Raw genomic sequence first — 144,179 nt, forward strand, 5'->3', positions numbered from 1 at the left:
GAGAGTGCAATCCGCATGGCGGATAATCCTGTTGAACACAGTCGCACTAAGCACATAGACATCCGACATCACTTTTTGAGAGACCACCAGCAAAAGGGGAGATATCGAAGTGTTCTATATTAGCATCGAGAACTAGCTAGCCGATATCTTTACCAAGCCTTTAGATGAGAAAACCTTTTGCAGGCTGCGTAGTGAGCTAAATGTCTTGGATTCGCGTAACTTGGATTGATTTATAGCATACATGTGTTTTATGCCTTTGATCATGTTACTTTATGAATTTATAAGATTTGATGTTTATTTATGGTGCTCAAGTTGTGCAAGGGATCCCCGGACCTCACAAGTCCATGTGTGAGTGATGCACATATTTAGGGGGAGAAGTGCTACAACTTGACCCTTTGAGACTAACATTTGTGTTGAGTTTACTTAATGCAGTCTCAAAGGTGAATTGAAAGGGAAAGGTGAACTTGGACCATGCAAAGACTTCCACTGCACTCCGGTATTAGTGTACTCACCTCCAAGTTCATTCTTAAGCTCCTATTGCCTTTTTGCTCTTAATTGACATTTTTGGTGAAGCAATGGGGTTAAAGGGCCAATAATGATCCCGCTTTGGTGCTTAATGCCAAAGGGGGAGAAATTAAGGCCAAAGCAAATGGATCAGATACCACTTGAGGAATTTTGAAAATAGTAGAGTTAGAACTTTTGATTTGTTAAAATATTCTTATTGCAAAAACTTGGCCTCTTATGGGGGGAAATTTTAATTATAGGAAAAGGGGGAGTTTTTGGCACTTGATCAATCTTTCCATTGTAATATCTCTCTTTGTGCCTAAACAAGTGTGTTTGACTTAGAGATAGGAAAATTAGTTTGATTTGCAAAAACAAACCAAGTGGTGGCAAAGAATGATCCAAATATGCCAAATTAGAGTCAAAAGCAATTTGGTCTTCAATTTGAATCGATGGTGCATGTTTTGCATTGCTTTTTGATGTGTTGGCATAAATCACCAAAAAGGGGGAGATTGAAAGGGAAATGTGCCCTTGGGCCATTTCTATAATGTTTTGGTGATTAAATGTCCAACACATAGTGAGTGAAATATTATGTGCCAAACAAGCAAAAGATGCAAATCATATGACACGGTACGTTTCTAGACTTAGTACATTGTTTTGAGTACTAACATATTGTGTCTAAGTGCTAGAAACAGAGAAAAGAAAAGATCTAAAAGACTTGGCTCGGTGCAGCCAAATCTCTGCTCAGTCTGGCACACCGGACTGTCCGGTGGTGCACCAGACAGTGTCCGGTGCGCCAGGCTGAACTCCGGTGAATAGGCCGCTCTCGGGAAAATTTGGCGGCGTACGGCTATAATTCACCGGACTGTCCGGTGGTGCACCGGACTGTCCGGTGAGCCAACGGCCGCCAGCGCAACGGTCGGCCGCGCAATCCACGAGCGACGCGTGGCCCGCGCCAACGGTCGGCAGGGGGCACCAGACTGTCCGGTGCGCCAACTGCCACGGCGCTGCAACGGTCATCTGCGCCAAATTAGGAAGGAGATCCGCACTGGACATGCTACAGTGACTGTCTGGTGCACCACCCGACAGAAGGCAACTTTGGCCTTCCTTGTTAGCCTCCAACGGCTCCTAGCTGCCTTGGGGCTATAAAAGGGACCCCTAGGCGCATGGAGGAGTTACCCAAGCACACTCTAAGCATTCCAAGACTTCTAGTCCTCACTTTCACGCAATCGTTCATTGTTCTTGAGATTGGAGCACTTTTCGAGTTGCAAACTCCCCGCGCGTGTTTTGTGTGCTCATCTTCTCACTTGTGTGCGTGTTTGAGGTGTGGATTTAATTCTAGTGTGTGTTGCTCTTCCCAACCTTACTTTGTGCTTTCCTTGTGATCAATCTTGTAAGGGCGAGAGGCTCCAACTTTTAGAGATTCCTCGCAAACGGGAAGAAAACTATAAGGAAGAATACCGTGGTATTCAAGTTGATCATCAGATCACTTGAAAGGGGTTGAGTGCAACCCTCGTCCATTGGGACGCCACAACATGGAGGTAGGCAAGTGTTATACTTGGCCGAACCACGGGATAAACCATTGTGTCTCTTGTGTTGTCTTTCTCTGTGATTATTGTGATTCGCAAGAGCTCGCTCTATAGCCACTTGGTTCTATTGCACTAACATCTTTATAACCAAGCTTGTGGCTATTTAGTATTGAATTTTACAGGATCACCTATTCACCCCCCCTCTAAGTGCTCTCAGGGAGTACTACACAGGTAGACTTTCTTACTTATATACTACAAAATTTAAGAGACTATAATTTTGTTGTATTCATTAATTGGATCCAATACAGATGCCATTGGAATTGTCACTTCTATCTCGGTCGTGGCGCCGCACCGATCTAGAGGGCAACATACAACCAGCTCTAAGAGGACTATTTCCCTGTGTTGGGGGTATGCTTCGTAGCCGAAGATCCTAAAGAAATGAATACCTTCGACAGATCCTCTCCAAAGCAGCGCCGAAGCTATCGACTATAAAGCTTCAGCATAGTGACATATCTCCAGACGAAGGGGTGAACCGACTTAAAGATGAAATGACTTAAAGACCCATAACATTCTGTGTCATTATTGTAGTTCATTGTAAAGGGTGTAAATGTAATTATATACAGGTTGTGGGTTGTGCCTATAAATAGGTGAACAGTACCCCTGTACTGTTCACATGCTTTTTCTGTAATCACGTATTGGGCATTTGTTTTTGCTTCACGCTGATATTTTTGCTTTCCTTCAAGCCGAAGGTACATTTGTAATTCGTTATCATTTTTACAATAATGAAATAGAAATAAGTTAATAATAATAATCATGTGTTTAAATTATTTTACATATTTTTTACCCTTCCTCATTATTTGTCGTGTTTATGAAGGTATAACCTTCATAACCTTCGTCCGGAATCCATTATATCCTGAGGGAAATAATGTTTCGAAGGACGAAGGACTTTAACATTTAACAGTTTTTATGTTGCCTTGTTCTTGATTCATAGCATTTGAGAACAAGTCTCCAACACCCTGTGCAGTGTCAGGTTCGTTATACATAGCTGTTACAGTTTTCTTTGTTTAGCCACGTAGGGGTTTGTTTCCTTTGCCTTCATCTACATATGCTTCATTATATGACTCTTCCTACATACTTAAACTAAAAACAGCAACAACAGTTCGGTAAATGTTGTTCTCTGGGGTGGGCAAGCTAGCTTATTCCTTGGAGAACAGATCTACAATGATGGTCAGTCCTCTCCACAGATCCTGATGTTTGTTGGCACGCTTGTCAAGAAATATGCGGGTATACTAACTTTGAACTTTTGCATTTAGTCCTTTTTGAAAGTTGGGACCTAATGCCCTTTGTTTTAGATGGACTGTGCTTGTCTGGAGGCTCACCCTGTAAGTGGTACATTAATCCTGACGTTCCTGAAGCAGGTGCCCTCATGGCTAGGTAATATTCTGCTATGCCTGCTGCACGTATACGACTGTTGTTTGTCTTTGCTCTGTTCTAACTTGAGCTTGACTCATTGTATGTACAAACCAGTGCGAGGAAAGTGCATAGTCCCATTATGTGGAACGAGGTTCTATCTTCGAATCAGCCTATGCATCATGTTCCTGAGGAATAGAAAATCGCTTACATCAGAGATCTGCACCCATTTGAGAATAAGGTATGTTCCATGTTTCATTCACTTAGTCACTATTGCCTTACCAACTGTCATCAACTGTCATGGTCTTCTGTTACTGTTTTCCTGCAGTCGTGCCATAGTTGGTTGGATCTGGGAATATAGCATGAGCGTATATTTACATGTTTGTGCAGGATAGGGAATTCTTGGTGACAGTCACTGTAAAAAAGATTGGTGATAGGTGGTGGTACAATGCATGCAAAAAATGCACCCGCACAACTGTGGCTCATGGGGATTCCTACAAGTGCAGCGATCAAGTTTGCGCTACCATTGGCACGCCCAACCAAAGGTTAGGAGACATCTCTTCACTTCAATTGCCACCATTATACCTTTGCCTCCCAACAACTCTCGCTATTTTGACTCCCACTCACATCTAATATGCAGAAGCTACTTCCCTATGCATCACCCTGATTGAACGTTTCCATTTCCTATACACACGGCCTACCCATTTTCACCGTGTTGACTCGGTATCGCCATGTGTTTCAGGTACAAACTGCTTCTCACTGCAGGGGATGAGATGGGTGACACAGACTTCATCCTCTTTGGTCGGATGGTGCAACACATCATCAAGAAGTCATGCGATATGCTCATAGCCAACAATCCGACCAGCTTTATTCCTGATCCAATCACAGATCTGCTCGAGAAGACGTATGTATGGAATGTGAGTTTCTCTGACCACACAATCAATACTATAAATATTTGTTTCCAAGTCAACGCAGTCGTGGCAGAGATAGGTACTGCAATGGACTCCATCCAAGCATCTTCATCGAGGCCAAAACAGTCACAACATGTGCTATTGCAAGGCGCACCCAGTGGCATTGAAGACACTCCTAACAAAGCCTCTAACTTGGTCATGCCTTTGACCCCGCTCACACCACAAAGTTCCACAACCAGTGTGCAAGATAAGGTGTGCATCCCAGAAACTTTCAGATTTATGTTGGAAACCGTACGCGCTCTGTGACTGACCCCTTATATGCAGACTATTGGTATTGATAGCAGCACTGTGGTTCTAGGTGCTACTCCCACCATAACAAAGGAACTGACATCCACGCCTAGGAAGAGGTAAATTCCGCTTCATCGCACTCCAACACGGCTTTATTACAGGCCTTCATGGTTCGTACAAACAAAAAATGTAGCTGATAATGATTAGTGTGCATATACTCAATTTTAAAGCAACATGCAAATAGGAAACATGCAAATAGGGTTTAAGGACAACTGCAAGTTCATGGTCAGATGTCCATGGGTGGCGATAGTAGTGGCGCCTTCCTTTGCAGCTAAAAGTACAATATGGTCTTGATTTATTCCTTTTATCTGTTGATGAAGGAATCACAGGATATAGAGACGACTCACTACAAACTATTAAAAGGATATAATAAATGTTCAATATACAATTGCAAGATTTAACTGCTTGAAGATCAAGAGTCTACAATGCATTGTTGATATAATAAACATCATAAGAATAGATTTTTTTCTACAATAAACTTTAGGGTCTGTTACATGCTTTGACACTTGCCTACGTTAACATAAATGTGCAGTGCTAACATATGAAGTGTTGGGGACTTGTTCTCAAATGCTATGAGTTAAAAACAAGGCAACACAGAAATATTAAATGTTAAAGCCCTTCGTCCTTCGAAACATTATTTTCCTTAGGATATAATGATCTTCAGACGAAGGTCATGAAGGACATACCTTCATTATCGCATCATATGTTAATAAAAGGAGAAACATGTGAAATATAAGAGATAACATGAACAATTATATAACATTATCAACCCATTCCCACTTTATTATCATGGAAAAATAGAAATGATATGGAATTACAAAAGTACCTTCGGCTTGACAGAAGGTAAAAGTACAAGAGTGACGCACGAGCAAATACAGGTCAGCGTGAACAGTACGAGGGTACTGTTCACCTATTTATAGGCATAGGACACAGCCTGTGAGAAATTACAGTCATGCCCTTTACATTTACTATTGGCTTATAGAAAAATCTATGAGGACTGGATAACCTTTTCCCCTTTAAGTCGGTTCCTTTTCCCGCGATTGAGCCGAAGCTCCCTTGTGCATAGCTTCGAAGCAACGACAACCTTCGTCACGATCATGCCCTTTTCATCGTATATGCCTTTAATCCTGAATCTGAAGGTACCTGTCTATAAACCATGCTTGGAAGACATTGTTAAATTATGTTTTTAAGGACCTTCGGAGGACGAAGACCCCCAACAGTAGCCCCTCGCAGTATTAATTTGTTTAAGGTAATGAATTCAGACTGCGACATAGACGAAGGCCTTAAGCCGAAGGTCCGAAAAAACACCTTCCCTTTGCTAGAATAGCAATAGTCAATGACAGACGGGACCCTCCAATTCGGGGCGCGCCAAGCGTATAAATAAGAACTTGCACCAACCACATTTGGTACGCTGCTTGTGCCATTTGCTTTGTTTTCTCAATTTTATAGCTCTTGCTCACAAACGCTTGCTAGTTTCTCAAGCTTTCTAAGCTTCGGTTTGAAGGACACGTTTTCGTCATTTCCGAAGAAAAAGATGTCTCAAGACAAGAAGATTGTTGCTGAGACGAAGCTGTCTGAAGAGGAGAAGCTCTTTGAAGAGGAGAAGGCTGCAAATCCTTACATAGCTAGGTTTATCGAGTCAATGGCGAAGTCAAATACAGAGAAGATTACTAAGGAGATCCTAGAAGGCTTTTCTGAAGATACCGGTGATAGTGATGATTATGATGCTGAAAGCGGGGGAGAAGATTCTGAGGATCGGCCGTGGAGGCCAAGTCATACATTTTTTGGGAAATCGACAATTAAGCAGAGTCATCTTGACAATATGAGAGGAAGGTACTTTCGAGATATGTCTATTGTGAGAGTTGGTGGAGACAATAACGTCCCTGCCCCCGAGGAAGACGAAGTTGTGATTTACTGAAGTTTCTTCAAAGCTAGGCTTCGATTTCCATTGAGCAGGTTTGTGGTCGAAGTGTTGAAAATTTATCATATTTACCTTCATCAAATAACCCCCGAAGCTATTATCAGAATGGGGATTTTTGTTTGGGCTGTGAAGAGCCAGGGGCTGGAACCAAGCGTGAAATGCTTTTTCAGCATGCATGAACTTGTATATGAGACGAAGGCCATGGGCAAAGAACAATATCATAACAACTTTGGCTGCTACGGATTTATCGCTGACCCAACTCAAGCTATCTGGTGCCTACATTCCGGAAAAGGTGGCCCAGAGCCTGGATGGAGGAATGGTTTTACGTGAAGAATGACTTGAAGGCAAGAGAAGATATTAAGGAAGTTATTATGCGCCCCATTTGGTCCCGCTTTGGCCTCCGAAGGCCAAAGGTTGAGATTGACGAAGCCTCCAAAGCATGCCAGAAGGCATTTGGTACTGTCTGCTTTTTCATTGGTACAAGAGATTTAATCCAAGAGCATATAGCCTTTAGAGTATGGCCGCTTGTAGAGAACTGGGACATGCCGAAGGAAACTGTCGTCGAATCTAGTGAAGGTGAGCTGGTCCGGCTGAAGTACACCTTCAGATATGGGGATAAGTTCGACGAACCAAACGATGATTGGTTAAAATACATCGAAGTGACAAGTGATGAACTGCTTGGATCATATTCCAAGGCAGAAGATAATGCATTGTCCACAGCCTTCGGAGGTCGAGGACAAAAGAGATTGAATAGAGTTTTTGACGCTATTGGCTTCGTCTATCCCGACTACCGTTACCCACTGCGGGGGCAAGGGAAGAAAAGGAAAGCTACTGCTTTGGCCGCCTCGGCCGAACCTGTGCCGAAGGCTACAAGCAAAAAGATGAAGGTCCTTACCCACCGGCCACGCTATAATGAACCGAGCGTGGTGCCTGAGTTTGGCGGGGAGACTTCTTCAGCTGCTGAACCAAAAGAGCCCATTCCTCCTACGCAGAAGGCTGAATATCTGGCTATAATGCTGAAGGTACCCTCAGCCGAGCTAGCTGAGTCAAAGACTGATAAAGATAAGGCCGAAGAGCCAAAAATTGAAGGAACAAAAATGTTAGAAATTTTAAGCCCTTCGTCAGAAGTAACAGTGCCGAAGGCACAAAAAAGTTTTGCGGCAACTCCCAAGAGAAGAAGTATGGCTAATGTACTAGATGTGCTAGAAACAGTAAAGACTTTGAACTCGACTCCTTCAAAGAAAATTGCCGAAGCCTCGAAGGCGCAAACTAAAGTTGAAACAGAGCAGACCGAAATTGAAGCTGCAGTAATCCAAGCCAGTACCAAAGCTGGGCCTTTGGAGCCCGCTGAGATAAAGCCTGTGGAAATTGAAGAAAAGGCAACAAAAGAAAAAGCCACAGAGCAAATTTCGCCTAAAAAGGTTGCTACTCCTGCTCCCGAAGCTTTGAAAAAGAGCATTGATTACATCATCTGCCATGCTTCGGGAAAGGTACTTTCTAAGGAAGAAGAACGAGAAGCTCAATATTATGCCCAAAAACTGAAATACCCGAAGGGGGCATTATTGTTTAATGGTAGCAGGGAAGAAGATTTTTTGTACTGTCTCCCGGATAACAAAGAGATATCCATCAGCCGGGAGATAGGAAGAAGCTTCGGATTTCCGAAGCTAGAAGATGACCTCTCAATACTGTCAAAGGATGAATTGGCTGACAGTTTAGCATATAATAGCATAAAGGTATGAAAATCAATTTTGTATTTAAAAACAAATTACTTCATTTGTTCATACTTAATGTTGTACTTCTCTTGCAGGGCTTGATCCTTAGCAATGCCCTCAGAGCACAGAAAAACATCGAAGATGAAGGGTGTACAATGGCTCTGAACAGCCTTCGTTCAGAGGTGATTGAACTAAGGAACGAAGGCCTTGAAAAGGACAAGATATTAATTTCATTGGTAAACAAAGTAAAATAAGACAAAGCTAATTCCAAAGCTCAAGCTAAGGTCCAAAGGAATGAGATCGAAGACCTTCGGAAACAACTGGCCGAGACCAAGGAAAAATGTGCTCTCGCCGAAGCTAACCGAGACGCCAGCGAATATTGGAAAAACTATTTAGAAAAAAACAATTGAAGAACTCCGCGCATCCAAGGAAAGATGTTTTGAAAAATCTCTGGACTGCGTGAAGAAGATAAAAACTAGCTTCACCAACGTGGGCGCCTATTCAAACGAAGATAACTTCATACGAGGCGACCCTGAGGGTCTCATCGAGTGGATCAGCGGAGAAGCTGAGGCTTTTGAGGAAATTTTAAGTGATCGTGGGGATGTCTACGCATTCTCTGGTGCGAGAGGAGTTTTAGCCATCTTGGAGAAGGCAGGTTGTAATCATGTTAAAACCTTGGCCCAGGCCGAAGCTGCCTTCTCCGTGGATGACACGAAGGACCCCTCGGCCGAAGCAAGTTTCATAGGCAGAAAATTTTTCACTGATATTTGGGAAAATGGCGGCCGACAAATGGCTCACGAAATAATGAAGAAAAGAAAAAAAAGATATTCATGATTCTCGTGAAGGAGCGAAAGAAGCTCAGAAAGCTGCAGAACTCGAGAGACGGATAGGTATCATTTAACGGCCTCTAGCTTCGTCGTTTGTTTTCGTGGCTTCGAACTGATTGATTTTTTCTATCGTAGCTGAACTACCTCCTCCACCGAAGCCGTTCGACCCGCTGGCCGACCCGGAGTTGAAGAAAGCAATAGAAATTATCAACATAGCCGAACCTATCGTTGACGAAGTCGTCAACAAATTGCTTAACGAAGCTGCGAAGAAGGTTCTGAAGGAAGAGTAGTAGTTATTGTAAAAACGTTCTTAGGTGATTAATGTAACATTTTATTGAACTAAGTCTGTAACATTTGATGTGTATAGTTTTGAATCTAATATGTAAACTATTTTTGCAATTTACTTCTTTGTGATGCATGAAACTTTTATATACATACAGTTTTTGAGCCTTCGACGAAAAAACACCTTTCCTTCTTTTCATGCCTCGTAAAGAAGAATATTTATGCTTCGTGAGAATATCCATACTTCGTAAAGAACAACCAAGCTTCATAAGCGATAAATCTCTTCTTCCACATCAGAGCTGATGAAGCTGTAATTCTCAGCTTACTTTGTGCCTTAGCACCTTTGCATTTTTGTAAAGCCTTCTCCGAAGATCGACTTCGTTTTCAATTCGTGTCATTGGTGTGGTATGATGTATGATGTGATGATATGCGATATGATGCAAAGAATGATGCCGAAGACACACACACACACGCTGAAACACACAATCTTTGCGTCCCCTTAGGAACGATCAAAATCTCCTTGTCGCTTATTTTTCGGCTTCACCGCTTATTTTTCGGTGTAAGTTCTGCATCCCCTTAGTAATGTCTTTTGAACTTCTTCGCCTTCTATTTTGGCGGTATTTTTCGTGTTGACTTTTCGCGCTTCGCCTTATATTTCGGCGGTATTTGGCTCTGCATTCCCTTTGGAACGACTTTTGAGAAGAAAACTTAGACTGCGCTCCCTTAGGAACGACTTTTCGTAGCTTTGGCAAACTTACGCTACGCTCCTTAGGAACGACTTTTTTGTAGCTTCGGTGAAACTTGCAATACAATTTTTGGCTCTGCATTCCCTTAGGAACGTCTTTTGAGCTTCAGCAATTTTAGAGCTTCGTAAGTCTGTGAAGAAGATATATTTCATTCTGACAGGAGCGAGGCTATTACAAGAAATTAAAACTAGGTTTACATTGATTGTTCCTTATTAAAAACAAAATGACAATGAACATAAAATGTTTCAGGGGTAGGATATCTCTCAATAGATGTGCTTTGATTCTGGCACAGTACTGTTGACTGTGCGAGCTTCGGATTCCTCCCTGAATTCCCGTTGCTGTTGAGAGTGTTGGTGCCCTTTTGGCTGATGGCTTCTGGAATAGGTCGGTTGTAGTGGTGGCAGAGGCGGGAGTTGTGGCCAGGAAGCCTGTGAATGGCTAGCCGAAGCGACAGAAGCTGCAGGATGATTGTTCACATACTCTGGTATGTAAGGAGAGTGACACGAAGCAGTGTGTAAGACCTTCTTCGGCTGGTTCTGCCGGGCTTCAGCTTCTGCTATTTCCTTTTGTTTCTGAATGGTGACATGGCACATTCTTGTAGTATGGCCCTTGTCCTCACCACAGAATAAGCAGTAAATCTTTCTAGGCTGATCCCCAAACCTTCCTCCTAAGCCCCTGGCGCCTCTGCCCCTTGGAGCTGGTGGCCTGAAGGAGCTTTGTTGTTGCCCCGAAGATTGTGAGGTATATTGTGACCTCTAAGACTGACTTCCTTTGTCATCACTTTGAGTGGAGTTATGGATTGACCTGACGTGCCTCGGATGGACTCTTCCTCCGAAGCCCCTGGTCATTTCAGAGAATTTGTAAGCTTCCTCCCTTCTTTGGCGGAAGTCGTTGTCAGCTCGGATATACTCATCCATCTTCTGAAGCAGTTTCTCCAGAGTTTGCGGGGGCTTCCTTGCGAAGTACTGAGCCGTAGGTCCTGGCCGAAGGCCCTTAATCATGGCCTCAATGACAATCTCATTGGGCACTATAGGCGCTTGTGCCCTTAGTCGCAAGAACCTTCGTACATATGCCTGAAGGTATTCTTCGTGGTCTTGCATACATTGGAACAGAGCCTGAGTTGTGACTGGCTTCGTTTGAAAGCCTTGGAAGCTGGTAACCAACATGTCCTTAAGCTTCTGCCATGACGTGATGGTCCCTGGCCGAAGAGAGGAATACCATGTTTGGGCTACATTCCGGACGGCCAAGACGAAGGACTTCGCCATGACTGCAGTGTTACCCCCATACGAAGATATAGTTGCTTCGTAGCTCATCAGATGCTGCTTTGGATCTGAATGTCCATCATATATGGGGAGCTGAGGTGGCTTGTATGATGGGGGCCATGGGGTAGCCTGCAGTTCTGCTGCCAAGAGAGAAGCATCATCAAAAGTAAAGGCATCATGATTAAAATCATCATACCATGCATCCTCGTTGAATAGGCCTTCTTGACGAAGCTCCATGTGTTGGGGCCTTCGATCTTGTTCATCTTGAACAAGATGACACACTTCTTCAGTGCCTTCGTCGATCTTCCTTTGAAGATCAGCCAATCGCGCCATCTTCTCCTTCTTCCTTTGTACTTGCTGATGGAAGATTTCCATATCCCTGATCTCTTGGTCCAACTCCTCCTCCTGGAATGTTGGACTGGTAGCTTTCCTCTTCTGGCTTCGAGCCTCTCGAAGAGAAAGAGTTTCTTGGTTTGGGTCCAGCGGTTGCAGCGCAGCGGTCCCTGGTGCTAAAGCTTTCTTCGGTGGCATGACGAAGGTCAGTGTTTGCCGAAGGTGGTCGAAAAGGGTTCACCGGAGGTGGGCGCCAATGTTGGGGACTTGTTCTCAAATGCTATGAGTTAAGAACAAGGCAACACATAAATATTAAATGTTAAAGCCCTTCGTCCTTCGAAACATTATTTCCCTTAGGATATAATGATCTTCAGACGAAAGTCATGAAGGACATACCTTCATTATCGCATCATATGTTAATAAAAGGAGAAACATGTGAAATATAAGAGATAACATGAACAATTATATAACATTATCAACTCATTCCCACTTTATTATCATGGAAAAATAGAAATGATATGGAATTACAAAAGTACCTTCGGCTTGATAGAAGGTAAAAGTACAAGAGTGACGCACGAGCAAATACAGGTCAGCGTGAATAGTACGGGGGTACTGTTCACCTATTTATAGGCACAGGACATAGCCTGTGAGAAATTACAGTCATGCCCTTTACATTTACTATTGGCTTATAGAAAAATCTATGAGGATTGGATAGCCTTTTCCCCTTTAAGTCGGTTCCTTTTCCCGCGATTGAGCCGAAGCTTCCTTGTGCATAGCTTCGAAGCAACGGCAACCTTCGTCGCGATCATGCCCTTCTCATCGTATATGCCTTTAATCCTGAATCCGAAGGTACCTGTCTATAAACCATGCTTGGAAGACATTGTTAAATTACGTTTTTGAGGACCTTCGGAGGACGAAGGCCCCCAACATGAAGTATATACCTGGCTACATGACTTTCGTCCACATAAATAATATGATCTAATAGTGTGAAAGTGTTAAATAAAGAATAGACCTGATTTTGATGGACCTGGAGCACTTGCAGTTGTCCCAAACAAGTCCTACACCATGGCCGATCCATGTTTGTTGTTTCTTACTAAAAACGTAGAAACACATGACCGGTGTTACACTATTCTAACAAAGATTATTGTCCAAATCATATATTAGATTCAAAACAGCCCCTATTTATCTTTGCTTAGACCAGGGAAATGTGATCCTTTTGGCTTATGCGGATTACCATCAATGTATGGTTAATATTTATGTGTTGTTTTGCACACTGAGTTCATTGCTAGATAAATATTTGTCTTGCCTTGCAGCTAGATTTGTGCCTTTACCTCTCTTCTGAATGGAATTGATACTTTGGCTCTTGATGTATATGTAGCAGACAACCATTAGTTGTATACAGTAATGGTTCGTTTTCTGTGTTCCATTATTGGTCGCTACTGAGCAGCGGTCGCTGCATTATCAATGCATATACTCATTTGTTTGCTTAGTTAAGTTTGTTTTCTGTCCACGAATCTGTTTTCTGCACCTTTAATGCTTGTTCGTACTTCGTGCATATGCAAGGTGTGTATCAATGTCGCCGTCAATTCTGTTGCTGCTGTTTCTAAAACAAAGCCTCATCTGTCAGATTAGTACTTTGGATAGAAGCCAAAATTGAACATTAGCTTTTGAAATTGTTGCTAACCGAGCTTTTCGTTCTAGGACAAGGTCTTCGCCTGCAAAGACAGTTACAAATAGGTTGTTCACCGACGTAGATGGAGGAACCACTGGCTCCAAGGATGCCGCAGATAACGCTGCTGCCCCTAGGTACCTTTTCCCTTGTACCTCTAGGTTGTACATGAACGCCTAGGCAAGAAAATATTTTTGTTTCGATTCCTGTTCTAGACAGATATGTCCTAGATTGTCTAATTGTAACTTCGTCCCCTTTTCAGCCCTACCAAAGATGCTTAGTCACAGAGGGGCACAAGTCTTTTGGGCTCATAGTTGCAGCTGTTCGCTCTTTTGGATGATCGTTGTCTACTGCTTTTGTATCCAAGCTGCTAGGTACAACTGCTTTCGGAAGGATATATGATACATGTTCATGTCCACACGCTTGATACATATTGGCCCAAAGCAGACTTAACAAGGTATGCTGGTTTGATCTTATGCTACATACTTCGTCTAGATCTGCACATTTTATGCGCCACACAATCGCAGTTCCACACCTTAGACTTTACATGATGAATCAACTATGTCTGCACATTTTGTTACATGTAATAAGTGTTAGACATTTCTACTGCCGCTGTCGTACACTTCTATTCTCAATTCATCTTGTCTTGTCGGTGTTCTATTGCTACGATTTGTTTGTATTAATGGCTTACTCCAAAAAAAATTAAGTGTTCTGAACGTTTCTCGCAACTGTGTTTCAGGTTACTACTAGATCATGGTTCGCCATCGATGCTATGCACAGGCCACGCTGGATTTCTATGCTTGTTGACGTGAATGTGCTTCGCTCCCTTCATGTTTAAGCCTAAGCAGCTTGATGTGCTTGTGCCAAAGACTTTTTAAGAACTACGCAACAAACCAACGCTTACAACGCGCTTTTGTGTACAATGATCATCTGCTTGTTGCACCGTACATGTATAGTCTATGGAGCTGCAAACTGTTAGAATTATGTATTATTGTACTGAACACCATTTCGTAACTGCATGTACGCTATCTTTTAGAGACAGTTGTGGAACCTGCGTCCGCGCCATATGTATTATATTGTCGTATTGTATCCTACAACATGTTTCGGTTCCTACAATGTAATATATTTTCTCTCCTTGGTCAAGTTTTTGTTGGGTTTATAGTTGAAATTTTGGATGCTGGTGGACAGTTTATATGCATGTTTCAGTTTTTGACTTTTATCTCTACATGCACAAGTATTAGTTCCATGCTTTAGCAGCTGGGATCACCCTATTGTATGCCATCGGTTGATCAGTGCATGAAAAAGGTATGATTTAAGTCTCTCATTGTCTCAACATACATAGTTAGATATTCAGACGGTAGAATAAGTGAATACTAATCATATTCAAGTGGTGCACCAATGCTTCATCTGTAGTATTACTGTTCGGCTGGAACCACATTACTGTGAACATTTGTTTTTCTTATAGGAAGTTCGTTGACAATTTGAATTTGTCATTTAACTATATTCTACTAATTGTACTTATCTGTAATAATCGATATTGACATGTGGATATTGACATTGAGGGGTGCAATGTTGTAAAAAAGAGATAAAAGAGTTACTTTGAGCCTAATAAGATATTGACATGTGGATTAATTAATAGACGTTAGGGATTCAGTTCTGCGGGATCATAAACATGTCGCTGTTTACTTTCTCACTATAAATTAGCATTTGATCGTACTAAATGAATTTTGTTAATGCATTCGACTAATGGAGGTAGGGCGCCACGAAGCGCGCCTCCTTTTTCTAGTTCATAAATACGAGAGCTCCGTGCGGGCCTGCTGTGCTGGTAGGAAGCGTGAGGCGGGCGACTGGGCCAGCCGGGTAGAATGATATATGTTTGGGCACAAAATGACCGAATAGCCCGTGTGTGTGTATTACGAGAGGGTTAGGGGGCGGCAATATCTCTGTTCGTCCTCCCTTGCTTATCTACGGGTCCTTCCATATTTTGAACTGGCTACTGTTGAATTTATGGGTTGGGATCAATTGGAAAATTCAATTAAATTCTAGAAAAATCATAAAATTTCATGTATGACAAGGGAACGATGGAATCAATAGTCTCACATTGCTAGCTTAAGTGAAGTGAGACTAATTTATATGTGGAGGCTTCTCTCTCCTGCCAAATCATGGTTGAGGGGAAAGAGGACTGGGTATAGGTATGACAGCGGGGGTTTTCGCGTCGGAGAATGGCTCACCATCTCCGTCCCCGCGAACGCTCACCGGGGTGCTTTTTCTCCCATCCCCGTCCCCGTCGGGGAATTTATTCCCGTGGGGAACCTAGCGGGGAATCTGACTCCGCTAGAAGTACAATATTCAAAGATAAATTTAAATTAATTGAATCAAATTAATACAAATTTAACAAACAAGATTGAAAATTACAAGAGACATTTACTTTAGAGTTTAGTTTGCTATTTTATAACATGTCATGCACTGAGTTTTTACTATAATTTTAACAAGTAAATTGACTAACTTGGATAAAAAAGTTTGGGCCGATTCCCTGTATGCCATCTGAAAATATACTTGTTCCTTGTGTGCCACTGGCCCCACATGTCATACACACCAAAAAATGTACCTATATGCCACTCAGTGGCACACAAGAAATGGGTATAAAATCTAATGGTATACCAGAAATTTTTCCAAAAAGTTTCGTGGGGTGGGTACACGGGGATGGGGGATGGTTGCCAGTCCCCGCGAACCCGACGGGGATCAAATTTCCTCCATTTTGATCCCCGCGGGGACTAAATTAGTCCCATACCCGTCGCCTAATAGGGGAATTTCCCATGGGGAATCGAGGATCGGGTCCTCATTTCCATCTCTAACTAGGTGCCACACGCACGCTCGCTCGTCTCACCGGCCGAAGGGCGCGGACGCACAACATGCACATGAATGGTCCACTAAAATCTAGCCCCTCACCTTACAGGGGCGTGACTTCATTTTGCCGTTTTTATTTTTGGTTACTTTGCTATTAAGTCTAGATCATTTATCTGATCGTGACCCGCTTATCTAATCGTGAACAAATAAGGGTTTAAGTCCTTATCTAACTGCGTCCCAGATCGGATCGCTAGCTTATCGGTTCGTGGAGGTGGCCCTATATAAGATGCTTGATAGCCATCGTCAGAATTTATCCCCCAACGCGAGTTAGTTTTTTGTCTCTGCTTTCTTCTACGCCACCATTGTAGTCCTCTTCATCCCAAACACCGACATGCATCACCGATCCTCTTCATCCCAAACACTGACATGCATCTGCGATCGGGAGAGCAGGTCTCTGCAATATGTTGCCTTCGAGATACTGCATCAGGAGGGAGGCAAATAAGGTTTTTGGAAAGCATCTTCACACGACTGATCACACTCTTCTTGTCGACCTTGTCGTCGACATCATCGACCCTGCTGCATCCACGTCATCCCACATCATCAACTTCGCCGCTTCTGTGTCGTCAATCAATATGTGTAATTGTCGGAGAGGAAAATCTTCAACCGGGTGGCGGAACACACCCGCCCTAAATCCTAAGATGAGGAGGGGCCTAACCGTTTTGCCTGTCTGCTAGATGGTCGATGAACACGAGGATTTAGAGTGGTTCAGGCCGCCAGAGCGTAATACCCTACTCCACTATCTGTGTGTTGTATTGAGTCTGTGAGCTTGAGAGAGCTTGTGAGCCTGTCTGCGGGTCTGTCTTGTAACATTGTGTGCCTTCCCTTTTATAGCTCAAGGGAGGCACATACAAGGATGCTGAGCCCTGACATGTGGGCCTAGGAGCATAACGGAAGGAATACATTATAGGAGTAACTAATGCAAGTAACACCTGAGCAATCTCCGGGCGCCATGATGTCCGCAGTCCACGCAGTATTGATATGCGGCGGCTGCTTCCTTGGTAACGTGCGAGTAATGATGAGCGTAGTGCATGCGGCAGTATGGGCGTACCGCCTGCCAGTGGAATGGTCAGGCACGCCGTCTGTCGCCTGTGGAATGGATAGGTCGCTGTCTGCCAGCGGAATGGATAGGTCTCAATAAATGCAGAGGCGACACACCGCCTGCCAGTGGAATGGACAGGCGGTGCGCCTTATCCTCAATAAATGCAGAGGCCGCGTAGCCCAGAGGCCTTACGTCAGGCTCCGCCCATTGGCTTACATCACGTGTAGTAGGCCACACGGCAGCATCGGGTCTCCGTCTGGGCGGGGAGCAGAAGCGTATACGATAAGGTCCGGACACGTGTCGGCTCCAGACCGCCGTCTGGCCTTGATTAAGGCCTGGGTATTCTCTGTCCCAGAATCCCGGGACCCTGCTGTGAGCGGCCCAGACACCAACAGAGGGGTCCGGATCCCATCCTAGGGGTCCGGTTTGCGCCCGTGGAGGTCCTGGACCTTACCCGGAGGCCCGGTCTGTATATACAGGGGTCCGACACCTCCGCATGGGGTCTGGGCCCACTAGTGATGCCCCAGAGTGTGCAGCTCTCTAGACACACGGCGATACCGGTCCTGCCCAAGTGGTGAGGTCAGTGTTGTTGCTGGCCCAGAGTAGTCGCCCGACGCTTGGGCGAGTCATGACCTAGTCCCACGTACAGCCTTTTTACCACGCGACTAAAGGTAGACGCGTGGGTACTGCGTCTACATACAGTAGTAAGGGGTACCCTAGTTTTAGGGTACCGACAATGGCCCCCGGGCCCACCTCAGGGGAGGATGCGAGCCTGCAGGTGGGGCCAAAGCTTGTACTTCGCCTCAACATGGCTTGTTTGGTGATTGGCGCGTTGTTTCAGTGTGTGCTGACGCACTTACCGTCAATCCGCCTTCGGTCACGCCAACTGCCATATTTGTCCCCGCGGCTGACTGACCTGTGGCCCCCACGCCTAGTGGTTTCGCCGGGCCATGCGCGGGGCGCCTCGATATCGCTGCATTGGTTTTAAAAAATTTCCTTCTGCCTTCTGTCGCGGCCCCGAGGAGGCGCACTACCGGCGCGGGCGGCGGTTCACTCTTTCTGCACCCGGGATCCGGCACCCAAGGAGTATGACCCATGGGCCTGGGCCCCCGTGTCATAGACTGGGTTGTTGTCTCTTGTGGTGGAGATGAAGAGGCGCGCTATGGCGTGCGGCGGTTCACGTTTTCCGCACCCGAAGTTCAGCGCACAATCCGTATGACTTGTGGACTCGGGCCCCCGTGTCATAGACTGGGTTGCCCTGGTACGCGTCAGGCGAGATTTTCTGTGGCGGTTGAGGAGCGCGCGGAAGGGTTTTCCTAACAAGGACTCTGGTTTCCTTGAAAAAGGAATTCACCCCACGTGCAGCACTTACCTTTTCGCATTCCCTTCCAATCGACTGCGCCCTTTTGCCTTCGTGCTCCTCTGCGCCCCTTTGCCTTTGTGTTCCTCTGCTCTGCGCTCGCGCCGCCACACAAGCCATGACTTCACTTGGCCATCCCGAGTGTTTCCAGTCTGAGGGGGCGCTCAACCTGGTGCGCAACCTGCTCGGTTGGAGCGCGCCGGTGCTCACCGGAAGGATCCGTGCCGGCGCCGTTCCCCTCGACGATCTCGCTGCTGGGGAGTTCGTGTTGTTCGTCTCCTACCTCTCCTGCGGTTTGGCGCTGCCGATCTTGCCTTTCTTCTTGCTGCTGTTGGAGGAGTTTGGGCTCCAGCTTCAGCACCTTACGCCCCACTCCATCCTCCAAGCGGCCATCTTCGTCCACCTCTGCAAGATGTCCGTAGGGGTGGCCCCCTGCACTTCCCTCTTTTGCCATTTCTTCGTGCTGGTCAAGTCTGGGAAGGCTAGGGACCATCTTGGTGCCTACTACTTTCAGACGAGGCCGGATTCGGCCGTAGCCTACATCTCCACCTTCAGTGGCACAAGGTGGGAAAACTAGCGCGCCGACTAGGTGATCGCCAGCGCCGAAGCCAACGACCGCCTCGTCCTGCCGAGCAACGGACCAGCCCTCGACCGCAAGCACTGGAGGACCAAGCCATCCCTGGATCCGGAGTTCCTGCCCATACTGGATAGGATCAAGACCTTGGCAACCGGTGGTCTGACGTCGATGCACGTGGTCGGCGACTTCCTGAAGAGCCGGATCACACCGCTATAGAGGAGGGCGCACCTATCTTGCTGGTTCACTGGCCCGAACAACATTGGCCGGATCCAGCACGGGCTGGGTACCTACCTGTCCTGGGAGGAGCTGGAACTTCTGGTGAAGGGGATTACTAGTGGGTCCTTCGTCCCTGAGTCCCTTATCCTCCCCCAGGGCATCCCTATGCTCTGCGACGACCTAGGGTTGAGGACGACCATCTTGGCCACGCTGCCGACCCTCGACGAGAGCGGCGTGGTGGTTCGTCAATCCGGCGGCCGGGACCCCCACCACAGGATCTGGATCTCCGATGCGCTGACTAGGGGTCCCCAGCCAGCCAGTGGGGCTCCTAGTGCCGGTCCCACCGTGGCCCCCAGCTCCATGGACAGGGGCAAGGGACCTGCAAGCAGCTCCTCCGCCCCAGGTGGTACCGGGGGGTCGGAGGAAGAGAGGCAACGTCGGCTGCGTCGCGCTAACGGGTCGCTTGTTTCGGACCCCCCCAGAAGCGTCAGAGGACTGCTGGCGGGGCCGAGGAGGCTGGCTCCCAGGCCCAGGGCACACAGAGGCGCGTCAGTCCTCCGCCACCACCACCATCGGGCCCGCCGCCACCACCACCACCTGGGGGTGATCTCCCCCAGGGGCACCACCAGCAGCAACAGCAACAGCAACAGCAAGAGTGGCGGTCGTCCCGCTTCTAGGGTCGCTGGAAAGTCCAGGGCCCCAAGTGAGTGTAGCCCCTTTTTCATTAGTCTATTTATCATGTCGACGGGTCTTAACCCATCCTTTGCTTGTCAGGGCTTCTTCCCCCTCTGCTCTCAAGGTCGCGCCTCCTCCGCCAGATACCATGCCCGCCAGCGGATCTGGCTCTCAGCAGCAAGCATCTGCTGGGAGTGGTGCCGGCGATCCGCCCCCGGCTGCCGCCGCCGAGACAGCGCCTCCGAGCTCCCATGGTCCAGCTGGGGGTCAAACAGCAGCGACGCCAACGTCAAGCGACATCGCAGCGGCAGAGGAGGTCCCAACTGCGCCCACCCCCGCCATCAAGGGTGATGCGGGAGGGCGCGTCCAGCTCCATCCCGCCACCCACTCCGGAGGAGACGGAGGTGGTTTTTGGGCGGCGGCTCCGGTCCGACACCGAGCTAGAAGCAGCACCAGTTCCCCTCCCCCGGGTGCTGTCTCGTGCCCATCAGGCTCTTCATGAGACTGAGGCAGTGATCTCGTGGGAGTGCGAGGCGCTTGAGGCCGAGCACCAGCGCCTCAGCGACTGGCGCACCTAGCTGGAGGAGCGCACCAAGGCGGCATCCCGCCAGTTCGCCTTCGAGTGGTCCGAGCTCGAGCGGGACCACAAGGATTACAAAAGGGACCTCCAGAAGGTGTACGCTCAGGAGTTTGAGACGTCCCGGATGGAGAAGAAGTTGGCCAGGAGGGAAGAGGTCGTGTCTCTGCGGGAGGCCCTTGCAAAAGAGCTCCGGGCCAAGCTGAGTGCCCTGGACAAGATCTTGTAAGAGCAGCGGATCCAGCAGACCACGGTTGTGGAGAGGCTGCAAAAGTTGCAGCAGGAGCTCGAGGGCAAAGCCAGCGACGCCGCCCTCACCGAGGAGAAACTTAAAGCGAAAGGAGAGTCCTTGGACAGGCGGGAGACTGACCTCGCCAGGCAGGAGACTGACCTCGCCAGGTGGGAGAAGGATCTCGTCTTCAGGGAGGAAATGCTCACCCAGCGAGGCGAGCTGCTGGACGAGCATGAGCTCGAGGCGGAGAAGAAGGAAAAAGAGCTGGAGGAGCAGGTCCGCCAGTTGCAGGCGGCGCAAGCGGCGCAAGCGGCGCTGGGTCCCTAGGCGATGGAGGCGACCAATAAAGCACTTGAAGATCTTCAGGCGGAGCACCGCGCTAGGGTCCAGCGTATTGCCGTGTGGGCCGGCGAGGCAAGCACGGTGCTGGTGCTGCTAGGAGTAAGCCCTATTCCAGTGTCGGAGCTGCCAGCGTCAATCTCCGACGCGCTCCCGGTGTTGGACTCCGTCGCTGATCGCCTTCGACGCCTGGACCAAATCCTTGGAGCCCGCCTGGAGGCATAGGGTAGCAAGCTCTGTCGGGCGATGATCGAGTACATCTTGACGTGCTTCCGGAGCCATGACCCGGCCATATCCTTGGAGCCGGTGATCGCTGGTCCTGTGGCCGACACTGAAGATGTCGCCCAGAAGGGCATACAAGACGCCGTGGAGCTGGTGGCCGAGCGCTTCCAACGGGATCCTGCTGATGATGAGTAGTTCGTACCTGCAAAGATAAGGCTAGGGTTCTGCTTGAAGGCGGATGTAATAACTTTTGGTTTTGTAAGATACTTTTGAGAACTATTTAATCAAACAGCACTTATCTGTATGCTATTTGTCCTCGCTGTGTGTAGCGTCACCAACTTCTCCCTTGTACCTGGCCCCCCTGGGATGTACGCTCGACGTGTTGAGGCTGGATACCAGTATACCTAAGGGAAAATCATTTGCCCGGTCCCTAGGAGGTAGTCTCTACGGTTTGATACTACCTGCGTCTGGATTGGGACCTAGACTTGCACACAGCTTCGGCTTTGAAGTGTTAGTAGCACACCCATAGGACCCATCGTCTGGTATCTGCCATCCTTTGATTCATGCAATAGGACCTGCAGGATTTAGTCTGGGAAGCCAAGCCGTATGCCCGGACCCCTTGAATCACAGTTCCAAATACTAGGACACCCGTCGCAGAGTGGTGGAGCGTGCAGGCTTAGGGTACGGGACCATGCTAAGCGGCTACACAGCTCTGGACCACCCCAGGAGACGTGTGTCTATTCTCCAGAACCGGACCCTAGGTTGCCGGACCCACAGGACTATAGTTCCAAATACTAGGGTGCCCGTCCTAGAGCGGTGGAGCGTGTAGGCTTAGGGTACGGAACCAAGCTAAGCGACTACACAGCTCCGGACCACCCCAGGGAGCGAGTGCCCATTCTCTAGAACTGGCCCCCAGGCTGTTGGACCCCCCTGCCTTTGTAGAGGGGTCCTAAACTGCAAACCTGGCTACTCAATTTGGATGTCATCATACCAGCAAGGGTGGGAAACTGTATGGGTGGGTTAGATAAAAAGTAATGGTTGTGAACTGAAGCAGAATAAAACAATCACAAAAGCTCCTCCAGGGGTAAATTCTTTCCTTATAACTTGATATACGTGGGTGTAGGCCAACAGGTCGGGCTTACGAGGGTGGACCTCACCGAATTGACGTACACATATGCACAACCTAGTTACGAAGGAAGAAAATTCAACCCCCTAGTTTCGCTTCTATGGGAAGAACTTATAGAGATGCTCTATGTTCGAGGGGTTGGGAAGAGACACTCCTTCAGTTGTGGCAAGGTGGACACACCCGGGTCGGCATACTTCCGTCACCTTGAAGGGTCCTTCCCAACTGGGGGAGAGTTTGTGGAGCCCTTCTCGGTTCAGTACTCGCCTTAGGACTAGGTCCCCGACCCTGAGCTCCCTACTATGCACGAACCGTTGGTGGTAGCGCATGAGCGCTTGGTTGTACCATGCATTTCGGACCGCCGCTCGCCATCTGCGCTCGTCGATGAAGTCCACGTCCTCACGCCATAGTTGTTCCTTCATAGACTCATCAAACGACTGGACCCGTGAGGAGCCCATAAGGATTTCTGGGGGAAGGCAGGTGAAAGGGAAATAGGCTCAAACCTTTTCCTAAATGATTTTGGTGGTTGAATTGCCCAACACAAATAATTGGACTAACTAGTTTGCTCTAGATTATATGCTCTACAGGTGCCAAAGGTTCATCTACAACTATACTAAATCGACTGTCCGGAATACCGTAGATTATTCCGGACAGGAGAAGCTTTTTGGAAAATCAGGCCAAGCGTGGACCGTCCGGGTCTTTGCGGCAGACCGTCTGCGACACCTAAATAAACCTCGGACAGAACCAATGCAAAAACATGTGTCTCTACTGCGGACCGTCCGATGGAAGAGCAAGCACCGTTCGAGACCACGCGCGGACCGTCCGGGCCCTTGCGGCGGACCGTCCGCGACACCGCTTTGACTTCGACCAGGAACTATAAATCAGGGACAGTCCGAATAAACCACGGACCGTCCAGCTACAACGCGCGGACCGTCCGGCTATAATTCATGGACAGTCCACAGGTGAAGACCTGGTTCAGCCCGAAAGTGACAAGTTGAGCAAAAGGAATTATACAGCTGGCGCGGACCGTCCGGGACCAAGGGCGGACCGTCCACGTGGTGTCACCGAGGCAGATAGCCGTTGATCTGTCAGAAGTATCCGTTGAAGATGTCAGAATCGACCGTTGGAGGGTCGCGGACCGTCCGGGCCCTACCGCGGACCGTCCGCCAGTACAATTTCTGGCAGATGCGCCCCAACGGCTATATGGGTGGTTGAGGGCTATATATACCACCCCAATCGGCCACTTCATAGTGTGGGAGCCCAAGCAACATTCCAAGTCATCTAGTTGACATACTCAAGCCCTCCCAACCACATATATTCATTGATCAATCATATACACAAGATCTAGACCACTACAACCAACACAAGTGCCACAAAAGAGAGAGCAAGCAAAAGAGAGCTACTCATTTGTGTTTAGCATTAGTGCCTTGTGAGATTCATTGAGAGACAGTGTGTGCTTCATCTTTGTGTTCATTTGTGCGTGGAGTTTTGACTCTCATCGAACTTCCTCCAAAGTTTTGGATGCTTGTAAAAGCTAGCAAGAGACACCAAAGAGTGTGGTGATCCTTGTGGGATCGAGAGTGATCCTTGAGAAGAAGAAGAGCTCACCGATCCTTGGGTGATCGGTGGAGAGAGGGAAAGGGTTGAAAAAGACCCGTCCTTAAGTGGACTCCTCAACGGGGACTAGGCCTTCGAGGGCCGAACCTCGGTAAAACAAATCACCTGTGTCTCGTGTGCTTATTGCTTGTGATTTGTTTGTGCTTTCCCTTTCTAAGTTTCTCTTGCACTACTCTTTGCTAACTCTATTTGGTATTGCTTTAAGTTAAACTCTCATTTTGTGAAGCAACACATTGCAAGAGAGAACTTGTGTTTTGCTCTTCGTGCTTAAGCCCTCTTGCTTTATTCTCATAGACTTATTAGTAGTATTGATTTATCAATTCCGCATTATTTGAAAACAATACTCTTTACAAGCAAGGACTTAGTTTTTTTATATACTCCGATAATTATATATCTTGTTCTAACCACTAATCAAGGGATCTAGTTGGGGGATAAAGTTTTAATTTTCAGGTTTCGCCTATCCACCCCCCTCTAGGCGACTTTCAATTGGTATCGGAGCTAGGCACTTCATATTGAGTCTAATAACTCGAAGTGATGGCTCGTAGAAGATCCCAAAAGAACAAGAAAACAAATCCGAAGGAGATCAATGAGGTAACTCTTGAAATATTACTTTCCGATTGTTCTAATTATGATTCTTGGTCTACTAGGATTATAAATGCCTTTAGAACCGTAGATCCACAATTAGAACAAATTTTAGACAAGAGTATTATACCTCCTAGTTATGATAGGAAAAATATTTCCGAGGAAGATCAAAGATGTATACGCTTAAACTATCTAGCTTTTGACATCTTAGTTAATTCACTAAGCAAGGAAGATTATCATGCCCTCATAATGAATCATTATGAACATATTCCTGATGCGTATGATATTTGGACTAGAATTAAAATCAAGGTTGATGAGTCCAAACATGATAGTTCCTTTTGTGCTTCTACTTCCTTTGGTATTTGTAATACTAACCCTTGCAAGGAAGAAGAAGAAAATGACCGATGTAGACCAAACGATGAATCCACCTCTCCAAAAGGTTTGTCTTCCCATTTCGATTCCCACATGTGTTGTGTGGCTAATGAAAATGATAGCGGAAGCACAAATGAGGATGAGGAGGAAGAAAGAAGCTTCATGCAACTCTACGCTCACCTAAGCCAAGAAGATAAAGCAGTCATGCTCAAACTTCTAGAAAGAGCGAAAGAGGAAAGCAAAGCTCGTCAAATGCTAGAAGATATTCTCTCCATCAAAATGCAATGCTTTGACGAGTTGACTAAAGAACATGAGGAGCTAAAGTGCTCTCATGTTGATTTGGTCCAAAGGTATGAAACTATTTCAATTGAGCAAGTTAACGCTTTACATTGTATCACTCAATTAGGAAGTAGTAATACCTTGCTTAAGGACCAAGTAGAAAAGCTAAAAGTTGAAAATCAAGCTTTTCAAGAAAAATATGATATGCTCCTATTCTCTCATGAAAATCTTATGGATGATCATATCATATTAAATGTTGCTCATGAGGTTGTGATAGAAAACTTAAAATCCCAACAACCTCAATCATGCACATGTATTCAAATAGAAACTATATTACCATGTGCTAATGCTTGTTGTCCGTCGACAAGCAAATCTTCTTTTGAGCTAGAATCTGCAGGAGCAAACGATGATACATATCAAAAGCTCAAAGAAGAAAATGAGAGGCTAAAGATGAACTTGACACAACTAAAAGGGAAATGTATTGCTCAACCTTCTCAAGATAACCGTGATCACATGGTGAAGAAGCTTGAGACGGGAACAACCGAGGCATGCACTAAATCCCTTGAAGAAAATGTCAAGGACTTGAGGATTGCCAAGAGGAGGAAGCAAAAGAAGAAAATCAATAACTCTTCCAAAAGCCTCAACCATGCCTCCATAAAAGGTAACATCCAAGATAATAATCAAGTTACACTTCATACAAATAGAATCAAGAAGTGTAGTGAATGCTTTGAAGAGGGGCACTTGATTAGATCATGTCCCTATATTAAAAATGGCTTGATTATTAACAAGGATGATAAACTTTGTTTTAAATGTTCAAAAAGAGGACACTTTATTAAATCTTGTCCCCATTTAAAACAAAAGGGCATAGGGTTAGAAAAGAAAGTTTTTGCTAACCATGTAGCAAGCAACAAACAAGGAAAGAAGAAATCTTCAAAACTTGGAAAACGCCTATGCTACACATGCCGGAAAAAGGGACATCAATGCAAGGATTGCCCCATTGGTAACCCCTCCACTCATAGCTTGTCATTTAATTCATATATAACTAGGCAACCCAAAATTGCAACTTGTGCTAGAAAGGCAATAAATTTGCCAAGCGCTAGCGCAAAGGACATTTGGGTTCCTAGATCTTTGTTGACTAACCATAATGGATCCATCAAGCGATGGGTACCAAAACATGCTTGACAAGCTTTGTAGGAGAATGAGATGATATGAAGCTTTGGGATGCTTGAGAGAGTCAATTCAATTTTTATTAACTCAAGCTATCAATCTTTAATGATCTATATCCAAGATTGACCCAAGGTTATTTTGAATTGTTGTATCTTAAACTCATATCATCTCGAGGAAAGTTTTGATGTTGTAGGAAATAAAGAATCATCCTATGCCGAAAAGTCAAGGCCTACAACTTGGAGGAAAGTCAAAGGATGGTAACATTTATGTTTTTTTTAAAAAAAGTGCAAGTATTTTAGAATATCATTTCTTATGTGTCTTGTGTAGTCACATAGAAAAAGGAAGCACTTAAAATGTTCTTAAAATTATGTCACCCTTCCTTGAAGAAATTCCTCCCATATGGTAGATTGTACATTCATCATTTCTATACTATGGCAATCTACATGTTTTAAATTATTAAGAAATTCATGGCATGTTTTACACTTATTATCTTATTATTGCCATGATCTAGATTTAGAGAGATATTCCAAGTTCTTAAAAGAATAGGGTGTCACGGTAGGAATTCAAATCCCTATGACACCTTCAAAAGGAAGATTCTCTCTATAACTAGAATAGTGAGTCTAATGCTTTTATCTAAGTAACCCATGTAGTCTCACTAGTAGAGAATATATTTCTCTTTGGAGATGCATAATTTAACATAAAAAGAAAAGTCAATCCAATGACTTATGTGGTTATGCTTCTTGCTTATATTGGATATGATTCTTCTACATTTATCACTCTCCATGTTATGAATTAGATTTATTCCCGTAATCTTAAAGGACTTACTTTGCTTGTTCCATAAGTTAAAACTAAGCATACTTCAAGGAATAATTTAGTTCATATTATAAAAGTTTCCATGCTTTAGTAATTCACTTTTTCATTCCTTATCAAAAATGATTACAAAAAGGGAAACTAGTGCTTGTGTTGCTATTAACATTTCTCTTGAGCCTACTTATGAAAATCTACAAGAGAGTAAGTGCAAGGTTAAAGCCACAAGCCTCAAAGGGTACTCTTCACCCAAAAGGAAGAAAGGTCAAAGCAAAGGTATGGGAACTCATTGAAAGGGAAATGTGCCCTTGGGCCATTTCTAAGTATTTTGGTGATTGTGTGTCAACACAAGGGCTTAAATGTGTATTTATGCTTATGGAGGAGCAAAGTGCAAATCAAGATAAAAGGTATGTTTCTAAGTCTTAGTACATTGGTTTTGTGTACTAATATACTTGTCTAAGTGTGGGAAACAGAAAGAAGAAGAAAAGAGAAGCGGTGCAAATAGCTTGGCTGTGTACAACCAAGACCTAGCTCGGTCTGGAGCACCGGACTGTCCGGTGTGCACCGGACAGTGTCCGGTGCGCCAGACTCGCTCGGCGCGAACTGCCTGCTCTCGGGAGTTTGCCGACGGCGTACGGCTATAATTCACCGGACTGTCCGGTGTGCACCGGACTGTCCGGTGAGCCAACGGTCGGCTGTGCCAACGGTCGGCCGCGCAATCCGCGCGGGACACGTGGCCGAGCCAACGGTCGGAAGGGGGGCACCGGACTGTCCGGTGTGCACCGGACTGTCCGGTGCGCCAACGGCTCCCAGATCTGCAACAGTCAGCAACGGTCGGCTGCGCTGTTTATGGAAACAAATCGGGCACCGGACAGTGTCCGGTGTGCACCGGACTGTCCGGTGCACCCGACGACAGAAGGCAAGGATGGCCTTCCAGATTTATTCTCAACGACTCCTAGCTGCCTTGGGGCTATAAAAGGGACCCCTAGGCGCATGGAGGATAACACCAAGCATTCCTAAAACATTGCTAAGCACCAAGACATCGATTCCGCGCATTTGATTCATTGTGATAGCATCTAGAGCTCTTGTTGAGTTGTGAACTCATTGTGTTGCATTGCGAGCTCTTGTTGCGACTTGTGTGCGTGTTGTTGCTCTGATTTTCGAGTCTTGTGTGCGTTGCTCACTCCCACCTTACTCCGTGCTTCTTTGTGAACTCAATTGTAAGGGCGAGAGACTCCAAGTTGTGGAGATTCCTCGCAAACGGGAAAAGATCAAAGGAAAGAAAAACACCGTGGTATTCAAGTTGATCATTGGATCACTTGAGAGGAGTTGAGTGCAACTCTCGTCCGTTGGGACGCCACAACGTGGAGTAGGCAAGTTTTGTACTTGGCCGAACCACGGGATAACCACCGTGTCAACTCTGTGATTGCTTTCTTGTGGTTATCGTGTTTTGACTCTCTCTAGCCACTTGGCAATTACTGTGCTAACGCTTAATCAAAGTTTTGTGGCTATAAGTTTAAGTTTTTACAGGATCACCTATTCACCCCCCCCCCCCTAGGTGCTCTCAATTGGTATCAGAGCCGTTCTCTTCAAGAAAGGGACTAACCGCCCGAAGAGATGGATCCTAAAGGGAAGGGAATTGTGATCAACGACAAGGAGAAGGAGTCCTTTGTCAACGAGCCAAGGGATGACAAGTCCAACGACTCGGGCTCGGGCCACAAGCGAAAAGATGGGAAGAAGAAGAAGACAAGACGCATCAAGGAGATCGTCTACTACGACAGCGACGAGTCCTCTTCTTCCCAAAAGGACAACGACGACCACGACAAACAAAAGACGGTTAACTCAAACTTTTCTTTTGATTATTCGCGCATTCCACATAGCTCAAATACTCATTTGCTCCCCATTCCACTTGGCAAGCCTCCTCACTTTGATGGAGAGGATTACGGATTTTGGAGCCACAAAATGTGTACTCACTTGTTCTCTCTCCATCCTAGCATATGGGAGATTGTAGAGAGTGGAATGAAATTTGATAGTTCGGATAGTCCTTCGTTTATTAATGAACAGATTCATAAAAATGCACAAGCTACTACTGTGTTGCTAGCCTCTTTGTGCAGGGACGAGTATCACAAGGTGAGCGGCTTGGACAATGCCAAGCAGATTTGGGACACCCTCAAGATCTCTCATGAGGGGAATGATGTCACCTTACTCACCAAGATGGAGTTGGTGGAAGGCGAGCTCGGACGATTCGCGATGATAAGGGGCGAGGAGCCGACACAAACATACAACCGGCTCAAGATCCTTATCAACAAAATAAGGAGCTACGGAAGCACGCGATGGACGGATCACGACGTCGTCCGCCTAATGCTAAGGTCATTTACCGTTCTTGATCCTCACTTGGTGAACAATATTCGTGAAAATCCTAGGTACATCAAGATGTCGCCCAAAGAAATTCTTGGAAAATTTGTAAGCGGGCGGATGATGATCAAGGAGGCGAGGTACGTGGACGACGCGTTAAACGGTCCTATTCATGAGCCTCAACCCGTTGCTCTCAAGGCAACAAGGAGTAAGGAGGCACTACCGAGCAAGGTGGCGCAATTTGAGGCGGCCGGTCTTAATGATGAAGAGATGGCCCTCATCATCAAAAGATTCAAGACGGTGCTCAAGAGTCGAAATGGACAGCCGAGCAAGACTAAGACCAAGGGAAAGCGATCATGCTTCAAATGCGGTAAGCTTGGTCATTTTATTGCTAACTGTCCGGATAATGAAAGTGACCAAGAAAAGGGGAACAAAAGAGAGAAGAAGAAGCACTACAAGAAGGCCAAGGGCGAAGCACATATAGGAAAGGAGTGGGATTCGGACTGCTCCTCCTCTGACTCCGACAATGAAGGACTCGCCGCCACCGCCTTCAACAAGTCATCTCTCTTCCCCAACGAGCGTCATACTTGCCTTATGGCAAGGGAGAAGAAGGTAATCACTCGTAATGCTAATACTTATGATTCTTCTAGCGATGATGAATCTAGTGAGGATGAAATTGATTACTCTAGTTTATTCAAGGGATTGGATAGAACTAAGATAGCTAAGATTAATGAGTTGATTGATGCCTTAAATGAAAAGGATAGAATATTAGAAAAACAGGAAGACCTTTTATATGAAGAACATGATAAATTTGTTAGTGCACAAAATTCACTTGCTCTAGAAGTTAAAAGAAATGGAATACTTTCTTGTGAACTTTCTACTTGTAATGAAACCATTTCTTCTTTAAAAGGTGAAATTAATGTTTTAACTGCTAAACTAGAAGTAGCAAGTAACTCTTGTGTTGAAAATATTACAATTTGCACTAGGTGTAAGGATTTTGATGTTAATGCTTGTAGTGAACACTTAGTTTCAATTTCAAAACTAAATGATGAAGTGGCTAGTCTTAATGCTCAACTTAAGACTAGCAAAAGTGATTTTGAAAAACTAAAATTTGCTAGGGATGCCTACACGGTTGGTAGACACCCCTCAATTAAGGATGGGCTTGGCTTCAAGAGGGAAGCCAAGAACTTAACAAGCCATAAGGCTCCCATTCCCGCCAAGGAGAAAGGGAAGGCCCCTATGGCTAGTAGTGCAAAAAGGAACCATGCCTTTATGTACCATGATAGGAGACATGCTAGAAATGCTTGTAATGATTTTGATTCATATGTTTATGATTCTCATGCCATGTTTGCTCCTAGTTCTTCATATGTGTATGATAGAAATGTTACTATGAGAAATGTTGTTCCTAAAAGAAATGTTGCTCATGTTCCTAGAAAAGTTGTGAACAAACCTTCTACCATTTATTATGCTTGCAATGCTCCCTTTGCTATTTGTAGAAAGGGTAAAAAGGTTATTGCTAGGAAGTTAGGGACAAGATGCAAGGGAGATAAAACTTGCATTTGGGTCCCTAAGGATATATGTGCTAACCTTGCAGGACCCAACAAGAGTTGGGTACCTAAAACCCAAGCCTAAAATTGCCTTGCAGGTTTATGCATCCGGGGGTTCAAGCTGGATTATAGACAGCGGATGCACAAACCATATGACGGGGGAGAAGAAGATGTTCACCTCCTACGTCAAGAGTAAGGATTCCCAAGATTCAATTATATTCGGTGATGGGAATCAAGGCAAGGTAAAAGGGTTAGGTAAAATTGCAATTTCCAATGAGCATTCCATTTCCAATGTGTTTTTAGTAGAGTCTCTTGGTTATAATTTACTATCTGTTAGTCAATTATGCAATATGGGGTATAACTGTTTATTCACAAACATAGATGTGTCTGTCTTTAGAAGAAGTGATGGTTCACTAGCTTTTAAGGGTGTATTAGACGGCAAACTTTACTTAGTTGATTTTGCAAAAGAAGAGGCCGGTCTAGATGCATGCTTAATAGCTAAGACTTGCATGGGCTGGCTGTGGCATCACCGCTTGGCACATGTGGGGATGAAGAACCTTCACAAGCTTCTAAAGGGAGAACACGTGATAGGATTGACTAATGTAAAATTCGAAAAAGATAGACCTTGTGCAGCTTGTCAGGTAGGTAAACAAGTGGGAGGAGCACATCACAGCAAGAATGTGATGACCACTTCAAGACCCCTGGAGTTGCTGCATATGGACCTCTTCGGACCCGTCGCCTATCTGAGTATAGGAGGAAGTAAGTATGGTCTAGTAACTGTTGATGACTTTTCCCGCTTCACTTGGGTGTTCTTTTTGCAGGATAAGTCTGAAACCCATGGAACCCTCAAGCGCTTCCTCAGGAGAGCTCAAAATGAGTTTGAGCTCAAGGTGAAGAAGATAAGGAGCGACAACGGGTCCGAGTTCAAGAACCTTCAAGTGGAAGAGTTTCTTGAGGAGGAAGGAATCAAGCACGAGTTCTCCGCCCCCTACACACCACAGCAAAATGGTGTGGTAGAGAGGAAGAATAGGACGCTAATCGACATGGCGAGGACGATGCTTGGAGAATTTAAGACCCCCGAGCGGTTTTGGTCGGAAGCCGTGAACACGGCTTGCCACGCCATCAACAGGGTCTACCTTCACAGACTCCTCAAGAAGACGTCGTATGAACTACTAACCGGTAACAAACCCAATGTATCTTGCTAGCATATGCCGCTCACCATTCTTTCAGGTTGTTCCAAATGGATGTGAAAAGCGCGTTCCTCAACGGGCCAATAAAGGAGGAGGTGTACGTGGAGCAACCCCCTGGCTTCGAGGATGAACGGTACCCCGACCACGTGTGTAAGCTCTCTAAGGCGCTCTATGGACTTAAGCAAGCCCCAAGAGCATGGTATGAATGCCTTAGAGATTTCTTAATTGCTAATGCTTTCAAGGTTGGGAAAGCCGATCCAACTCTTTTTACAAAGACTTGTGATGGTGATTTATTTGTGTGCCAAATCTATGTCGATGACATAATATTTGGTTCTACTAATAAAAAGTCTTGTGAAGAGTTTAGCAGGGTGATGACGCAGAAATTCGAGATGTCGATGATGGGCGAGTTGAACTACTTCCTTGGGTTCCAAGTGAAGCAACTCAAGGACGGCACCTTCATCTCCCAAACGAAGTACACGCAGGACCTGCTAAAGCGGTTTGGGATGAAGGACGCCAAGCCTGCAAAGACACCGATGGGAACCGATGGACACACCGACCTCAACAAAGGAGGTAAGTCTGTTGATCAAAAAGCATACCGGTCAATGATAGGGTCATTACTTTACTTATGTGCTAGTAGACCGGATATTATGCTTAGCGTATTCATGTGTGCTAGATTTCAATCCGATCCTAAGGAGTGTCACTTAGTGGCGGTGAAGCGAATTCTTAGATATTTAGTTGCTACGCCTTGCCTCGGGCTCTGGTATCCAAAGGGGTCTACCTTTGACTTGATTGGATACTCAGACTCCGATTATGCTGGATGTAAGGTCGATAGGAAGAGTACATCGGGGACGTGCCAATTCTTAGGAAGGTCCTTGGTGTCATGGAAATCTAAGAAACAAACCTCCGTTGCCCTATCCACCGCTGAGGCCGAGTATGTTGCCGCAGGACAGTGTTGCGCGCAACTACTTTGGATGAGGCAAACCCTCCGGGACTTTGGCTACAATCTGAGCAAAGTCCCACTCCTATGTGATAATGAGAGTGCTCTCCGCATGGCGGAAAATCCTGTTGAGCACAGCCGCACAAAGCACATAGACATCCGGCATCACTTTTTGAGAGACCACCAGCAAAAGGGAGATATCGAAGTGTTTCATGTTAGCACCGAGAACCAGCTAGCCGATATCTTTACCAAACCTCTAGATGAGAAGACCTTCTGCAGGTTGCGTAGTGAGCTAAATGTCTTAGATTCGCGGAACTTGGATTGAATTGTAGCATACATGTGTTTATGCTTTTGATCATGTTCTTTCTGCATTTTGTTGCTTATTATGGTGCTCAAGTTGTACTGACACTCCCTGGACCTCACAAGTCTGTTGCAAAGTGATGCACATGTTTAGGGGGAGATGTATTACAACTTGACCCTTTGAGACTGACCATATGCCTGAGTTTGCTTGACTTAGTCTCGAAGGAAAATTGAAAGGGAAAAGGTGGACTTGGACCATGAAAGACTTCCACTGCACTCCGATGAGAGGGTAACTTATTCCAAGTTCATCTCATGAACTCTTATTGCCATTTGCTCTTAATTGAAGATTTTAGTGCGGCAATGGGGTTACAAAGGCCAAGATTGATCCCGTTTTGGTGCTTGATGCCAAAGGGGGAGAAAATAAAGGCCAAAGCAATAAATGGATCAGCTACCACTTGAGAGATTTGAAAATAGTAGAGTAGAGCTTTTGTTTTGTCAAAACTCTTATTGTCTCGTCAAGACTCTTATTGTCTCTTTTGTGAGAAGTTGGCTTCTTGTGGGAAGAAGTAGTGATTATGGGAAAAAGGGGGAGTTTTTGAAATCTTTGATCAATCTCTTTTGGAATGACTCTCTTCATGCTTCAACTTGTGTGTTTGTCTTAGAGATAGAGATTTGAGTTTGATTTGCAAAAACAAACCAAGTGGTGGCAAAGGATGATCCATATATGCCAAAATTGAATAAAACTCAAATTTGTTTTATTTGAAGTGATTTTGCACTTGTTCTTGTTGCTTTATGTTGTGTTGGCATAAATCACCAAAAAAGGGGGAGATTGAAAGGGAAATGTGCCCTTGGGCCATTTCTAAGTATTTTGGTGATTGTGTGTCAACACAAGGGCTTAAATGTGTATTTATGCTTATGGAGGAGCAAAGTGCAAATCAAGATAAAAGGTATGTTTCTAAGTCTTAGTACATTGGTTTTGTGTACTAATATACTTGTCTAAGTGTGGGAAATAGAAAGAAGAAGAAAAGAGAAGCGGTGCAAATAGCTTGGCTGTGTACAGCCAAGACCTAGCTCGGTCTGGAGCACCGGACTGTCCGGTGTGCACCGGACAGTGTCCGGTGTGCCAGACTCGCTCGGCGCGAACTGCCCGCTCTCGGGAATTTGCCGACGGCGTACGGCTATAATTCACCGGACTGTCCGGTGTGCACCGGACTGTCCGGTGAGCCAACGGTCGGCTGTGCCAACGGTCGGCCGCGCAATCCGCGCGGGACACGTGGCCGAGCCAACGGTCGGAAGGGGGGCACCGGACTGTCCGGTGTGCACCGGACTGTCCGGTGCGCCAACGGCTCCCAGATCTGCAACAGTCAGCAACGGTCGGCTGCGCTGTTTATGGAAACAAATCGGGCACCGGACAGTGTCCGGTGTGCACCGGACTGTCCGGTGCACCCGACGACAGAAGGCAAGGATGGCCTTCCAGATTTATTCTCAACGACTCCTAGCTGCCTTGGGGCTATAAAAGGGACCCCTAGGCGCATGGAGGATAACACCAAGCATTCCTAAAACATTGCTAAGCACCAAGACATCGATTCCGCGCATTTGATTCATTGTGATAGCATCTAGAGCTCTTGTTGAGTTGTGAACTCATTGTGTTGCATTGCGAGCTCTTGTTGTGACTTGTGTGCGTGTTGTTGCTCTGATTTTCGAGTCTTGTGTGCGTTGCTCACTCCCACCTTACTCCGTGCTTCTTTGTGAACTCAATTGTAAGGGCGAGAGACTCCAAGTTGTGGAGATTCCTCGCAAACGGGAAAAGATCAAAGGAAAGAAAAACACCGTGGTATTCAAGTTGATCATTGGATCACTTGAGAGGAGTTGAGTGCAACTCTCGTCCGTTGGGACGCCACAACGTGGAGTAGGCAAGTTTTGTACTTGGCCGAACCACGGGATAACCACCGTGTCAACTCTGTGATTGCTTTCTTGTGGTTATCGTGTTTTGACTCTCTCTAGCCACTTGGCAATTACTGTGCTAACGCTTAATCAAAGTTTTGTGGCTATAAGTTTAAGTTTTTACAGGATCACCTATTCACCCCCCCCCCCCTAGGTGCTCTCACTCATCTCTTTAATTTAGTTCTCATCAATGATTGTTCACTCTAATTATATCTTTATGAAGAAATAGATTCTTTATTAAACTTAAATTGGCTAAGATGTGCATTCAATCTCACTCTCATTAATGCACTTATCCATTAGAATCTATTTCATACCTTTGCTATATATGTTCTCATATTGACTTACTTTTAAGTAATGATTAATAAATTCAATATGAAGAAGTAAATTCCTATGCTTGATCAAATGTTTAAATAGTGCATGTTCCTCTTTTCAAGTAATGTGCACTAATGTTAAGGATTTTACTTCATGTCTATGTGACTTATGGATGATGAATTATGTTTATTTCCTATCTAAGAAGTCATCCTTCATCATATACTCCCTTGTGCTATTAACATCTCTCTTGAGTATTTTCAATAAGTTTGGAAGGAAAAAGAGTCAACTATAAAGGGAGGACACTCAAATGAAAAAGGAAGACATCAAGAGCAACAACACCTACTTGGATATGAGATCTTCAAAACATTCAATGGTGTGGTTGTAAGCATTCAAAAACTTTTCATTATGAGAATACTAGGCAAAAATTGTTTATTATCTTATAAGCCTTGATCAAAGATAAATAGTGCTTCTCCCTATTTGCCTTTAAAAATGAGTGCATTCACCCATTTCTTTCCTTCTTGATGCATATCTTTAAGGGGGGGGCTATTTCTATATCTTTGTTATATTGAGACTAGCACGTTATCTTAGTAATCTCATATAGTCTCTTGTATGAGAACAAGTTTCTCATAAGACATGCTACTACTTTGCAATCCATCTTGGTAAAATAATGTCACCTTTATCAAGGATTGTAGCTTTCAATGTTAAAGTAGCATATTTATTGGATTCTCCTATTTATGAGCATGTTTGAAAATCTAATGCCTATGTTGTTCTTTTGATCGCATCTGTTGTATGATCGTTGAATAACTTCAATTATCACTTATGCTTCTTAGTGCTTCATGCAATTTAAATTTGATTTCAATTGGTATTTTCAATCGACATCTATCTTGATATGCACTAAGTTAAAAGGAGAATTCTTGATACATTTATGTAATCTGTGATCTACTTGATATCTAAAAACAATGACTTAGAAAAAGATCACTAGGTGTAGAACTCTCTCTTGTGCAAAATATTCTCATACATTGTCTTGAGTATAGGTCTTAAGCGACTAAGACTAAGGACAAAGCACAATGAAGAAAGCATCTCTATGTGAAGGTACAAAAGGGTAAAACTATTCAATCTTATTCATACATGTACCTAAATCTTCCTTTTTCATACTTTCTTTGCATATCTTGTATAAAAGGAAGTGAAAGCATGTCCATGCATTATACCTGCTTCACACCTAGTTTAACTTCTCAAACATTCATTCTTGCATCTTTGTTAAAACTAGGTGAAGTAATTTTATTGTCAAAGAGCTTAAAGCTTAACCTTGTAATGAGGATAAGCTGCCTTTGTTCCAAAGGTGGATGGTCCTTAAGTCTCTTTGAAATCCTTAAGGGTAAATGCTTGAGATATTTATAACATGCTTTCATAAGTGCATCATTTGTCATGAGCATTTGAGCATCACACCTATACTATGACACAATGCACTTCACATTCTCTATGATATAGACATGATCTCATTAACCGAATTATTTGCACTTGGCGTTTAAGACCAAAAAATTGTATTCCTCTCAAAGCACATATTTAGGGGGAGCAATCTATATTATAGAATTGTTTAAGCTTAATTGACATATCCTTTTAATCATATCTCTTTCTTTTGGTACATTTGCATATTTCTTATCTCTCTTTATGCCAAGGCTAAGACTAATATGTTTTCATGAGCATCTCATGTATTAAGTCTTAGATTGAAAGGGAAATGGAGTATTCGGCAAAGACATCGCTTCCACTCAACTCCATTGGTATTATCCACTCTTTGCCGGTATCCCGTCGTCTCTCCGTCTTTGGTATAATCTTCACTCATGTTTTATTTGCCAAAGGGGAGAAAGTAGTTAAAGAAGGGCTTATATCTCATTCTAAGTATCCGTTTTTGGCGATTCATGCCAAAGGGGGAGAAAGTATTAGCCCAAAGCAAAAGGACCGCACCACCACCTAGTTTTAAAAAAAACTAATGATTTTCAATTGGTAAATTTCAAATTGGTATCTTATTGTGTTCAAAAGGGGGAGAAAGTAGTATTTTCAAAACATCACAAAACCCTCTTGAACACTAAGAGAAGGATTTTATTAAGGGGGAGTTTTGTTTAGTCAAAGGAAAAGCATTTGAATCAGGGGAAGAAAATTTCAAATCTTGAAAATGCTTCTCAAAATCTTATTCATTTATCCTTTGACTGTTTTGCAAAACACTTTGAAAAGAATTTCCAAAAGAGTTTGCAAAAACAAAACAATTGGTGCAAGCATGGTCTAAAACATTAAAGGTAAATTGGTCTAAGTAACCTTTGCACTTACCTTATGCAAACTAGTTCAATTCTGCACTTATATATTTGCTTTGGTTTGTGTTGGCATCAATCACCAAAAAGGGGGAGATTGAAAGGGAAATAGGCTCAAACCTTTTCCTAAATGATTTTGGTGGTTGAATTGCCCAACACAAATAATTGGACTAACTAGTTTGCTCTAGATTATATGCTCTACAGGTGCCAAAGGTTCATCTACAACTATACTAAATCGACTGTCCGGAATACCGTAGATTATTCCGGACAGGAGAAGCTTTTTGGAAAATCAGGCCAAGCGTGGACCGTCCGGGTCTTTGCGGCAGACCGTCCGCGACACCTAAATAAACCTCGGACAGAACCAATGCAAAAACATGTGTCTCTACTGCGGACCGTCCGATGGAAGAGCAAGCACCGTTCGAGACCACGCGCGGACCGTCCGCGACACCGCTTTGACTTCGACCAGGAACTATAAATTGGGGACAGTCCGAATAAACCACGGACCGTCCAGCTACAACGCGCGGACCGTCCGGCTATAATTCACGGACAGTCCGCAGGTGAAGACCTGGTTCAGCCCGAAAGTGACAAGTTGAGCAAAAGGAATTATATAGCTAGCGCGGACCGTCCGGGACCAAGGGCGGACCGTCCACGTGGTGTCACCGAGGCAGATAGCCGTTGATCTAACCGTTGATCTGTCAGAAGTATCCGTTGAAGATGTCAGAATCGACCGTTGGAGGGTCGCGGACCGTCCGGGCCCTAGCCGCGGACCGTCCGCCAGTACAATTTCTGGCAGATGCGCCCCAATGGCTATATGGGTGGTTGAGGGCTATATATACCACCCCAATCGGCCACTTCATAGTGTGGGAGCCCAAGCAACATTCCAAGTCATCTAATTGACATACTCAAGCCCTCCCAACCACATATATTCATTGATCAATCATATACACAAGATCTAGACCACTACAACCAACACAAGTGCCACAAAAAAGAGAGCAAGCAAAAGAGAGCTACTCATTTGTGTTTAGCATTAGTGCCTTGTGAGATTCATTGAGAGACAGTGTGTGCTTCATCTTTGTGTTCATTTGTGCGTGGAGTTTTGACTCCCATCGAACTTCCTCCAAAGTTTTGGAGGCTTGTAAAAGCTAGCAAGATACACCAAAGAGTGTGGTGATCCTTGTGGGATCGAGAGTGATCCTTGAGAAGAAGAAGAGCTCGTCGATCCTTGGGTGATCGGTGGAGAGAGGGAAAGGGTTGAAAAAGACTCGTCCTTAAGTGGACTCCTCAACGGGGACTAGGCCTTCGAGGGCCGAACCTCGGTAAAACAAATCACCCGTGTCTCGTGTGCTTATTGCTTGTGATTTGTTTGTGCTTTCCCTTTCTAAGTTTCTCTTGCACTACTCTTTGCTAACTCTATTTGGTGTTGCTTTAAGTTAAACTCTCATTTTGTGAAGCAACACATTGCAAGAGAGAACTTGTGTTTTGCTCTTCGTGCTTAAGCCCTCTTGCTTTATTCTCATAGACTTATTAGTAGTATTGATTTATCAATTCCGCATTATTTGAAAGCAATACTCTTTACAAGCAAGGACTTAGTTTTTTTATATACTCCGATAATTATATATCTCGTTCTAACCACTAATCAAGGGATCTAGTTGGGGGATAAAGTTTTAATTTTTAGGTTTCGCCTATCCACCCCCCCTCTAGGCGACTTTCAGCAGGCTTCGGCCCCGTAGACCAGGAAGAACGGGGTCTCACCGGTAGCTCGGCTGGGTGTGGTTCGGTTCCCCCATAGCACAGACGGAAGCTCGTTGACCCAATTTGCGCCATGCTTTTTCAAGTAGTCATAGGTGCGTGTCTTGAGCCCCTTGAGGATTTGTGTGTTTGCCCTCTCCGCCTGGTCGTTGCTCTTGGGATGAGCCGTAGACGCAAAGCAGAGCTGGGTGCCGATGCCCTCGCAATACTCCTAGAAGAGCCGACTTGTAAACTAGGTCCCGTTGTCCGTAATGATACGGCTTGGGACCCCAAATCTGCAGACGATCGACTTGAGGAAGGCAACAACAGCACCCTGGGTGATGGTGACCACAGGGGTGGCCTTAGGCCACTTTGTGAACTTGTCGATGGCGACGAAGAGGAAACGGTACCCGCCGACGGCCCTGGGGAATGGTCCCAGGATATCCACCCCCATACGGCGAATGGCCAGGAGGGTGGAATCATCTGTAGACCCTGAGCTGGTGTGTGTATCTGCTTTGCATGGAACTGACACGCCTTGCAGGACTTTACCATCTCAGCTGCATCCTGGAGAGCGGTTGACCAGTAGAAGCCATGACGGAAGGCCTTACCGACCAGCGTGCGGGATGACGAATGACTTCCGCACTCACCTCCATGGATCTCCGTGAGTAGCTCACGGCCCTCCTCCTGGGTGATGCACCGCATGAGAATGTCGTTGGCGCCACGGCGGTATAGATCCCCTTCTACCACCGTGTATCGCTTAGCCAACCGCACTATGCGCTCTGCGGCCACATGGTCTTCAGGAAGGATATTCTCTTTCAGGTAGTCTCGGATCTCGGAGACCCATGCATCGGGACCACTCTATGCTATTGGTTGTGGCGCTAAGAGGTTGGCAGGACCCCCTATAGCACACACAGTCTTCGGTGGGTTCTGTAGATGGTACGCCACCGGGACCGCTAGCTTCGAGGTGCTAGTCTCAATCCTTCGCCCGGTTCGGTAGGCTGGGCTGTGGGTCTCAGCAGTCGTCTTTCGAAGACGCCCTCAGGCACGGGTGCTCAAGTTTATGCCCTCGTGGAGAGTTCATCTGCCGCCGAGTTGTCAGCCCGAGGAACATGTTGCAGTTCCATGGCAGTGAAGTCCTTTTCCAACTTCCTTACGTGGAACAGGTAAGCCACGAGCCTAGGCTCGTTGCAACTACATTCCCCACGGACCTGCTTGATGATCAGCTGGGAGTCCCCCTTCATGAGGAGCTGGCAGATCCCCAAGGATAGGGCGGCCGACAAGCCGAAGATCAGTGCTTCGTACTCTGCCATATTGTTGGTGGCCTTGAACTCAAGGTGCACCATGTACTTCACTTGATCTCCGTTGGGGTCGATGAGGACCACCCTAGCTCCGCCAACTTATTGACGGGCGGATCTGTCGAAGAAGAACGTCCAGTGGGGCTCGGTGAAGACCGGACCCCTGGGCTCCGCAGGTGTGGGGTCCGAATCAGGATCCAGACCCCCAGGAGCGCTCGGGGGAGGTGTCCATTCCATGATGAAGTCAGCCAGGACCTGGCTCTTTGATAGTCGCCTAGAGGGGGGGGGGGTGAATAGGCAGAACCTGAAAATTAAAACTTTATCCCCCAACTAGATCCCTTGATTAGTGGTTAGAACAAGATATACAAATATCGGAGAATAGAAACTAAGTTCTTGCTTGAAAGGAGTATTGCTAAGTAATGCGGGAGAGATAAATCAATACAACTAATAAGTTATAGAATAACAACGCAAGAACCCTTAGATGAGAAGAGCACTAGAACAAGTTCTTTCTTGCAACGTGTTGCTTCACTAAATGGAAATTTAACTTGAAGCAATACCAAATGAAATTAGCAAATAGTGGTGCAAGAAAACTTAGAGCAAGGGAAAGCAAACAAATCACAAGCAATAAACACAATGGACACGGGTGATTTGTTTTACCGAGGTTCGGCCCTCGAAGGCCTAGTCCCCGTTGAGGAGTCCACTTAAGGACGGGTCTTTTTCAACCCTTTCCCTCTCTCTCCCGATCACACAAGGATCGGGGAGCTCTTCTTCTTCTCAAGGATCACTCTTGATCCCACAAGGACCACCACAATCTTTGGTGTCTCTTGCTAGCTTTTACAAGCCTCCAACACTTTGGAGGAAGTTCGAATGGGAGTCAAAAACTCCACGCGCAAATGAACACAAAGATGTAGCGCACACTATCTCTCAATGAATCTCACAAGGCGCTAGGGCTAAACTCAATTGAGTAGCTCTCAATTGCTTGCTCTCTCCTTTGTGGCACTTGTGTTGGTTGTAGTGGACTAAATCTTGTGTATAGGATGGATCAATGAATATAGGTGGTTGGGAGGGCTTGAGTATGTCAACTAGATGACTTGGAATGTTGCTTGGACTCCCACACCTTGAAGTGGCCGGTTGGGGTGGTATTTATAGCCACCATCCAATTTTGTAGCCGTTGGAGAAGCTGCTGGCGATGGGTGCACCGGACAGTCCGGTGCACACCGGACATGTCCGGTGCGCCAGCCACGTCATCCTAGCCGTTGAGATTGGAGCTGGTCGACCGTTAGAGACTTTGTCCTCATGTGGCACCGGACAGTCCGGTGCACACCGGACAGTCCGGTGCCTCCCTGATCCTCTGCTCTGACTTCTGCCGCGTGTACTGTTCTGCACTGTTTACTGTCAGAGTCGACCGTTGGCGCGAAGATGACCGTTGCTCCGCTGGCACACCGGACAGTCCGGTGCACACCGGACAGTCCGGTGAATTTTAGCGGAGCAGTCTTCGTGAAATCCCGAGGCTGCCGAGTTCTTGAGGCCGCGTTCCGTTGGAGCACCGGACACTGTCCGGTGTACACCGGACAGTCCGGTGAATTATAGCGCGTCGGCCCTGAACTTTCCCGAAGGTGGCGAGTTTGAGTCTGCGTCCCCTGGTGCACCGGACAGGTACTGTTCACTGTCCGGTGGCACACCGGACAGTCCGGTGCGCCAGACCAGGGGTGCCTTCGGTTGCCCCTTTGCTCCTTTCTCTTGACTCTTGTCTTGTTCTTTTTATTGGTTTTATGTTGAATCTTTGGCACCTGTAGAACATATAAACTAGAGCAAACTAGTTAGTCCAATTGTTTGTGTTGGACATTCAATCACCAAAATCATTTAGGAAAAGGTTTAAAGCCTATTTCCCTTTCAATCTCCCCCTTTTTGGTGATTGATGCCAACACAAACCAAAGCAAAAGTATAAGAGCATGATTGAACTAGTTTGCCTATGGTAAGTGCAAAGATTGCTTGGAATTTAAACCAATATTGATTTCATAAGATATGCATGAATAGTTCTTTCTTTATTTAGCATTTTGGACCACGTTTGCACCACTTGTTTTGTTTTTGCAAAACCTTTTGTAAATCCTTTTCATAGATCTTTTGCAAATAGTCAAAGGTAAATAAATAAGAGTTTGCAAAAGCATTTTCAAGATTCGAAATTTCCTCCCCCTGTTTCAAATGCTTTTCCTTTGACTAAACAAAACTCCCCCTAAAAGAGATCCACCTCTTAGTGTTCAAGAGGGTTTTGATATATCAATTTTTGAAATACTACTTTCTCCCCCTTTTGAACACAATAGGATACCAAATGATAAAGACTTTTGGAAAGCACTAAGTTTTTGAATTTGGTGGTGGTGGTGCGGTCCTTTTGCTTTGGGCTCATTTCTCCCCCTTTTTGGCATGAATCGCCAAAAACGGAATCATTAGGGCCCTCGAAGTGCTATCTTCCCCTTTGGGCATGAATAAATGAGTTAAGATTATACCAAAGGCGAAGTCCGGTCTTTTAGCTTTGGGCTCTTACTCTCTTCCAGAGACGAAGTCTTTTTCTTTGATGCTCATTTCTCCCTCAAAGAATAGAGAGTTCCTTGGAGTGATGGCGAAGTAAGATATACGGAGTGGAAGCCTTTGTTTTCACCGAAGACTCCATTTCCCTTTCAATCTACGACTTAGCATAGAATATACTTGGAAACATATTAGTCGTAGTCATGGTACGGGAATAATAAGATATATGCATTTGTACCAAAATGAAAGAGATATGATCAAGAGATATGTCAATTAAGCATGATCATAGTTCTATACAACATAGATTGCTCCCCCTAAATATGTGCATGGAGAGAACATATAGTTTGGCCTAAAATGCCAATTGCACATAATTAGGTTAATGAGAACATATCTAAATCATATAGAATGTGAAGTGCATTGTGTCATAGGATAAGTGTGATGCTCATGACAGTTTATGCACTACAGAAAGCATGTTACAAATATTTTAAGCATTTTCCCTTAAGGATTTCAAAGAGGCTTAAGGACCATCCACCTTTGGAACAAAGGTAGCTTATCCTCGTTACAAGGTTAAGCTTTAAGCTCTTTGACAATGGAATCACTTCATCTAGTTTTAGCAAAGATGCAATAATGCATGAGTGAAATTTTAAGAGGTTAAACTAGGTATGAAGCAGGGATAAATGCAAAGGACATGCTTTCTTTTCCTTTTATACAAGATATGTAAAGAATGTATAAGAGGAAGATTTTAGGTACATATGTAAATAATAGGAAGTGGATTTACCCTTTTTGTACCTTTGCATAGAGATGCTCTCTTCATTGTGCTTTGTCCTTAGTCTTAGATGCTTAAGACCTATAATGACAATATGTGGAAATACTTTGCACAAGAGAGAGTTCTACAACTAGTAATTGAGAGAATTGATTTCAATGCATTCAATTTTAAGAACATAAAAGGAGAATCATTATCTTGATCAAGGCTCATAAATTTTGCAATAAACAACTTAAGCCGGGTAACTCCATAATGAAAAAGGGTTTAGAATGCTTACACCCACACCATCGATTGTTGTGAAAACCTTATTGTCCAAGTAGGTGTTGTTGTCCTTGATGTTCTTTCTTTTTCATTTGAGTGTCCTCCCTTTATATTTGTCTCTTTTTCCTTCCAAACTTATTGAAAATACTCAAGAGACATGTTAATAGCGCAAGGGAGTATATGGTGAAGGATGATTACTTTAGATAATTAGCATACAAAATTCATCATCCCCAAGTCACACAGACAAGAAGTAAAATCCTTAGCATTAGTGCATATCATAGGAAAAGAGGAATATGCACTATTTAACCATTTGATCAATCATAGGAATTTACTTCTTCATATTGAGTTTATTGATCGTTACTTTAAAAACAAGTCAATATGAGAACATTTATAGCAAAGGCATGAAATAGATTCTAATGGATAAGTGCATTAATGAGAATGAGATTGAGTGCATATCTTAGCCAATTTAAGTTTAACAAGGAATCTATTTCTTCACAAAGATATAATTAGAGTGAATAATCATTGATGGGAACTAACTTTAAGAGATGAGTTCCCATACCTTTGCTTTTACCTTTCTTCTTTTGGGTGAAGATCAACCCATGAGGCTTGTGTACTTTTCCTTCTATGCATATTTATAAGTAAGCTCAAGAGATACGTTAGCAACACAAGCACCAGTTTCCATTTAGTAATCATTTTGATAGGGGATGAAAAAGGTGAATTACTAAAGCATGGAAACTTTATAATATGAACTAGATTATTCCATGAAGTATGCCTAGTTTTAAACTCATAAAACAAGCATGGTTAAATTCTTGAGACTTAAGGGAATAAATCTAATTCATTACATGGAGAGCGATAAATGTAGAAGAATCATATCCAATTAAGCAATAAGAGATACAACATAAATTATTGGATTGATTTTTCTTGCCATGATGGATTACGCATTTCCATAGAGAAACTTATTCTCTATAAGTGAGACTACTTAAATTACTTAGATAAAAACATTAGTCTCACTTTTCTAGCTATAGAGAGAATTTTTCCTTTTATAAGTGTCCTAAGTATTTGAATTTCTTACATGACACCTTATTCTTTTAAGAACTTGAAATATCTCTCTATATCTAGAACATGGCAATAATAGAATAATTAATGTAAAGACATGCCATGTGAACTTGCAACAATTTAAAGCATGTAGATTGTCATAATAGAATTGATAAATACACAATCTACCATATGAGAGGAATTTCTTCAAAGAATGATGACATAATTTTAAAACATGCTTAAGTGCTTTCTATTTCTATGTGACTACACAAGACACACGACAATTTAAGATAATTGCACTTAAGAATATAAATGTTACCATCCTTTGATTTTCCTCCATGTTGTAGGCTTTGATATTCCGCACATGATGATTCTTTATTTCCTACAACATTAATATCTTCCCGAGATGATATGAGTTTTGAATACAATAAATTGAAGTAGCCTTGGGTCAATCTTGAATATGTAGATCATTTGAAGATTGATAGCTTGAGTTGAATTAACTCCCTCAAGCACCCCAAAGGTTCATACCATCTCCTTCTCCTACAAAGCTTGTCAAGCACTTTTTGGTACCCATCGCTTGATGGGTCCGTTAAGGTTAGTGAACAAAGATCTAGGAACCCAAGTGTCCTTTGTGCTAGTGCTTGGTAAACTTGTTACCTTTCTAGCACAAGTTGCAATCTTGGGTTGCCTAGTTATATATGAATCTAATGACAAGTTAGGAGTGGGAATTTTACCAATGGGACAATCTTTGCATTGATGTCCCTTCTTTCGGCATGTGTAGCATAGGCGTTTTCCAAGTTCTGAAGATTTCTTCTTTCCTTGTTTGTTGCCTGCTACATGGTTAGTAAAAACCTTCTTTTCTAACCCTATGCCTTTTTGTTTTAAATGGGGACAAGATCTAAGCATGTGTCCCTTCTTGGAGCATTTAAAACAAAGCCTATCATCCTTGTTAATAATCAAGCCATTTTTAATGTAGGGACATGACCTAATCAAGTGCCCCTCTTCAAAGCATTCACTATGCCTCTTAATGTGAAGTGTGGCTTGATCATTACCTTGGATGTTACCTTTTGTGGAGGCGTGGTTGAGGCTTTTGGAGGAGGTGTTGAATTTCTTCTTTTGTTTATTCCTCTTGACAATCCTCAAATCCTTGACATTTTCTTCAAGGGATGTAGTGCATGCTACGGTTGTTTCCGTCTCAAGCTTCTTCACCATGTGATCACGGTTATCTTGAGAAGGTTGGGCAATGCATTTCCCTTTAAGTTGTGTCAAGCTCTTCTTTAGCCTCTCATTCTCTTCTTTGAGCTTTTGATATGAATCATCATTTTTTCCTGCAGATTTTAGCTCAAAGGAAGATTTGCTTGTCGACGAACAACAAGCATTAGCACATGGTAATATAGTATCAATTTGAATACATGTGCATGAGTGAGGTTGTTGGGATTTTAAATTTTCTATCACAACCTCATGAGCAATGTTTAATATGATATGATCATCTATAAGATTTTCATGAGAACATAGAAGCATATCATATTTATTTTGAAAAGCTAGATTTTCAATTTTTAGCTTTTCTATTTGGTCCTTAAGCAAGGTATTCCTATTTACTAATTGAGCGATACAATGTAAAGCGTTATCTTGCTCAATTGAAATAGTTTCATACCTTTGGACCAAATCAACATGAGAGCACTTTAGCTCCTCATGTTCTTTAGTCAACTCGTCAAAGTGTTGCATCTTTATGGAGAGAATATCTTCTAGCCTTTGACGAGCTTCGCTTTGCTCTCTTGCTCTTTCTAGAAGTTTGAGCATGACCGCCTTATCTTCTTGGCTTAGGCGAGCGTAGAGATGCACAAAGCTTCTTTCTTCCTCCTCATCCTCATTTGTGCTTCCACTGTCATTTGTATTAGCCACACAACACATGTGGGAATTAAAATGGGAAGACAAACCTTTTGGAGAGGTGGATTCATCGTTTGGTCTCCATCGTTCATTTTCTTCTTCTTCCTTGCAAGGGTTAGTATCACAAATACCAAAGGAAGTAGAGACACAAAATGAACTATCATGTTTGGACTCATCAAATTTACGTCTAATTCTAGTCCAAATATCATGCGCATCGGGAATATGTTCATAATGATTTATTATGAGGGCATGATAATCTTCCTTGCTAAGAGAATTAACTAAGATGTCAAAAGCTAGATAGTTTAAGCGTATACATCTTTGGTCTTCATCGGAAACATTTTCCCTAGCATAGTTAGGAGGGATAATACTCTTGTCTAAAATTTGTTCTAATTGGGGGTCTACGGTTCTAAAGGCATTTATAACTCTAGTAGACCATGAATCATAGTTAGAACAATCGGAACGTAATATTTCAAGAGTTACCTCCGTGTTTTCCTTGGAAGATGTCTTCTTGTTCTTTTGGGATCTTTTACGAGCCATCACTTCGAGTTGTTAGACTCAAGATGAAGTGCCTAGCTCCGATACCAATTGATAGTCGCCTAGAGGGGGGGGTGAATAGGCAGAACCTGAAAATTAAAACTTTATCCCCCAACTAGATCCCTTGATTAGTGGTTAGAACAAGATATACAAATATCGGAGAATAGAAACTAAGTTCTTGCTTGAAAGGAGTATTGCTAAGTAATGCGGGAGAGATAAATCAATACAACTAATAAGTTATAGAATAACAACGCAAGAACCCTTAGATGAGAAGAGCACTAGAACAAGTTCTTTCTTGCAACGTGTTGCTTCACTAAATGGAAATTTAACTTGAAGCAATACCAAATGAAATTAGCAAATAGTGGTGCAAGAAAACTTAGAGCAAGGGAAAGCAAACAAATCACAAGCAATAAACACAATGGACACGGGTGATTTGTTTTACCGAGGTTCGGCCCTCGAAGGCCTAGTCCCCGTTGAGGAGTCCACTTAAGGACGGGTCTTTTTCAACCCTTTCCCTCTCTCTCCCGATCACACAAGGATCGGGGAGCTCTTCTTCTTCTCAAGGATCACTCTTGATCCCACAAGGACCACCACAATCTTTGGTGTCTCTTGCTAGCTTTTACAAGCCTCCAACACTTTGGAGGAAGTTCGAATGGGAGTCAAAAACTCCACGCGCAAATGAACACAAAGATGTAGCGCACACTATCTCTCAATGAATCTCACAAGGCGCTAGGGCTAAACTCAATTGAGTAGCTCTCAATTGCTTGCTCTCTCCTTTGTGGCACTTGTGTTGGTTGTAGTGGACTAAATCTTGTGTATAGGATGGATCAATGAATATAGGTGGTTGGGAGGGCTTGAGTATGTCAACTAGATGACTTGGAATGTTGCTTGGACTCCCACACCTTGAAGTGGCCGGTTGGGGTGGTATTTATAGCCACCATCCAATTTTGTAGCCGTTGGAGAAGCTGCTGGCGATGGGTGCACCGGACAGTCCGGTGCACACCGGACATGTCCGGTGCGCCAGCCACGTCATCCTAGCCGTTGAGATTGGAGCTGGTCGACCGTTAGAGACTTTGTCCTCATGTGGCACCGGACAGTCCGGTGCACACCGGACAGTCCGGTGCCTCCCTGATCCTCTGCTCTGACTTCTGCCGCGTGTACTGTTCTGCACTGTTTACTGTCAGAGTCGACCGTTGGCGCGAAGATGACCGTTGCTCCGCTGGCACACCGGACAGTCCGGTGCACACCGGACAGTCCGGTGAATTTTAGCGGAGCAGTCTTCGTGAAATCCCGAGGCTGCCGAGTTCTTGAGGCCGCGTTCCGTTGGAGCACCGGACACTGTCCGGTGTACACCGGACAGTCCGGTGAATTATAGCGCGTCGGCCCTGAACTTTCCCGAAGGTGGCGAGTTTGAGTCTGCGTCCCCTGGTGCACCGGACAGGTACTGTTCACTGTCCGGTGGCACACCGGACAGTCCGGTGCGCCAGACCAGGGGTGCCTTCGGTTGCCCCTTTGCTCCTTTCTCTTGACTCTTGTCTTGTTCTTTTTATTGGTTTTATGTTGAATCTTTGGCACCTGTAGAACATATAAACTAGAGCAAACTAGTTAGTCCAATTGTTTGTGTTGGACATTCAATCACCAAAATCATTTAGGAAAAGGTTTAAAGCCTATTTCCCTTTCACTCTTGACGGCGTGGCGAGGCTGGAAGTCTAGCTGGAACTCAGCGAGCTCTGTGGCCCACTTGGCGATGTTGCCTATGGCGTTAGTTGTGGAGGATGGCCCTTAATGGAAAAGTGGTCACCACCACGACCCTGTGTGCCTGGAAATAGTGGTGCAGCTTCCTGGACGCAACAAGCACATCATAGAGCAGTTTATGCGTTTCAAGGTACCTGGCCTTTGCTTCATGGAGGACCTCGCTGACATAGTAGACCGGCCTCTGAACGGTCCGGACCCCGGTAGCTGGTCCCGAGCCCTCTAGCTCTTGGCCTTCTTGTGCCGTCCTTTCGACGACCAGCACCATGCTCACCGCTTCTGCAGCCGCCACGATGTATAAATACAACAGCTCCCCAGGTTCTAGAGCTACCAGTATTGGTAGGGACACCAGGTGCTGCTTCAACACTTGAAAGGCTTGTTCCACCTCTTCGATCCAAGAGAATGGGCCGGACTTTCGCAACAGCTTGAAGAAGGGTAGCGCCCTCTCAGCCAGCCTTGAAATGAAGCGGCTAAGGGTGGCTAATGACCCCGTAAGCTTCTGGACGTCCTTGATACGGGTCGGAGGTCTCATCGCCTCAATCGCTTTGATCTTCTCCGGGTTTGCTTCAATGCCTTGGTGCGAAACCAGGAACCCCAGCAACTTTCCTGCGGAGACACAAAAGACACACTTGTCCGGGTTCAGCTTCGTGCATGTTGCCCACAGCTTGTCGAAGACCAGGGTTAAGTCTTCCACTAGGGTCGACCCTCTCTTAGTCTTGACCATGATGTCATCGACGTATACCTCTACTCTATCCCTATTCAGGTCCCCGAAGTCTTACTCATCGCCCGAACAAATGTCGGCAAGGCATTTTTCAGACCGTAAGGCATTACGACATAGCAGTAAAGCCCATCCACTGTTACAAAAGCAGTATGCTTCCTATCTTCCCTAGACAAGAGGTCGCACCTAGAGGTAGAATCCACGATCTGATCTATACGTGGAAGTGAATACGGGTCCTTAGGATAAGCTTTATTAAGGCTGGTGTAGTCGATGCACATCCGAAGCTTCTCGTTTGCCTTTGGAACGATGACTGGATTGGCCAGCCACACTGGGTGATGAACCTCTTCGATGAAGCCGGCGTCCCGCAGCTTCCGGACCTCCTTTCGGATGAAGTCCTGCCACTCAACGGACTGTCTCTGAGGCTTCTGACTCACCGGTTTAGCGTCAGGGTGGATCTTCAGATGGTGCTCGATCACCTCCCTAGGGATCCCAGGCATCTGTGACGGCTCCCATGCGAACACGTCGGCATTTGCCTGGAGGAAGGCGACGAGCGCGAGTTCCTATTTTTCCTCCATATCACCCGCAATGCGAGTGGTCTGAGGGGAATCTGCGTAGAGCCGGATGGCCTTGACGGGGATGTCGTTCGCTCTGGATGGCCGCACCTTTGGCACCTTAGTAGGTGCCTTGGTACCAGAGGTCGAGGGGTCCCTCCCTTCCTCGTCCAGGCGAGCAGTTTCTGCCGCCAGGGCATGCAGCTTCTCCACAGCCGCAAGCGCAGCGGCGTGGTCGCCCCGCACGGTGAGGACCCCGGCTGGAGATGGCATCTTGAGGACCAAATATCCGTAATGGGCAATGGCCATGAACCGGTATAGGGTCGGCCTGCCAATGATGGCATTGAATGGGAGGTTAACCTCCGCAACGTCGAACTGAACGTTCTCTGTGCGGAAGTTTTCCTCGATCCCGAATGTAACCGGGAGTGCGATGCTCCCAAGGGGATACACCGGTTGTGGGCCCACTCCGGAGAATGGACGAGAGGGTCCCAGTCGGGACTCTGGGATCTGCAGCTGCTTGAATGCAGCATGGCTGATGACGTTGAGCCCAGCCCCACCGTCGATTAGGACATGATGCAGCCGCATGTTGGCGATGACAGGGGCGGTGATGAGCGGTAGTATACCGGCCCCTGCCATGTTTTTGGGGCAGTCGGATGCCCCTGTTGGAGACTTGTTCTCAAATGCTATGAATTAAGAACAAGGCAACACAAAATGTTAAAGGTTAAAGCCCTTCGTCCTTCGAAGCATTATTTCCCTTAGGATATAATGATCTTCAGACGAAGGTCATGAAGGATATACCTTCATCATCGCAGTATATGATAATGAAAGAAGAAGCATGTCAAATATAAGAGACAATATGAATAATCATATAACATTATTAACTCATCCTTTATTATATTGTCATGGATAAACAGAAATAATATAGAATTACATTTATACCTTCGGCTTGACAGAAGGAGAAAAAAACAAGCGTGATGCACGAGCGAGTTCAAATCAGCGTGAACAGTACGGGGTACTGTTCATCTATTTATAGGCACAGGGTGCAGCCTGTATGAAATTACATATATACCCTTTACAATCGATTACAATCATGACACAAACTATCATGGGTCAATCTGTCTTTTCATCTTTAAGTCGGTGCAACCCTTCGTCTTAAGGCATGTCGTTATGTCGAAGTTCCCTAGAAGGTAGCTTCGGCATTATTTCTGTGCTGATCTTCCGAAGGTGTTTCTTCTTACAGGACCTTCGGCTACGAAGCAGAACCCCAATAGTAGCCCCTTTGCGGTTCTAGATCGTTTTTCATAATGAGCTTGATCCGTGAAAATTTATCCTAGGCTTCAGAATGCCGAAGGTCCGAAAAACACCTTCCCTGAGCTCGTTGCCGAGAAACAATTAAAATAATCCGAGCACGAGATGGCCCCACCATGCAGCGGGTACGCGCGATCTGGCGATTTATCTCTCACGCACTGTGGTCCACCGTTCAGTGGGTGCGGGTGACTGTTGAGCGGGTACGGGTGACTTGACGATTCACCTTCACACCTGCAACACTATATAAACAGACGGGTAGGTGTGAAGTTACCACAACATTCATTGCCATTGCACTATTGTGCTGCTGAAAAATTTAACCATAGCCGAAGCTTTCTCATCGCATTCTCAAGCAAAGCATCGTTTTGATCTAGCTTCGTCATAAGAGGGAGCTTCGTCAAAAGCATAAAAATCATCAACATTCGTAAGAACTGCAAGGAATTCAACACCTGATGGCCAGAGTACGTTCAACTGCTAGGGTGACCCACGACGGAGAAGAGGCCGAAACCACAGAGACTGCTCCGATCTCTGAAGTGATGAAATAATCGGGACTGGTTATGATAGAGGGGTCTAATGACGAAGGTGCACCTGCTGCCGAAGCTGAACAGGCTGACATTGAAGAAGATGATGCTGATGAAGAAGAAGAAGATTACAGCACTCTCATGCCATCCAAACCCAGTCAGTTGGACTTTGGAAAATCTACCGTTTCTGAGGCTGACATGCCCATGATGATAAAGCTGGGCTACTTCAAAGAGGCTGAGAAGATGCTAATTCGCTTCGCCAGGGAAGAAACCACTCCGACACCGGAAATGATGAGGTGGTAGTTTTTAGGAGTTTCTTCAAAGCGGGATTGAGATTTCCTTTGAACGAAATGATTGGGGAAGTTTTGGAAAATTACGAAGTCTATCTTCACCAACTGACTCCTAACGCTATCGTTAGGCTCAACGTCTTCATTATTGGGCCCTCCGAAGCCAAGGAACGAATCCAAATGCCGAAGCCTTCTGCCGAGTACATGAGCTGCATTATCAGACGAAGGCCGGAGGAGATGGGCTTCATGAGAATTTTGGTTGTTACAACTTTGCTTACCGCAAAGATATGAAGTCTCTGGTGGTTAGCTATCGCACCAAGTGGCCAACCGGTTGGAAAAATGAGTGGTTTTATGTTAAAGCCGATGAGAAGAAGAGGGAGAAGCTGAAGACGTTGGTATTGAGCCCGCTGAGTTTGAGCTACGGGTTGACTAGGCCGCTGTGCCGTATGGTGCTGGGGTCACCATGCCGACAAGCTGTGTCAGAATTCAGGGTGGTAGCCGAGCAGATCGGGACCAGAGATCTAGTCCAAGATTATCTGGCCTATAAGGTGTTCCCGATGCTAAGTGAATGGAACATGCCGAAGCTAAAGGGGACAAAGGAGAAGAATGAACTTGTGCGACTACCTTATAGGTTCAAATTCGAGAAACAGTTCAAAGGGCCATGTCAAGAATGGTTAGAAATGATAGAAACCATGTGCAACGAAATTTTGGGTAATTACACTAAAAAAGAAGATCAACTGATGACCGCAGCCTTCGGTACCCGACCGAAGCGAAGGTTGAATCGGGTGATGGATGCCCTGAACTTTGAATATCCTGACTATGAGTGATTGAACAAGGGTGTCGAAGGGCAAAAAAGAAAAAGGGTTGTTAGTGTTCTGAGCAGACAAGCTGCAAGAAATGTGAAAGAAAATGAAGAAATTCTGAAGAGGAGAAAATCGAGCCCTGAGCCGAAGGTAGCTGCTCCGAAGAAGAAGAAAGTTGCGGCTCTAAAGCCGAAAACAACTGAAATAGAGGAAGAGGCTCCTTCAATACCTTCTGGTGCCGACGTGGAAGAAATTCTAAAGGTAATGACTGAATCCTTACCTATCAAGCTAAGTCCACTAGGGCCACATCTGACGAAGCTTTTACAGAAGAAGGAGGAGCCTTCATCAGCCAAGAAGTCTGTTGGGCCAAAAAGGCGGAGGATCATTACTGTGATTGAAGCTATTGAAGAAACACCACCGCCGGCCTCAACATAAAAAACACCAGCTGCCAAAGACGCTACAGCTAGTTGCCCCAACCGAAGCTGCAACTGTCGAAGCTGATACGGCTGAAACCACGAATCTAGAGAGCACATTTTCTTATATTAATAAAATGCTTTTGAATATGGCCGCGGAAGAAACTGCTGCAACTGCCGAAGAGACCCTGGCCACAGTGCCTGGAAAAGGGAAGGAGATCGCAGAAGATACTTCGGAAGAAAAGGACTTCAATTTTCAAAACATAATAGGTCAAAAGTTATCTAAGGCTAAAAAAGAGGAGCTGGGAGATTATGCTATATCATGCGGCTATCAACCAGGAGCGTTGCTCTTCGGTGGTATTGACGACGAAAGCGTAGGATGCCTCCGAGACTGAACTGGAGCGAAGGTTATCAGTACTCTGTCGAAGAGTGTTGGTTTTCTGAAGCTTGAGGCCGACATCAGCCGCTATCGACGACAGCATATCATCGGTAGTTTATTCTATTCTAATTTCAAGGTAAAAAAATTCTTCGGCTTTTCATTATTTTAACGACGAAGGTGTTTTCTGACGAAGGTTGTTTTGCGCAGAGTATGCTATTAAGTAAAGCCTTGAGGATGCAACAGGACCTTGAAGATAAAAACATGAGGTTATAATTGAAGGCTTAGAGAGCAAAATAAGATATCATGAAGCTGCTCTTGAGAAGAAGGATTTTGAACTTCAATCAATGGAAGGCTTACTAGCGGAAGCCCAAGCTAAAATTGCCAGATTGAACAATGAACTCCTCACAAAGTCAGAAAGTTTCGAACAAGAAAGGCAGAAATTTGATGCGAAGTTTGAGGCTGAAGTCGAAAAGAGTTCAGATTTGCAGAAATTATTGAAAGAGCTTCAAGGTAAATGCCTAGACTTCGGTAACCGATGTGTGCAGCGGCTGAAGCAGGTCTTCAACTCAGTTGGAGCCAGTTCTGAGAAATTTGAACCTTCTGTTGAAGACCTGCCGGGGACCTTCGAACACATTGAGGGCGAAGTTGATGCTCTTGACGAAGTTATAGCTGGGCACGACGACTTCTGTGTCCTGCTAGCTTCTCGGGGCACAACTGTTGCTTTCATGAAAACTGGTTGCACGCATGGGAAAATCGTCAATAGACCTAACTTCAGCTTATCACCAGCAGACTTAACTAATATCCGTAGCCTGGCCCGAAGCATAGGAAATAGATTTATAACACAAATCTGGATGAAGGGTGGGCGAAGCTTAGCTGGTGACGAAGCTCGAAGTCACCTCAAGCCGGTAATAAACTCATACCTGGCGTTTACCTTCTCCTTGAAACTTGAGTTTACCTTATAACGCTTTGTTATGTACAGGATGACGAAGCCGAAGAGCAATGATCCGAAGCTTGGTGGATGGTGATGAAGTGATGAAGCTGAAGACACTGCTATGAAAAAACTCTAGAGAAATTCTTGAATTAACCTTGTAAAAAATATTGTAATTTAGGAATTAGACACTACTCTGTAAATTTGTCCATACCTTGTAATATATTTTTACCTTTCCATCCATGTATGAACTGCTTTGATGTGGACGAAACTTGTATTTTTGAGCCGAAGGCAAAAAACACCTTCCCTTCTTTTCGTACACAACAAAGCATAAATCTGCTTCTTTTTTCTCTCGCCGAAGCAACCGTCTGTACTTTTATGATATGATGATGATCCTACGAATGTCTAAATGAATGCATATGAATGCAATGAATGATATGATGTATTGTGCAAATGAATGTCCATACATACGCTTACGAAGCCACATCTGGACTCTGCATTCCCTTAGGAATGACTGAAATCTCTTTGCCGTTTTATTTTTCGGCTTCACCGCTTATTTTTTGGTGTAAGTTCTGCATCCCCTTAGGAACGCCTTTTGAACTTCTTCGCCTTCTATTTCGGCGGTATAAGTTCTGCATCCCCTTAGGAACGTCTTTTGAACTTCTTCGTCTTCTATTTCGACGGTATTTGGCTCTGCATCCCCTTAGGAATGACTTTTGAGCAGAAAACTTACGCTGCGCTCCCTTAGGAACGACTTTTTGCAGCTTCGTCATGCTCTGCATCCCCTTAGGGACGACTTTTGAGCTTCTACCTGGTTTTTTTCCTGCACTCGATGGTGCGTGCTCAGATGTTACATTTTACATTCTTTTGGGGGATTTTGCTCTCATAGAGCTGAATAAGAAAAGAAAAATTACAAGCTATGGCCCCATTAAAAATCTTTCTCCCCCTTAAAATGAAAAAAGATTACATCAAATTACACATAATACTGTCGAAGCTCATCCGCATTCCAAGATCTAGGAATGTCGTTGCCGTCCATATCCTTCAACCTGTAAGAACCGGGCCTTGACGAAGATACCACCAGAAAAGGTCCTTCTCACTTCAGTTGTAGTTTGCCTACTATGTCCGAATTAGCCACTCTCCGAAGCACCAAATGCCCTGGCTTAATATTTTTCAACCGAACTTTTCTGTCGCGCTATTTTATTGTTTCAGCTTGATATTTATTAATATTCTCCACATCCTGAAGTCTGGTCCCTTCTATAGTATCTTTTGCCATGTGATAATTAGCTTCGTCTTCTGCCGAAGCTGCTGTTCTTATAGACCCCGCTTTAGCTTTTTTTGGGGTTATAGCTTCGTCACCAAATAATAACTTGAACGACGTAAAACCTGTTGATCTTGATATGGTTGTATTGTGGCTCCACACCACTTTAATCAACTCATCTGGCCACTTTCCTCTGGGCTGATTGAAGATTAACTTCATTATTCCCGTCATTATAATGCCATTTGCTCTTTCGACAAGTCTGTTTGACTCCGGATGCCTCACTGATGCAAAATGAATCTTCGTGCCAATTTGATCACAGAATTCCTTGAAAGCTTCAGCATCAAACTGTGTTCCATTGTCCACAGTTATAGCCTTCGGCACGCCGAAGCGACAAACAATGTTTTGCCAGAAGAATTTCTAGACTGTGACCGAAGTTATTGTGGCTAAAGGCTTCGCTTCAATCCACTTAGAAAAATATTCTACAGCCACCACAACGTATCTTAAATTGCCTTGTGCTGGTGGAAGTGGGCCTAGCAAATCGAGGCCCCATCTTTGCAACGGTCAGGTGGGCTGTATTAGTTGAGTGAGAGATGAAGGTTGTTTCTGGTTTCTTGCGCATTTTTGACAATTTTCACATTTTTGGACTAGATCTGCTGCATCTGAAGCTGCCTTCGGCTAGTAAAATCCTTGTCGAAACACCTTTCCCAGCAAGGGCCTAGCCCCCAATGTGAGATCCATAGAGACCTGCGTGTATCTCCTTCATTAATTCAATACCTTCAGCTCTTGATAAACACTTGAGGAGTGGAGAACAGACTCCATGTTTATATAATTCCCCTTCTATTATCACATATGGTCTTGTCCTTGCCTCCATTCTCTTATTATAAACTTCGTCATCTGAAAGACAATTACCTTGAAGGAAAGATATAGCTTCAGTCCTCCAATCTTCGCTATGTACTGAGAAATAGTAAGCACTGCTCTGTCCATGAGTTCAACCGAAGGTGCCTTTATTGTTTCAAAAAACACTTCCGAAGGTAGAGGGAGCCCCTGGGCCGCCGATTTGGCTAGCAAATTTGCATGCTCATTTTCACCTCTTGGAATATTCCTGACAGAAAAACCTTCGAAAGAAGCCTCCAACCTTCGAACTGTATCTAAATATCTTTCAAGTTTCGGATCTCTTACCTTGCTACTTTTGTCCACATGGTCAGAAATAACTTGAGAATCAGTTTTCAGGATAGCCCTTCTTATGCCCATTGCCCTTAACTTCCGAAGCCCCAACAGAAGTGCTTCGTACTCAGCAATATTATTTGTGCAACTGAAATCAAGCTTGGCTGCATAGCATGTTTTAACTTTTGAAGGTGCTGCTAGGACCACAGCCGCTCCTGCACCGAAGGCTCCCTAAGAACCATCGCAGAACACTTCCAGTTTAGGCCAGTGATGCCTTCGCAGAAGCTGCCTTCCAGTGAAGGCATCCGAAGTTTAGGGTATAATTCGGATATCCCTAATTTCACGACCGATAACTTTATTAACAACAACAATAGGAATGGGACAAAAGAACAGTATTAGAGTGGACATCAAGAAATGAGGAAGGCGACGAGAAACGTTTAATGGGTTCAAGTGTTTACAAGTATGATGATAACCCTCTCCTCACAACGTATTCCTATACTTATCCGAACCGACAAAATTAGAGATGACAACGTATTTATTATACCTGACCCGAATTGGATCCATTGCCATCCCTATATCAATCTAGGTTACAACCAGGTCCAACGACACGCGGGTTGGGCCTTCTTGTTCGCTTGGGTCTTGTCTTGTTAGCCGGTAAGTCTGCTCTGATGCTTACATTCCCCTCCGTTGAGGGGACGGTTGCCCCCAAAATGTTGCTTGAGAAAACTGTTGCTACATAAGTTGGATGTTTTAATGCAGAGGAATTGATTTACTAAGGAATGCCGAGAAACCCTAAGACTGCGTGTCTCCTCTTTGCTAGATCTGTGACTCCCCCGCCATCGATGCCAAGTTTGCCCCGTTGCCGGCGTCACCCCTCCCCTCGACGGTGAAGCTCATAGCTTCCCTCCACCGCCGGTGTCGCTTCTCCCCCGCCGACCAAGCCGTGCCTGTCGCCGGCGTCGCCCCTCCCCCACTAGTGAAACTCGCGGTCTCTCCACCGCACGCGCCTCGTGTAGTTGTGGCTGCGTGCACCCCCTGTAGCCCCGGCGATAGGTCCTACTGCTCCATCCGGTTTGCTTCCGGCAACAAGATCAACAACAAGCGAGCGAGGTAGTGAAAAGCTGCAGGTACCAATTACCAAACACCTCAAATGGCTTTTTTCAGCTTCTTTTGATAAGTGGCTTTTCTCAGCAGTCAATTTTTTTTTGTCCATACTTTGGATGGTTTACACTGGATTGTTTACAGCTGTGATCTCTGGAGGTGCTCTTCCTACTCTTTCTGGTATTTTGATGGTGGCTTGATGGCCAGTAATATGCAGTCTTCTGGGCTGCCTCAGGTAACTGCTGTCACATGCTGTCAATATCATTTTGTCATGTCACCTGTAGTGTACATAGTGCTAATCATCTTTATTATCTTACAAGCAGCCTCCAAGACCTCCCATGATGGGTTCTAGCGCTCAGCCACAAAATCTTGGACCACCAATGCCTATGCAGGTAAACTGAATTCCAGATTTCTGTTTCTTTACACATTTGTTGCTTCCAGAATTCTAGGCTATGTTTCTAATGTTGCTCCTCATGCTCCACTTCCAGTTTAGGCCAGTGATGCCTTCGCAGCATCCTCCTCAGTTCATGCCACCAGCAGCACAGCAGTTCCGTCCTGTTGGTGAGCCTATGGCGGGGGCTAACGTTGGCATGCCAGGGCAAATGCCACATTTTCCACAACCTGGGCAGCACTTGCCTCACTCAAATCAAGTTCCACCTGTATCACAAGGGGTTCCCATGGTATATCAGCCAGCTAGACCAATGTCATCAGCACCTATGCAACAACAGCAACAAACTGCGTATGCTGGGGGCCATTTGCCCACCATGGGTGCTCCTATGCAACCCCTGACCTATACAGTTAGCCCTATTAGTCACTCTTTGAGTTAGTTATTTCCATATGATTTCTTTGTTACTAGACTTAGACTAAGCTACTAACTTGTTAACTCCGACATTTCAGTATCAACCAACATCGATCCCTCCTGTAGCGCAACCCTGGAGTACAGGCCCAGGACAGAGTGTACATCATGTGCCTCCTCTAGTGCCGTCTGGGCACCAGCCGGTGTCAGCTCCAACGACTTTGCCTCCTGTAAGTAGTGCCAGACCTCTGCTTCATCACCTGATATTTGTTTAATTTTGTAATATCTGCTACATCAATTGTTTTTGTCTACTATATAATATTTTATATCGTTGACTTTGGAATAACTGAGTTTGCAAATGACAAGGTCAACTTGTCTGAACCTAGCTCTTCAGACTGGCAGGAACACACTGCAGCCGAGGGAAAAAAGTTAGTGTTCTTTTAAATCCTTCCTGTTATTGACTTCTTCATGACAAGCTCTTGTAATTTAAGTATTTCATGTTTTGGTTTTCTCTTTATTTGGGTTGGTTTAATTTTCTCTTTCAATTTCTAGGTACTACTATAATAAGAAGACAAGGCAATCAAGTTGGGAGAAACCAGTTGAGTTGATGACACCTTTGGAGGTTAGTTGTGCTGTTTGCTTATATTCATGCAGCTTAGCCATATGATTTTGATCTGTTCAGCTAGTCCTATGTAAATTTACATTTCGTGCCCAATATCATGTTCCACTACTAAAGTTCATGAGGTTCAATTCCCAATGTGCTTTCATGCACATGCACACTCTTTGCCCTTTTGCGGATTTTGTGCTTTCTATCTCTTTAAATTGGTTCTTTAAATTTGGTTGAGGAGCACTTGCAAAGGACCAAGAAATCATTCTTGTTTCTTTTTGCTTGAGGGCAGTTCATTCTCTAATATAGGTAATGTACTTAATGCCTTCTTGCTGTATTAATATGTATTCCAATGGGGTTTGTTGATTTAACAGAGGGCTGATGCCTCAACTGAATGGAAAGAATTTACTACACCAGAAGGACGGAAGTAAGTTTACACTGGAACTGAGTGCCAATTGAGATCTATTTATTTATATGTCAATATGTCAATGAATCCTCCATTTTCTTTCTGTATTTTGATTGTTCTATCATTGCAGGTACTATTTCAACAAAGTGACCAAGCAATCAAAATGGACTATTCCTGACGAGTTAAAGGTTTTTTTCTTGGTCTTCTTTTCTCCGTTTAATTGAAAATACATTATTGCTGCATTGATTTTTCTCTCTCTCAGGTTGCACGTGAATTGGCAGAGAACGCATCAAATCAACAACCTGATCGAGAATCAGGAATAGCTACTAGTGCTCTTGTCAGATCTGCTGCCTTTGAACCTTCTACTGCACCTGCTAATCAGTCGTCATCTGCTGTTGGTATAATTGCTTCCAGCGCACATGATGGATCATCAAACTCTGTTCTTTCTGGTCCTCCCCTGCCGCACAATGTGGAGAATACTTCCAGTTCTATTGTTGGCATGCAAAATGGTGGTTCGAGTACTGCTGTTGTTCCTGTTGCAGCAAGCACAGAAGTTCCATTAGTTGCAACAGATGCAGGGTCCAGCAGGTTTTTCACATGCGCTCACCATTTTTTATCCTGTAGTATATGCTACCTGACATTTAAATGTCTGTTAATACGCTTATTTGTTGAACATTGCAGAAACAACGATGAAAATTCATCTCTGACCACTGGGGCTGACGCAGAGGATGGTACATCCGCTGAAGATTTGGTGGTATGTTTGATTTTCTCGTGTTGTTTTGTTTCATAAGGTTTGCAAGTGCTTCATAATTGATGTATTTATAATCCTTTGCTAAATCTTGTCCAAGCTAGTGACCCCCACATTCTAAAAAGCTGTCTCTAGTTGCCTTTTTGTTATAAACTTTTCAGTTTTTGCTCCATTTCTCATTTTGTATGTGAATATCCTTGTCAACATTCTTGTGGTGCCTGTTTTTTTACAGCCTTTTAGCACTACGGGGTCAAAGCAGCCTCTCCGCATTTGCGGGAGAAAGGCTTGCCTCAGGTTATCCTTTCCTTAGACCCCACTCATGCGGGAGCCTCCGGCTCTCAGTCTGGCCTGATGGATGATAGTATTGAAAGAACACCAGGTTGGGAAGCGTTTGTTACCTACCGTAGTAGGCCGCCTGTATGTATTTATAGGAGATGGAATACCATCATCAGATTACAAAGGGGCTGGCGCCAGCAATCAATCAAATCAATCAAAACAGATTATGATTGATTGGATTCTATCTATAACAGATCTGATTGATTGCCTCAGATTATATCTATAACTGAACAGATCTTTTCCTAACTGAACAGATCCTTTCCTATCTTTACACAGGCGCATCACCCTTTCCTTACTTTACAGATACATTCTTAATATTATCTAACATCCCCCCTCAATCATAACTTGCATAAGTTAAGATTGTCTCTGAACAGATCCATCTTCTTCTTCGTCAGAGCTTTTGTAAAACCATCTGCTATCTGGTCATTTGTAGAAATCACTCTCACATCCAGAAGCTTCCTTGCCACTCTTTCACGCACAAAATGGAAGTCAATTTCAACATGCTTAACACGACCATGAAAGACTGGATTGGCTGTGAGATAGGTAGCTCCAATATTGTCACACCAGATTCTTGCTGTAGGGGGACAAGAAATTTTCAGTTCCTTCATTAGAGACTGAATCCACATCAACTCAGCAGTGGCATTTGCAATAGCTTTGTATTCAGCCTCAGTACTAGATCTTGACACGGTTGGTTGTTTGCGGGCGCTCCAGGATGCCAAATTACTGCCCAGAAAAACAGCAAATCCCCCTGTAGAGCGCCTGTCATCAATATCTCCAGCCCAATCTGCATCAGTGAAGGCACTGACCAGCAGAGAAGGTGACTTTGAAATCTTCAACCCATGGTGAAGAGTGTATCGAAGGTCCCTTAAGATACGCTTGACTGCTGTCCAGTGATCTGTTGTAGGTGAATGCAAATATTGGCACACTTTGTTCACTGCAAAACTGAGATCCGGACGAGTCAAAGTTAGATATTGTAGGGCACCTACTATGCTTCTATACCGTGTTGAATCTTCAGGCCCAAGGGGATGCTTCCTTGATGTAAAAGAACAGAGAGGTGTCTCCTTTGGATGCTTGAAAACCTAGCTGCAATAGTTTGTCATTGAGTCTGGAATACCAGGCTCTAGGTGCCTGCTTCAGACCATAAATGGCCTTGTCAAGCTTGCAAATGTGGTGTGGCTGCAGCTTGTCTTCGTAACCTGGTGGTTGCTTCATATATACATCCTCCTCAAGAATGCCATGAATAAACGCATTCTGAACATCAAGTTGTCGTAGTGACCACCCTTGTGAAACAGCTAGAGAGGGCTGTCTTACCCCCCGCAGGTCGAGTTTTTTTTTTAGAATAACCCGAATAGTGGCCGCCTTCACTACTGGACTGAATGTGTCCTCATAGTCAATCCCGTACCTTTGCTTGAAGCCTTTAGCGACTAATCTAGCCTTGTATCTATCCAGAGTACCATCTGCCTTCTTTTTGACCTTGTACACCCATCTACAATCAATAATATTTTTGATTCCTTCTGGTGGAACCAAGTGCCAAGTCTTGTTCTTAGCCAAGGCCTCAAATTCAGCATCCATTGCATGCTTCCAGTTTTCATCACCCAAGGCCTCCGCTAAATTTTGGGGGCTCACTAGTGGCAGCCAAACAGCCATACTTGATGCGCTGTATTGTACCATTCTGAAGCCGAGTACGAGGTCTCAGATCTATGTAACCACCTGCAGCTGAAGCACTTTCAGTTCCTTCTATGAGAGACACATGCTCTTCTGATTCTGAAGCACTTTGAAACGATGGTGAAGGAGCTGCAGTAGGTTCTTGTGAAGGAACAACAGAAGAAAAAGGTGTTGTGGCAGTTTCTGGTAATGCAACTGAAGGTGGAGTTGATATGTTCTTCTCTCTTCTCTGGTACGTGGTAGTGATAGGTGGTTTCATATATTGTTTTGTTGCACTCTTGGGCTGAACCTGCTCCTGTTCATGCACTTGAAGCTGCTCAGTACCTACTCCTGCATTCTGACATCAGAGACCACACTAGGAACAACATCATCAATTGCATTAGCCTCAGTAACATCAGACAAAGTGTGATCAGCTGTATTAAAAATGCCCCTATTGTCAAGGTTGGATGAAGGAAATAAGGTAGAAGGCAGGAGATTAATTTGTGCTCTAAGACGTGCTCCAGCATTTGCATGAAGTTCAGCAAAGGGAAAAATGTGCTCATCAAACACAACATCCCTAGAGATGTAGACACGACCAGTAGAGACCTCTAGACACTTGCATCCTTTGTGCATATTGCTGTAGCCTAGAAAGACACATCTTGTAGAGCGGAAAGCCAATTTTCGAGTATTATAGGGCCGCAGGTTTGGCCAGCATGCACAGCCAAAAACTTAAGAAAATTATAGTCAGGGGACTGTTTGAACAAGTGCTCAAGAGGTGTAGAGTAATCAAGAATTTTCGTGGGGGTGCGATTAATGAGGTATGCAGCTGTGGCAAAAGCCTCATCCCAGAACTTAAGCGGCATGGATGCTTGAGCAAGGATAGACAACCCAACTTCAACAATATGTCTATGTTTGCGTTCAGGAGGTCCATTTTGCTGATGCGCATGTGGGCAGGACACATAATGAATGATGCCGAGTTTAGTAAAGAAAAAATTTAGGCGCTGATACTCGCCTCCCCAGTCTGTTTGCATAGCAATAATTTTGGTGTCAAATAGGCGCTCAACCATGGTTTGGAACTCAGTAAATCTTTGGAACACTTCAGACTTATGTTTGAGCAAATAAATCCAGCTGAATTTGCTAAAATCATCTATAAAGCTGACATAGATTTTTTTCGACCAACGGACTCGGGGGCTGGGCCCCATACATCCGAGAAAACGAGTTGTAAAGGCTTGGTAGAGACACTTGTTGACACTGGATAAGGTAATTGGTGACTCTTGCCTTGTTGACAAGCGTCACAGACAGACAGACTACTTGACTCACTAGAACATATGATCTGATTATTATTGGCTAATTTTCGAGTGATCTGCAATGATGGATGACCCAGACGATTGTGCCATAGAGATGGAGAGGACTTGATGGCGCCAAATGCCCCCCCGCCAAGAACTGTCTGATGGAAGGGGATAAAGACCATCTCTGCATCTATCTTGAAGAAGAACCTTCCTCGTGTCCAGATCCTTAATCAAAAAATGATTTGGAAAGTATTCAAGTGAGGCATGATTATCAGATGAGAAACGATGAACAGAAACAAGACTTTTTTGTGCTGGTGGGACGTGCAAGATATTATTGAGATGCAAGGGTTTAGTAGGGGTATCAATAACAGCATGACCAACATTGCAGATGTTCATACCTGCACCACTTGCAGTGTGAATCTGATCTGTCCCCTTGTACTTCTCATGAGTGGTCAGTTTGTCCAGCTGAGACGTGAGATGATCCGTTGCAGCTGTATCGGTATACCAATTTGTATCGACACCATAGCTGTGCATTGCTGCTGTTGCACTCTTGGAATTTGAGTTGGAATAGTTGTCTTCATCATATCGGTACCAGCACTTGCAGGCAGAATGCCTAGTTCTGTCACAAACCTGACAGGTTATTGTGTTCCCATCAGATCTGTGCCCTCCTGGACCACCACACCCTCTTGGCGCATTGCTGTTGCTGCTGCGACCAGGATTAAACCGGCCATTGCGACCCCGGCCACGCGGGCCAGAACCACCACGACCACGACGAGCAGCAACATTAGCTGATGGCTGGGATCCTCCATACAGCAAAGCCATCCTGCTCTCAAAATTGAGGAGTTGCGAGTATGCCTCCCCAACTGAGACAGAATCCTTCTGTGCAACAAGGGCAGAGACCACAGGGTTGTATTCTTCATCTAGTCCCGCAAGGATGTAGGAGACTAGTGCTTCTTCATCAATGGGCTTCCGAGCAGATGCCATCTCATCTGCAAGTGCCTTCATTTTTGTAACATACTCAGAAATTGACAAGTTACCTTTTCGAGTCATGGCCAATGCAATCCTGGTGTTGACTGTTCTTGCCCGGGACTGCACTGCATAGGTCTGTTCCAGCATGTTCCACACCTCCTGGGGCGTGGTATAGGATGATACCTGACCCATGACTTCTTTGGACATGGAGGTGATGAGGAAGCCGAGGACCTGCTGCTCCAAGGCAGCCCACCGGATGTACTCCGGATTGCTTTCCTTCACTGTCTTGTCGCCGTTCTTGACATCGATCTGCTCTTCAGGCGCCTTGGCAGAGCCATCAATGTAGCCCTGCAGTTGTGCACCACAAAGGATGGGAAGAACCTGCGCCTTCTAGAGCGCATAGTTCGACTTGGTTAGCTTCTCAGCTATAGTTTGCCCTAGCAAAGGTGTACGTATAGCCATGGAGGATGAGCTTGCCATGAGATCTCCTGGCGTCTGCTATGGGCTGGGGGTGGCTAGGGTTTGAAGGAGGTGGCTCTGATTACCATGAAAGAACACCAGGTTGGGAAGCGTTTGTTACCTACCGTAGTAGGCCGCCTGTATGTATTTATAGGAGATGGAATACCATCATCAGATTACAAAGGGGCTGGCGCCAGCAATCAATCAAATCAATCAAAACAGATTATGATTGATTGGATTCTATCTATAACAGATCTGATTGATTGCCTCAGATTATATCTATAACTGAATAGATCCTTTCCTAACTGAACAGATCCTTTCCTATCTTTACACAGGCGCATCACCCTTTCCTTACTTTACAGATACATTCTTAATATTATCTAACAAGTATTTTGCTACCATTAATTGTAAAACCTGTTTATGGAAATTGGACTAACTAGACACACTCAACCACTGTTTTAAATAGCAGGCTATATAGCGACGCTATAGCAGCTCATGCCAGTTGTTGCTACAAAACTGTTGTATTGTTTTCAAGTCAGACGACTTGCTGGTCGTTCTGGCTGACCGACTTGGGCGATTATCGCGATTAATCACGATTAGTCGGACGACTGGGACGATTCACGATTGGTCCAATCCGACTTGGACAATTAATCGCGACTAATCGCGATTAATCGGACGACTTGAAGACACTTTGTACTAAATAGCGGGCTATAGCAGCTCTATAGCGTTAAGGTAGCAGCTGAGCGAATTTCTCTGCTAAATGATACCCGGGATTTAAAACACTGTACTTGGCACTTAATGCATATTTTCCCTCTTTTGAAGTCGTGATCTACAATTATTGTGGAACACCTGATTGTATTCTGGACAAAGATATTTGTAACAATGGAATAGAGCAGAACAGATTTTAGTAGGTCTTGTTAGAAGAATTATAAGTACATGGGAGGTCCACCAGAGATAGGTATATGTTACTAGATTTTTTTTCTTCCCTGAAACCAAGGTTTTAAAGTCGGCTAGTCGATTCTAGTCGCCTGAGCACTGATAAGGTGACTAATCGCGATTAGTCGTCGATTTGCTCGATTAGTCGAGTCTAGTCGACTCCTAGTCGTCCACCTATAACAAGACCATATGCATATATCAATATATAAAGTTGTAGCAGGACTGCAATACAAACAGTACACTAGAAGTAGCAGGACAACAATACACTGATTTCAGCAGCACACTGATTCAGTGGCGGACCCAAGATTTCTTGACTAGGTATGCAAGATCAAGAGATGTCCTAGGGACATTGCCGTAGTGGCCTAGTGGGTCGAGATGATAGCTGCGGAAGACAAAAACTAATGGGTCTGATAAGATCGTGGAGGAAGTTTTGAAGAGTAGAGATAATGTTGCATATATATATACTATATGATATTTATATTTTGCAAAACAGTGCTGGAGGGAGGGCCTCTACAGACTGCAGCCGCCGCGTGATGGAGGGGGCGCAGCTGACGCTCAAGCAGAGGGCCGCCGGAGCACAGCAGGGCGGCAGGAGAGGAGGGCGATGGAGAAGGTGCGGCGGCGCTGGAGAAGGGTGCACGCGCGAGCGCGACTGTGCGCTGCGTAACGTGTGTACCGATGGTGGGCCGACCCATGTTTAGGTTTTAGGGTTTTAGGGTTTAGGGTTTAGAGCAAAATAGTGTTTGTACTGTACAGATGGTGGGCCGGCCCATGTAACAGAGACCGGATTAGTGGCCCAAAACAGGCAAAACTAGTCGACCACTATACCTAGTCGGACGACTAATCGCGATTAGTCGGTGACTTGGACGACTAATCGCTTCCTAGTTGCTCTAGTCGAGTCGGAGACCCTAATCGAGCTACCTCTAGCGATAAGGCCGACTAATCGCGATTAGTCGGACGACTTTAAAACCTTGCCTGAAACAGATGTATTGACACTGCCTTTTCTGTAGTTAGGATTAAGTCACAGCCTATGTAATCCTTATAAATTGTGTACCAGGTCATAACTTGGTCAGGATTTCTGATAAAACTAGATCCACCAGTGGAACTGAACTTCTTGATAAATCAATGTCTCATGATGACTGAACTTGTGTCACTTGCCCCAGTCCTGTTGTTTGACGTTGCTACTATCTTGTGAACCGTGACTAGAGACATGCAACACTGATAAACTTAATATAGATGTTTTATGGATAGGGTTTAGTAGATTTCTTACAGATATGACCCAGCTGCATTTTTATTGGTACTCATTCATGTTCTTTTTAGTTTTAGAGAAAGCGAATTACTAGTGTTTAGGGGGTACTAGAGATGCTGTAGCGTGAAGTGTCGTTACTCAGTATATGGAAGGAACTACCTAACAAGTTAGTTTCAGCTTCCTTTTCTTGGCAGACATTACTAGTAATTAGGTATCATACTGAAGTTAGATATTCTCTTCATCTTTTTTTCTTCAAAAAGAAAAAAATATGTATACTTGAAAGAGAGGGAGGTAACATCTATTTAGGGCTAGTTTGGGAACCCCATTTTCCCAAGGGATTTTTATTTTCCCAAGGGAAATTAGTTCATTTTCCCATGGGAAAATAGAAATCCCTTGGGAAAATGAGGTTCCCAAACTAGCCTTTAGTCTCAGCTATATAGTTTCTACTTTGATGTAAATTAGAGGCGATTTGAACTGGACAGTCTTTTTTGTGTGGATGAAATCATATTTTCACACTTATATTATCTCTTTTAGTAGTGACTAGTCGATTTTTTCACGAACGTGCAGGAGAACCACACATCATTTAATTATTATATTAAGAAGAAAATATAGAGGTCTAAAGAGGGCCGTTACAATAGGGCAAAAGGCCTTTTACGAAAACAACAATACAAGAATAGATCCATATCGGATTTAATGTAAGAGGACTACATGCTAACCCCCAGAATCGGGGTAGTAAGGAGGGCCTACAAGACACAACCTAGTGAAGATGGTCTATGGTTTCAGGCTCTTGGTCACAAAGGGGTAGGGATGAAAACGGTCGGAAACGGTATTTATTCGGTAATCAGTTTTTTAGTCGTTTTTCTTTAATTGCAAATAAATATGATATAGAATATACAATACAAATTTGTATTCTTGTTTTTAACATCTAGCTTGTTAAGATTCATAAAAGGTAAACCTCAAATTCATACTATATTTTCTCAAATAATATATATAAACTTCGGTATGGATTCGGTAACAAATTCGGTAATTTTTTCAACCTTTTGTGTTGTATGGAGCAAATAATACATAAAACAATTTATGTAATATTTTATTCATATTTGTACTAATGTGCTTGATAACATAAGAAAATATCAACATCAAATTTTATACATATCTATTTTAAAATATTAAATTTATTCTAACAGTTCGGATTACCACTTTCATCCCTACAAAGGGGCATCATTCAGGGTGACTGAGCCCTCCTTTTTGCAGCCTATCTGCTGTTCAACACCTTCTTAAGGCTGTATTGAACCGATCAAAATGGATAAGTTTTCTACCCCAAACTGCTGAGAAGACTGACATCACATCTTCCTTTATAATTGACCAACACACCTTATAGAATCTTCCTGTGAACCCATCTGCGCCAGACGCCTTATCTGATGGAAATTGTTTGATCGATTTCCAGACCTCCTTTTCAATAAATGGTGAATCCAAAAATTCTAAATCATAAGTAGGCAGCCCCAAATAATCCAGATCAATAGAAACAGATCTGTCCACCCTGCTGCCCAAAAGATTTTTATAGAAATTATCAACTAATTTTGCTTTCTCTATGTGGTCAGTGAGCGTGCTATGGCCTGACACCAGGCTGGCAATAAAATTCTTCCTTTTCCTTTTATCTTGCATGCATATGAAAGAGTTTGGAGTTGGCATCACCATGACTAGTGGATTTAACTGCCTAGTTTTCCCTTCTCTGTAACTGAATGTTGATGACACTTCAATATGCTACTATCTATAGGAGGCCAAAAAGACCATGCCAGTTGCAGGGAAGATTAATGTCACTCCAGTGGAGGAGAAAACAAGTGAAGAAGAACCTGTAGTCTATGCCACTAAGATGGTGAGGTGGCTTGAAAGAAGCAAATTATAAATTAGATTAGATGTTTGCTCATGACTCGGAAACCACATTTATATTTTTTATTTGTAGGAAGCAAAAAATGCGTTCAAGTCCCTGCTTGAGTCGGTAAATGTGGAGTCTGATTGGACATGGGATCAGGTATGGAACTCTAGTCTCTATTTAACATCAACCGATGAAATTTGTAACACTGTTATACCATTTTCAGACTATGAGAGTCATCATAAATGACAAAAGATATGGTGCTTTGAAAACTCTTGGAGAGAGAAAGCAAGCTTTCAATGAGGTCAGTGTTTGTTTATTATAAGATCCTGACCCTTTTTAGCAGTATCCTCAAGATCTCAACTCCTCCAGATCTTTGTAGTAAATGTTTCACTGAGGACAAGGTATTATGATTTTATTTCTACAGTACTTGAACCAGCGCAAAAAGTTTGAAGCCGAAGAAAAACGTATCAAACAGAGGAAAGCACGTGATGATTTCCTTGCAATGTTGGAAGTAAGCTAGGTCTTTGTAGTAAATGTTTCACTGAGGCCCAGGTATTATGATTTTTAGTGAATGCCTTGTATTTTTATCAGGAAAGCAAGGAGCTTACATCATCAACAAGATGGAGGTATACCTCCAAGTCCATTATTTTTTTGTATATAGCATCTAAGCTTGGCTGTGTGTGTATGTTTTTTTAAAACACCAGATAATTGGAGTTTCTTTTTGACAGTGTTGATGTTTTAATGTCTTTTCCTTGGAGTTTCACTTCTTTTTGTTCATTGTGCAGCAAAGCAATACTTATGTTTGAAGATGATGAAAGATTCAAAGCAGTTGAGCGTCCAAGGGAGCGTGAAGATTTATTTGAGAACTATCTTGTGGAACTGCATAAGAAGGTCATTAGATATTAAACATTTTGCCTTGTGACTCTTTTCACTGTGGTAGTTCGTACTGTTGACCTCTGAAGATTCATATATTTCTTGTTGATACTGGCTTTGATTTTTGTGGCTTCACTCTCTTCTACCCTACTACTACACTTTTGAAAAAACAAACACATTTGCTGCTATTTATCAATGCTTTTGTCTACATACTTGTTTCCATTTTTAAATGGAATATTTACTTTCTTTTCTCTCAATATTTTTCTGGAAATACAGTTAGTTTTGAAGCTATTTATTTCTTTTATACTCATAAGCACTTCATTCAATGCCCTTTCACTCGAGATAACTGCTTCATTCTAGATGGGTTGACAGACTGTGAACTTTCCAGTAAGATAAAATTTAGGGTATAGCTGTTACTTGCAGCATGATCCAATTCCATGGCCTTTGTGGCATGACAGACTGTGAACTTTCCAGTAAGATAAAATTTAGGGCATCTTTCGATAGTGTCCATAACTTGCCATTTCACAAAGGGACACCACAGCATCTTTGGTGGGAGTTTGGTTCCCAATAATTGTGGCCTGCTTTTTTGTAGCTTAATAGCACATATATTGGCGTCACACATGTGCCAAGCATTGCCTAAGGTGTGGCGAGCTGCCACATTTGTGGTTGGCCGCACCTTTTTAGTTTAATAGTTCACATATCAGGCTCAGACATGTGCCAAACAGTGCCTTAGGTGTGACAGAGCAAACTGTTATTTCCACCTTAGGCCTTGTTCGGTTGCACAGGGATTGGAGGAGATTGAGGGCATGTTCGGTTCCACCCAAACTGGAGGGGATTGAGGGGGATTAAATCCCTTTCTATTCAATTTTGACTAGGAAGGGATTTAATCCCCTCCAATCCCCATCAATTTTGACTAGGATTGTGTTTAGGCACCTTTTTGTTTTTTGACAATGGAGTTTTGGCTTCAGAAATGTCACATGTTCACCATAAACAACTGATGACACAATTTAATACTTCATGCTGTGCATGATTTAATACATACCATACTGTAGGAAAAAGCCAAGGCTGCTGAAGAACACAAAAGATATGTAGCAGAGTACAGAGCTTTTCTAGAATCATGTGACTTCATCAAGGTTATTTCTTTGATCTCTCATACAGTCAATCTGTTTATACAGGAGCTCTACAAAGGATTTGTTTTCCATTCTTGCAGGCAAGCACTCAGTGGAGAAAAGTTCAGGAACGCCTGGAGGACGATGAACGTTATTCCCGACTTGAGAAGTTTGATCGGTTGGATATTTTTCAAGTAATTATTTTCCTAACTTTCTGTCAACTTATGCTTTTTTATGGTTCTGGTTCAATTATACGTTTTGTATATTGAAGGAGTACATTCGACACCTAGAGAAAGAAGAGGAAGAGCAGAAGCGGGTACAAAAGGTACTAGATTATTATTCCTTGTCAAGAATCTAGACGTATTTTTTCCGGAATAAGTCTACATAACCCCCTAACCTTTAGAGGGTGGTCTACTTCACCTCATCACCTTCAAAACCGAACCCCCCTAACGTTATAAAACTAGATAAATAATCCCCTGAGTAGTTTTAGTTGGCGGTTTTGATGACGCAGCACTGATTTAAGTGGCATCATCTTTGACTTGTTTTGTAAAGTTGAGGGGGTTAAACAATCTGTTTTGAAGGTGAGAGGGTGAAATAGACCACCCTCTAAAGGCCAGGGGGTTATGTAGACTTAATTTTTTCCCCAAACCTATAGATGAAAATTAAGCTAACCTTCACATACAGGATCAAGTGAGAAGACAAGAGAGGAAAAACCGTGATGGGTTTCGTAAAATGTTGGAAGAACATGTTGCTGATGGCACACTTAATGCAAGAACTCGGTGGCGTGATTACTGTGCACAGGTTCTTGAACTATATTATTTTTCAGAGATATTGTTAAAAGATCCTTTTCTTGATCCTTTACATTTTACCAATCCACAGATAAAAGATTCACAGTCCTACTTGGCTGTAGCATCAAACACATCTGGCTCTACACCGAAAGAGTTATTTGATGACGTGATCGAGGAACTTGGCAAACAGGTTATTTTCAGAAAATTCTGCATATATCCTTGTAACAGTTCATCCAATGATTTAGGGGCTGTTATTGTTTTTTTTTTTCATTTGTATGATTTTTTTTATAATCAAGCATAGACTTGTCAACTTTCGTTGAAAGCACCTAAACTTTGTGCATTGTCCCTAATTGCTATTATTGACTCATATTCATTAGGATGTGGAGTTGTTGCATGTGCTTATTAATATCATTCTACCTGTGTTATTTCTGGGATTCACTAAGCTTCTTTAACTTGTAATGGTAAAATAAAAGTTATCTTAGAACGAACACATACTATCTGAACTTTTCTACCTATTGAGGAAACCCTTAATAAGTGCAGTTGGTATAGTAGTGGAAAAACATTTCAGACCTGCCAACATATGTGAGACCATCTCAGCGATGTAGTAAAATTGACTGCAAGGTTGATGTTAATTTAGCTGATATTTTCACAATCTGAATTATTGTTCAAAGAATATAGTTGTGTTGTCTAGCTGTTGCTGTACCTGAACTTAGGCCATCTTCAGCAGGCCGTGTAAACGGCCATGCAAAGTACTGTAGATTGCACTGTTTGCAAAGTGGAGTTTGAAATAAGGAGTGAGATTGGGAGTAGGATAGGGAGTCTACTGGAGATAGTCTTAATCAGTGATAACCTTGTTGAACTTGTGAGAATGTGAATGCAAAGAGAGGCAAACAGGTGGTGAAGATATCATGTTCCAAGTCTGATGGGCTGGGTTAGGTTGACTGCTAAGGCTGAAATCGCAGATGAGAGGGATAGATATAGAAGGAGAGTTAGATGATTGATTCTTGTTTCAGATACATGCCATACGCCCCAAAACACAAAGCTATCTGACTCCTAACCTAATCCAACGTGCTAATCTAATGAACTAGCTTAATCCTATCTGTAAGGTTTAATAACAACTCAAGTAATCTATCTGTTTTTGACATGTGAGACAAGGCTGGTCCATTACATGCTGGCCCATAGATGCTTAATCCATCACATTAGATAGAGGGGACAAGAAAAAAAGGGAAGGTTGTTCGAAATAGACATGGTTTGATTGATAGATAGCACCCCTTTACATTGGGAATCTAGCAGTAACCAAGTTTTTTTTTTCAAGTAGGGAATTTGGCTGGTGACCAGGGGCCCCACATCATGTTCGATAAAAATATGATGAATCCATAATTTACAAGAATGCAAATGTTTAAAGTTCCACAAGAATCATGTAGTACACATAAAACTTAAGTAACCTGCACAGCTTAAATTACAAATTTAAAAAGAAAAGGGGTACTGTCAGCATATGAACATGATAAATCTGTTGCACTGAGATCATTTGAAAAGCTATAATTATATTTGTGATATTTATGGTTTCCTGGTATACTCTTGTTGTACAGTATCAAGAAGACAAGATCCAAATTAAAGAAGTGGTGAAATCTGGAAAGGTATGGTTTTTGTGCATAATCATGATCTACATTTTGCTTATTGTGGAAAATAGTACACATTGATTTACCATGTATCAAGTGTACGTCATAAAGTTGCTGTATTTATGATTTGCAACCCTCTTCTAGATTCCTATGACAACTTCATGGACATTAGAGGAATTCCAAACTGCTACTCTGGAGGATGATGCTCTTAAAGGAATATCAACCATCAACATCAAGGTGTCATATTGACTGGAAGTTTCGATCGATATCTAAATATGTTATCTGTTGCATTTTTCCAGATTATTGTTTTACTTTGCTGGATTGGTTGCAGCTTGTATATGACGATCAGCTTGAAAGGCTCAAGGAAAAAGAGCAAAAGGACGCTAAGAAGCGCCAGCGCTTGGGTGAAAATTTTTCAGATCTTTTGTATTCCATCAAGGTATTGCAGCTAATTGTAAGCATGTTACATTATTTCTATGCCATTGCTTGGTCTTGCTATGCATGGCTTGGGTTCCACGACAAAAAGTAAAGTTGGACAACATTCCTGGGTTCTTAGACTGTCTCCAACAAGGAACTCTATACCATTCTGCACGCTAAATTTAGAGTTTGAACCGTCCTGTAAAGCCTCCAGCAACAAACTGCAAATCGTTCGCTAAAGTAGCGGATGCTGTCTCGCACTCTATTCGTAGCGATGCACTGTGCATCCGCTATCCAGTGATTATGACGAAATCATGGCAGCACAGTAACAGGGCTGGTGGGGCCTAGATTGATTCAGCCGCCGCCGACGGTGCTGGGAACGACGATAGCGCGGCCTTTGATGAAATGCTCAAGCCAAAACCGTTCTGATTTTATCATGTTTTACTAATTTCTAGTTCATGCTCGGTAATACCAACGCAATGACGCAAATCATTTACTTAAATTCTAATCCGTGCCGTACGTTGTTTTTCATACACATGTTATTTTGCAGCATAATATGTATACGTTCAAAAAATTGTAGTATTGAAAAATTATTTATTTCATCATTTTAATGTCATACGTTAGAACCAATTTGAAATATATGAAAAACAATGAATAAATATGGTAGTTTATGTATTCTGTCAATACTGTAGATATAAAGGATCGAATTTAGGGGACGTTGCTGAAGACAGAAGATATAGAGGACATAATCTTTTAGAGTGTGCTGTAAAGGACAAAAAATATTCCTTTAGGGGATGGAATTTAGGGAACGTTGCTGGAGACAACTTTAGCATCCAAGGGCACTTTTATTAAGGATCACTAGCTTAATTTATAAGTGCAAGTTGCATGTAGCATTAATGTGCATTTGGCATTAATTAGTATGAGTATTGTGGTTCATCACCTATGGTGCCTAATACTAGTGTAAATGTTGTGCAACAAAAAACTTTAAATGTGGATGAGTGCCAAATGCAAAAGGAAGAGAATTCTGGCTCACATTTGTTAGATTATTGTGTAATGGGTCTTGGCCCAGCCCATGTATCTCCTTCTCTGATATATACAATAGAGCAACTTGTTTAGTCTAGGGTTTCCAAACCTTCCAACATGGAACCTAGCCAGAAATTATCTCCTCTTCTCGTTCCTAGTTGTCGACCCTACATCGCCACCTACCTTCTTAATCGCCTTCCTACTACAACGACTCGTGCATCCACACTTGCTCTTTTTGGCACCACTCCCTCCTATGACCATATTCATGTTTTTGGGTGTGCGTGCCACCCTAACCTTTCTGCCATTGTTTCCCATAAGCTTGCTCCTCGCTCTACTTGTCGTGTCTTCCTCGGGTACTACCCTAATCACAAAGGGTACCAATGTCTTGACCTCACCACTCCTCGTCTCTTGATCTCTCGTCACGTCAACCATTGACGAGGCAGATTTTCTCTTCTTGACTCCCTTTCTGAGTTGGATTTTCTCCATGATCCTGACTCCGTGGCACGTTCTGGTCATCCATCGTTTGTTTTTTCACTTGTAGGTTCTCTTACACTATTTCAGCGGTGGCCATGGTGCCCCTCGTGGCTTGTCTACGGACTCGCTCCAGGCTGCACCAGTGCCCCTCACCGACCCGTGTGCCATCTCGTTGAAACTTGTTGGGCCCCTAGTGGCTCCATCTTCAGCCTTGTTGGCTCCGCCGTCGGCCCCTATGGTCCTTTCTTCTACATTGCTCGGTTCTGGGGCTCTCTCCAGTGTCCTTGCCTGTGCCGGTTCCTCTTTGCTACGCCTAACCTGTGCATGTCTATCAGCGACGTGCCCGGGTGGGTGCACCACCCTGCTTTTGAACCGAGTTAGCGATGTATCGCCCCCATTCTTCATCGTGACTCTCGTCACATCCACCCAATGGTGACTCTCCAGGTGACTGGGATCCTTTGCCATGTTGATCGCCTCGTCCTCTCCGCGTACACCTCACCGCCGATCTCTCCGATGTTGTCTTCTGTTCATAGCGCCCTTGTTGATCCTCATTGGTGCTGTGCTATGAAGAATACTAGGCCCTCCTTGCTAATCACATCTGGAATTTGGTTCCTCGTCCCCTAGACATCAATTTAGTGATCGTCAAGTGGGTTTGGACCCGTAAGCAGAAGGCGGATTGCTCTCTAGATCGATACAAGGCCCGCTGGGTTCTTTGGGGTTTACACGTTGTCCTGGTTGACTATGATAAGACGTCCAGTCTCGTCACGAACCCTACTACCGTTTATATTGTCCTCACTTCATTACTTTGTCATTCTTGGCCAGTTCATCAGGTGGATGTCAAGAATGGCTTTCTTCATAAAGACTCACTGAGACTATCTACTGCAGTCAGCTTGCTGTCATTGTTGATCCTGCTCATCCCTATATGGTATGCATGCTCAACAGGTCCCTCTATGGTCTTAAGCAAGTCCCTTGCGCTTGGTATAACCGTTTTGCCACATGTCTACTATCCCTTGGTTTTGTTGAGGCCAAGTCGAACACATCTATGTTCATCTATCGGCGTGGCAGTGACACCGTGTACCTGCACCTGCATGTTAATGACATTATGCTTACTGCCTCCTCTGCGGCTCTCTTGCACCGGATCATCACTGCTCTCCAGCATGAGTTCACCATGAAGGATTTGGGTCCCTTTCACTACTTTCTAGGGATTGTCGTTGAGCTTCGCCCTAAGGGCCTCTTCCTCCAGCAGTGGCAGTACACTCTGGACATCCTCGAGCGGGCTGACATGCTAGACTGCATCCCCTGCGCGACACCAGTAGATACACATGCCAAGCTCTCTGGAAATGGCGCTCCTGTTAGTGACCCCACCGTCTACTGTAGCCTCACTTTTTTTCTCGAACACGCAGGAGATTTGCGTATCATACCATTAATAGATAGAAGAAGGTACAACACAACACAACACACACACGACACAATAAGACACACAAGACACAACACAGCCACCACACAACCACTCTGAACAAGACACAAGACTATCACCCTGGGTCAAGCATAAACACAAGAGTTGAAAGCAAGTTCAACCCTTTGGCCCCGGCACGACACCACATCCTAAGCTCATCACCAGCGAGGGTGAGAGCACTCGCTAGGCTCGGCGACCTCCCATTGAACACACAGTCGTTGCGATGACGCCATAGGCTCCAAGCGCCAAGAATAACTAGAGAATTGAAGCCTGATTGGAGATCTCGGGGAATCTTCTCCATAGCCCTGCTCCACCAGTCATCAAGGCTGCAAAGAGCATTGTCTGGTGAAAGATTAGGCAACCCATATCTGCGCAGCAAGAGGTACCAGAACTGTCGTGCAAAGACGCAAGAGATGAGAAGATGTATTGTTTCCTCTTCTTGGTCGCAAAGGGGACATGCACTGGGGTGGGGAAGTCCTCTTTTAGCAAGATGATGTGCGGTCCAGCATCTATTGTGCATGACAAGCCAAAGGAAGAAACTGCACTTTGAAGGTGTCCAAGACTCCCAAACGCGCTCAAAGGCTCCAAAAGAAGTGGATCCTAGGAATAGCATATCATAAGCCGACTTTGAAGAGTATTGGCCTGTCGGGGAAAATTTCCAGATATGCTTGTCTGACACTCCATCACTAAGGGAGAAATCTGCAATGACTTCACTAAGAGTTAAAAAATCAGAGAGGACAACCCAAGTGATGGTGCCTCTTAGGTCCCGGATCCAAGCCATCTCCACGATACCTTTTGCTACCGTTCTCCTATTGGCAATCCTAGTTGGGACGAGGGCGAAAATATGAGGAGTTAGATCCTCAATCCTCTGTCCCATCAACCATCTGTCCCTCCAAAACAAGGTGTTACGACCATCACCCACTTTTGTAATCAAAGCTGTAGAGAGGATATATTTCAGAATGCTGGAACTCTGGAGAGGTAAATCAGCCCAAGACTTCGAGGTGTCTGTTTTTTTCCAACCACAACCATCTAACCCGAAGGGCCCAATTCAACTTTTGTAAATCTGAGATGCCAAGACCACCAAGCTCCTTCGAGCGTGTCACTTTGCCCCAAGCAACTAAGCAGTGACCACCAAGCACATCCTTTCGACCTTTCCAAAGAAAGCCACGTCTAATCTTGTCAATGGCTTTGATAGCCCACTTAGGTAAATCCAAAGCCATGGCGTGATATATAACTGTTGCCGTGAGTACATGTTGCACTTGGATCGCTCTTCCAGCTCGAGTCATCAAGTCGGCCCTCCAATTAGGTAAGAGGTCCGCTAGCCTATCAATTAGTGGCTGCAGCTGCTCCTTGCTTAACTTCACTGTAGCCTCACTAGTGCTCTTTAGTATCTCACCTTCACCAGACCCAACATCACATATGTTGTTCGACAGGTTTGCCTCTATATGCATGGTCCCCGTGAGTCGCACATGGGTGCGGTCAAGCGGATCCTTCGGTATCTTCGTGGCACCGTCGACTACAACCTCCACTTTCGACGTTCCTCCACCCATGAGCTTATCGTCTACACCGACGTTGATTGGCACGGGTGCTCAGACACCCGCCGGTATACCTTCGGCTATGCAATGTTTCTTGGGGCCAATCTCATCTCTTGGTCCTCTAAGCGTGAACCTGTGGTCTCCCGCTCCAATGCCGAGGCTAAGTACCTGGCTATCGCTAATGGGGTGGCTTAGGCAAGCTGGCCGCGCCAGCTTCTTCAGGAGCTTCACAACCCCCTCACCACAAGTACCTTGTTCTGCTGCGACAACATCAACCTTGTCTACCTCTCTGTCAATCCCGTCCAACATCATTGCACGAAGCATGTCGAGATCAACATCCACTTTGCTCGTGAGCGTGTTGCTATCGAGGACGTCCTCATCCGTCATGTCCCGATGAGTTCACAGTTTGTAGACATCTTCACCAAGGGTCTTCTCTCGTTCTCGCAATTCTGCTCTAGTCTCAACATCTGTCGCGACTAGAGTTTCGACTGGTGGTGTGTGTTAGATTATTGTGTTTGCTACTGTAATCAGTCTGTTGTAATGGGTCTTGGCCCAACCCATGTATCTCTTTCTCTGATATATACAACAACCCAACCTGTTTAGCGTTAGGGTTTCCAAACCTTCCCCAAAAGGAAGGAAATGCAAGAGAACCAAACTTGCGTGCACGTTGGCACCTTCACCCTAGCCTTGCTGGGCAGGTTTAGCTGTATAGGCAATGGATTCAAATTCAAATATTGCCCAATATATGGGAAACCAGTGGTGAAATATAAGGTAGAATGGCTATGGCTTGGTACTTATAACTTATCAGCTTAACTTGACGTGTTTCTTTATATAATAATAATCCATAACTCTTTGATATCTAGCAAGTGGATTTGTTTGAACTAGTAAATGCTATGTGTATTTGTTGAATGCAAAAATATCAAAGAATTATTAATCCTGCGCTGCGCCAAAACATGTTGGTATTTTGAAAATGCAAAATCTTATAGGTACTTCTTTCCTGTAGCATCACTTGAATGGCTTTATTATTTGGTAACTGATTTTGCACCAGCTACTCAACTATTGGTATTTTTCTCAGTTCAGTCCTAATCTGAAATGTTTTGGTTCTGGAGTTTGCCTAAACTTGGGGAAATGGTTTCCGGCTCATGGGTTAAAGTTTGTTTGATCTGGGCATATTGAATGTTCATCAATACTCTTCATTGATAATACAGAAACCATATCATATCTGTGACTCTGTCCAAGCATACCATATTTGGATGGCAGAATCTTTGATTTCCAGTGCAAATCTGAATCCTTTGAGATCCCTTGCAACTGCATGCATATTTAGTTCAGTATTCTGTGTTCAATAGATATGGTGAGATAATTTGCCAGACTATTAATCTGGATATCAGGATCTGCCATGCTTTCGATGTGATCTATTTTTGTTTCATCGAAACATTGTAGGAAATATCAGCTTCTTCAACATGGGATGATTCTAAACAGCTTTTCGAGGATAGCCAAGAGTTCAGGTAATGACAAATGTCCATCCTCCTTATAATCATTTTTAGGGGTGAAAACGGGTCGAGTATACCTGTCGGGTACCACATACGGATAGTGCAAATACCCGTTTTTTTGGATACAGATTCGGGTATTTTTATATTCGGGACGGATACGGGTAATACCCGGATAATGAAGCTTCGGATTCGGGTCGAATACGGAGCGAGTACTACCCGATGAATACCCGTTTTTTCTTTTTCTGCATAATAATATAGTTATAAAATCATAACTTTTACATATGAAATCGGATGAAGATAAAGTTTATATGAAAATTGTATAGCTCGAAGAGATCTATAACTTTGTAGTACATCACATTTTTGTTTAAACACATCTTTAGGCCAAATAATGTCCAAATCTATATCAAATTAGTAGACTATCATTTTCATGTGGGGACTTAAGGTTATCTCCAAGTGGGAACTTAACTATTTATTAATATTGGTAACTTATTTGCAATTTTTGGTCGACACTACAATATTTTTATGAATTTTAATTGTATTTTGATGATTTTCTACAACAAGAAATTAATAATACACCAAATAGCCTAAAACATTTACGAAAATTTACGAAGGCACAACATATGTCCATATATAACCATAAAAAATGTTTTGATCATAAGATGTATAAGATGCACATGTTTTTTCTATTTCACTTTAACTTATTTGTATCAGCTACAAGTGAAATCACTCTAAGTATTCAAGTTTCAACATAATCATTATTTTACTTTATCATTTTCATGTGAGGACTTGAGTTATCTTCGTTTAGAATGTTTATTAGTTTTTGTTACTTATTTGCAATTTTTGAGTGAAACTAGAGTGTCTTATGAATCTAATTGCATTTTCATGATTTTCTGTAGAAAAATAATAATAATACACAAATAGCCTAAAAATTCATGAATTTGTACGGGCCCACAACATATATCCACATATAGTTCTCAAAAACATTTGGACTATAAAATCCACAAGATGCTGGTGTTTCTTCCATTGCACTCCCACTTATTGCTTAGTTACACGTGAAATCATTTTATGTATCGAAGTTTGAACATAATCAATACTTCACTTATCATTTTCATGTGGGGACTTGAGGTTATCTTTGAATAGAATGTTTATTTGTTTTGGTAACGTTTTTGCAATTTTAAGTCGAAACCAGTGTATTTTATGAATTTAATTATATTTTGATGATTTTATGTAGAAAGAATTTAATAATGCACAAATAGTCTCAGAAATCCATGAAATTATACGGAGGTACAATATATGGCCACATATAGTCATAAAAAATAATGGGACCATAAAATCCACAAGATATCAACGTTTCTTCTATTTCATTTCCACTTATTGCGTGAGTTACACGTGAAATCACTCTAATTATCCAAGTTTCAACATAATCAATACTTCACTTTACCATTTTTATGTGGCAACTTGAGATTATCTTTTTATAAAATGTTTATTAGTCTTGATAATTTATTTGCAATTCATAGTCGAACAAGAATATTTTATGATAATCAATTAATGCATTATCCGACAGGTATCAGATATCCGACCAAATAATATCCGTATCCGTCCCGTTTCTAACTATCCGTATAGTAGAAACTTTTTGCGCTGATTCATTTTAAGAACAGCTTACCACAGAACATAGCAGTAGTGGTAACAGTCAAATTAATTGAGTATATGAGTTGTTACTTCTGGGAAAAAATATTCTCCACCTCCAATTAAAAATTAATATGCTCAGATTCTTTAATATCACGGTATTGGATTATCTGATATTATAACTATAAGTTCTATTTTTATACTATTTTGGGTCCTCATATAAATAAAGATTACTGTGTCCTGTATAGTACACGATTCATTTAATTGAAGCTGAACAAGGATTATATTGGACTATGATTAATTTTATAGAAACCTGTCATGCAAAATATTGATTTAAGCCTCGGTTGTGATGAACTGTGTCCTGGATGTTTGAACTGCTGTATGTTAGGACAGGTATCAGATTTACATTTACCTACTTGCTATTTTTATTGAGTGACTCTTATGTTAGCTTTGTTTCATTAGGGCCTTGGACAGTGAGACTTATGCTAGAGAGCTTTTTGAAGAGTGCGTTGTCCACCTGAAAGAAAGGTTAAAAGAGAAAGAACGTTTGAGGGAGGAAGAAAAGGTAAATGGTTGTATTGTTGTCTCCTATCATCTATCTGCAGTCGTCATAGCTTGCTAAGAGTTTTTGCTGTTTTGTATTTTGTGTTATTTCATGACTGCACATGCACAATTGATACTTAGTAGAATCGTAAATACCATGTGTTCACTTATGTTGCTTATCAGAGGTGGAAAAAAAGTGTGATCCAAGCTACCTGAGTGAAAATAGCTGATTTCTTTGCTGATTGGCTCTTTTGGTTCAGTTTTGTCTCAACTTTGGAGACCTGTATGACTGATGAGCTGAAAAGCTAGATTATTGTGGCTTCTAAGCCTTTTAACCTATACTCAATTTGTTCGTAACTATCATGTACATCCATTCCTTGATAATATTTGAATTCAAAAGCACTAGTATTTTAAGCTACTTCCTTTATTTTATCTAATAAGTTGTGATTCACATCTATACGGCCCTCACTCCCCCTGTTCCGAATTATAAGTTGTGTTGGCTTTTCTAGGTGCATAGCTTTATCTATGGACCTAGATATATACTATATCTAGATACATAATAAACCCTATTTATCTGGAAAAACCAGAATGACTTATAATTTGTAATAGAGGAAATATGATTTGTATGTGTTAAGATTAAGCCAAACTAAGCATTTGTGCTTGGGTTTGATCTGAGACAGACAATGCCAAGATTTCAAATATGGTTAATGTTTTTATGGGAACCAACTGAATTAACCATCACTTTATCTTCAACACTACCTTCATTGTTTGCCGCATACTATAGTTTTTATGAGATGTTTCTTTTCATTTTTCTTTTCCACCCCTGAACTTTTACTCTTATTAGGCAAAAAGAGAGAAAGAGCGTGAGGAGAAAGAGAAGAAGAAAGAGAAAGAAAGGAAGGAGAAAGAACGCAAAGAAAAAGAAAGAGACCACCGGGAGGAGAGAGAAAAGGAGAAAGGGAAGGATCGATCAAGGAGAGATGAAATGGAGTTTGATGGTGCTGATTTGAACACCCATGGTGCAAAAGATAAGAAAAGAGATAAAGATAAAGAAAAGAAACATAAGAGACGTCACCATGACACAGATGATGTAAGCTCTGAGAGGGATGATAAAGACGATGCTAAGAAGTCTCGGAGGCATAGCAGTGATCGCAAGAAATCTAGGAAGGTATCAATATTTGATATTCTATGCAAATCAAGCTAAACATTGGGGATGTCGTGTTTGGTGTTGTTCATTCATACAACTGTGGTGCTAAAATCTAGACAAAATCAACAGATTTAGCAACTGTAACCGTGTTTAGCATCAGTATATCAGCAGAGTGAGCTTGATGCTACCGTTTCAAGACAATTTTCTTTCAAATTTTTTACTTAATTGTAGTTATTTTCTGTTCTCTATTTGTGTTATTTGCACCTGTTATTTCTAAGTTTGTGTCATGCAGTTGTTATTTCTAAGTTTTTTATTAGAATAAACTTAAATACTTACAAGAAGGGAAATTTGCTGTTAGATATTTATCCATATGAAACAGTAGGAATTGTTCCATATCCCCACAAAATGTCTTCGCTTTGGTCGTACTATCCTGTATTTTAAAATGTCTAGGGTTTTATATATCTAGAAAATCCAAAACGCCTTATAATTTAGAATGGAGTAACATCTTCATGTATAATTAGCTGGATAAGCTACAAAATCAGCCAGTTAGGCCATCGAGTAACATCTTCATTTATAATTAGCTGGATAAGCTACAAAATCAGCCAGTTAGGCCATCTTGTCTTTATTAGTTGGGTTGTCGAAAATATACCTCGCACTGTTTTATGCAGACTTAAAATTGTTTCAGCGGGAGCTGGTTTGACTTTGTTGAGCTTATGCGAAAGCTCACAATCATATCAGCCTTGTGATTTTTTGTATATTTATAGCCTTGGGACAGATGTGCAATTCTGACAATCTTTTTGAGTCAGCTTTTCCATTGAGGACTCTAGCACCTCCTTGTTGCAAAGTTTGAATTTTAAAAAGAAACAAAATGAAGTTATAAACTACAGTATGGCTAGCTTCAAAAGAAAATTTCTTCTTACTCTGATTTGCCCCCCCCCCCCCCCCCCTAGGACGACAGTATCATAATGAACTAATCTTTGTAATCCATCAGAAATAACCGAAAACGCCGACAATAGCTGCAATTATGATGTAATTGTTTAGTTCTGCTTAATTTCTGAACTATTCTTCAATCGCCTGAAATATTGTCATGGTTATTCGCTTATGATTAAATTGTGTAATAAGATGATTACTGTTGATCATGCAGCATGCACATGGCTCAGATTCAGATAGTGAAAACCGGCACAAAAGACATAAAAAGGACCGAGATAGTAGTAGAAGAAATGGAGCACATGAGCTGGAAGATGGTGAACTTGGAGAGGATGGGGAGATCTATTAGTCTTTCTGTTTGCTACCGAGATTGTCAGTAATTACTTCCCCTTGTCATGTTCTCCATTGCTCCTATTTTTCTTACTTTTGACTTGTTATTAGTGCTTTGGCTTAACAATCACTAGTGTTATAGTTATTTAGTTCCATACATTCTGAAATATTTTCTTAAATATCTACATTTCTTCAATACCAATTGTCGTTTCTTTTCTTTTTGCATAATCAATGTGTGGGTTCTAGGGTAGTTGCACATATTATTCTCTGGAAAGCGAAAGGGCCTCTAGCCTAGTGGTTAAGGCTTCGGAGTAGCACCACCAAGTCCCGGGTTTGATTCCCCTCGGGGGCGGATTTTCGGGCTTGGTTGAAAAATCCCCTCGATGTGCCTCATTCGCTCTCGGGTTACGATGTCCTGTGCGCCATGGTTTCGGTTGACGCCGGTCCGTTAGTAATTTGAGGCCAGGGTTCGGGGATTTTCTCGGCTAGGACTATTGTTTCGGTCTCTTCTTAATGTTATACCGGAAGGGTGGTCATTCCCTCCCCGGTCGAGTTATTATTCTCTGGAAACGGTGCAACACTTTAACCATGTGGTTTGCTTCATGTGGATGTCCTGGTTTGGGTAGGTGTGACTTGTGAGTAGTAAAACTTTTATCTGGGTGTTGGAATTGTAGCCATGTACATTATGAAAATATTTTCTTGCCTTCCTAGACACTTTATCTTTGCCTTCTCTTTTTTTCCTTTGTACTTCACTGTGTAGGTTTGTTATTTTGGCACATCAGTACATGGGTGGTGAAAAGTTAGTGTGCCTTAATTATCCTTTAGAACTTTGGCTGGACATGCAACTTTAGATAGCCATAACCGCAAGCTGTCTTGTCCTATTCTCAGAAAAATAAATAAACAAAACCATTGATTTATATTTTTCTTTCCAACTATATAAGCTATTTATGTCCTGATGAAGTTTATTACTGACATTTGACTGAACCATCAGCTACTTGTAGCACTCATCTCCAGTCTTGTTACACATGGATTTATTGCCATCTCTTGCCTGTTGAGTTGCGCACTTGGGCTGAAGCCTACCAGCTGGATTTTTGCTCTGCCGCACCTGTGATGCTACTGCTGGGGGGCAATGGATATAGCAATAACACCAGCTACTGCTGGGGAGCAATGGATGTAGCAATAACACCAGCCCATGCTTGACACCTTTCTTTGGTCCTTCTGGCAGCTGACCAGGCTAAATTTTCATTTCCTTCAAAGTCCATGGTGCTGTCTGTGCTGAGGTAACAGATTGCTCAGTTTGCAACGAGTTTCTTTGTGAGTGATGTGCTTTTGGGAGAGTATGGAGTGTTTGATTTGTCGCTCATGTCATGTTAAGGCTTGTTCATTATACTAGGATTTAGTTATCTATGGAAATTTGTCGAGGATTGCTGGGCTTGAAGATTCAGCGTGTTTGTATTATGGTTTTCATTTACTAGCTTATCCCACGGAAACTAAGAAGGTTGTGCTGGACTTATAGATGTCCATATGGGCTGGGTAGCCCGTTTACCTGAAGCCTGGCACTATTGAAGCCCGATATCGGCCCGGTACGGCGGTCGTGCCGTGCTTGGGCTCCAAGGCCAGCACGCCGTGCTCGGCCCGACTCGGCACGGAGTGTTGCTAGGCACGGGTCAGCTCGTTTTCCAGTCGCCCAATGCCCACAAAGATTAGACGCCGGCCTCGCGACCCCCTCACGTGCTCACTCGCTCCCTCGCTGGAAACCCTAAACCTAATCCCCTCCTCTCCTGGCTCCTACCTCCTGCTTCGTGGCGGACTGGCGGTGGCGGCTGGCGAAATCTCGCACCTCCTGTCAACGACTACTGGTGACGGCTTGTTTGGACATCTATACTCATCTTCTCATCTCTTCGCTCATCCTCTCCCCTTCCTCACATCCTGAACCCTAATCGGGTAATCCCCATCCTGGGCTCCTGGCATCCTCATAGTAGTGGTGTTCCTCCTCGTCCTTGCGGTGGTGCTCTCAAGGCGACTAAGGTGCTCCTCGTCCTTCGAACCCTAATCTCCATTCTCCACCCCCTATCTTATGTATTAGATCTTGATTTCCTAGGTATCGCTTGTGTCGGTGCCGTGTAGCCGTCGAGGGACCTCAGTCGCCGGTGAGGAGCCAGCCGTCTACGACACATCAGCATGGACGATGACCTTCATCTGGCCGCTGTGGAGGAGGAGCACCGGCTAGAAGATCATAACGAAGCAGAGGATGCCCGAGCCCTGTTTGGCGGTAGTGCTGCCATCAACATCGACAATGATGATGATGTCCCTGGTGCCGCCACCGGTGGTCAGACGGGCACAGGCTCCACGAGCCCGACATCGACCGGCACAAGCATTGCTGCCACCAGTTCTAGTAAGTGTCCTCCCAGATCTAAAGTTTGGCACGACTTTGATGAACTGACTCACCTCATCAATGGTAAGAGGGTAAGGTAGGGTGCCATTTGTAAGTACTGCAAGGTGACTTTAAGTGGTAAATCTAGTTCTGGAACTGGTCACTTGCTTCGTCATAATTGCTTAGCTAAGAAAGAACAACAACGTGCTGGTATAGTTCAATCTGCGCTTAAGTATAATTATGATGGTTCCTTGAAACATTGGGAGTATTCTCCTTCTGTTGCACGTACTGAACTCTGTCGGTTGATAGCTAAAGAGGACCTACCTCTATGGTCTGATTGAATTGATCGAGTTCCATCCCAGCTATTTAAAATCCACGCCGATGATCGCGAATTTGACGACTGTAATTATCAGTAGCTATCTGCTTCGGTGCTTAGATCTAGGCCATTGAGTCTAATCTGGACGGTTCACTTGCACCCATACCCCTTCGTCCGCATATAGTTTCATAAAAGCCCCTTTCCTTTCTACGATTCGACCCGTCGTCCTATTTTATATAGGATGTCTCAGGGTTAACTTTTTAACAGCTCAGTCCCTAGACTTTACAAATAGACCCCTGGAAGCTATATTTAGGTATAAAGTTAATAACAAAATATCTAGAAACTTGTTTAATCCATATCTCATCCATTTTAACTCTGTTTTGATTCGTTTAAGTTTGGTTAGCTTCGTAATAAAATTGTCTACACATTAAAAACATCATTTGTATCATTCCACATACTTCTATAATTGGATATTATTTAACTTAGGTTAGTTGATTGATAATTCTAGTCAATGTGACTATAATTATAATCAAACTAAGATATGTCCAATTATAACTTAGACTAAAATTGAATTATGTATAATATTTTTCTCGCATGATTTATATAGAATATATTTTTAATCACCTAAAACTTCAGAAATTCACATCTTTTTAACTGTAACTCTGATTTTAGTGATTCTCGAACTTACGACCTCATAGCAGCGCGTAGAATATTCCTACGCAGTTTGTTCTCATGCTTTGGTGTAATGTTACCATACCCATTATTTACTTGATTATATGTATTGCTACGAATAGAAGCGAGGTCACGACGAATCTGAAGATCAACTTTGGAGAACTACATGGAGTTGCAAGTATAAGGCAAGTTGTGCCCTTGATCACTATTCTTTATCTAATAATGTTCTGGTTATTCACTGTGATATGCTCAGTTTAATTTGATGGGGCCTAATAGGTTACCCTAGTTTTAATCATGAAAGGGAATTAGGCTTACACCTATTTCCTAATTGATTTTGGTGGTTGAATTGCACAACACAAATAATTGGACTAACTAGTTTGCTCTAGATTATATGTTCTACAGGTACCAAAGGTTCATCTACAACTATACTAAATCGACTGTCCGGAATACCGTAGATTATTCCGGACAGGAGAAGCTTTTTGAAAAAACAGGCCAAGCGCGGACCGTCCGGGCCCTTGCGGCGGACCGTCCGCGACACGAGGATGACACACGGACAGAACCAATGCAAAATCCAAGTCTGCACTATGGACCGTCCGGAAGAAAAGAGCGGACCGTCTGAGCCCTCGCGCGGACCGTCCGGCCTCTAGCGCGGACCGTCCGGTAGGCAAGAAACCGAAAACCCGAAGGTGACAAGTTCAGAGAAATGAATTATAGCGGCCTCGCGGACCGTCCGGGCCAGGCGGGCGGACCGTCCGCGACTGGCTTTATCTGACATCTGACGTCGCATTAAATGCAATATAGCCGTTACTGCTGACCGTTGCATTTTCAGCCGTTGATCTACAGGCGCGGACCGTCCGGGCCAGGCGGGCGGACCGTCCGCGGTCGGCAGAATGGAGTAACGGCTAGGAAGTGGTTGGTGGCTATAAATACAACCCCAACCACCTCCATTCACTTCATCCAAGCATTCCAACCTTCAACATTCAATACAAGAGCTAGCAATCCATTCCAAGACACATTCAAAGCCTCCATCTCTCCAAGTTTCACAATTGAGAAAAGAGATCATTAGTGATTAGTGACTTGAGAGAGAAAGTGATCCGTGTGTTATTTGTCGCTCTTGTCGCTTGGCTTTTCCAATCGTGCTTTCTTGATTCTTCCATTACGATCAAACTCACTTGTAATTGAGGCAAGAGACACAAATCTTGTGGTGATCCTTGTAGGAACCTTGTGTTCCAAGTGATTAAGAAGAGAAAGCTCACTCGGTCCGAGGGACCGTTTGAGAGAGGGAAGGGTTGAAAGAGACCCGGCCTTTGTGGCCTCCTCAACGGGGAGTAGGTTTGCAAGAACCGAACCTCGGTAAAACAAATCCGCGTGTCACACTCTTCATTTGCCTGCGATTTGTTTTGCACCCTCTCTCACGGACTCGTTTCTATTTCTAACGCTAACCCGGCTTGTAGTTGTGTTTATATTCGTAAATTTCAGTTTCGCCCTATTCACCCCCCCTCTAGGCGACTATCAATTGGTATCAGAGTCCGGTGCTTCATTAGAGCCTAACCGCTCGAAGTGATGTCGGGAGATCACGCCAAGAAGGAGGTTTGGGATGTGCTCAAAACCGCTCACGAAGGAGATGAGCTCACAAAGATCGCCAAGCGGGAAACGATCGAGGGGGAGCTCGGTCGGTTCCGGCTTCGCAAAGGGGAGGAGCCACAAAACATGTACAACCGGCTCAAGACCTTGGTGAACCAAGTGCGCAACCTCGGGAGCAAAAAGTGGGATGACCACGAGGTGGTTAAGGTTATTCTAAGATCTCTTATTTTCCTTAACCCCACTCAAGTTCAATTAATTCGTGGTAATCCTAGATATACCAAAATGACCCCCGAGGAAGTTATCGGGAATTTTGTAAGTTTTGAGTGCATGATCGAAGGCTCAAGGAAGATCAACGAGCTTGATGATCCCTCCACATCCGAAGCTCAACCCGTCGCATTCAAGGCGACGGAGGAAAAGAAGGAGGAGTCCACACCAAGTCGGCAACCAATCGACGCCTCCAAGCTCGACAATGAGGAAATGGCGCTCGTCATCAAGAGTTTCCGCCAAATCCTCAAGCAAAGGAGAGGGAAAGACTACAAGTCCCGCTCCAAGAAGGTTTGCTACAAATGTGGTAAGCCCGGTCACTTCATTGCTAAATGTCCATTATCAAGTGACAGTGACAGGGATAACGACAAGAAGGGCAAGAGGAGAGAAAAGAAGAGGTACTACAAGAAGAGGGGCGGCGATGCCCATGTTTGTCGGGAGTGGGACTCCGACGAAAGCTCAAGCGACTCCTCCGACGACGAGGACGCCGCCAACATCGCCGTCACCAAGGGACTCCTCTTCCCCAACGTTGGCCACAAGTGCCTCATGGCAAAGGACGACAAAAAGAAGGTTAAATCTAAATCCTCCACTAAATATGAATCTTCTAGTGATGAAAATGTTAGTGATGAGGAAGATAACTTGCGATCTCTTTTTGCCAACCTCAACATGCAACAAAAAGAAAAACTTAATGAATTGATTAGTGCCATCCATGAAAAGGATGATCTATTGGACACCCAAGAGGACTTCCTAATCAAGGAAAATAAAAAGCATGTTAAGGTTAAAAATGCTTATGCTCTAGAAGTAGAAAAATGTCAAAAACTATCTAGTGAGCTAAGCACTTGCCGTGAGATGATTGACAACCTTAAGAATGAAAATGCTAATTTGTTAGCTAAGGTTGATACTCATGTTTGCAATGTTTCAATTCTCAACCCTAGAGATAATAATGATGATTTGCTTGCTAGGATTGAAGAATTGAACATTTCTCTTGCTAGTCTTAGATTAGAAAATGAGAATTTGATTGCTAAGGCTAAAGATTTTGATGTTTGCAAAGCTACAATTTCCGATCTTAGAGATAAAAATGATATTCTTCATGCTAAGATTGTTGAACTTAATTCTTGCAAACCAACTACATCTACCATTGAGCATGTCACTATTTGTACTATATGTAGAGATGTTGATATCAATGCTGTACATGATCACATGACTTTAATTAAGCAACAAAATGATCATATAGCTAAATTAGATGCTAAAATTGCCGAGCATAACTTAGAAAATGAAAAATTTAAATTTGCTCGTAGTATGCTTTATAATGGGAGACGCCCGGGCATTAAGGATGGCATTGGCTTCCAAAGGGGAGACAATGTCAAACTTAGTGCCCCTCCTAAAAGATTGTCCAATTTTGTTAAGGGCAAGGCTCCCATGCCTCAGGATAACGAGGGTTACATTTTATACCCTGCCGGTTATCCCGAGGACAAAATTAGGAGAATTCACTCTAGGAAGTCTCACTCTGGCCCTAACCATGCTTTTATGTATAAGGGTGAGACATCTAGCTCTAGGCAACCAACCCGTGCTAAGTTGCCTAAGAAGAAAATTCCTAATGCATCAAATGAACATAGCATTTCATTTAAGACCTTTGATGCATCTTATGTGTTGACTAACAAATCCGGCAAAGTAGTTGCCAAATATGTTGGGGGCAAGCACAAGGGGTCAAAGACTTGTGTTTGGGTATCTAAAGTTCTTGTGTCTAATGCCAAAGGACCCAAAACCATTTGGGTACCTAAAGTCAAGAACTAAACTTGTTTTGTAGGTTTATGCATCCGGGGGCTCAAGTTGGATACTCGACAGCGGGTGCACAAACCATATGACAGGGGAGAAGAAGATGTTCTCCTCCTACGAGAAAAACCAAGATCCCCAACGAGCTATCACATTCGGGGATGGAAATCAAGGTTTGGTCAAAGGTCTTGGTAAAATAGCTATATCTCCTGACCATTCTATTTCCAATGTTTTTCTTGTAGACTCATTAGATTACAATTTGCTTTCTGTATCTCAATTATGCAAAATGGGCTACAACTGTCTTTTCACTGATGTAGGTGTCACTGTCTTTAGAAGAAGTGATGATTCAATAGCATTTAAGGGAGTGTTAGAGGGTCAGCTATACTTGGTAGATTTTGATAGAGCTGAACTCGACACTTGCTTAATTGCTAAGACTAACATGGGCTGGCTCTGGCATCGCCGACTAGCACATGTTGGGATGAAGAATCTTCACAAGCTTCTAAAGGGAGAACACATTTTAGGACTAACAAATGTTCATTTTGAGAAAGACAGGATTTGTAGCGCATGTCAGGCAGGAAAGCAAGTTAGCGCCCATCATCCACACAAGAACATCATGACGACCGACATGCCACTAGAGCTCCTACACATGGACCTATTCGGCCCGATTGCTTACATAAGCATCGGCGGGAGTAAGTATTGTCTTGTAATAGTGGATGATTATTCTCGCTTCACTTGGGTATTCTTTTTACAGGAAAAATCTCAAACCCAAGAGACCTTAAAAGGATTCTTGAGACGGGCTCAAAATGAGTTCGGTTTAAGGATCAAGAAAATAAGAAGCGACAACGGGACGGAGTTCAAGAACTCTCAAATCGAAGGCTTCCTTAAGGAGGAGGGCATCAAGCATGAGTTCTCTTCTCCATACACGCCACAACAAAATGGTGTAGTGGAGAGGAAGAATCGAACTCTATTGGACATGGCAAGAACCATGCTTGATGAGTACAAGACACCAGATCGGTTTTGGGTCGAGGCGGTCAACACCGCTTGCTATGCCATCAACCGGTTATATCTACACCGAATCCTCAAGAAGACATCATACGAACTCCTCACCGGTAAAAAGCCCAATATTTCATATTTTAGAGTTTTTGGTAGCAAATGCTTTATTCTTGTTAAAAGAGGTAGAAAATCTAAATTTGCTCCTAAAACTGTAGAAGGCTTTTTACTAGGATATGACTCAAACACAAGGGCATATAGAGTCTTTAACAAGTCCTCAGGACTTGTTGAAGTTTCTTGTGACGTTGTGTTTGATGAGACTAACGGCTCTCAAGTAGAGCAAGTTGATCTTGATGAGATAGGTGAAGAACAGGCTCCGTACATCGCTCTAAGGAACATGTCCATTGGGGATGTGTGTCCTAAGGAATCCGAAGAGACTCCAAATGCACAAGATCAACCGTCCTCCTCCACGCAAGTATCTCCACCAACTCAAAATGAGGGTGAAGCTCAAGTTGATGAAGAAGAAGATCAATCAAATGAGCCACCTCAAGATGACAACATAGATCAAGGGGGAGATGCAAATGATCAAGACAAGGAGGATGAAGAACAAAGGCCGCCACACCGAAGAGTCCACCAAGCAATCCAACGAGATCACCCCGTCGACACCATCCTCGGCGACATTCATAAGGGGGTAACCACTAGATCTCGTGTTGCACATTTTTGTGAACATTACTCGTTTGTTTCCTCTATTGAACCACACAGGGTAGAGGAAGCACTACAAGATTCGGATTGGGTGGTGGCGATGCAAGAGGAGCTCAACAACTTCACTAGGAATGAGGTATGGCATTTAGTTCCACGTCCTAATCAAAATGTTGTAGGAACCAAATGGGTCTTCCGCAACAAGCAAGATGAGCATGGTGTGGTGACAAGGAACAAAGCTCGACTTGTGGCCAAGGGATACTCTCAAGTCGAAGGTTTGGATTTCGGTGAAACCTATGCACCCGTAGCTAGGCTTGAGTCAATTCGTATATTATTGGCCTATGCTACTTACCATGGCTTTAAGCTTTATCAAATGGACGTGAAAAGTGCCTTCCTCAATGGACCAATCAAGGAAGAGGTCTATGTTGAGCAACCTCTCGGCTTTGAAGACAGTGAGTACCCTAACCATGTCTATAAGCTCTCTAAGGCGCTTTATGGGCTCAAGCAAGCCCCAAGAGCATGGTATGAATGCCTTAGAGATTTCCTTATTGCAAATGGCTTCAAAGTCGGTAAGGCCGATCCTACTTTATTCACTAAGACTCTTGACAATGATTTGTGAAAGGGAAATGTGCCCTTGGGCCATTTCTAAGTATTTTGGTGATTGAGTGTCAACACAAGTGATTAAACGTAAATCTATGCCCATGGATGGACAAGTTGCAAATCACAAGTAAAGGTATGTTTCTAAGCCTTATTACATTAGTTTTGTGTACTAATATACTTGTCTAAGTGTTAGAAACAGAGAAGAGAAGAAAGAAGAAGAGTTGACTGTGTACAGCCAAAAGGCTGCTTCGGTCTGGGGCACCGGACTGTCCGGTGGTGCACCGGACAGTGTCCGGTGCGTCAGGCTGCCTCGGCCTGAAGACGCCGCTCTCGGGAATATGCCGACGACGTACGACTAAAATTCACCGGACTGTCCGGTGTGCACCGGACTGTCCGGTGAGCCAACGGTCGGCCGAGCCAACGGTCGGCCGCGCGATCTGCACGGGACACGTGGCCTGGCCAACGGTCGGGAGGGGGCACCGGACTGTCCGGTGTGCACCGGACATGTCCGGTACGCCAGATCTGCAACGGTCGGCAACGATCGACTGGGCTGTTTAAGGAAAGAAATCGGGCACCAGACAGTGTCCGGTGTGCACCGGACAGTGTCCGGTGTGCACCGGACTGTCCGGTGCGCCCGACGACAGAAGGCAAGGATGGCCTTCCTGGTTTGTTCTCAACGACTCCTAGCTGCCTTGGGGCTATAAAAGGGACCCCTAGGCGCATGGAGGAGCATACCAAGCATTCCTTGAGCACTCTTGATCACTCACACATCAATCTTGCGCACTTGTTCGACATTCTAGTGATTTGAGCTCCGTTCTAGTGTGCTAGTCTTTCGAGCTCAAGTCTGGGTCTTGTGTGTGCGTATTCACTGTGATCTTTGTGTCGTGTGTGAGTTGCTAATCCCTCCCTTGCTCCGTGATTCTCTGTGAACATCTTTTGTAAGGGCGAGTGGCTCCAAGCTGTGGAGATTCCTCGCAAACGGGATTGAGAAAAGAAAAGCAAGAACACCGTGGTATTCAAGTTGATCATTGGATCACTTGAGAGGAGTTGAGTGCAACTCTCGTCCGTTGGGACGCCACAACGTGGAGTAGGCAAGTTTTGTACTTGGCCGAACCACGGGATAACCACCGTGTCATCTCTGTGATTGAATTCTTGTGGTTATTGTGTTTTGACTCCTCTCTAGCCACTTGGCATTAACTGTGCTAACGCTTAATCAAAGTTTTGTGGCTATAAGTTTAAGTTTTTACAGGATCACCTATTCACCCCCCCTCTAGGTGCTCTCAATTGGTATCAGAGCCGTTCTCTTCAAGAAAGGGACTAACCGCCCGAAGAAATGGATCCTAAGGGGAAGGGAATCGTGATCAACGACAAGGAGAAGGAGTCCTTCGTCAACGAGCCAAAGGATGACAAGTTCAACGACTCGGGCTCGGGCCATAGACGAAAAGATGGAAAGAAGAAGAAGACAAGGCGCATCAAGGAGATCGTCTACTACGACAGCGACGAATCTTCCTCTTCCCAAAAGGACGACGACAACGACTACAGGAAGACGGTCAATTCGATTTTTTATTTGATTATTCTCGTATTCCACATAGTTCGAATTCGCACTTGCTTTCCATTCCTCTTGGCAAACCTCCACACTTCGATGGGGAGGACTACGGATTTTGGAGTCACAAAATGCGTAGTCACTTATTCTCTCTCCATCCAAGCATGTGGGAGATTGTAGAGAATGGAATGAAATTTGATAGCTCGGATAGCCCTATGCTTATAAATGAACAAATCCATAGAAATGCACAAGCTACTACCGTTCTCTTAGCATCTTTGTGCAGGGAAGAATACAATAAGGTGAGCGGCTTGGATAATGCCAAGCAGATATGGGACACCCTCAAGATCTCTCACGAGGGCAACGACGTCACCATGCTCACCAAGATGGAGTTGGTGGAGGGCGAACTTGGGAGATTCGCTATGATAAGGGGGGAGGAGCCAACCCAAACATACAACCGGCTCAAGACCCTTGTCAACAAGATAAGGAGTTATGGAAGCACGCGATGGACGGACCACGACGTCGTCCGCCTAATGCTAAGGTCCTTTACCGTTCTTGATCCTCATTTGGTGAATAATATTCGTGAGAATTCCAGGTACACCAAAATGTCGCCCGAAGAAGTTCTTGGAAAGTTCGTAAGCGGGCGAATGATGATCAAGGAGGCAAGATACGTGGACGACGCGTTGAACGGTCCTATTCATGAGCCTCAACCCATTGCTCTCAAGGCAACAAGGAGCAAGGAGGCGCTACCAAGCAAGGTGGCGCAAGTTGAGGCGGCCGGGCTAAATAATGAGGAGATGTCCCTCATCATTAAGCGCTTCAAGACGGCGCTTAAAGGTCGCAAGGGACAGCCAAGCAAGACCAAGACAAAGGAGAAGCGCTCATGCTTCAAATGTGGTAAGATTGGTCATTTCATTGCTAACTGTCCCGATAATGAAAGTGACCAGGAAAAAGGGGACAAAAGGGAGAAGAAGAAGCACTACAAGAAGGCCAAGGGCGAAGCATACATCGGAAAGGAGTGGGATTCAGATTGCTCCTCCTCTGACTCCGACAATGAAGGACTCGCCGCCACCGCCTTCAACAAGTCATCCCTCTTCCCCAACGAGCGTCACACATGCCTTATGGCAAGGGAGAAGAAGGTATGTAATCAAAACAATGTCACTTATGATTCTTCCAGTGATGATGAGTCTAGTGATGATGAAATAGATTACTCTAGTTTGTTCAAGGGATTGGATAGAGCTAAAGTAGATAAAATTAATGAATTGATTGATGCCTTGAATAAAAAAGATAGACTCTTAGAAAAACAAGAGGACCTTTTGTATGAAGAGCATGACAAATTTGTAGAGGCACAAAAATCTTATGCTTTAGAAGTTAAAAGAAATGAAGTGCTTTCTAGTGAACTATCTTCTTATCATGAAACCATTGCTACTTTAAAGAGTGTTAATGATGACTTAAATGCTAAAGTAGCTAGTAAATCTAATTCTTGTGTAGAACATGTTGAGATTTGCACTAGGTGTAAAGATTTCGATGTTAATGCTTGTAGTGATCATTTAGTTTCAATTTCTAAACTAACTGAGGAATTGGCTAGTCTTAATGCCCAACTTAAGATTAGCAAGAATGAATTTGATAAACTAAAATTTGCAAGGGATGCCTACACGATCGGTAGACACCCCTCAATTAAGGATGGACTTGGCTTCAAGAGGGAAGCCAAGAACCTAACAAGCCATAAGGCTTCCATTCCCGCTAAGGAGAAAGGGAAGGCCCCTATGGCTACTAGTGCTAAAAGGAACCATGCCTTTTTGTATCATGATAGGAGACAAACTAGAAATGCTTATAGGAGTTATAATGCGTACGATGATTTTTCTCATGCTATGTTTGCTTCTAGTTCTTCATATGTGCATGATAGAAATGTTGGTAGAAGGGATGTTGTTCATAATATGCCTAGGAGAAATGTTGTTAATATTCCTAGGAAGGTTAATGAGCCTTCTACAATATATCATGCTTTGAATGCTTCCTTTGCAATTTGTAGAAAGGATAGAAAGGTAATTGCTAGGAAGTTAGGGGCAAAATGCAAGGGTGATAAAACTTGCATTTGGGTCCCTAAGGAAATTGTGACTAACCTTATAGGACCCAACAAGAGTTGGGTACCTAAGTCCCAAGCCTAAATTTGCCTTGCAGGTTTATGCATCCGGGGGTTCAAGCTGGATTATCGACAGCGGATGCACAAACCATATGACGGGGGAGAAGAAGATGTTCACCTCCTACGTCAAGAATAAGGATTCCCAAGATTCAATCATATTCGGTGATGGGAATCAAGGCAAGGTAAAAGGGTTAGGTAAAATTGCAATCTCAAATGAGCACTCAATTTCTAATGTGTTTTTAGTTGAGTCTCTGGGATATAATTTACTATCGGTTAGTCAATTATGCAATATGGGATATAACTGTCTATTTACAAATGTAGATGTGTCTGTCTTTAGAAGAAGTGATGGTTCACTAGCTTTTAAGGGTGTATTAGACGACAAACTTTATTTAGTTGATTTTGCAAAAGAAGAAGCCGGTCTAGATGCATGCTTAATAGCTAAGACTAGCATGGGCTGGCTGTGGCATCGCCGCTTAGCACATGTGGGGATGAAGAACCTTCACAAGCTTCTAAAGGGAGAACACGTGATAGGTTTGACTAACGTGCAATTCGAAAAAGATAGACCTTGTGCAGCTTGTCAAGCAGGTAAACAAGTGGGAGGAGCACATCACAGCAAGAATGTGATGACCACTTCAAGACCTCTGGAGCTGCTGCATATGGACCTCTTCGGACCCGTCGCCTATCTAAGCATAGGAGGAAGTAAGTATGGTCTAGTTATTGTTGATGACTTTTCCCGCTTCACTTGGGTGTTCTTTTTGCAGGATAAGTCTGAAACCCAAGGGACCCTCAAGCGCTTCCTCAGGAGAGCTCAAAATGAGTTTGAGCTCAAGGTGAAGAAGATAAGGAGCGACAACGGGTTCGAATTCAAGAACCTTCAAGTGGAGGAGTTCCTTGAAGAGGAAGGGATCAAGCACGAGTTCTCCGCTCCCTACACACCACAGCAAAATGGTGTGGTAGAGAGGAAGAATAGGACGCTCATCGACACGGCGAGGACGATGCTAGGAGAGTTCAAGACCCCCGAGTGCTTTTGGACGGAAGCCGTGAACACGGCTTGCCACGCCATCAACAGGGTCTACCTTCATCGCCTCCTCAAGAAGACGTCGTATGAGCTACTAACCGGTAACAAACCCAATGTATCTTATTTTCGTGTATTTGGGAGCAAGTGCTACATTCTAGTGAAGAAGGGTAGAAATTCTAAGTTTGCTCCCAAAGCAGTAGAAGGGTTTTTATTAGGTTATGACTCAAATACAAAGGCGTATAGAGTCTTCAACAAATCATCGGGTTTGGTTGAAGTCTCTAGCGACGTTGTATTTGATGAGACTAATGGCTCTCCAAGAGAGCAAGTTGTTGATCTTGATGATGTAGATGAAGAAGATGTTCCAACGGCCGCTATGCGCACCATGGCGATTGGTGATGTGCGACCACAGGAACACTTGGAGCAAGATCAACCTTCTTCCTCAACAACGGTGCATCCCCCAACTCAAGACGATGAACAGGTTCATCAACAGGAGGCGTGTGATCAAGGGGGAGCACAAGATGATCATGTGATGGAGGAAGAAGCGCAACTGGCACCTCCAACCCAAGTTCGAGCGATGATTCAAAGGGATCATCCCGTCGACCAAATTCTGGGTGACATTAGCAAGGGAGTAACTACTCGATCTCGATTAGTTAATTTTTGTGAGCATTACTCCTTTGTCTCTTCTATTGAGCCTTTCAGGGTAGAGGAGGCCTTGCTAGATCCGGACTGGGTGTTGGCCATGCAGGAGGAGCTCAACAACTTCAAGAGGAATGAAGTTTGGACACTGGTGCCTTGTCCGAAGCAAAATGTTGTGGGAACCAAATGGGTGTTCCGCAACAAACAGGACGAGCACGGGGTGGTGACAAGGAACAAGGCTCGACTTGTGGCAAAAGGTTATGCCCAAGTCGCAGGTTTGGACTTTGAGGAGACTTTTGCTCCTGTGGCTAGGCTAGAGTCAATTCGTATCTTGCTAGCATATGCCGCTCATCATTCTTTCAGGTTGTACCAAATGGATGTGAAGAGCGCTTTCTTCAACGGGCCAATCAAGGAGGAGGTGTACGTAGAGCAACCCCCTGGCTTCGAGGATGAACGGTACCCCGACCACGTGTGTAAGCTCTCTAAGGCGCTCTATGGACTTAAGCAAGCCCCAAGAGCATGGTATGAATGCCTTAGAGATTTCTTAATTGCTAATGCTTTCCAGGTTGGGAAAGCCGATCCAACTCTTTTCACTAAGACATGTGATGGTGATTTATTTGTGTGCCAAATTTATGTCGATGACATAATTTTTGGTTCTACTAATAAAAAGTCTTGTGAAGAGTTTAGTAGGGTAATGACGCAGAAATTCGAGATGTCGATGATGGGCGAGTTGAACTACTTCCTTGGGTTCCAAGTGAAGCAACTCAAGGACGGTACCTTCATCTCCCAAACGAAGTACACGCAAGATCTGCTAAAGCGGTTTGGGATGAAGGACGCCAAGCCCGCAAAGACACCGATGGGAACCGATGGACACACCGACCTCAACAAAGGAGGTAAGTCTGTTGATCAAAAAGCATACCGGTCAATGATAGGGTCTTTACTTTATTTGTGTGCTAGTAGACCGGATATTATGCTTAGCGTATGCATGTGTGCTAGATTTCAATCTGATCCTAAGGAGTGTCACTTAGTGGCAGTGAAGCGAATCCTTAGATATTTAGTTGCTACGCCTTGCTTCGGGCTCTGGTATCCAAAGGGGTCTACTTTTGACTTGATTGGATACTCAGACTCCGATTATGCTGGATGTAAGGTCGATAGGAAGAGTACATCGGGGACGTGCCAATTCTTAGGAAGGTCCCTGGTGTCATGGAATTCTAAGAAACAAACCTCCGTTGCCCTATCCACCGCTGAGGCCGAGTATGTTGCCGCAGGACAGTGTTGCGCGCAACTACTTTGGATGAGGCAAACCCTCAGGGACTTTGGCTACAATCTGAGCAAAGTCCCACTCCTATGTGATAATGAGAGTGCTATCCGCATGGCGGAAAATCCTGTTGAGCACAGCCGCACAAAGCACATAGACATCCGGCATCACTTTTTGAGAGACCACCAGCAAAAGGGGGATATCGAAGTGTTTCATGTTAGCACCGAGAACTAGCTAGCCGATATCTTTACCAAGCCTCTAGATGAGAAGACCTTTTGCAGGCTGCGTAGTGAGCTAAATGTCTTAGATTCGCGGAACTTGGATTGAATTGTAGCATACATGTGTTTATGCCTTTGATCATGTTCATTCTGCATTTTGTTGCTTATTGTGGTGCTCAAGTTGTCCAAACACTCCCTGGACCTCACAAGTCCGTTGCAAAGTGATGCACATGTTTAGGGGAGCTGTGTTGCAACTTGACCCTTTGAGACTAACCATATGCTTGAGTTTGCTTGATTTAGTCTCGAAGGAGAATTGAAAGGGAAAAGGTGGACTTGGACCATGAAAGACTTCCACTGCACTCCGATGAGAGGGTAACTTATTCCAAGTCCATCTCATGAACTCTTATTGCCATTTGATCTTAGTTGAAGATTTTGGTAAGGCAATGGGGTTAATGGGCCAAGATTGATCCCGTTTTGGTGCTTGATGCCAAAGGGGGAGAAAATAAAGGCCAAAGCAATTAATGGATCAGCTACCACTTGAGAAATTTTGAAAATAGTGAAATAGAGCTTTTTGTCAAAACTCTCCTATTGTCTTTTTTGTCAAAAGTTGGCTTTTTGTGGGGAGAAGTAGTGATTATGGGAAAAAGGGGAGTTTTTGAAATCTTTGATCAATCTCTTTTGGAATGACTCTCTTTATGCTTCAACATGTGTGTTTGACTTAGAGATAGAGATTTGAGTTTGATTTGCAAAAACAAACCAAGTGGTGGCAAAGGATGATCCATATATGCCAAAAATGAATCAAAATAGATTTGAGTTCTATTTGAGGTGATTTTGCACTTGTTCTAGTTGCTTTATGTTGTGTTGGCATAAATCACCAAAAAGGGGGAGATTGAAAGGGAAATGTGCCCTTGGGTCATTTCTAAGTATTTTGGTGATTGAGTGTCAACACAAGTGATTAAACGTAAATCTATGCCCATGGATGGACAAGTTGCAAATCACAAGTAAAGGTATGTTTCTAAGCCTTAGTACATTAGTTTTGTGTACTAATATACTTGTCTAAGTGTTAGAAACAGAGAAGAGAAGAAAGAAGAAGAGTTGGCTGTGTACAGCCAAAAGGCTGCTTCGGTCTGGGGCACCGGACTGTCCGGTGGTGCACCGGACAGTGTCCGGTGCGCCAGGCTGCCTCGGCCTGAAGACGCCGCTCTCGGGAATATGCCGACGACGTACGGCTAAAATTCACCGGACTGTCCGGTGTGCACCGGACTGTCCGGTGAGCCAACGGTCGGCCGAGCCAACGGTCGGCCGCGCGATCTGCGCGGGACACGTGGCCTGGCCAACGGTCGGGAGGGGGCACCGGACTGTCCGGTGTGCACCGGATATGTCCGGTACGCCAGATCTGCAACGGTCGGCAACGGTCGACTGGGCTGTTTAAGGAAAGAAATCAGGCACCGGACAGTGTCCGGTGTGCACCGGACTGTCCGGTGCGCCCGACGACAGAAGGCAAGGATGGCCTTCCTGGTTTGTTCTCAACGGCTCCTAGCTGCCTTGGGGCTATAAAAGGGACCCCTAGGCGCATGGAGGAGCATACCAAGCATTCCTTGAGCACTCTTGATCACTCACACATCAATCTTGCGCACTTGTTCGACATTCTAGTGATTTGAGCTCCGTTCTAGTGTGCTAGTCTTTCGAGCTCAAGTCTGGGTCTTGTGTGTGCGTATTCGCTGTGATCTTTGTGTCGTGTGTGAGTTGCTAATCCCTCCCTTGCTCCGTGATTCTCTGTGAACATCTTTTGTAAGGGCGAGTGGCTCCAAGCTGTGGAGATTCCTCGCAAACGGGATTGAGAAAAGAAAAGCAAGAACACCGTGGTATTCAAGTTGATCATTGGATCACTTGAGAGGAGTTGAGTGCAACTCTCGTCCGTTGGGACGCCACAACGTGGAGTAGGCAAGTTTTGTACTTGGCCGAACCACGGGATAACCACCGTGTCATCTCTGTGATTGAATTCTTGTGGTTATTGTGTTTTGACTCCTCTCTAGCCACTTGGCATTAACTGTGCTAACGCTTAATCAAAGTTTTGTGGCTATAATTTTAAGTTTTTACAGGATCACCTATTCACCCCCCTCTAGGTGCTCTCAATTTGTTTGTATGCCAAATTTATGTTGATGATATCATATTTGGGTCTACTAACGAATCTATATGTGAAGAATTTAGTAGGATCATGACACAAAAATTCGAGATGTCTATGATGGGGGAGTTGAAGTATTTCGTAGGATTTCAAGTGAAGCAACTCCAAGAAGGCACCTTCCTAAGCCAAACGAAGTGTACTCAAGACATTCTAAATAAGTTTGGGATGAAGGATGCCAAGCCCAGCAAGACACCCATGGGAACTAATGGGCATCTCGACCTCGACACGGGAGGTAAGTCCGTGGATCAAAAGGTATACCAGTCGATGATAGGTTCTTTACTCTATTTATGTGCATCTCGACCGGATATTATGCTTTCCGTATGCATGTGTGCAAGATTCCAAGCCGACCCTAAGGAAGCTCACCTTACGGCCGTAAAACGAATCCTGAGATATTTGGCTTATACTCCTAAGTTTGGGCTTTGGTATCCTAGGGGATCCACATTTGATTTGATTGGTTATTCGGATGTCGATTGGGCGGGGTGCAAAATCAATAGGAAGAGCACATCGGGGACTTGCCAGTTCTTGGGAAGATCCTTGGTGTCTTGGGCTTCAAAGAAGCAAAATTCGGTCGCTCTTTCCACCGCCGAAGCCGAGTACATTGCCGCAGGTCATTGTTGCGCGCAATTGCTTTGGATGAGGCAAACCCTGCGGGACTACGGTTACAAATTAACCAAAGTCCCTTTGCTATGTGATAATGAGAGTGCAATCAAGATGGCGGATAATCCCGTCGAGCATAGCCGCACTAAACACATAGCCATTCGGTATCATTTTCTTAGAGATCACCAACAAAAGGGAGATATCGAGATTTCATATATTAATACTAAAGATCAATTAGCCGATATCTTTACCAAGCCTCTTGATGAACAATCTTTTAACAAACTTAGGCATGAGCTCAATATTCTTGATTCGCGCAATTTCTTTTGCTAACTTGCACACATAGCTCATTTATATACCTTTGATCATATCTCTTTTATATGCTATGACTAATGTGTTTTCAAGTCTATCTCAAACCAAGTCATAGGTATATTGAAAGGGAATTGGAGTCTTCGGCGAATACAAAGGCTTCCACTCCGTAACTCATCCTTCGCCGCCACTCCGCGCTTCTCTCCATCTTTTGAGGGAGAGTTAAAAGCAAAAGGACTTCGTCTTTGGTATAATCTTAACTCATTTGTTTATGACCAAAGGGGAAGAAATTACTTCAAGGGCTCTAATGATTCCGTTTTTGGCGATTCATGCCAAAGGGGGAGAAAAGTATGAGCCCAAAGCAAAAGGACCGCACCACCACCAATTTCAAAAACTTCGTGTTTTCAAACAATTTTATCAATTGGTATCCTATTATGTTCAAAAGGGGAAGAAAGTAGTATTTCAAAAATGATATATCAAAACCCTCTTGAACACTAAGAGGAGGATCTCATTTAGGGGGAGTTTTTGTTTAGTCAAAGGAGAAGCATTTGAAACAGGGGGAGAGAATTTCAAATCTTGAAAATGCTTCTTCAAATCTTATTCATTTACCTTTGACTATTTGCAAAAGAACTTTGAAAAGGATTTACAAAAGAATTTGCAAAAACAAAACATATGGTGCAAACGTGGTCCAAAATATTAAAAAAAAATAAAGAAACAATCCATGCATACTTTATAGGTATTTATATTGGCTCAATTCCAAGCAACCGTTGCACTGACATTATGCAAATTAGTTCAATTATGCACTTCTATACTTGCTTTGGTTTGTGTTGGCATCAATCACCAAAAAGGGGGAGATTGAAAGGGAATTAGGCTTACACCTATTTCCTAATTGATTTTGGTGGTTGAATTGCACAACACAAATAATTGGACTAACTAGTTTGCTCTAGATTATATGTTCTACAGGTACCAAAGGTTCATCTACAACTATACTAAATCGACTGTCCGGAATACCGTAGATTATTCCGGACAGGAGAAGCTTTTTGGAAAAACAGGCCAAGCGTGGACCGTCCGGGCCCTTGCGGCGGACCGTCCGCGACACGAGGATGACACACGGACAGAACCAATGCAAAAATCCAAGTCTGCACTATGGACCGTCCGGAAGAAAAGAGCGGACCGTCTGAGCCCTCGCGCGGACCGTCCGGCCTCTAGCGCGGACCGTCCGGTAGGCAAGAAACCGAAAACCCGAAGGTGACAAGTTCAGAGAAATGAATTATAGCGGCCTCGCGGACCGTCCGGGCCAGGCGGGCGGACCGTCCGCGACTGGCTTTATCTGACATCTGACGTCGCATTAAATGCAATATAGCCGTTACTGCTGACCGTTGCATTTTCAGCCGTTGATCTACAGGCGCGGACCGTCCGGGCCAGGCGGGCGGACCGTCCGCGGTCGGCAGAATGGAGTAACGGCTAGGAAGTGGTTGGTGGCTATAAATACAACCCCAACCACCTCCATTCACTTCATCCAAGCATTCCAACCTTCAACATTCAATACAAGAGCTAGCAATCCATTCCAAGACACATTCAAAGCCTCCATCTCTCCAAGTTTCACAATTGAGAAAAGAGATCATTAGTGATTAGTGACTTGAGAGAGAAAGTGATCCGTGTGTTATTTGTCGCTCTTGTCGCTTGGATTTTTCAATCGTGCTTTCTTGATTCTTCCATTACGATCAAACTCACTTGTAATTGAGGCAAGAGACACCAATCTTGTGGTGATCCTTGTAGGAACCTTGTGTTCCAAGTGATTAAGAAGAGAAAGCTCACTCGGTCCGAGGGACCGTTTGAGAGAGGGAAGGGTTGAAAGAGACCCGGCCTTTGTGGCCTCCTCAACGGGGAGTAGGTTTGCAAGAACCGAACCTCGGTAAAACAAATCCGCGTGTCACACTCTTCATTTGCCTGCGATTTGTTTTGCACCCTCTCTCACGGACTCGTTTCTATTTCTAACGCTAACCCGACTTGTAGTTGTGTTTATATTCGTAAATTTCAGTTTCGCCCTATTCACCCCCCCTCTAGGCGACTATCAGTTCACCCTACACCTTGCAAACAAATAAACTATTGGGTAGACTCGCTATTGCTCTACCTGGTTTTGGGATTAATGTTATATCTAAATTATGATCATGTTCCATTATTATTGTTGATTTGATTATTGTTCATGATAAGATTATTAGGTTAAATGGAACATGGAGAACCACCCAGGAAAACAGTGCTACCGTAAGGGTGGAATGGGACGTCATTGGCCGACTAATTAGAAAAGCTAGTGGAGGACTACCTTACTCGAAAGGGGCAAGGACGATAAAGGAGTTGCTGGTGTAGGGAGGTTCTTGGGTCGATCATGCTGTGATGGCTTTTCGGATGAGGGTTTCCTATATCGCTCTTCTCATGAAATCGTAGCGGGTTTTTTTGAAGCTAATGGAACTTTGTAAAGGCCTCGTAATGGATCCCTAGCAATTCACCTCAGAAGTGTCTAAACGTGTTGCAAACCCTGACTAGACGGGATACACGGTTTGTGGGTAAAGGACACAACCTCTGCAGAGTGTAAAACTAGTATATCAGTCGTGCTCACGATTGATAGTCGCCTAGAGGGGGGGGTGAATAGGGCGAAACTGAAATTTACAAAAATAATCACAACTACAAGCCGGTGTTAGCGTTAGTAAAAATAAATGAGTCCGCAAGAGAGGGCGCAAAACAAATCGCAAGCAAATAAAGAGAGTGACACGTGGATTTGTTTTACCGAGGTTCGGTTCTTGCAAACCTACTCCCCGTTGAGGAGGCCACAAAGGCCGGGTCTCTTTCAACCCTTCCCTCTCTCAAACGGTCCCTCGGACCGAGTGAGCTTTCCTTCTTCTCAATCAACCGGGAACAAAACTTCCCCGCAAGGGCCACCACACAATCGGTGCCTCTTGCCTCGGTTACAATTGAGTGTTGATCACAAGAGCAAAAGAGAAAGAAAGAATGCGATCCAAGCGCAAGAGCTCAAAAGAACACGGCAAATCTCTCTCGCTAGTCACTAAAGGCTTGAGTGGAATTGGAGAGAATTTGATCTCTTTGTATGTGTCTAGAATTGAATGCCTAGCTCTTGTAAGTGGTTAAGAAGTGGGAAAACTTGGATGGCTATGAATGTGGGGTGGTTGGGGTATTTATAGCCCCAACCACCAAACTTGACCGTTGGCTGGAGGCTTCTGTTCGATGGCGCACCGGACAGTCCGGTGCACACCGGACAGTCCGGTGCCCCTGCCACGTCACCACTGCCGTTGGATTCTAGCCGTTGGAGCTTCTGACTTGTGGGCCCGCCTGGGTGTCCGGTGCACACCGGACATGAACTGTTCATTGTCCGGTGCGCCGGTAAGGGCGCGCCTGCCGACTGCGCGCGCAGAGCGCGCATTAAATGCGCTTGCAGGTGACCGTTGGCGCGGAAGTAGCCGTTGCTCCGTGGTTCACCGGACAGTCCGGTGCACACCGGACAGTCCGGTGAATTTTAGCGGAGCGGCTGCCGCGCGAACCCGAGGCTGGCGAGTTCCGGAGGCCGATCTTCCTTGGAGCACCGGACATGTCCGGTGCACACCGGACAGTCCGGTGAATTATAGCGCGCCGGCTTCCGAGAAATCCCGAGGGGGAAGGGTTTGAGTCTGAGTCCCCTGGTGCACCGGACAGGTGCTGTTCACTGTCCGGTGGCACACCGGACAGTCCGGTGCGCCAGACCAGGGGTGCCCTCGGTTGCCCCTTTGCTCCTTTATTGAATCCAACACTTGGTCTTTTTATTGGCTGAGTGTGAACCTTTTACACCTGTATAATCTATACACTTGGGCAAACTAGTTAGTCCAAAGATTTGTGTTGGGCAATTCAACCACCAAAATTATATAGGAACTAGGTGTAACCCTAATTCCCTTTCAATCTCCCCCTTTTTGGTGATTGATGCCAACACAAACCAAAGCAAATATAGAAGTGCATAATTTAACTAGTTTGCATAATGTAAGTGTAAAGGTTGCTTGGAATTAAGCCAATAAACCTACTTACAAGATATGCATGAAATGTTTCTTTCTTATTTAACATTTTGGACCACGATTGCACCACTTGTTTTGTTTTTGCAAAACCTTTTGTAAATCCTTTTCATAGATCTTTTGCAAATAGTCAAAGGTAAATAAATAAGAGTTTGCAAAAGCATTTTCAAGATTTGAAATTTCCTCCCCCTGTTTCAAATGCTTTTCCTTAGACTAAACAAAACTCCCCCTAAAAGAGATCCACCTCTTAGTGTTCAAGAGGGTTTTGATATACCATTTTTGAAATACTACTTTCTCCCCCTTTTGAACACAATAGGATACCAAATGATAAAGACTTTTGGAAAGCACTAAGTTTTTGAATTTGGTGGTGGTGGTGCGGTCCTTTTGCTTTGGGCTCATTTCTCCCCCTTTTTGGCATGAATCGCCAAAAACGGAATCATTAGAGCCCTTGAAGTGCAATCTTCCCCTTTGGTCATAAATAAGTGAGTTAAGATTATACCAAAGACGAAGTCCTGTTGCGTTTGAGCTATTATTCTCTCCCCCAAGGATGAAGTCTTTTTCCTTGATGCTCATTTCTCTCCCAAAGACGAGAGAGTTGCTCGGAGTGATGGCGAAGCATGAGTTACGGAGTGGAAGCCTTTGTCTTCGCCGAAGACTCCAATTCCCTTTCAATATACCTATGACTTGGTTTGAAATTGACTTGAAAACACATTAGTCATAGCATATAAAAGAGATATGATCAAAGGTATTCAAAAGAGCTATGTGTGCAAGCTTAGCAAAAGAAATTTCTAGAATCAAGAATATTGAGCTCATGCCTAAGCCTGGTAAAAGATTGTTCATCAAGTGGCTTGGTAAAGATATCGGCTAATTGATCTTTAGTATTAATGTAAGAAATCTCGATATCCCCCTTTTGTTGGTGATCCCTAAGAAAATGATACCGAATGGCTATGTGCTTAGTGCGGCTATGCTCGACGGGATTGTCGGCCATTTTGATTGCACTCTCATTATCACATAGCAAAGGGACTTTGGTTAATTTGTAACCGTAGTCCCGCAGGGTTTGCCTCATCCAAAGCAATTGCGCGCAACAATGTCCTGCGGCAATGTACTCGGCTTCGGCGGTGGAAAGAGCGACCGAATTTTGCTTCTTTGAAGCCCAAGACACCAAGGATCTTCCCAAGAACTGGCAAGTCCCCGATGTGCTCTTCCTATTGATTTTGCACCCCGCCCAATCGGCATCCGAATAACCAATTAAATCAAATGTGGATCCCCTAGGGTACCAAAGCCCAAACTTAGGAGTATAAGCCAAATATCTCAAGATTCGTTTTACGGCCGTAAGGTGTGATTCCTTAGGGTCGGATTGGAATCTTGCACACATGCAAACGGAAAGCATAATATCCGGTCGAGATGCACATAAATAAAGCAATGAACCAATCATTGACCGGTATACCTTTTGATCCACGGACTTACCTCCCGTGTCGAGGTCGAGATGCCCATTAGTTCCCATGGGTGTCTTGATGGGTTTGGCATCCTTCATCCCAAACTTAGCAAGTATGTCTTGAGTGTACTTCGTTTGGCTAATGAAGGTACCCTCTCGGAGTTGCTTGACTTGGAATCCTAGAAAATACTTCAACTCCCCCATCATTGACATCTCGAATTTCTGTGTCATGATCCTACTAAACTCTTCACATGTAGACTCGTTAGTAGACCCAAATATAATATCATCAACATAAATTTGGCATACAAACAAGTCATTTTCAAGAGTTTTAGTAAAGAGTGTAGGATCGGCCTTGCCAACTTTGAAGCCATTAGTAATAAGGAAATCTCTTAGGCATTCATACCATGCTCTTGGGGCTTGCTTGAGCCCATAAAGCGCCTTAGAGAGCCTATAGACATGATTAGGATACTCACTGTCTTCAAAGCCGGGAGGTTGCTCAACATAGACCTCTTCCTTGATTGGTCCGTTGAGGAAAGCACTTTTCACGTCCATTTGATAGAGCTTAAAGCCATGGTAAGTAGCATAGGCCAATAATATTCGAATTGACTCAAGCCTAGCTACGGGTGCATAGGTTTCACCAAAATCCAAACCTTCGACTTGTGAATACCCTTTGGCCACGAGTCGAGCTTTGTTCCTTGTCACCACACCATGCTCATCTTGCTTGTTGCGGAAGACCCATTTGGTTCCTACAACATTTTGGTTAGGACGTGGAACTAAATGCCATACCTCGTTCCTCGTGAAATTGTTGAGCTCCTCTTGCATCGCCATCACCCAATCCGAATCTTGGAGAGCTTCCTCTACCCTGTGTGGCTCAATAGAGGAAACAAAAGAGTAATGTTCACAAAAATGAGCAACCCGAGATCGTGTAGTTACCCCCTTATGAATGTCGCCGAGGATGGTGTCGACGGGGTGATCTCGTTGGATTGCTTGGTGGACTCTTGGGTGTGGCGGTCTTGGTTCTTCCTCATCCTCCTTTTCTTGATCAATTGCATCTCCCCCTTGATCATTGCCATCATCTTGAGGTGGCTCATCTTCTTGATTTTGTCCTTCATCAACTTGAGCTTCATCCTCATTTTGAGTTGGTGGAGATGCTTGCATGGAGGAGGATGGTTGATCTTGTGTACTTGGAGACTCTTCGGATTCCTTAGGACACACATCCCCGATGGACATGTTCCTTAGCGCGATGCATGGAGCCTGTTCTTCACCTATCTCATCAAGATCAACTTGCTCTACTTGAGAGCCGTTAGTTTCATCAAACACAACGTCACAAGAGACTTCAACTAGTCCAGTGGACTTGTTAAAGACCCTATATGCCCTTGTGTTTGAGTCATAACCAAGTAAAAAGCCTTCTACAGTTTTAGGAGCAAATTTTGATTTTCTACCTCTTTTAATAAGAATGAAGCATTTGCTACCAAAAACTCTAAAATATGAAATGTTGGGCTTTTTACCGGTTAGGAGCTCATATGATGTCTTCTTGAGGATTCGGTGAAGATATAACCGGTTGATGGCGTAGCAGGCGGTGTTGACCGCTTCGGCCCAAAACCGGTCCGGTGTCTTGTACTCATCAAGCATGGTTCTTGCCATGTCCAATAGAGTTCGATTCTTCCTCTCCACTACACCATTTTGTTGTGGCGTGTAGGGAGAGGAGAACTCATGCTTGATGCCCTCCTCCTCAAGGAAGCTTTCAATTTGAGAGTTCTTGAACTCCGTTCCATTGTCGCTTCTTATTTTCTTGATCCTTAAGCTGAACTCATTTTGAGCTCGTCTCAAGAATCCCTTTAAGGTCTCTTGGGTTTGAGATTTTTCCTGTAAAAAGAATACCCAAGTGAAGCGAGAATAATCATCCACAATAACTAGACAGTACTTACTCCCGCCGATGCTTATGTAAGCGATCGGGCCGAATAGATCCATGTGTAGGAGCTCCAGTGGCCTGTCAGTCGTCATTATGTTCTTGTGTGGATGATGAGTGCCAACTTGCTTCCCTGCTTGACATGCGCTACAAATCCTGTCTTTCTCAAAATGAACATTGGTTAGTCCTAAAATGTGTTCTCCCTTTAGAAGCTTGTGAAGATTCTTCATTCCAACATGGGCTAGTCGGCGGTGCCAAAGCCAACCCAAGTTAGTCTTAGCAACTAAGCAGGTGTTGAGTTCAGCTCTTTCAAAATCTACCAAGTATAGCTGACCCTCTAACACTCCCTTAAAGGCTATTGAATCGTCACTTCTTCTAAAGACAGTAACACCAGTATCAGTAAAAAGACAGTTGTAGCCCATTTTACATAATTGGGATACGGAAAGCAAATTGTAATCTAAAGAATCTACAAGAAAAACATTGGAAATAGTATGGTCAGATGATATAGCAATTTTACCCAAACCTTTGACCAAACCTTGATTTCCATCCCCGAATGTGATAGCTCGTTGGGGATCTTGGTTTTTCTCATATGAGGAGAACATCTTTTTCTCCCCTGTCATGTGGTTTGTGCACCCGCTGTCGAGTATCCAACTTGTGCCCCCGGATGCATAAACCTACAAAACAAGTTTAGTTCTTTGTTTTAGGTACCCAAACGGTTTTGGGTCCTTTAGCATTAGATACAAGAACTTTGGGTACCCAAACACAAGTCTTGGAGCCCTTGTGTTTGCCCCCAACAATTTTGGCAACTACCTTGCCAGATTTGCTAGTCAACACATAAGATGCATCAAAAGTTTTAAATGAAATGGCATGATCATTTGATGCATTACTAGTTTTCTTTCTAGGCAACTTGGCATGGGTTGGTTGCCTAGATCTAGATGTCTCACCCTTATACATAAAAGCATAATTAGGGTCAGAGTGAGACTTCCTAGAATGAATTTTCTTAATCTTATTCTCAGGATACCCGGCAGGGTACAGAATGTAACCCTCGTTATCCTGAGGCATGGGAGCCTTGCCCTTAACAAAGTTAGACAAGTTCTTAGGAGGGGCATTAATTTTGACATTGTCTCCCCTTTGAAAGCCAATGCCGTCCTTAATGCCCGGGCGTCTCCCATTATAGAGCATGCTTCTAGCAAATTTAAATTTTTCATTTTCTAAGTCATGCTCTCTAATTTTAGCATTAAGTTGTGCTATGTGATCATTTTGTTTTTTAATTAAGGCAAGGTGATCATGGATAGCATCAACATTAATATCTCTACATCTAGTGCAAATGGACACATGCTCAATAGTAGATGTAGAGGGTTTGCAAGACTTTAATTCAATAACCTTAGCATGCAACAAATCATTCTTAGTTCTAAGGTCAGAAATAGTAGTATTGCAAACATCAAAATTCTTAGCCTTAGCAATTAATTTCTCATTCTCATTTCTAAGGCTAGCGATGGAAGCATTCAATTCATCAATCCTAGCAAGCAAATCAACATCATCATTTCTAGGATCAATGCAAACATGAGAATCAACCTTAGCCAACAAATTAGCATTTTCATTTCTAAGGTTGTCTAAAATCTCATGGCAAGTGCTTAGCTCACTAGATAATTTTTCACATTTTTCTCTTTCTAGAGCATAAGCATTTTTAACCTTAACATGTTTCTTGTTTTCCTTGATTAGGAAGTCCTCTTGGGAGTCCAAGAGATCATCCTTTTCATGGATAGCACTAATTAGCTCATTTAATTTTTCTTTTTGTTCCATGTTAAGGTTGGCAAAAAGAATACGCAAGTTATCCTCCTCATTTTTATCATCCTCATCACTAGATGTTTCATATTTAGTGGAGGACTTTGATTTTACCTTCTTTTTGCCGTCCTTGGCCATGAGGCACTTGTGGCCGACGTTGGGGAAGAGGAGGCCTTTGGTGACGGCGATGTTGGCGGCGTCCTCGTCATCGGAGGAGTCGCTTGAGCTTTCGTCGGAGTCCCACTCCCGACAAACATGGGCATCGCCGCCCTTCTTCTTGTAGTACTTCTTCTTCTCCTTCCTCTTGCCCTTCTTGTCGTTGTCCCTGTCACTATCACTTGATAATGGACATTTAGCAATAAAGTGACCGGGCTTACCACACTTGTAGCAAACCTTCTTGGAACGGGATTTGTAGTCCTTCCCCTTCCGTTGCTTGAGGATTTGCCGGAAGCTTTTGATGATTAGGGCCATCTCCTCGTTGTCGAGCTTGGAGGCGTCAATTGGTTGTCTACTTGGTGTAGACTCCTCCTTCTTCTCCTCCGTTGCCTTGAAGGCCACGGGTTGCGCCTCGGATGTGGAAGGCTCATCAAGCTCGTTGATCTTCTTGGAGCCCTTAATCATGCATTCAAAACTAACAAAATTCCCGATGACTTCCTCGGGGGTCATTTGTGTATATCTAGGATTGCCACGAATTAATTGTACTTGAGTAGGGTTAAGGAAAATAAGGGCTCTCAGAATAACCTTAACCACTTCGTGGTCATCCCATTTTGTGCTCCCGAGGTTGCGCACTTGGTTCACCAAGGTCTTGAGCCGGTTGTACATGTCTTGTGGCTCCTCCCCTTGGCGAAGACGGAAGCGACCGAGCTCCCCCTCGATCGTTTCCCGCTTGGTGATCTTGGTGAGTTCATCACCCTCATGCGCCGTCTTGAGTAGGTCCCAAATCTCCTTGGCGTTCTTCAACCCTTGTACTTTGTTGTATTCCTCCTTGCTTAAAGAGGCAAGGAGAATGGTTGTGGCTTGAGAGTTGAAGTGCTCGATTTGGGCCACTTCGTCCGTGTCGTAGTCCTCATCCCCTACGGATGGTACCTGTACACCATACTCAACAACATCCCATAATCTTTTGTGGAGAGAGGTTAGATGAAATCGCATCAAATTACTCCACATAGCATAATCTTCACCATTAAAAGTTGGTGGTTTGCCTAATGGGACGGAAAGTAAAGGTGTATGTTTAGGAACGCGAGGGTAGCGTAGGGGGATCTTACTATACTTCTTACGCTCTTGGCGTTTAGAAGTGACGGACGCCGCGTCGGAGCCGGAGGTGGAGGTTGTTGAAGTGTCGGTCTCGTAGAAGACCACCTTCCTCATCCTTTTGTGCTTGTCCCCACTCCGATGCGGCTTGTGAGAAGATTTTTCCTTCCTCTCCTTATGGTGAGAAGAGGAAGATCTTTTCTCCTTCCGCTTGGAGGATTTCTTCTTCTTCTCTCTTCTCTTGGTGCGGGATTCTTCCGATGAAGATGAAGTGCTCCCTTGGCTTGTAGTGGGCTTGTCGTCGCCGGTCTCCATCTCCTTCTTGGCGTGATCTCCCGACATCACTTCGAGCGGTTAGGCTCTAATGAAGCACCGGGCTCTGATACCAATTGATAGTCGCCTAGAGGGGGGGGTGAATAGGGCGAAACTGAAATTTACAAAAATAATCACAACTACAAGCCGGTGTTAGCGTTAGTAAAAATAAATGAGTCCGCAAGAGAGGGCGCAAAACAAATCGCAAGCAAATAAAGAGAGTGACACGTGGATTTGTTTTACCGAGGTTCGGTTCTTGCAAACCTACTCCCCGTTGAGGAGGCCACAAAGGCCGGGTCTCTTTCAACCCTTCCCTCTCTCAAACGGTCCCTCGGACCGAGTGAGCTTTCCTTCTTCTCAATCAACCGGGAACAAAACTTCCCCGCAAGGGCCACCACACAATCGGTGCCTCTTGCCTCGGTTACAATTGAGTGTTGATCACAAGAGCAAAAGAGAAAGAAAGAATGCGATCCAAGCGCAAGAGCTCAAAAGAACACGGCAAATCTCTCTCGCTAGTCACTAAAGGCTTGAGTGGAATTGGAGAGAATTTGATCTCTTTGTATGTGTCTAGAATTGAATGCCTAGCTCTTGTAAGTGGTTAAGAAGTGGGAAAACTTGGATGGCTATGAATGTGGGGTGGTTGGGGTATTTATAGCCCCAACCACCAAACTTGACCGTTGGCTGGAGGCTTCTGTTCGATGGCGCACCGGACAGTCCGGTGCACACCGGACAGTCCGGTGCCCCTGCCACGTCACCACTGCCGTTGGATTCTAGCCGTTGGAGCTTCTGACTTGTGGGCCCGCCTGGGTGTCCGGTGCACACCGGACATGAACTGTTCATTGTCCGGTGCGCCGGTAAGGGCGCGCCTGCCGACTGCGCGCGCAGAGCGCGCATTAAATGCGCTTGCAGGTGACCGTTGGCGCGGAAGTAGCCGTTGCTCCGTGGTTCACCGGACAGTCCGGTGCACACCGGACAGTCCGGTGAATTTTAGCGGAGCGGCTGCCGCGCGAACCCGAGGCTGGCGAGTTCCGGAGGCCGATCTTCCTTGGAGCACCGGACATGTCCGGTGCACACCGGACAGTCCGGTGAATTATAGCGCGCCGGCTTCCGAGAAATCCCGAGGGGGAAGGGTTTGAGTCTGAGTCCCCTGGTGCACCGGACAGGTGCTGTTCACTGTCCGGTGGCACACCGGACAGTCCGGTGCGCCAGACCAGGGGTGCCCTCGGTTGCCCCTTTGCTCCTTTATTGAATCCAACACTTGGTCTTTTTATTGGCTGAGTGTGAACCTTTTACACCTGTATAATCTATACACTTGGGCAAACTAGTTAGTCCAAAGATTTGTGTTGGGCAATTCAACCACCAAAATTATATAGGAACTAGGTGTAACCCTAATTCCCTTTCAACGATCAAGAGCGGCTCAGACCCTCACATGATTAACTTATGGAATTAAACTTAATATGTCATTTGCATTGCATTGTGGGATTATTATTAATTTTGATCAATTATTTAATTAGGATGGTATCTACTTATACTTGCTAATAAAACTTTGACCAACTCTAAAAGTAATGCTCAGCTTTAACCATATTCTTTGGTAAGCCTTACACTTCCCATGAGCCCCAATCATAAGTTAGCTCATGCACATTATTCCCCACAACTCGTTGAGCGATGAACGTATGTGAGTTAACCTTTGTTGTACTCACACCCCCAGGTCAAGAACATGTATCGTCAAGACGAGGTGCACGAAGGATGCCGCGATGAGTTCTTAAGAGGTCTAGGTCGTCGTCTCCAAGTCAATTATGGTTGCTGGATCGTTGTCTTCTTATGATTTAATTATTTAGCTATTTTGTACATAACTCCTACTATATAGCAACGATGTGACATTCATTCCTGTACTGTGGGTCATCATATGTGTGAAACTTGATCCTAGCACACATTTGATTCGTGCTCGGGTTCTCCTTTAAATCCGGGTGAGAGAGAGAGAGAGATTTGCTCCCCTGGGTTGGCATGGTGGGTCCTCTTTAGGGTCTTGTGTAGTCGTACTCTCAGTATGGCGTCGTTCGTCCAGTTCTTGTAGCGAGTCTATTGCTGATGTCTTTGTAGTTGTGTGTGGCGGGTCCCATGGATCAGTCTCATGGCGTGGTCGTACGTGGAGTGGCTTTGCCTTTTGTCATGAGCCCTGCATCACTTGCCAGCGTGCGTGGGCACACACTCGGTATGGCACGTTGTCTCATCTTTTCCGATATATGGGTCATTGTAGAGACTCCGGTGCTGAGGTCCTCCATGACTAGGGTTGACTAGGCAGTGGGGATACACCTGAGACCGTTCGTGGGGGCGTTCAGTCGTGTCGATGGCGACTTCCTGGCACCCGTTTGGTGTGCTGCGCGTACGCCCGGATGTGGCTTGGTGATGATGCATCCTATGGTAGTTGACGTGGGTCATTGGATCTTCGTCTCGCCAGGTTGCTCGGCGGGGACTTTGTCGCCCGCTCCGCCTCGCAGACTTGCTCGGCGGGGGCATGATCGGTCGCTCTGTCTCGCAGGCTTGCTCGGCGGGGGCTTGATCGTCCGCTCCCCGGCGCAGGGTTGCTCGCCAAATGGGCCAAAAGGATGTCATGGGCCTATTTCAGGTACCCTGTTCCCAGGCACTCGACACTCCATTACCCTGTTCCCACCCAACCAAAAGAAGTATCAATTTTTCGACTGTTTGTATTTTCAAATAAAATGGTTTTTATGTCAGTGTTCTTACTAGAGGAAGAACACTGAACGAAGATTACAGGCAAGAAGAGACGAAGAAGGAGGATTGAGCGTGAGCTTTGGTATTCTGTTATTTCCAAAACTGAATGTCTTTTCCTCCCACTCTCCTATTTATTCATACAATATTTGTATGAATTCCAAAACTGAATGTATTTGGTTGGGGAGGCACTTGCGAAAAATTGATACTTCTTTTGGTTGTTCATCCTCAATCTCGGGAGTTTGGTTGGGGATTCCCTCCGCACCACCTCCCGAACAATGGTACGCATGAGTCTGCTCAGTTTCCTTGCCCTCAGTTTCAGTTTCAGTCGCGCGATGGGTTTGGGGTCATACTTCTTTTCCGGATCAACAACATATACATCCTGGCTTGTACCATCAGGACCAGGGGTCCTTGCTTAGTAAGGCATTAGGCAATTTGCCGAAGATGCACGTTCCATCGTTTGATGGTGAAAACCCCAAGTTATGGCAGTCTCGCTGTGAGGCGTATTTTCGTATGTATGAAGTCGACTATACTGTTTGGGTCCAGGTAGCTACCATGCAGTTTTTGGGTCCAGCAGCAAGGTGGTTGCAATCAGTGCAACACCAGATCCACCACATGTCGTGGGAGGGGTTCTGTGCTTTGATCCAGGAGATATTTGCAAAAAACCAACACCAGTCGTTGCTTCGACAGTTGTTTCACATCAGGCAGACTAGTTCAGTGGCGGTGTATATTGAGGAGTTTTACCAATTAGTGGATCATCTTAATGACTATCAGTACATGTCTGACCCCTTATATTACACGATGAAATTTGTTGACGGACTTAGAGATGACATTAAGGCGGTAGTCATGCTTCAGCGCCCCAAAGATTTCGATACTGCCGCTGTTTTGGCTCAATTGCAGGAAGAGGCAGGAGAGCTAATGCGAAAGCGCGACCACCGCAGAGGACCTACAAGCTTCACACCTTCTTCATTTGGTTCGACAGTTCAGTCTCAACAACCAACAGCCAAAGATTATAAATCTTCTTATCCGGGAAAGTTGGACGACAAGAAGTCGGTGGCTCCATCTACAAGTGCCTCCAACGACACCCGTTTGACATCCTTATATGATTATCGCAAGGCATAGGGATTATGCTATAAATGTGGACTGCAATATACCAAGGGTCATAAATGTGCTGAACTGCTGATACAGTTCAGCTGCAAATGGTGGAAGAGCTATGGCAATTAGTGACACTGCCTGAAGAGGAGGAGACTGCATTGTCTGATGGAGAAGTTTACACCGAATGTCACTCTATTTTGTTGTCCCAGGCTACAGTTGAAGGCTCCAAGGCTCCCCGTACTATGAGATTTGTGGGGCATATTGCAGGGACTGATGTATTGGCTCTTTTAGACTCTGGCAGCTCACATTCGTTTGTTAGTTCCACTATTGCATCGACCAGGTCTGATGTTGTGCCACTAAGCGTACCTGTTAAGGTTCAGGGTGCCAATGGTTCTCAGATCTGTTGTTCATCTGAAATAGTGGATGCCTCGTGGTCCTTGGGAGGAGTATCTTTTACTTCCACCCTGAAAGTGCTACCTCTGTCTACATATGATTTGATTATTGGCATGGATTGGCTTGAGGCACACAGTCCTATGATGGTTCACTGGTTGCAGAAGTGGTTAATGATTCCATTGAGGTGTTTATGTTATGCTCCAAGGCGTGTCTTCTTCAGTCTTGCGGGATTCAGTAGTGCAAGTGTGCAACATGTTAGAACTGTCTGACAAGGAGCAAGTGATTTTGAACAGTTTACCTGGTGCTATAAAAGACCTGATCCAACAATTTCCTTCAGTTTTCGAGGTACCTAAAGGCATGCCTCCTACCAGGGACTGTGATCATCAAATTCCATTGTTACCTGGGGCTCGACCTGTGCAAATGAGGCCTTACAGATATGCTCCTGCGTTGAAAACAGAAATTGAAAACCAGGTAGCTGAGATGCTGCATTCAGGCATTATACAGCCAAGTAAAAGTGCTTTTTCATCTTCGGTGCTACTAGTCAAAAAGAAGGATCAAACTTACAGATTTTGTGTAGATTACAGACATCTTAATGCTCTCACAGTAAAGACTAAGCTTCCAGTGCCTGTGATTGATGAGTTTTTGGATGAGTTACATGGGGCTTCTTGGTTTTCTACATTAGATTTGAGGGCTGGTTTCCATCAGATACGAATGAATCCACAGGATCAATATAAGACCACATTCCAGACACACCACGGGCATTTCAAATTTCGAGTCATGGCTTTTGGCTTGTCTGGTGCCCTAGCTACCTTCCAAGGCGCTATGAACACCACATTGGCTCCAATATTGAGGAAGTTTGCATTGGTATTTTTTGATGATATCCTGGTATATAGTAGAACTTGGGAGGATCATCTAAATCATTTGAGCCAAGTGTTGCAGTTGCTGCTACAGGATCAATGGCATATTAAGCTATCAAAGTGTGCCTTTGCTCAACAGCAGATTGCCTATTTAGGACATGTGATCAGCAGTAAAGGAGTATCCACAAACCCTAATAAGGTTGAGGCTGTCAAATCTTGGCCTGTTCCTACCAATTCTAAGGAACTTAGAGGCTTCCTTGGTTTAGCTGGGTATTACAGGAAGTTTGTCAGACATTTTGGCATGATTGCTAAGCCCCTGACTACTCTGTTGAAAAAAGGAGTATTATTTGTGTGGACTCATGACCACACTGTTGCCTTTGACACACTGAAGCAGTCCTTATGTTCAGCTCCAATCTTGGCACTGCCCAATTTTGAAGTTCCATTCGCTATAGAAGCTGATGCCTCGGGGGTAGGTGAAAGGGAAATAGGGTCAAACCTTTCCCTAATTGATTTTGGTGGTTGAATTGCCCAACACAAATAATTGGACTAATTAGTTTGTTCAAGATTATACATTCTACAGGTGCCAAAGGTTCAACACAAACCAATCAAAAGAACAAGTTAGGTCTCAAAAGAAAGGAGCAAAAAGGAAAATGAAGGTTGCCCTAGTCTGGCGCACCGAACAGTCCGGTGTGCCACCGGACAGTGTCCGGTGCACCAGGGTGCTTCAGCTCGAACTCTTCACCTTTGGGTTTCCCAGGCGTAGCTCCGCTATAATTCACCGGACTGTCCGGTGTGCCACCGGATAGTGTCCGGTGCACCAGCGGAGCAACGGCTATCTGCGCGCAACGGTCGGCTCTGCAAAGTGAACAGTGGAATTCAGATGTCAGAGCAGCGAGTCAGAGGGGCACTGGACTGTCCGGTGTGCCACCGGACTGTCCGGTGCCGCATGAGGACAAAGCCTCCAACGGTCGACCAGCTCCAAGCCCTAACGGGAGGATGACGTGGCGGGGCACCGGACACTGTCCGGTGCGCCCATCGCCAGCAAGCTTCTCCAACGGCCATATTTTGTTTGGTGGCTATAAATACCACCTCAACCGGTCACTTCAAGTGTGGGAGTCCAAGCAACATTCCAAGTCATCTAGTTGACATACTCAAGCCCTCCCAACCACTTCTATTCATTGATCCATCCTATACACAAGATTTAGACCACTACAACCAACACAAGTGCCACAAAAGAAAGAGCAAGCAAAAGAGAGCTACCCATTTGAGTTTAGCACTAGTGCCTTGTGAGATTCATTGAGAGATAGTGTGTGCTACATCCTTGTGCTCATTTGTGCGTGGAGTTTTGACTCCCATCGAACTTCCTCCAAAGTTTTGGAGGCTTGTAAAAGCTAGCAAGAGACACCAAAGAGTGTGGTGGTCCTTGCGGGATCGAGAGTGATCCTTGAGAAGAAGAAGAGCTCGTCGATCCTTGGGTGATCGGTGGAGAGAGGGAAAGGGTTGAAAAAGACCCGTCCTTAGTGGACTCCTCAACGGGGACTAGGCCTTCGAGGGCCGAACCTCGGTAAAACAAATCACCCGTGTCTCGTGTGCTTATTGCTTGTGATTTGTTTGTCCTTTCCCTTTCTAAGTTTTTCTTGCACTACTCTTTGCTAATTCTATTTGGTGTTGCTTTAAGTTAAATTCTCATTTAGTGAAGCAACACATTGCAAGAGAGAACTTGTGTTATTGCTCTTCTTGCCTAAGCCTTCTTGGTTTATTCTCATAGACTTATTAGTAGTATTGATTTATCAATTCCGCATTATTTGAAAGCAATACTCTTTACAAGCAAGGACTTAGTTTTTACACTCCGATAATTATATATCTTGTTCTAACCACTAATCAAGGGATCTAGTTGGGGGATAAAGTTTTAATTTTTAGGTTTCGCCTATCCACCCCCTCTAGGCGACTTTCAATTGGTATCGGAGCTAGGCACTTCATATTGAGTCTAACAACTCGAAGTGATGGCTCGTAGAAGATCCCAAAAGAACAAGAAGACCCAGTAGAACAAGGAGGTAACTCTTGAGATATTACTTTCCGATTGTTCTAATTATGATTAATGGTCTACTAGAGTAATAAATGCTTTTAGAACCATAGATCCTCAATTAGAACAAATTTTAGACAAGAGTATTATACCTCCTAGTTATACTAGGGAAAATGCCTCCGAAGAAGATCTTAGATGTATACGCTTAAACTATCTAGCTTATGACATCTTAAGTAAATCCCTTAGCAAAGAAGATTATCATGCCTTCATAATAAAATATGACAAACCTATTTGTGATGTGCATGATATTTGGACTAGAATTAAAAGCAAATTTGATGAGTCCAAACATGATAGTTCATTTTGTGCTTCTACTTCCTTTGGTCTTTGTGATACTAACCCTTGCAAGGAAGAAGAAGAAAATGAACGATGGAGACCAAACGATGAATCCACCTCTCCAAGAGGTTTGTCTTCCCATTTCGATTCCCACATATGTTGTGTGGCTAATGAAAATGATAGCGGAAGCACAAATGAGGATGAGGAGGAAGAAAGAAGCTTCTTGCATCTCTACGCTCGCCTAAGCCAAAAAGATAAGGCGGTAATGCTCAAACTTCTAGAAAGAGCAAGAGAGCAAAGCGAAGCTCGTCAAAAGCTAGAAGATGTTCTCTCCATGAAAATGCTACATTTTGACGAGTTAACTAAAGAACATGAAGAGCTAAAGTGCTCTCATGTTGATTTGGTCCAAAGGTATGAAACTGTTTCAATTGAGCAAGATAACGCTTTACATTGTATCGCTCAATTAGTAAATAAGAATACCTTGCTTAAGGACCAAGTAGAAAAGCTAAAAATTGAAAACCTAGCTTTTCAAGATAAATATGATATGCTTCTAAGTTCTCATGAAAATCTTATGGATGATCATATCATATTAAATATAGCTCATGAGGTTGTGATAGAAAACTTAAAATCCCAACAACCTCACTCATGCACATGTATTCAAATTGATACTATATTATCATGTGCTAATGCTTGTTGTCTGTCGACAAGCAAACCTTTCTTTGAGCTAGAATTTGCAGGAACAAAAAATGATACATATCAAAAGCTCAAAGAAGAAAATGAGAGGCTAAAAATGAGCTTGACACAACTAAGAGGGAAGTGTGTTGCTCAACCTTCTCAAGATAACCGTGATTACATGGTGAAGAAGCTTGAGACGGGAATAACCGAAGCATGCACTAACTCCCTTGAAGAAAATGTCAAGGACTTGAGGATTGCCAAGAGGAAGGAACAAAGAAAGGAAATCAACACCTCCTCGAAAAGCCTCAACCATGTCTCCATGAAAGGTAACATCCAAAGTAATGATCAAGCCACACTTCGCACTAAGAAGTGTAGTGAATGCTTTGAAAAGGGACACTTGATTAGGTCATGTCCCTACATTAAAAATGGCTTGGTTATTAACAAGGATGATAGACTTTGTTTTAAATGCTCAAAGAAGGGACACTTAATCAAATCTTGTCCCCATCTAAAACGAAATGGCATAGCATTAGGAAAGAAGAAATCCTCAAAGCTTGAAAACGCCTATGCTACACTTGCCGAAAGAAGGGACATCAATGCAAGGATTGTCCCATTAATAACAACCCCACTTCTAGCTTGTTAATTATTTCGCATGTAACTAGGCAACCCAAAATTGCAACTTGTGCTAGAAAGGTAATGAGTTTACCAAGCGCTAACACAAAGGACTTTTGAGTTCCTAGATCTTTGTTTACTAACCTTGACGGACCCATCAAGCGATGGGCACCAAAATGTGCTTGACAAGCTTTGCAGGAGGAGATGGTATGAAGTTTTGGGGTGCTTGAGAAAGTCAATTCAATTTTTGTTGACTCAAGCTATCAATCTTCAATGTTCCATATCCAAAATTGACCCAAAGTTATATATCTAAAACTCATATCATCTCGGGGAAGATATTGATGTTGTAGGAATTAAAGAATTATCATGTGCGGAAAGACCAAGGCCTACAACATGGAGGAAAGTCAAAGGATGGTAACACTTATGTTCTTAAGTGCAATTATCTTAAAATTATCATATGGCTTGTGTAGTCACATAGAAATAGGAAGCACTTAAGATGTCTTTAAATTACGTCACTATTCTTTGAAGAAATTCCTCTCATATGGTAGATTGTGTATTCATCATTTCTATATTATGACAATCTACATACTTTAAATTGTTGCAAGTTCCCATGGCATGTTTTTATTTTAATTATTCTATTATTGCCATGTTCTATAGATAGAGAGATATTTCATGTTCTTAAAATAATAAGGTGTCATATAAGGAATTCAAATACTTAGGACACTTATAAAAGGAAAATTCTCTCTATAACTAGAAAAGTGAGACTAATGTTTTTACATAAGTAATTTAAGTAGTCTCACTTGTAGAGATAAGTTTCTCTATGGAAATGCGTATCTCATCATGTCTAGGAAAATCAATCCAATAAATCATGTTGTATTTCTTATTGCTTAAATTGGATATGATTCTTCCACATTCATCGCTCTCCATGTTATGAAATAGATTTATGTAACACCCCGTCCAATCCTTGGACCGGCGGTACTTACTCCTGGAAACTCATATATCGTCCCCACAGACTAACACGAGTCTTTTATGCGCACTTTGTCCTCACTCATGCGCACCCGAGAAAACTTCTCGGTCGGTCACCCATCCCAAATTGCTCCAAGCCAAGCACGCTTAACTTGGAGGTTCTTTCGAGATAGGCTTCCGAAAAAGAAGATGCACCTTGTTGATATGATTACTCTATTAATTCTATTAAGCCTTGGGCCAGGACATCCCATCCCAGGGGCCAGGATATCACAATCCACCCCCCTTAGAAGACCGACGTCCTCTTCGGTCAACCCCAATCCAGGAACCTCCCCTCTTAGCCACGTCTGTGTGTCTAGTGTTGTCATATGTCATGCCATGTGACCACTCCGGGCCCACATGCGCCATGCACCATATACTCGAACCCCCTAGCCCACACACGCCCGTGAAACCTTGAGGGTTGGCTCTGATACCACTTGTAACACCCCGTCCAATCCTTGGACCGGCGGTACTTACTCCTGAAAACTCTCTAGGATCATATATCGTCCCCACAGACTAACACGAGTCTTTTATGCGCACTTTGTCCTCACTCATGCGCACCCGAGAAAACTTCCCGGTCGGTCACCCATCCCAAATTGCTCCAAGCCAAGCACGCTTAACTTGGAGGTTCTTTCGAGATAGGCTTCCGAAAAAGAAGATGCACCTTGTTGATATGATTACTCTATTAATTCTATTAAGCCTTGGGCCAGGACATCCCATCCCAGGGGCCAGGATATCACAATTTACTCCCATAATCCTAAGGAATTAACTATGCTTACTTTGTTTCATAAGTTAAAACTAAACATACATCATGTGATAGTCTAGTCTCCATGCTCTTGTAATCCACTTTTCATTCCTCATCAAAATGATTACAAAAAGAGAACTAGTGATTGTGTTACTAATGCCATATCTCTTGAGCCTACTTATCGAAATCTACAAGAGAATAAATGCAAGCCGCAAACATCAACGGGTACTCTTCACCCAAAGGAAGAAAGGTAAAAGCAAAGGTATGGGAACTCATCCTCTTGATCAAAAATAGTTCTCATCAATGTTTATGTACCTCAAATCATCATATTCTACCTATATGAAGAATAGATTCTTTATTGATGTAAAGTTGCTAGATGTGCATTCAATCTTATTCTTTATAATACACTTGCCTACTAGAATCTAATTCATGCCTTTGCTATATTAGTTTTCATATTGATATGCTTCTAAGGTATGATATTAAATTTCAATATAAAGAAGTAAAATTCCTATGATTGACTATAATTGTCTAAAAAGTGCATATCTCACGTTTCCAATAATGCGCACTAATGTTAAGGATTTTACTTCATGTCTATGTAACTTGTGGATGATGAATTATTTATATTTCTTATCTAAAGAAATCATCATCTATCATATACTCCCTTGGGCTACTAACATCTCTCTTGAGTAATTTCAATGAGTTTGAAAAGAAAAAGAGACAACTATCAAGGGAGGACACTCAAGTGAAAAAGGAAGACATCAAGAGCAACAACACCTACTTGAACCAATGGTGTGGTTGTAAGTATTCTAAATCCTTTTTCATTATGAGAAATGCAAGGCGCAAGTTATTTATTGCCAATTTTACAAGCCTTGACCAAGATGTATTGTGCTTCTCCCTATTTCATTCAAAAGCTTGATGCATATGTTTAGGGGGAGCCTATTTCTATATCTTGATTATGTTGAGACTATTACTTCATCTTAGTAATTTTCATATAGTCTCTTGCATGAGAATAAGGGTTCTCATGAAGTACGCTACTACACTTCAATCCAACTTGTTAATATAATGTCACTCTTATTTCAAGGATTGTCGCTTTCATTGTCAAAGTAGCATATTTACTGGATTCTCCTTCTTTAAGCTTAAATGTTTCTGTTGTTCTCTTGATCACATACATTGTTTGTTTGATCATAGAATAACATCTATTGACTCTTATGTTTCTTAGTGCCTCATATTAGTTCAATCGATATCTCTCTTGATATGCACTAAGTTTAAAGGAGAATTCATGATTCATTTATGCAACTTGTGATCCACTTAACATATGCTAACCATAACTTTAAAGAGGATCACTAGTTGTAAGAACTCTCTCTTGTGCAAAATATTTCCATACATTGTCATTGAGTATAGGTCTTAAGCAACAAAGACAAAAGACAAGGCACAATGAAGAGAGCGTCTCTATGAGAAGGTACAAAAAGGGTAAATCTACTTCCTATCATTTTCACATGTACCAAAATCTTCCTCTTATATACACTCTTTGCATATCTTGTATAAAAGGAAGAGAAAGCATGTCTTTGTATCTTTCCCTACTTCATACCTAGTTTAACCTCTCAAATATTTCATTCCTGCATTTATGCATCTTTGTTAAAACTGGGTGAAGTAATTTTATTGTCAAAAAGCTTAAAGCTTAACCTTGTAACGAGGATAAGCTGCCTTTGTTCTAAAGGTGGATGGTCCTTAACCCTCTTTGAAATCCTTAAGGGAAAATGCTTAAGATGTTTATAACATGCTTTCGTAAGTGCATAAACTGTCATGAGCATCACACTTATACTATGACACAATGCACTTCACATTCTGTATGCTATAGATATGTTCTCATTAACCTAATTGTGTGCAAATGGCATTTAAGGCCAAAATATGTATTCCTCACCATGCACATATTTAGGGGGAGCAATTTATATCATATAGATCTATGATTATGCTTAATTGATATATCTTTTTGATCATATCTCTTTATGTCTACGACTAATGTGCTTTCAAGTAATATCTATGCTAAGTCGTAGATTGAAAGGGAAATGGAGTCTTCGGCGAAGACAAGGCTTCCACTCAACTCTATCGGTATTATCTACCCTTCGCCATCACTCCACACTATCTCTCCACATTGGTATAATCTTTCACTCATATATTATTTGCCAAAGGGGGAGACAACTTATAACAAGGGCTTATATTTCACTCAAAGTATCCGTTTTTGGCGATTCATGCCAAAGGGGGAGAAAGTATTAGCCCAAAGCAAATGGACCGCACCACCACCCTTATTTTTAAAAGAGTTTTTGAAATTGGTATCTTATTATGTTCAAAAGGGGAAGAAAGTAGCACCTTCAAAAATTGATATCTTAAAACCCTCTTGAACACTAAGAGCAGGAATTTATTGAGGGGGAGTTTTGTTTAGTCAAAGGAAAAGCATTTGAAACAGGGGGAGAAAATTTCAAATCTTGAAAATGCTTCTCAAAATCTTATTCATTTATCCTTTGACTATTTTGCAAAACACTTTGAAAAGAATTTCCAAAAGAGTTTGCAAAAACAAAACAATTGGTGCAAGCATGATCCAAAACATTAAATATGAAGAATGCATTCATGCAAATCTTATGAAATGATAGATTGGTTTAATTCCAAGCAATCTTTGCACATATATTATGCAAACTAGTTCAATTATTCACTTATGTATTTGCTTTGGTTTGTGTTGGCATCAATCACCAAAAAGGGGGAGATTGAAAGGGAAATAGGGTCAAACCTTTCCCTAATTGATTTTGGTGGTTGAATTGCCCAACACAAATAATTGGACTAACTAGTTTGTTCAAGATTATACATTCTACAGGTGCCAAAGGTTCAACACAAACCAATCAAAAGAACAAGTTAGGTCTCAAAAGAAAGGAGCAAAAAGGAAAACGAAGGCTGCCCTGGTCTGGCGCACCCGACAGTCCGGTGCACCACCGGACAGTGTCCGGTGCACCAGGGTGCTTCAGCTCGAACTCTTCACCTTCGGGTTTCCCAGGCGCAGCTCCGCTATAATTCACCGGACTGTCCGGTGTGCCACCGGACAGTGTTCGGTGCACCAGCGGAGCAACGACTATCTGCGCGCAACGGTCGACTCTGCAAAGTGAACAGTGGAATTCAGATGTCAGAGCAGCGAGTCAGAGGGGCACCGGACTGTCCGGTGTGCCACCGGACTGTCCGGTGACGCATGAGGACAAAGCCTCCAAAGGTCGACCAGCTCCAAGCCCTAACGGGAGGATGACGTGGCGGGGCACCGGACACTGTCCGGTGCGCCCATCGCCAGCAAGCTTCTCCAACGGCCATATTTTGTTTGGTGGCTATAAATACCACCCAAACCGGCCACTTCAAGTGTGGGAGTCCAAGCAACATTCCAAGTCATCTAGTTGACATACTCAAGCCCTCCCAACCACTTCTATTCATTGATCCATCCTATACACAAGATTTAGACCACTACAACCAACACAAGTGCCACAAAAGAAAGAGCAAGCAAAAGAGAGCTACTCATTTGAGTTTAGCACTAGTGCCTTGTGAGATTCATTGAGAGATAGTGTGTGCTACATCCTTGTGCTCATTTGCGCGTGGAGTTTTGACTCCCATCGAACTTCCTCCAAAGTTTTGGAGGCTTGTAAAAGCTAGCAAGAGACACCAAAGAGTGTGGTGGTCCTTGCGGGATCGAGAGTGATCCTTGAGAAGAAGAAGAGCTCGCCGATCCTTGGGTGATCGGTGGAGAGAGGGAAAGGGTTGAAAAAGACTCGTCCTTAGTGGACTCCTCAACGGGGACTAGGCCTTCGAGGGCCGAACCTCGGTAAAACAAATCACCCGTGTCTCGTGTGCTTATTGCTTGTGATTTGTTTGTCCTTTCCCTTTCTAAGTTTTTCTTGCACTACTCTTTGCTAATTCTATTTGGTGTCGCTTTAAGTTAAATTCTCATTTAGTGAAGCAACACATTGCAAGAGAGAACTTGTGTTATTGCTCTTCTTGCCTAAGTCTTCTTAGTTTATTCTCATAGACTTATTAGTAGTATTGATTTATCAATTCCGCATTATTTGAAAGCAATACTCTTTACAAGCAAGGACTTAGTTTTTACACTCCGATAATTATATATCTTGTTCTAACCACTAATCAAGGGATCTAGTTGGGGGATAAATTTTTAATTTTCAGGTTTCGCCTATCCACCCCCCCTCTCTAGGCGACTTTCAGTAGGGGTAGGTGCTGTGTTACTACAAGAAGGTCATCCCTTGGCCTTTGTGAGCAAAGCCCTTGGGCCCAAGAATCAAGGCTTGTCTGTGTATGAGAAGGAGTACTTGGCTATCATTTTGGCTGTTACTCAGTGGATACAATACTTGTTGCATGCTGAGTTTCTCATTTTCACTGATCATCGCAGTTTGTCCCATTTGACTGAGCAAAAGTTGCATACACCGTGGCAGCAGCGGGTGTTTTCTAAGCTTCTAGGACTTCAGTATCGTGTGGTCTACAAAAAAGGAATTGAGAATGGGGCGGCAGATGCATTGTCTCGACGTCCCCTTATGGATGCAGTGTTGTTTAGTCTGTCCACGGTTGTGCCCTAATGGATACTGCAGGTCGTTGACAGTTATCAACAGGATACAAAGGCGCAACAATTGTTGTCTGCTTTGTCTATCACTGGAGCAGCATCTAGACCTTATACGCTGCAATCTGGTATTATTCGATACAAAGGAAGAGTATGGGTGGGAGCAGATCCTGGTCTCCATAAGACAATTATCGCAGCCCTGCATGATAGTCCTTTGGGTGGGCATTCGGGCTTTCCTGTCACATACCGCCGAGTCAAACAAACATTTGCATGGACTGGTATGAAACTGGCAGTCAGAGATTATGTTGCTCAGTGCAAGGTGTGTCAGCAAGCCAAGCCTGACCGGAGTAAATACCCGGGGCTGCTACAACCTCTTCCTGTCCCGGAATAGGTTTGGCAAGTGGTCAGCCTGGACTTTGTCGAAGGTTTGCCTCGTTCTCGTAATGTTGATACTATTCTTGTGGTGGTGGACACCTTTTCTAAATATGCTCACTTCCTACCACTGTTACATCCATTTTCGGCCCTCAAGGTGGCACAAGTTTATCTAGATTCAGTGTACAAGCTTCATGGTTTACCACTGTCAATCGTATCAGATCGAGACAAGATCTTTACTAGTCACTTGTGGCAAGAGCTCTTTCGGCTGTCAGAGACCACATTGAAGATGAGTTCATCATACCATCCACAAACCGATGGTCAGACAGAGCGCGTAAATCAATGTCTTGAGACCTTTCTTCGCAGCTTCGTACACGCCTGTCCATCCAAATGGTTGTCATGGTTATCTATAGCCGAATATTGGTACAATTCCAGTTATCATTCTTCGTTGGGACGAACGCCCTTTGAAGTCCTTTATGGCCATCTTCCTAGGCATTTTGGAATTACTCTGAATGACACGCCTGTCTCTGGAGATCTTCAGGACTGGCTGAATGATAGAGAATTGATGGTCCGTGTTGTTCGCCAACATCTTCTCCGGGCTCAGCAACGCATCAAGGCACAAGCCGACAAGAACAGAACTGACAGAGAGTTCAACGTGGGGGATTCAGTTTACCTCAAATTGCAACCTTATGTTCAGACATCTGTAGCGGCTCGTGCAAATCACAAGCTTAGTTTCAAATATTTTGGGCCATATGTGGTGCTACAGAGAATTGGTAAAGCTGCTTACAAGCTTCAGTTGCCGCTAGGTGCCACTGTCCATCCCATCTTCCACGTATCGCAACTCAAGCTTTCCAAAGGTGACAATCAGGTCAGTGCTACCTTGCCTGGTACTGACAGTTCTCTCCAAGTTCCTCTTCAAGTCATGGACCGACAGGTGATATCACGAGGAGGCAGCCCAGTGCAGCAGATGCTTGTCAGGTGGTCACAGTCGGATGCCGCATTGGATTCATGGGAAGATGAAGAAGCTCTCCGTGCAAAATTTCCTAAAGCCAACGCTTGGGGACAAGCGTTCTTTCGAGGAGGAGGGAATGTCAGCTCTCCTTTAATGGCTGAAGGGCATTCTGAAGATGGAGCAGGGGAGAACGATGGAAGGGCCACAAGACAGGATGATGGGTCGACGCACTAGGAAGCCCAACTCCAGAATTTCTGGTGCTGAATGGATTCGTTAAGGCCCATATTGAATAGTGGTTGTAATAGAATAAATAGGAGAGTGGGAGGAAAAGACATTCAGTTTTGGAAATAACAGAATACCAAAGCTCACGCTCAATCCTCCTTCTTCGTCTCTTCTTGCCTATAATTTCCGTTCAGTGTTCTTCCTCTAGTAAGAACGCTGACATAAAAACCATTTTATTTGAAAATACAAACAGTCGAAAAATTGAAAAACTTACGAGAACCAGTATCTCAGTGGTTTCGCCTGTTTGAGTTGGGAAACCGACTTTTTGAATATAAAATGTTAAACCAATCGATTTTTCTGGTCTTTAGTGGTTTTTTCCGCGAAAACTAAAACGGGCTAGGGGCGGTATTTGAATTCAAAACGATAGGGTGAACTCTGGCCAGCAGTTAGTTGCCTTGTCGCTGCTTACTGTCAGAAGCCATCGACGGCTATTCCACAATATGCATCCATCCACAGAAAATAAGGAAACCACACTGAGGTAGATAACTATAAACAGAAGGACAAGCAAATCCAGAGAACCGTACAGCCCAGTCCATTTGCATGGTTCCTGAATCTGAACATTTTATTTTATTCTATTTTATTCATGGGACCTGACTCCACATCATCACGCGGCACATAATCAAGCAGATCCGAGGAACCGGCCCATCCAAGAAGAGAAGCGAGACCAGGCCAGGTCGACGGCTTCCTGGTTCTCATCAGTCAGACCCATCCCCTTCTTCCTCTTGAGTGCCTCAGGCGAAGTGTTCATGAAGGCATGCGAACATCCAGGGTATATGTGAACTTCATATGGTATCCCGGAAGATTTGAGCTTCTCCTCCAGGGACTTGGCTGCCTGAAACATCATATACGATAGTAGTGTTAGATTCAAAGGATCCAATACACACATCATACGTCTCTTCCTGTATTCTATGTTTGTTTGAGTAGAGAGACAATTTGGGAGCACCAGATAGTACTGCTATTACCAACACATAATAAGAAATAGGGGTTTTCACAAATATGCCATTATAAAAACCGAGGATTCTAAAGATACCATTATAATTCGTGATATCCGGTGGTTGCCATTATTAATTCCTAAAATTTGGCTACACTTCACGCGTACAGGACTCGCCTGAAAAGACAAAAGTGTCGTCACTGGGGACTTGCTCGCGCATGCCATGATGGTGAAACTATACCTTGCCCTCGCGTGGAAGGAGACGGCCGGGGTGCGCGCAGGCCCCGCACACTCGCACGTTTGGAGAGCAGCAGCAGCGGGTCTTGCTAGCACACGTCGGTGGAGGAGCAGGCCAAGCAAGTCTCCGGTGAGGGCATTTTTGTCTTTTCAGACGAGACATGTACATGTGAAGTGTAGATAATGGCATGGACCAATTTTTTGGAATTAATAATGGCAACCACCGGATATCGCGAATTATAATGGCGTCTTTAGAATACTCAATTTTTATAATGACATATCTGAAAACCCCGAGTTATCCACCAAATGCTAGGCACATAACATTATACAAGATTGCCATGAAGGCTAGAACACTGACTTCACTTTGGACCAGGCCTTGCTCACATGAAGAGAGATCTGGGCAATCCCAGTTTTCATGTAAACTTTCAGGCCTAAGTATGAGTTTGCCTTCATGGAAATGTCTACTACAGAGATGCTGGTGGTAATGACTATAGAAGATGAAGTATTATATAAAAGATGAACCAAATGGCATGGTGGCAAACACTGAAACTAATAATTCCTTGCTTCAGCTAGGGTCTAGTATAGTAAATAAAAGCATGCATTGTGAAAAAAAAACAGAAAGGGAAATATGTATATTTGTCAAATGCCGTAGCAACAGAGGTAAGTGACTTTTGAGGTATAGCCTTACAGTGACATCTGAAAAACCAACAAAACTGTCATGCTCCCCGAAATGAGCCTGTATAGGAGCCTTAGCCTTAGAAGGATCAGCAAGCTCAGAAGATGGTGTCCCATAGAAAGCAACAACAGCATCAACCTCTGGGACTAAAACTCCACTTGCAATTGATAAAGCACCTCCCATGCAATAGCCAGTAACACCAACCTAGTTACAAAAAGATGGAAAAGAAGGTTATCAACTTTTGATTAGTGTATATGTATGATGCTACGCATGTTAATCACTGTAAAATAATACTGTGTGTTATACCTTTATTCATGTTGTACTAGTTATCGTTAGATTGTTCTATAGCAGAAACTCTGTGCAGGGCACAAAATCCTATTCTAACTAGGCAGTTCCTGCAAACTTTCAGGCACATGAAATGCCCTAGTTATTCAGACAAGTTTAACCTATTTACACTGATTTTGTTTCACGAATTTGTTACTAGTCAGTAGCCTTGAGTCCTTATCACAATTAGGCAATTTGCACGGTGCATTAATCAGGCTAATCCTGATGAACTTTTTTTTTCGTGAACGCGCAGGAGAGTTGCGCATCATTAAATTAAGAGAAGAAAACAGTCCAAAATGGACCAAAGTACAATGCCAAAATAGGCCAAACACAAGACCACCAATTCCTGCTACGCACAGAATTGCAGCCTCCTTCTGCGCATGAAAGCAGCAGCACGCAAAAGAAGAACAACAGCAAAAGTGCCAGCAGGCCACACACCCACACAACTGCTCTTCACTAAGCACCCAATAGAACCCTTGATCTGAAAATTGCAACACCAGGACCCAAAGCCTCAAGATGTCTAGCACCGGCAAGCCTCCAGCACTCAAACTCATCCAAAAAAACTGATTTTATTCCATGAATGGAAGGTCTGACGCCATCAAAAACCGTCTTATTACAATGAAGCCATAAACACCAAGCCCCCAAGATGATGATACTGTTAAAGCCTCTTCTTTTGGATTTGTGCACTTGCTTACACACCTTCTCCCACCAGTCAGCAAAAGCGGACTCATTAGAGGCAGGGGAAAGATTAGCCAGTCCCAATGAAGAGAGAATGTAGTACCAAAATTGCCGTGCAAAAATGCAAGTGCAAAGGAGGTGTTGGATATTCTCCGAATCTTGATCACATAAAGGACAAACCTCAGGATAATCCAACCCTCTTTTCTGCAGTCTATCAGCTGTCCGACATTTATTTCTTATTGCCAACCAAAGAAAAAAATTGCATTTGGGTGGAGCCCAACTCTTCCATAACCTCTTCCATGGTTCGAAAGTAATCGAACCCATGAAGAAAGCCTTATAACACGACTTCGAAGAGAACTGTCCAGAGGAAGAATGAATCCACACATGTCGATCAGCCTCCTGAGTGAGCACCACTCCCCTTAATGCATCCCAAAGGTTTAGATATTGCTGCAACCCAGGCAAATTAAGAGGGGTCTCAATGTCACTGACCCACTGCCAGTTTTCAAGAGCATGGGCCACCGTTCTAGAAGAAATAGCCCGTTTAAAATTCTCCTAATAGTACGCTATTGATTTGAGTTCCCTGGAGGCACCTTTCTCTGAGAAGGAGGTTCGCGACACTATTGGTGCTCTCCCATCTAATAGTATTAGGAGAATTTGCTTCTACAGACTACAATATAGGATCAGTTCATCAGTTCCCAAATCCCAACCACACGACCCTTCACGAGACACTGTTGTTCTTTTCCAAGATCGGGCCGTTCAGCTGTCTTTTTGTCTTATTTTATTTTTCCAAGTATCTTCATCTGTTTTCCACTTTTTGTATCAAGGTTCTATTTTAATTTACTGAAAACATAGATTTAATAGGACATTACCATATTATTGCCATTTTTCACTCACATGTTATTTTTTTTTCTAGAACGCGCAGGAGAATTGCGCATCTTATATATTAGAGAGGAAAAAAAACATATTACAATAGAGGAGATGTTGCTGAGCAACTCTCCCCTTATAAACCCGAAAGTGATTACAGATTGTTGTTGTAACTTGACCCGATCACGCCCAGGGCAGCAACTGAGCCCAAGCTCCCAAACTCCTTAGCTCCTGCTATTACCCAGCAAACGTATTCATCCGAGAAACACCGGAAAATCCTGGGTAATGAGGGAGCCTCCCCATGGAACACTGCTCTGTTTCTCTGAAGCCATAGACACCAAGCCCCCAGGATGATTAGAGAGTTAAGCCCCTTTTGTCTCGTCTTGACAACCTAAGGCTTGCCTTTCCCCACCAGTCTGCAAAATTCTCCTCATCAGATGTTGGAGTGAGGTGCCCCAAACCAATAGCAGCAAGAATTGTGTGCCAAAATTGCCGGGAAAAAATGCACGCAGTAAGTAGGTGTTGAATTGTTTCTTGGGCTTGATCACACATGGGGCAAACATCTGGGTGTGGCATTCCCCTCAACTGTAATCTGTCGGTTGTCCAACATTTGTTCCTTATAGCCAACCAAAGGAAGAACTTGCATTTAGGAGGAGCCCAGGTCTTCCATAATCTCTTCCAAGGCTCAAAAACAGTAGAGCCAAAGAGAAGGACATTGTAGAAGGATTTAGAAGAGAACAACCCTGATGCCTCGTGCCTCCAAACATGGCGGTCTTCCTCCTGAGAAAGCTACACGTCCCCTAAAGTATCCCATAAGAGAAGAAATTGTTGAATTCCAATTAAGGAAAGGGGGGGTTTAATATGTGCTATCCATTGCCTGTTTACAAGAGCCTGACTCACTGTCAATGAGGTAAGAGCTCGTTTAGACACCTTGGACGCCACTTCTGGAGCAAGATCTCTGATGGAACATCCATTTAGCCACTTATCTGTCCAGAATAAGGTATTAGAGCCATTTCCCACATGGGAAATCAGAGATGCTGCAAAAAGATCGTTAACATGTTGCTGAATGGGTATAGTCAAGCCATGCCAAGGTCTGCTCTGATCTGTTTTTTGAAGCCATAACCATTTGGTTTGGAGAGCCCAACACATGTGTTGTAAATTAGGGATCCCAAGTCCGCCATACTTCAAAGGTCTTGTGACTGAATCCCAGGCCACAAGGCAGCTGCCTCCATTTACCTCTTTTCTCCCTCTCCACAAAAATCCTTTTATGATTTTATCAATTTTGTTAATCACCCACTTAGGGACATTCATAGCAAGGAAAAGGTAAACTGGGATGGCTGAAAGTACAAAGCGCACAAGGGCTGTCCTTCCAGCAAGATTGAGGAGCCTAGCTTTCCAATTTGGTAGCCTATCTGCAATCTTGTCAACCCAATTCAACAAAATATTCCTGCTAAGCTTCTTATCTGAGATCGGCAACCCCAAGTAAGTGCAAGGGAAGGAAGAAGGGGTGCATTGCAAAATGTTACACCCATCATGCAGCAATTCCTCATCACATCTTATTGGGATGGCACAACTCTTATGCAAATTAGCTACTAGGCCAGAAGCTTCACCAAAACAGTCAAGAATGAGTTTGACACAGTTTAGCTCTTCCTCCCAAGGCTTGACAAACAGGACTACATCATCTGCATAAAGAGATAATCTGGACTTCACAATGGCACTTCCCAGCCTGGTCAATAATTCTTTTTCTTCTACCACTTTGAAAAGGTTGTTGAGGACATCCATCACCAGGACAAAGAGCATTGGGGAGAGGGGGTCCCCTTGCCTCAAACCTCTGCGATGTCTGATCTGTTCCCCTGGAAACCCATTTAATAAAATTTGAGTTGATGAAGTGGCCAGAAGGTTGGAGATAAGATTCCTCCACTTAATACCAAAGCCAAGGTGGGTCAACACCTCAAGAAGGAAAGCCCAGGAAACAGAATCAAATGCCTTTGTTAAATCTAGTTTCAGAAAAAGGCTGGCCACTTTTTTCCTGTGTAGGGACTTAATTGAGTGCTGAACCAACATATAATTGTCATGAATGGATCTGCCTCTAACAAAAGCACTCTGGTTAGTCTCTACCATCTTGTTGAGAAGAGGAGCAAGCCTGTTAGCAAGGACCTTTGTGGACAGTTTTGCAAAGCTGTGAATGAGGTCGATGGGCCTGTAATCACCAGCAGACAAGGCTTCTGCCTTCTTAGGGATCAAAGTAATATATGCTGTATTTAGAGGCCCCAAATTCTGAGAATTCCCAAGGTGAAGGGTAGCAAGGGCAGCCATCAAATCGGCCTTAATTATAGGCCAACAAGTTTTGTAGAATCTCCCTGTGTATCCATCTGGCCCAGGCGCTTTATCTGAAGGAAGACTGGCAATAGCATCCCAAACTTCTTCTGTAAAGGGAAGCTCAAGAGCAGATAAATCAATTGGAGTTCTGTGACATTCTTCTAACCTCATAGTTAACCTCCTCTGGGGGGCATACCCCCAACAAATTAGAGTAGAAATTATGCAGCACCTCTTGTTTTTGCTCATGAGATGTGACCACTCTTTCCTCATCCAGTAAGCTGAAAATATGATTTTTCTTCTTGCGGTAGCAGGCCTGCAAATGAAAGAAAGAAGTGTTGGCATCTCCCTCTTTTAGATACTGAACTCTAGATCTGAGTCTTGCAATCGTTCTTTCCAGGGAAGCAAGGACCAGGCACTGATGCTTGAGTTTTCTTAGCAGCCATAATTCATCTGGAGATAATACCCTGCTGTCTTGAGCCATTTCCAGTCTGTGTAAAATCTCTCTTGCTAAGCCCAGTTGGTATTTAAAGTTGCCCACTGTTTTGTGCCCCCAAGACTGCAGTGCTCTGGTAAGTCTTTTGAACTTTAGAGAGATCCTCTCCAGATGCCCGCAATTATGAAGTGGCTGGTTCCAGGAATTTGCCACCACCTCATGAAAGCCTGGCATCTTGGTCCAGAAACTCTCAAAATGAAATCGCCTTCTTGCCTTACCTTCTTCTTCTTTCAGCTTTAAAATCAAAGGGCAATGATCAGAATCTTTTGAGGCCTTGCTAAATAAAGTAGAAGCTGGAAACATCTCTTCCCAGCTCGAGGTACAGAATACATGGTCTAATTTAACAAGAGTGGGGGCCTGTCTATGGTTGGACCAAGTGTATCTCCTTCCTATCAAAGGAATTTCCTTCAGCTCCAATTCCTCTATCCATCTTCTGAATCTTCTCAACAGGGCCATGTTGATACAAGGGTTGTTCTTGTCCTCAGACCTGCATATCTGATTAAAATCACCTGCCAAGATCCATGGTCCATCACAACTTGCCCTGACTTCGCTTAACTCTTGTAGGAAAGCCTGTTTAAGATTGTCTTGGTGTGGCCCGTAAACCCCTGTGAACCACCAAAGTGGGCCTGAAGCCATCTGCAGTTGAATAGAGACCGAGTACTCTCTGATTACATGATTGCTGTGGGTGAAAACTCCATCTCTCCAAGCCACTAAAATGCCCCCTCTTGTCCCCTGTGCTGGGCTGAAAACAAAATTACTATAACCAGTACCAAAAATTGACAAAATATCAAAATCCGAGATGTTGCTCATTTTGGTTTCTTGCAAACAGACAAGTGATGGTTTGATGTCCAGGACTAGGGTCTTAACATTATCTTTCCTAGCCCTACTGTTCAATCCTCTCACATTCCAAATTAGGAAGTTGCACTGGTCCATTGAGAAGAGAAAGGAAACACGACCAGGCAAATAGACCCAAGCTTATGCGAGCTCAGATGTATCCCATCCGAACAGCGCTGCCAAGGCAGCGATGTGCTCTCTGGAGAGGGGTGAATTGAATAAAACAGCATATTTGCTAGCATCTTCCAGAGTGATATTGCCATGATCATCACAGAATCCCAATTTCTTGCAGACAGAGGCTGCTGCTTCGGATCCTAGCTCAGGTGGGAGCTTGGCCACCCTCCTGGATCTCCTAGGCCTGAAGTTTCTTGGGAGGGTCTTCTTTCTGCGTATGGGGATTGGCGGAGGACTCAACAAACCATTAATGGCTTTAGAAATGTGATGACTGAATTCTTGCAAGGGGGTCGGGGCTGCCGAGCACACTTCCTGGGAATGCACAGGCACGGCATCTCTTCTTCTAGAGTACACCTTAAAACATGGTGGTTTTGCTTGCAGTGAGTATTTGATAAAATCCCAGGGATTCCTGACCTGTGCAGCATTATCAGCAGGAACTTCCGGGACATGCATAATTGGCATAGAGGCCCGTCCTGCAAAAACAGCACAGAGGCTTTCTGGGCCCTGGCCAAACCTCTGATAGCCGCCAGCCTCCTCAAAAACTGCCACATTAAATGAGGTGTCATGCATAAGTGGCTTCCCAGGATCCGATAGGCCAGAGGAGATTACACCAATTACTGAGGCGGGCCCAGGATCATCAGATGGAGGCCGATTGTTAATGCATTGGCGGCTCTTGGGGCTTCAACCGAAGTGACGAGCGCCGTTGGGGGAGAAACCGAAGGGGCGGGCGTCGGATGTGTAGAACCCGAAGCGGCTTCCTCAGCCCCCACGGCAACCTCAGCCCGCAAGGGGCCCGGGGCCTTGATCGTCGCAACTGTCCTTCCAGGCGCAAAGCCGGCGCCACCACAAGGCCCGAGGCGCACCAGGGGTGGAGAAGCCGAAGCGGTGGTCTCTGCTCCCAAGGGGACCGGGAGTGCGACCGTTGCACTTGTTCCCCCAGGCGCAGAGTCGGCGCGGACGCTTGGCCCGAGACGCGCGTGCACCGGCCTGCGAGCAGGCGCCGTTGGAATTGAATGCAGATCCCGCCGCCGCTTGTCGTGGTTCTGCTCGCGATCGTCGCCGGAAAAGGGTGGCGGCGGCGGTGGCGAGGGGCTTCTGCCCAAGATCACGTTTGAACGGAACACCCGCACGGTGATAGGGAACACCAGAGTGCGAGGAGAGCAGCCGAAGTCACTGGCACCCAACTGCGGCTCCTCCGCAAGAAGATCCAATTCCGCCGGCACCAGCTCTGGCTCGTCGCACCATGCACGCAGCTTGAAGACTGAAAGATCGCCGCCTTCCGCGGAGTCTGGGTGCACATCTCGAATGAGGCAGTGTTCATCAAGAAGTTGTGTTGTTGTTTCCAACCCCCAGAGGTGAGTAGGGATTCCTCTCAGCTCGATGTCGACTGGCACTGGTAGCTCCCTCCCGCCGACGGCCATGGCTTGTCTGGACCAGCGTTTAATGTGAAGGCGAACGTTGGGAGAGACAAAAGGCATGCCGCCATTGAAGACCCGGCACGCTACCTCTTCATTGGGGAGGAACGCGACGTATGAATTCGGCGCAGCACGACGGAGGTCGAGCGTCTGCGCATCGAGGTTAAACCTCACAGCGAGCGCGTCAGACACTTCCGCGGCGCAGCCAGAATTCGACTGATCAGCATGCTTTCATAAAATAAACTACACCTTCCCTATAGAATGTGTAAAATATAAACAGATATGTAATGTCCTGAACTAGTTTTTTTCTCTCTTAGCAACACACAGGCATGATTGCTAGTCTTTCCTGTAAAGATAAGAAACAACCAAGGGGGCTGTACAGTTGTAAGCCTAATATATTCTTTTCCACAAGAGGATTGAATAAGTTTGGAGTTTAATATCATCTGGCAGCCGATCATGGGTTCATTCACAAGAAAGATTATGGTGCTAGTGAAAGATTCACAACATGATATTAGTTAATTGAAACGATTTCCATGTAATAATATGTAACATATGATAACAGCAAATACAGATAGCAAATGACCAAACAAAACAAGATAAAGGAACTCCTACCTTGGGTGATCCATTTGACTTCAGCCATTTAACTGAAGCCTGGATATCCTTGACTGCACCCTGCCAGTCGAGACCCTCCATCAGATGTTGTGCCTCAGCAACATCGAGAGCAACTTTTCCACGGTATAAACTGATAAGGGAAAAAAACATGTCATGAGGCGAAGTTCCTGGCCAAGTCACTATATTACAAGTATTGACATCTTAAGAAGCATTCATTATATATGCTCAAGTGATAAACAGGTGGCGACAGAAGACAAGATTATACTCTGGAATGAGTGCTCTGTATCCTCCACCAAGTTGGGAAATGTGGATCGCATGGTTCTTTATCTCATAGTCAACTCCCCACCACTCTTGCAAAACCACAATTCCAGGAGCATTTTCTTTGCCAACAACATAAGCATCAAAAGTCTACAGGTAAAAGGTTACATTTGAATATGAGATAAACTGATCAAAGCAATAGAACTTGTTAGAAACTGTATATGTAGTGTCTCAGGGAAACTTGTTATACATATAGACTTTTTGCTCACAGAAAAAAAAAACAAAGCATCCTTATCTAGCAATATTTTTAGTGTTCAAACTTTGGTAATAAGACAACCATGTCGGGAGCTCCAAACTCCGAGCCAGCTGCACAAACCACCAAGACAAAGAAAACAAAAGCTAATATTTGCTACACTGTTTGCACCAAATTATCTAGCTGAAACCACATCTCCTTATTTTTGCTATTTATACTCTCTTTTTTTCTCGAACAGGGCAGGAGATCTGTGTGTCATTTCATTAAGAAGAAAGAGATAAAGTACCACATACATCAAACGACCGAAAACAACCAAAACCACAAGACCTTTGCCCCTACAGCTAGGGACTAGGCAACTAAAAGCTTTGGCTGTTACAACGGTGAAACCTAGACCATTTGAATACAAAAACCACAGAGGGGTAGGCCATCAAGACCTACACATTCGTAGCTCGTGCCCAGACCAGGAAGTCTTGCAGTTTGGAGGCCCCAGCCCACCTCCAAAGCCGACATTCCTCAACAATCCTTGTGATCAAAGTGAGTGTGTTAGGCTCTGAATTCTCAAAGACACAAGAATTCCTGTGCTTCTATATCTCCCAGGCTGTTAAAATGATAAGGGAATTCAGCCCTTGCCTCCTTTCTTTTGGTACTAACTTGACCACCTTCCTGCACCACTTAGGAAAGGAAGTTTCAGCAATGTTTGGGTGCCAGCTCTGACATCTTTATAGCCTGGAAAATATAAAATCAAAGTTGCCTGGAGAAAACACAGCCCACTAACAGGTGCTGAATATTCTCATCCTCTTGACCACAAAGGGGACAGGCATTGGGATGGGGCAGCCCCCTTTTAGCCAGATTGTCTGCAGTCCAACATCGTTTTTTAAACACCAAACAAATGAAGAATCTTCAGAGCAGGGGCGCCCAAATTTTCCAAATCTTTTTCCATGAGGCATAACGAATTGATCCCATGAAGAAGGCCAAATAGGCTGACTTGCTGCTATAATCCCCTGATTGTGTTAGTTTCCACCTGAAAGTGTCAGGGTTTTCAGGCTGTAAAATAACTCCTTCCATCTGGTCCCATATCATAATATACTCTTGTAAGACTTGGACAGTTAAGGCCCCTTTTATATCTGATATCCATCTCCTGTTGTTCAGTGCCTCAGCAACTGTTCTCTTGTTTACGGTTCTTTTGCCAATAGTTGTGATCAGATGGGGTGCTAGTTCAGCAATGCATTTCCC

At 44.0% G+C, this 144,179-nt stretch overlaps 2 protein-coding genes and 1 non-coding gene across 16 annotated transcripts in view; 1 reads left to right on the plus strand and 2 right to left on the minus strand.

Moving 5' to 3' along the window:
- The first annotated feature begins 59,012 nt into the window (after nt 1–59,012).
- Nucleotides 59,013–118,145, plus strand: LOC103651644 (pre-mRNA-processing protein 40A). 14 transcript variants are annotated; one of them, XM_035966533.1, is made up of 31 exons: nt 59,025–59,189; nt 59,356–59,662; nt 59,781–59,871; nt 59,960–60,028; nt 60,125–60,433; nt 60,534–60,662; nt 60,799–60,860; nt 60,985–61,054; nt 61,414–61,466; nt 61,576–61,633; nt 61,708–62,033; nt 62,127–62,199; nt 70,850–70,948; nt 71,036–71,104; nt 71,172–71,249; nt 71,373–71,459; nt 71,540–71,574; nt 71,734–71,839; nt 72,874–72,954; nt 73,032–73,124; nt 73,202–73,255; nt 73,615–73,731; nt 73,810–73,908; nt 75,308–75,355; nt 75,482–75,574; nt 75,669–75,776; nt 81,683–81,747; nt 83,821–83,923; nt 84,746–85,069; nt 86,193–86,347; nt 117,925–118,069. In XM_035966533.1, exons 3-30 carry the CDS (start codon nt 59,836–59,838, stop codon nt 86,322–86,324), a joined length of 2,976 nt encoding a protein of 991 aa, XP_035822426.1. In that variant the 5' UTR covers nt 59,025–59,189; nt 59,356–59,662; nt 59,781–59,835; the 3' UTR covers nt 86,325–86,347; nt 117,925–118,069. The 14 variants fall into 14 exon arrangements, with proteins under 14 accessions (XP_008675552.1, XP_035822426.1, XP_008675548.1 ...); XM_035966532.1 differs by lacking the exon at nt 117,925–118,069 and adding an exon at nt 87,307–87,623 and having other exon boundaries at nt 59,104–59,189; nt 59,295–59,662; XM_008677330.3 differs by lacking the exon at nt 117,925–118,069 and having other exon boundaries at nt 59,013–59,189; nt 59,356–59,645; nt 86,193–86,533.
- LOC111591203 (small nucleolar RNA Z247) lies at nt 66,290–66,428 on the minus strand. The gene has a single exon (XR_004857444.1). It is a non-coding gene; the product is annotated as a small nucleolar RNA Z247 (small nucleolar RNA).
- Nucleotides 118,146–133,243: 15,098 nt separating the features above from the next.
- LOC100282241 (uncharacterized) overlaps nt 133,244–144,179 on the minus strand; it is a 19,496-nt gene continuing 8,560 nt past the window's right edge. The window contains exons 2-5 of the mRNA NM_001368944.1: nt 142,701–142,843; nt 142,436–142,565; nt 134,735–134,926; nt 133,244–133,710 (exon numbers count right to left, since the gene is read on the minus strand). Of these exons, the coding sequence (NP_001355873.1) occupies nt 133,498–133,710; nt 134,735–134,926; nt 142,436–142,565; nt 142,701–142,843 (678 nt within the window). The 3' untranslated portion in view covers nt 133,244–133,497. The remainder of the gene's footprint in view (nt 133,711–134,734; nt 134,927–142,435; nt 142,566–142,700; nt 142,844–144,179) is intronic.

The sequence above is a fragment of the Zea mays genome, chromosome 3 (genome assembly GCF_902167145.1).
Source record: "Zea mays cultivar B73 chromosome 3, Zm-B73-REFERENCE-NAM-5.0, whole genome shotgun sequence".
Lineage (NCBI taxonomy): Eukaryota > Viridiplantae > Streptophyta > Magnoliopsida > Poales > Poaceae > Zea > Zea mays.

What these genes read in the sequence shown, in the direction of transcription:
- LOC103651644 (XM_020550619.3), top strand. Translation starts at nt 59,836, where the DNA reads ATGGCCAGTAATATGCAGTCTTCTGGGCTGCCTCAG. An exon ending in GACCACCAATGCCTATGCAG is followed by an intron (nt 60,029 to 60,124) that starts GTAAACTGAATT and finishes CTCCACTTCCAG; the next exon opens with TTTAGGCCAGTGATGCCTTC. An exon ending in ACTACACCAGAAGGACGGAA is followed by an intron (nt 61,467 to 61,575) that starts GTAAGTTTACAC and finishes CTATCATTGCAG; the next exon opens with GTACTATTTCAACAAAGTGA.